Source organism: Pinus tabuliformis, chromosome 6 (genome assembly GCF_031772625.1).
Source record: "Pinus tabuliformis cultivar Carrire ecotype Pingquan chromosome 6, CPIR1, whole genome shotgun sequence".
NCBI lineage: Eukaryota > Viridiplantae > Streptophyta > Pinopsida > Pinales > Pinaceae > Pinus > Pinus tabuliformis.
Genome location: NC_142292.1, coordinates 2072405665 through 2072549843, shown reverse-complemented (window position 1 = coordinate 2072549843; position 144179 = coordinate 2072405665). Strand labels below are relative to the sequence as shown.

Genomic DNA, 144179 nt, shown 5'->3' with positions numbered 1-144179 from the left:
TGAGAAGGATCACTTGTTTCAGCCCCTCCTTTATAGATGGCTTGTAGACCTGGTAAGGAAGGACATTGTTCAGTGGGATGATCATGGGTGAAAATTCCACATACTTCTATCACATTTATATGACACTCTCTTTCAGCACGTTTCCTTCTGCACTTAGGAAAAAAAATGGCTAAAGTAGCCTTCTCTTATTCCTATTTTTTCTTGATTTTAAGAGTATCTAATTGTTCACTAATAATGTTCATAATGTTTGTCTTAAAGTTTTCCAAAATATTCCCTAGCTCAGTTTGAGTAACTCCTCCCTGTACAGGTTTAGCAATTATGGATACAGAGTCTCTCAGACTGTCACGAATTCTCTTGCCTACTTTAGCTTGCCTTCTAGAATAGGCTCTACAAAGCTTAGATATCTCAACAAAAGGTTTCTTATAGATGTTTGTAGAGTTTAAGTGGTTTAAGTTTTCAATACAATCTTCCCTTAACCATTTTATGAAGATAGTCCTAAAGGTTCGATAATCTAAGTTACCTATTAGGGTCCTATAATTTATAGGATCTCAAGGTGATTGAGTATTTTATCTCAAAAATTTCAAATTGTAAATAATATTTCATACTGCAAATTATTTCCAAAGAGTAGATAGAAAAATGAAAATAAAATAAGGGTTTGCACATGCAAATGCACCCTAATTAGGTTAAGGTGTATTAGTTTAGGAGAAAAGCAAAAATGTAATATGTCTTAGATCATGTATATGGTGGCCTTATCCTAAGTTTTGATTTTATTCATAAATTCCTCCACCCAAAAGTTCGATGGGGATCATCAGCACTAATCTGCGGGCACATTACCACCACGGATCTCAAACTCCGCTCACATCCGACAGCGCTCGAAGCTTTTCACACCCCCCCCCACCCCCGCGCTATGATTCCATTTAACGCGAATGCGGGGGGGGGGGTTCTGAAAAAAGAGGTTTCCTGTTGCTACATGTCTGATCCTCAACATTTTGGACCCCCCTTCACTAATACCACAATCCGCCTCTACCCCCCTCCGAAAGCGGTATCCACTCCTTGCCGCAAATCGCCTTCGCGGTTACGTCACCACCCACTTCCACTCAACTGCCATTCCCGACCTCAATGTCATTTCTCCACATCACCCTTGCAGCCCCCACTTCTTTTTCACCAACCATGTGCCTCCACATCATCCCCCACCTCCATGTCACCTCCCATCTCCACGTCATATATCTGTTTCATGGTTAGCTAAATTATGTTTTTTCCCCCTATACAACACAGAATTTCAAACATGGTTTAAAAACAACTGAGAATGAATTTTTAAAATCAGAAAGAGGTTTTTGTTCCTAACATCCTTATGCAGAAAAACCTCTCTCAGAGTTGTAACAACTTTTATGGTTTGGGAGATTCAGATGAATCTTTGTAGGTATATTTTGCTGAATTTTCCTATTTTCAGTGAATGTTTTCAAATGCGGTTTCCGAGTAGGTGGAAATGAATTTTCAAAAACTGAAAGAGGTTTTTTTTCCAGCATCATCATTTACATAAACCTCTCTCCTTTTTCTAAAACATATTATGTTTTGGGATATACAAATGTATTACAGGACCCTATTTTTTGGAATTTCAGGAGGAAAAAGATCAAAGATAGTTCGTGACTTGGAGGCCACCTCATCAAATAAGATTTGCTATCAAATTCAAAATGCTCTTCTTTGTCACCAACAATCCACAAAGATATTGCCAAGTAGATTCATTAGTTTTGAATGTCCTATATTTTAGTTCTATTTGTGTAAGACAATTTGAGATATCTGTAAACAAATATTGATATTTTTTCAAGATATTTTAGTTTAGAATTGTATAAATACTTCATAGTTTGAAGCAATAGTGGGTTGGTTGTTGAATATAATTTTCCTCTACAAATTGTAATTTTTCAAAGTTGCTGGAAGCATCAATATTACAGGGACATTTTCATAGGATTCATGTGGTGTATGAAATGGTGATGTTCTTCTTCAGTTTATGTGTTTAATCATTGTCTTCTTTTGATGTCATTTCTGAAAAGTTTAATTACATAACATAAATTGTGATGAATAGGAAATGTTGTACAGAACACCCTATACTAGTTGTTAGTAATTTATATGTTTTCTGCTGAAGTCAAATTAAGGAATTCTTCATTGCTCCTTAGTTTCTACTGAATCTTACATTTCTTATGTTTCATAATCCATTTAAAATTCTGAAAGATCCAACTAGTGCAACCTAGCTTGCCCTGTGAAACTCCTTCAAAGTTTGATGCAGATCCAGTTAATCTTTAGACTCCATATCCCAATGGAATTATAACAATTTAATCAACCAAGCAATCCAATAAAAAACAATCAGTATAATAATAGCTAGCCTAAAATTCACATAAAACAAAGCTAAATTTTACAGAGAGATCCCTCTCTGAAGCTGGCAGGGCTAGATCACAACGTCCAAAGTGGTTTTGATGTTGTCCTGTGTGTTTACTCCCTCAACCTCAAAACTACAAAACGACAACATAGTGGAAACCATACTGGGGACAAACCTTTCAGATTCCCTAGAAAAGTGTATCAATTTCTAGATCTGATTATCGATAGTGGACAATGATCAGACACAATAAGGTTGTATCATTCACCTGGTGACTCCACGTTCAAATTATCTAGAGCTTCAAAGTTTTTAGTGTGACTCCACTGTCAAAGAATCCATATTTGTTGAAAACTCATGTCGACTCCACTGTCAAAGAATCCATATTTGTAGAAAACTCATGGCGACTCCATTGCAAGTTGATCAGATTTCTTGCTAAACAAGATGACATGTTATGTGGAAAATCCTCTGCCTTGTGAAGTTTTAAAAGAAGTCAAGGATGAATTAGCCGATTTTCAAATTGATGAAGATTTTTTAACGGTCGTGTTTCGATGTTTGAAATTAAGCAAATTTTATCCCCGAATGTAAAGTTTGTTTTCTTGAGTTAGTTGTTGAAATATTCAAGAAGGATATTGAACTTTTGGATTATCAGATTCAGTCCTATAATTTCCGAGATCCTAAACAATTCTTGGAAAATATTCCTTCTCCAAAACAAGAGGAGATTGTATTGCCTTTTGATTTGCAGATTGCTGAGAATTATGTTTTCGAGTACAAGACTAAAACTGAACAATGGGAATCATGGTTTAACCTTGAGAATACAACTGATGAAATCTTCCATGCTCAATCGGTCAATGAAGGCCTGCAAGGTAAACTAATTAATCATGCCTTTACTGATCCTATAGAAAACTACATGGAGGTTCTTTTCAGCTCAAGTGTTCAATCATGTTTTCATGACCAGATCCAACAACAGTTGCCATTGCACTCTACAACTTTGATTTTATGGACAAAAAGTCAAGTTGTCCTTTTGATTGTGCTAACAAACAGTCAAGCGGCCCACTTGTTTCAATAGCTACTTGACTGGCTTCATTGGCATTTTTTTATTATTTGATTCAACATAATTTTTCACAATGTAGAGTAGGTAGCAGTGTGCAAATAAGCTCAACACTCTGAGCATCTTTTTCAAGCATTATTGTCAGCTTTAGTTTCAGATAACAGTACAAGTTTTAGTTCAATGTATATTTCAGATTTTAGTGTGCATAATGTTTTTGATTCCATCTTGACGATTTTTAGTCACAGAGTTTTTTAGGATAGAACAAGTTGCAGGTTTTGGGAACAACCCAATGGTTTTCATGGCACCTCTAAGGAGAGTGTCATCCCCAGCTGGAGCCACTGTTAAGGTCCTATAATTTATAGGATCTCAAGTTGACTGAGTATTTTATCTCAGAAATTTCAAATTGTAAATAATATTTCATACTGCAAATGATTTCCAAAGAGTAGATAGAAAAATGAAAATAAAATAAGGGTTTGCACATTCAAATGCACCCTAATTAGGTTAAGGTGTATTAGTTTAGGAGAAAAGGAGAAATGTAATATGTCTCAGATCATGTATATGGCGGCCTTATCCTAAGTTTTGATTTTATTCATAAAGTGCTCCGCCCAAAAGTTTGATGGGGACCACCAGTGCTAATCCGCAGGCACATTACTGCCACGGATCTCAAACTCTGCTCACATCCGACGGCCCTCGAAGCTTTTCAAACCCCCCCGCTATGATTCCATTTAACGCGGACCGGGGGGGGGTCTAAAAAGGTGGTTTCCCGCTACTACGTGTCTGCTCCTCAACATTTCGAACCCCCCTTCACTAATACCACAATCCACCTCTACGCCCATCTGAAAGTGGTATCCGCTCCTTGCCACAAACTGCCTTCCCGGTTACGTCACCCCCCACTTCCACTCAACTGCCATTCCCTACCTCCACGTCATTTCTCCACAACACCCTTGCGGACCCCACTTCCTTTCCACCAACCGTGTGCCATTACATCATCCCCTACCTCCATGTCACCTCCCGCCTCCACGTCATATATCTGTTTCAACGTCAGTTAAATTATGTTTTTTTTCCCTATACAACACAGTAATTTCAAACATGTTTTACAAACAACTGAAAATGAATTTTCAAAATTGGAAAGAGGTTTTTGTTTCTAATATCCTTATGCACAAAAACCTCTCTTAGTTTTGTAACAACATGGTTTGGGAGATTCGAATGAACCTTTGAAGGTATATTTTCTCGAATTTTCTTGTTTTAAGTCAGTGTTTTCAAATGCGGTTTCCGAGTAGGTCGAAATGAATTTTAAAAAACGGAAAGAAAATTTTGTTGCCAACATCATCATTTACAAAAACCTCTCTCTGTATTCTAACAACTATTATGTTTTGGGTTATAAAAAGGTATTACAAGACCCTATTTTTCAGAATTTCGAGAGGAAAAAGCTCAAAGACAGTTAGTGACTTGGAGGCCACATCATCAAATAAGAGTTGATATCAAATTCGAATTGCTCTTCTTTGTCACGAGCAATCCACAAAGATAGTGCCAAGTAGATTCATTAGTTTTGAATGTCCTATATTTTAGTTCTATTTGTGTAAGACAGTTTGAGATATTTGTAAACAAATCTTGATATTCTTTCAAGATATTTTAGTTTAGAATTTGTATAAATACTTCATAGTTTGAAGTAATAGTGGGTTGGTTGTTTAATATAATTTTCCTTTGCAAATTGAAAATTTTCAAAGTTGCTAGAAGCATCAATAATACAGGGACATTTTCACAAGATTCATGTGGTGTACGAAATGGTGATGTTATTCTCAGTTTATGTGTTTAAGCATTGTCTTCTTTCGCTGTCATTTCTGAAAAGCTTAATTACATAAAAGAAACTGTGATGAATAGGATATATTATACAGAACACCCTATTCTGGCTGTTAGTAATTTATATGATTTCTGTTGAAGTCAAATCAAGGAATTCTTCATTGCTTCTTAATTTCTACTGAATCTTACATTTCTTCCGTTTCATAATCCATTTAAAATTCTGAAAGATCCAACTAGTGCAACCTAGCTTGCCCTGTGAAACTCCTTCAAAATTTGATGCAGATCTAGTTAATCTTTAGACTCCATACCCCAATATAATTATAACAATTTAATCAGCCAAGCAATCCAATCAAAAACAATCGGTACAGTAATAGCTAGCCTAAAATTCACATAAAAGATAGCTAAATTTTATAGAGAGATCCCTCTCTGAAGCTGGCAGGGCTAGATCCCAGCTTCCAAAGTGGTTTTGATGTTGTCCTATGTGTTTACTCCCTCAACCTCAAAAATAAAGAACGACAACATAGTGGCGACCATATTGGGGACGAACCTTTCAGGTTCCCCAGAAAAGTGTATCAAGTTTAAGATCTAATTACTGACAGTGGATAGGGATCAGACTCAAGAAGGTTGTATCATTCACCTGGCGACTCCACATTCAAATTATCCAGAGCTTTAAAGTTTTTAGTGTGACTCCACTATCAAAGAATCCATATTTGTAGAAAAGTCATGGCGACTCCACTGCAAGTTGATCAGATTTCTTGCCAAACAAGATGACAGGTTATGTGGCAAATCCTCTATGTGAAGTTTTAAAAGAAGTCAAGGATGAATTAGTCGATTTTCAAATTGATGAAGATTTTTTAACGGTCGTGTTTTGTTGTTTGAAATTAAGCAAATTTTTCTTGAATGTAAAGTTTGTATTTGAAATATTCAAGAAGGATATTGAACTTTTGGATTATCAGATTCAATCCTATAATTTCGAGATCCTAAACAATTCTTGGAAAATCTTCCTTCTTCAAAACAAGAGGAGATTGCATTTCCTTTTGATTTGTAGATTGTTGGGAATTATGTTTTTGAGTACAAGACTAAAACTGAACAGTGGGAATCAGGGTTTAACCTTAAGAATACAACTGATGAAATCTGCCATCCTCAATCGGTCAATGAAGGTTTGCAAGGTAAAATAATTAATCATGCCTTTACTGATCCTATAGAAAACTACATGGAGGTTCTTTTCAACTCAAGTGTTCAATCATGTTTTCATGACCAGATCCAACAAAAGTTGCCATTGCACTCTATAGCTTTGATTTTATGGACAAAAAATCAAGTTGTCCTTTTGATTGTGCTAACAAACAGTCAAGTGACCAACTTGTTTCAGCAACTACTTGACTAGCTTCATTGGCATTTTCGTATTATTTGATTCAGCATAATTTTCAACAGTGTAGAGTAGGTAGCAATGTGCAAATAAGCTAAGCACTTTGAGCACCTTTTTCAAGTATTATTGTCAATTTCAATTTCAGATAGCAGTACAACTTTCAGTTCAGTGCGTATTTTAGATTTCAGTGTGCAGAAAGGTTTTGATTCCAGTTTGAAGATTTTTAGTCACAGACGTTTTTAGGATAGAACAGGTTGCAAGTTTTGGGAACAACACAATGGATCAGGCTACTAGTCTACGGTGTTCTTGGCACCTCTAAGGAGAGTGCCATCCCTAGCTGGAGCCACTGTTAGGGTCCTATAATTTATAGGATCTCAAGGTGACTGAGTATTTTATCTCAGAAATTTCAAATTGTAAATAATATTTCATAATGCAAATGATTTCCAAAGAGTAGATAGGAAAATGAAAATAAATAAGGGTTTGTACGTTCAAATGCACCCTAATTAGGTTAAGGTGTATTAGTTTAGGAGAAAAGGAGAAATGTAATATGTCTCAGATCATGTATATGGCGGCCTTATCCTAAGTTTTGATTTTATTCATAAAGTGCTACGCCCAAAAGTTCGATGGGGACCACCACCACAAATCCTCGGGCACATTATTGCCACAGATCTCAAACTTCGCTCACATCCGACTGCCCTCGAAGCTTTTCGGACCCCCCCCTCCACGCTATTATTTCATTTAACACGCGGGGGGGGTTCTAAAAAAGGAGGTTTCCCGTTGCTACATGTCCGCTCCTCAACATTTCGGACCCCCCCTCACTAATACCACAATCCGCTTCTACCACACTCCAAAAGTGGTATCCGCTCCTTGCCGCAAACCGCCTTCCCGGCTACGTCACCCCCCACTTCCACTCAACTGCCATTCCTTACCTCCACGTCATTTATCCACATCACCCTTGTGGACCCCACTTCATTTCCACCAACCATGTGCCTCCACATCATCCCCCACCTCCATGTCACCTCCCGCCTCCATGTCATATATCTGTTTCATGGTCAGTTAAATTATGTTTTTTTTTCCCTATATAACACAGTAATTTCAAACATGGTTTACAAACAACTAAGAATGAATTTTCAAAATTGGAAATATTTTTTTGTTTCTAACATCCTTATGCACAAAAATCTCTCTCAGTTTTGTAACAACTGTTATGGTTTGGGAGATTCGGATGAATCTTTGCAGGTATATTTTGTTGAATTTTCCTGTTTTCAGTGAGTGTTTTCAAATGCAGTTTCCAAGTAGGTGGAAATGAATTTTTCAAAAACTAAAAGAGGCTTTTTTTTCCAACATCATCATTTACAAAAACCTCTCTTATGTTTCTAAAAGATATTATGGTTTGGGATATACAAAGGTATTACAGGACCCTATTTTTCAGAATTTCGGGAGGAAAAAGCTCAAAGACAGTTAGTGACTTGGAGGCCACCTCATCAAATAAGAGTTGCTATCAAATTCAAATTTCTCTTCTTTGTCACCAACAATCCATAAAGATATTTCAAAGTAGATTCATTAGTTTTGAATGTCCTATATTTTAGTTCTATTTGTGTAAGATAGTTTGAGATATTTGTAAACAAATCTTGATATTTTTTCAAGATATTTTAGTTTAGAATTTGTATAAATACTTCATAGTTTGAAGTAATAGTGGGTTGGTTGTTGAATATAATTTTCCTCTACAAATTGTAAATTTTCAAAGCTGCTAGAAGCATCAATAATATAGGGATATTTTCACAGGATTCATGTGGTGTACGAAATGGTGATGTTCTTCTTCAGTTTATGTGTTTAATCATTGTCTTCTTTCGTTGTCATTTCTGAAAAGCCTAATTACATAACAGAAACTGTGATGAATAGGATATGTTATAAAAAACACCCTATTCTAGTTGTTAGTAATTTATATGTTTTCTGCTGAAGTCAAATTAAGGAATTATTCATTGCTCCTTAGTTTCTACGAAATCTAACATTTCTTTTGTTTCATAATCCATTTAAAATTCTGAAGGATCCAACTAGTGCAACCTAGCTTGCCCTGTGAAACTCCTTCAAAATTTGATGCAGATCCAGAGAATCTTTAGACTCCATAGCCCAATGGAATTATAACAATTTAATCAACCAAGCAATCCAATAAAAAATAGTCATTACAGTAATAGCTGGCCTAAAATTCACATAAAACATAGCTAAATTTTACAAAGAGATCCCTCTATGAAGCTGGTAGGGCTAGATCCTAGCTTCCAAAGTGGTTTTGATGACATCCTATGTGTTTACTTCCTCAACCTCAAAAATACAGAACGACAACATTACCTATTCATGATTTATGATAATTATAAAGGAATTTTCCAAGATACTCTTCCAGAGTCTCTTCTTCCATTTGTTGCATCCTAAAACTGGCATTGATGTCTCTACTTTTGCAATAATCTTGGTATTTCTTAAGAAAAACATATTTCATCTCTTCCCATGAATAGATAGTGTTCTCTCTCGGGCTCATAAACCACCCAAGGGTCGAATCTTTCAAGGTGGCCGGGAATAGTTTGAGTTTGTGTGCATCATCATGATAATTATAGCTTCTACAGACAATATCAAACTCAAACAAAAAAGAGTAAGGAACTTTTGAATACATACCATGGAAAAGTGGAAGGGATGCCAAAGGTTATATTCTTTATAGTTATGTTCCTTTTTGTTAGTGTCAGTCAGTTATGTCTGTCACCAGTGATCAAATATGCTTTTACCAAGTTTTGTCAAGGGTCTCAAAGTCAAATTTTATCATGTCACTAGGTTTTCAGAATAAAATTTGGTCACTGGTTAGTGTGTCTAGGGTTATTTTCACTCTCTCAAGAATTTCACATGTCAGTCACTTTCATCACTCAGCTAAGTGTATCATCATTAAGAGACTATCATCATCATGTCAGTCATCGCCATCATGATTTCATTCAGTTCAGTGTCTCCATTAGGTCATTAGGGTTTCAAGGTCACTAAAACTTTCAATTCATGCATAAAATCCGACAAAGGAGGAGTGGTAATAAGCAAGTTTCTTCAATAAATTTTGATTTCAAATGTAATTTTATGTTTTTATATGTAATAAGTACTTCAAAATCCCAAAAGGGAATTGCAGAAAGAAAGAGACCAAAACCTACTAAACGAGGATTTGAGTATTGAAGACAGAATTGCTATGGAAATCAATGAAGACATGGAATATTGGCTAGGCAAAGTCAATGGCCATCTAGAGAAGCTTCTTGACAAGGCTAACATGGACAATCAGATGTTGAGGCACATGGCCCACCACTATCAAACAAGGAATCATATTGCACAAATCAAAATCAAGAAAATGAAAATAAAACTTAACGAAGTCCAAGACAAGCAAAGGGAATCAAGAAAAAGGGGTAAAAGAATGAAATTGGTGGCTAAAACATCCAAGGATGTTTAGCCTATCATCCATGGTATCCAAGGAGAAAATTTTGAAAATTTTGGAGCAATTTGAATTTTTTATGAAATTTTGCAAGAAATGGCACACAGAAGCGTCGCGCAAAGGCGCGACGCTTTTTCCCTGGACATCCAAATGAAGTCTTTCCTACATGGATGAGTACATAATGATGAGTACCTGCCAAATCTCAACTTATTTTTTCATAAAAGCTTCCTATATGGGTAAATAGGCATCTTATCCTCCATTTAATGCTTTGGATAAATATCTTGTGATAGTTAGATAAAAGAGGAAATGGTCGAGTAACCTCCCTAGTATGTAGGAGTGATCAGATAGGTGCATGTATTTGACTTTCTTTGCTGGAAATTCAACCTCCTAGGGAGGATTTCGACTTCAGATCCTATATGAGGCCTTTTGTAATCATTTTCAAAGGTTGGACATCTGAGGAGAGAACTATTGTAGCTTGTAATTGACATTTTTGGAAATCAAAGGACACAATTTGCAGCTATTATTTAGGAATTTCTGTGCAATAAGTTTTCATGTTGTTTTTCCTCTATTATTACTTTATATGAATGATTATTATCTTCTCTTTCCATTCATCAACTCTTCAATAGTTTTCCTTACAGTTTATAAACATAATTCTTTTCACTAATCTCTGTTTTGATGGAAATTTATTATCTGTTATTTTCACTCTTGCTTAAGGAATTCATGTTTCATTCTCATTAAGACCTTTATGCTTCTTCTCAACACCATAATACACCGACAAAACCTAAAATCCATCACAAAACTGCTGCTACCTTGCTCCTTCATATCTTTGTTGTTGTAATCCTTTGACCCTCTGACCTAGCTACTTGGTTTTTCTCCCTTATCTAGCATCAAAAACCCTAAATTTTCCAAAACCTACCTGAGCCTAGCTATCTAGCCTAAAATCCTTTACATCTCAGTCATCTATTGGCTGTGATTCCATAGAGAGCACCATCTCTGTTTTGTTAGGGCTAGCTACCAAACTAAAATCTTGGTCTATGGTTACCTCCGTCGATTCCTCTCAGCCTTGGACATTATGGAGGATAACACTTGTGACATCTAAAATTGGAAATCCAAATGAAGTCTTTGTTTCTTCCTCACGTTCATTTTCATTAGGCCCACACCTAGGTCCATATCTTTTGCCACCATTACCAATTCTGTCATTATTTCTACTCTCTTCACCTTCTCTTTCAACCATTCTTCCAAGATGTCTAAAGGTAGTAGAATCTAGTTTAGTGTCCCAACTGGAAGAAGATTTAGATGACTTAGGTCTTATGTGCATAGTTCCTAAGTCTCTCCAAGGTTCCCCCACTGCAAATTCCACTTGTGAGATTGCTACTTCCTGAAGCATTGGTATTGGTTCTGTTCCCACAACTGCTCCCAATACTGGTTGTTCTCATTGTGGTGTGCCTTCAAATTTACTGCCTCTTATGTGTATGGTGTTTCCTTATTTGAGGCCACTACTGCAGCAGAAATTTCTCCTTTCTCCACGTTTCCTACATAACAATTAGAAAGTTTAATTAGGGGGCCTTTGTAGGACCAAACAAATCTAATGGAAATTTATCACTCTAAATAAATATCCCTTTACTATCTCTAGGTCTACCTATAGTTCTTTGCATAAGAAAAAGAGCTTAAGGAAATTGATTAGGGACAACTAGACTTTGTAGCAACCCCACCATAGTGGATGTGTGGCTCTTCACTCACATCTTATTGTACTCTCTCTGCCCTCTAGTTGCCTTGCAAATTTACTATCACAAACATAAATATACCAAACTGCTAAAATAAAAATGTTACCTAGACCGCTTGCAACTCCTCGACAACGACGCCAAAAATGTTAGGGATTTTATATGTTTATATTAATTCCCTTCACTTTAAAATGTCACCGAGGTTCGTAATCTTAGAGTTCCGAAATATCACGTTTTAGGTACAAATCCATTATCTATTTCACATTGTTTTTAATCCTAAGATCAACCTAGTACTGAATGAAGTACCAAACACTCAACTCAAGTCTCTGTCTTTAACTCTGAATTCCAAAATCATTCACCACTCTAACCAAACTTATTGATGTGAAGAAAACTATTAACTTCCACTCAAGAGCACTTAAATATCATAAATAAAAGAACTGTGTTGCTCCAACAATGTGCAGTACTGGAACAATTGCTTGTTCAAATTTAATATAATTACTTAAATCAATTCAAGTTGTATGTTCTTTTCAAAGAAAATCCATTGATAACATAACCCAATTAAATAAAACTCAAAGAGACTTAACTCAAAAGGCTCATTCACTCGGAATTCCAACCCCGAGGTTCTTAATCAAATCAGATCTCACTCAATCCTAACCTGTAACAAATTTTGGCTCTAACAATAATGCAGAAAACAAGAAACACCATTTAGTTCGAAAGCAAGAGATCATTCAATAAAAATAAAAATATAATACTAATTAATTTGTTGTTCTTACTTGAAAAATAACTACAACAACTCGATATCAAAATGAAGGAATTCACAATGTAATTTGTTTCCAAATCAATGAGCATCCACTTGACAATTATTGATAAGAGTATCTTGTTCGAATTGCAAAATTTAATTCAGAGATAACTCGAATACTTCAGTTCAAACCTTAAAATATACAAGCCAAAATGCTCTAAATCCAACAGTTGTTCATTAAGAGTGCTTTAACCTTCACACTGTAAATTCAATGTGTCAACTACAAACTATAAATCTAAAGAATAGGAATTATTTTGAAACATAAATCTGAAAATCAAATAGTCAAAACTGGAAAATTCAATTAACTACAATCACACTCAAATATCATCAACTAGACTATAGGTATGCTATATGTTGGACACCTAATCCTAAAGGGTTAGTGTGGAATTCGAATGGACAAAAGAAGTCCAAGAGACCTTGGGATCTGAATCCCAAGAGTCACCTATTGTACTATAAATGTGTATCTCATCTTAATAAAAAAAGGGCACTCACATGATTTATCTTTCCTATTGTTTTCCTATCCATGTGTGTTTAACATGGTATCAGAGCGGGCGATCTCCTGGGCTGCTCATATTTGAGTCACTGTTTTCTTGTGGCCTTTTTTGTTGTGTTTTAGTCACCAAACCTATGCTTTGACCATTAATGTTATGTGGATTGTGAATTCTGGGTGCAATCATATTGTTGGTTGAGCTTGAATTATGAGAGTACTTTATGGGAATACAAAACGTTTGAATGCATCTCTGCGCTAAAATCTTGATGGTCGTGGTATGCCTAGAAAACATGTTACAAATCTTGAATTGAATGTTGTGCTGGTGAATCCAATGAGTTTAAATTTACGCTAGTCAAAATTCTACCAGTGAATTTCATATGTTTTGTGGTTGTTGTTGAATCGCTATTTTAAATCCCTTGGAATCGGCCAAATCGATGGTGCATGTTGGACTGTCCAGTCCCTTTGGGTAATCAAGTCTGAAGGATATACCATGGTAATATTGTTAATTATAAGGAGACACCACATTCCTCTCTCAGCCCACCGTCCTCTGAAACTTCTGCAAATTTGGTATCCACTTGACTTGCTCCCTGTCATAAGCATTTCAAAACACTTCTGTGCTACAGTGTTGTAATGCCCTACTCTACTCGGATACCACCTATATTGCTCTGCACGCCCTATCTTCTGATATATCGTGTTGCAAGGAATTAACATTGTGGGGCATGAACTCATTCTGACAACCAACAAGTAAGCGAGGACTGCGGCATGAGAGGAAAAATATGAAGAGAAACGCTGTGAATAATGTGTAAATATCATGCGATGAAGAAGCATTGATTCTCTGTGTAGTTTTAAGGAGGGATCAGAGGCTTGAAAGGTATTATAACGCCATATTTCAACTCCAAGGAATATTTCAAAGATGTAGGGTTGAACATGTGTCTTGCAGGCAGAATAATGACGCAGATGGCCTCGAAAACAACGATTGGCATTCCTTCAACTAGGCCTAGAATTTCGAAAATCTTGAGAGACTAAGAGGACAAACGACAGTTTTCAATAAGGTACTGACATTGAATGAAACCTGGGGGCGAGACATAACAGTTGCATATGGTACTGACATTCAAGTGACAGTCATACGTTTCATACGTTTATGCACCACCTCTGTCCATAACGCATAACGCATCTGCATTCTCTGACATTCAAGTGAGTCATACGTTTCATAAGTTTATGCACCACCTCTGTCCATAACGCATAACGCATCTGCATTCTCTGACATTCAAGTGACAGTCATACGTTTCATACGTTTGAACGCAATTGGTGGGTGTGACTTTGTTGTTCCAATATGAAATAATGCAGCCACCTCTTGAAATTACTGGCTCCATGGAGGTTTGCCTGTTGCCTTGCATTATAGTTTGCCCTTCTGGTATTTCAAAGCAGCCTTGAAGCGCTTCTTTCTTCGAGCACTTCAATTTTGTCGCGGAGAGACCCCACGGCGCAGAGGCTGGACCGTGAGACCTTTAAATTGTGGATTTCTTCTTCTAAATTCGACGGCGAGCAGGCGGAGTTCTCAGAGGTGAAACCAGTAGGCACCGTCGAGATTGCTTTGACGACTCCGAATATGGAAGAACGATTTCTAATGCAATAACTTGTGGGGATTCTTCGTTCTAGGGCCGAGCTCCCGCAGTAGAATGTCAGTACAGGTGGCTTAAAGCCGGTTTCAGCTCCATGAGAGGACTTCTGACGGCCGAACATCATTTTGAGGGCCGCTTCACCTGCCTTGTACGAGTTCTTCAACACGAGTGGCTTAAAGCCGGTTTCAGTCATATCAATTCACTTTCAAGATCGACCATTGCCACTTCCGCCAGAGGAAATGATGTACACTTCTGCAATTGGGACTATTGGGCACAAAACCTGCTGGAAATAATTACACAGGTCCAAGGCCAGAACCGTTCACTAATACAAGGTGACTATATGATGCAACAAGCTTAGACAATTTTTGGTAACCAATATGTTAAACATCAAGAAATTTTCCTATACGCTCTTCAAATATTCGATGCAGAGTAGATATCAAGAAACCCTGTGAGAATTAAACAGTGAATACCATTTGATGTATATATTTCCTAAAGTCATCCGCTGAGGCTTTTAGCCTTAATCTTGGATGCATTGCTGTCGACTGTAGTACATTTCAAAACTTTGAATCTTAGGTGGTGCATGGGGGTCACTGATCTTGGAGTTAAGCTTGTTGTTGTGAAATGTAAAGAGTTACGTAATCTTGATCTCTCTTACTCACAGAGACTTGATGTTTCAAAGTGTCAGAATGTTAGCTGCACAAGAATAATTTCCATTGCAAGAGGCATCCTGTACTGCTGTTGTAGATGAAAGTTCATCTGGTTTGTTGATCATAAAGATCTTCCTTTTTAATTGTAAGCTTTTTTTGACATCAAGCTCACCAGTTTTATTTCCAACAATTCTCTTTGCTACCAGTGGTTTTTTTAACTGCACTTGCAATAGGTGGAGGTGGAAGACCTACTTAAGCATTAGAAGGAACTGCTTGAGAGACATTGTTGCCACTTGATAAGCCCTTACAATATCTTGTAGTAAGAGTACAATATTATTTTTCTGTTGCTGTTGCCTCAGTTGTGTTTTTTAAGTGACATTGAAGAAGAATGGCCAGACTTGAAGATGCATTAAAGTTATTGAATATCCTAATTCATTCCATTGTTGGTGAGATCGTCAAAGTTAACAAAGAAACTCTCTTTGACATCCAAACCTCTCTGCAAACTGCACATGAGAATATTGAGTTTTTGCAGCTTGAAACAAAGCTACAGCAGGAAGAATTACACCAGTGGAGTCATCATTCTGAACCTGTTTTTGTTCAGAACAATGAAGCAGACTCCCATAAACAGCAAGTCAATAATGTTACAGTTCATTCAGATAAAGCAGCAAAGTTACATGCAGATGCAGAGGTTCAGTCTGCACTTCCCAAGCCCATCATCAGACCTTGGGAACAGCTTGTCCACAACAAGCACAAAACCGGTCTTGGATATGACAAGGACTTGTCCTTTCATATTCCAGACTATGCCAAGCCCATTCAGTTTCAGAGTGCTGGATTCATGTATGACAGTTCACCTGCTCCTCATGACAGTTCAACTTCAGCTGTTCCAGACTCTGCCCCTCTTCCACAGCAACAACAACAACAAAAACAACAGATCGTGAAATGCCAACACTGTGACCGAGTTGGCCATTTGAAAGATCACTGTTTTGATCTTCATCCATGTGAGCACTGTCATAAAACCAGCCATTCTTCACACAGATGCTTCAAAAACAAACATCCCGCAAGAACAAAGATTCATCTTGGATGGATCGCTTCTTGGCAATGGGCATCAACAGCCAAGAAGATATTCCAAACACATGTCAGAACTTGTTCCAGAGTATTGAACAGTCTTGCAGTTGAGTCTTCTCCATCTTCTCACCTTGTACCTGACAGGGGGGGAAATGATGGTCATCTACAAGCTTCAAAGTCACATCAAGCGAGCCTGAGCCACAACCTGCCACAACACTTCCTCTAGCAGAAGACTCCAGCTTCTTGCCAGTTTTGGAAGAATTCCAGAGTTGTTGGTCATCCTTAAACCATCACAGATTGAGAACACTTCCTCTAGCAGAAGACACCAGCTTCTTGCCAGATTTGGAAGAGTTCCAGGAATTGCATTAAGCATTCCAGAGTTGTTGGTCACCCTTAAACCATCACAGATTGAGAACACTTCCTCTAGCAGAAAACTTCAGTTTCTTGCCAGTTTTGGAAGAGTTCCGGGAACTGCACTAAGCGTTCCAGTGTTGGTGGTCATCCTTAAACCACCGCCCTTTTTTTACCAACATTTCATAGAGCACATTCAGCCTAGTGCTGCCATGCATTTTTTGCACATTTTGTATTACAGCTCTCTTCTTGGACTCATACATAACCCTTCGGATTAAGGGGGGGAATGTTGGACACCTAATCCTAAAGGGTTAGTGTGGAATTCGAATGGACAAAAGAAGTCCAAGAGACCTTGGGATCTAAATCCCAAGAGTCACCTATTGTACTATAAATGTGTATCTCATCTTAATATAAAAAGGGCATTCACATGATTTATCTTTCCTATTGTTTTCCTATCCATGTGTGTTTAACACTATATCACCACACATCTATTCCTACTCTAACTCAAATTAATTACAACTTGAATGAGGTTGGTGGTGGGCCCTGACCACTACCTTAGACAAGTTAAGCTACAACAATAGACTTACATATTAATAAAACGTAAACTCTTGAAATAGAAGCCGTGATTAATATATTAATCAGTCTTTCAATAGTACATATATAAAATAGTTCCAAGTTGAAATAAACAGAGTTTTGAAAATGTTCAAGATCACTATTCTCTCCTTCTTACTTGCCAACCTTCGTAACACTGCTAGTTTCTCTTTTAGAGACATCACAGCCTAAACATAGGTTTAACTAAATGAACAAGAAAAATAGTACAAATATGAGCTGAAATTAATTAAGGTAAGTCAGATCCTCGAAGATCACTATACAATCTATCATATCCATAAGGATCTGGTCGTGGCACTATCTTTAGGAGGGACTCATTGTCACTAATGCCAAAGAACACAAGAATTTGCTTTGGAATCACCATCAAGTTGATTGGTACCGAATTCTGGAACATGGTATTGAATGAAGTGCAAAACCAAGTACCAAATTGTTGCCCTGTGCACCACAAACTTAAATGTTGAACCACCAGTGATATGTTAATGTCATCAAGTTTCTATCCTCATGTTTAAGAATCCTAGTCAAATTTAGTCAAAAGAATATGAATTTACTTAACATCTATCTAGACTAACCAAATACATATGAAAATAGGCATAATTGTGACTTTTACCACAATTCATTAACTGGAACCATTTGACAAGGATAGGATGGCTTTGAAGTGTCAAAAAGGGTCAAAATGAAACAAGATATTACGAAATGTAGTAGGATAAAGTGTCCAAAAAGTGACAAAAGTAGGCACCAACAGGGATCTAAAGCTCCCTCTCAAGGGAGCACCACATCCTTTTCTCCTCTTCAAAATTTACATCCCTTCGCACAACTGTCATTCTAAGGGAAGGTAAGTACACTCAGTGATTGTGTGGAGTTTCAGTGTAACCCACAAAAACTCCCAACTCTGTTGTCTACTCAAGCTTCTTCCTCGAATATTTGGAGGCATGGTAGTAAACAGAGGCTCCAAAAATCCTAAAGTGAGACACATCCAACTTTCTTCCTGAGAAAGCCTCCTCCGGTGTAATCATGCCAAGAATCCGTTGAGGACTCCGGTTCTGCAAGTAGAGTTTTGTGTTACATGCCTCTGCCCACAAATTCAGTGGTAGGCCATGATCATGGGCATAGCTCTCGCGGCTCCAACAATTCTCTGGTTCTTTCTCTCAGCTACCCCATTCTACTGTGGGTTGTGGGGTGTTGGCAACTCTCTTCGAATGCCTTCTTTCGCATAGAACTCTTTGAAGTCATTCAAAATGTACTCACCTCCATTGTTGCTCCTGAGATCCTTCACCTTCTTGCCGATCTCTTTCTCAAATATTCCCTTGAATTCTACAAACTTTGTGAATGTCTCATCCTTCTTCTGCATGAATAAGATCCAACACTTTCTTGAGAAATCATTAATAAAAATAACAAAATATTTGTGTTTGGCAATGGAGGCTGTCAAGAAAGGTCCAAAAATATCATAGTGGACTCTTTCCAAGACTGCATGTGCTTTGTTGTCTCGTTCATGGAATGTGGATTTTACATTCTTCCCTAAGGTACAACCTTTGCAGACATCCCGCTGCTCAAGTGCTCCTTTTGGGAGGCCAATGGTTATTTGCTACATATTTTCTAGGGAGACATGATGCAAATAGCCCAATATCCTATGCCAAAGTTCACAGACATCGTGGCTCTGCACTTTCTCTACCTTACTACTTAATGCAACAAAATATTCCACATCCAACTTGTACAAGTTCTTCACCTGAACCTCGATCTGCTTCATCTGTCTAGTGGATATGTGGCTAAGGAATGCTTTCCCTTTGCTGAAGATCACATCATAACCACGGTCTTCCAAAACTGCTACGAAGATTAGATTATTCTTTAGGCCTGGAACAAACATGACATCTTTGAGGCAAAGAGGAGATCCTGGCTCCCTCTGAAAGGTTACTGTACCAATCCTGGTAGCACTATAACTTTTGTTGTCCCAAGCTCAATATGCATTTGAGGAACCCTGTCATGTGGAATGAGGCACCAGATTACAAGTACCACACGCTCCCCATCATAGTGTTGGCCATGCATGCGATAAGGGTGAAGTCTAGCTCAAATTGTAAATTCAATGCCTCACATGCTTCTCCTCCTGAGTTCTTCTTGCCAGACTTTTTGTGTGGAACTTTGTAGCATAGTTCCTGAATTCATGACAATTGAAGCAGTTTATTTTGGACAAGTCTTTCTTCTTGTCCCCTTGGCTAGATTCTGGTTTGTTTTGAGATTTTTTCCCTTTTCCCTTCTTTCCCTTTCTAACCAATGCAAAATTTTCTTCATGAATGTTTGGTTTTCCAACAAAATAAAGTCGATACAATTAAGACTCTAGGTCTTTTACAACCATTATCTATTCCAAGTTAGTGTTGGGAGGAGTTCTCAATGGATTTTATCATAGGTCTACCCAAGTCTGAAGGAAAGAGTGTCATCATGGTGGTAGTTGATAGAAATGCCAAGTATTCACACTTTTCTGCGTTATCTCATCCTTTCAAAGCTAGTACAGTGACTACTGCATTTGTGGAAATAGTTCAAAATCTACATGGAAACCCAAAGATTATTGTAAGTGACAAAGATCTCGTTTTCACTGGAAATTTTTAGACATAATTATTTTCTTGCCTTGGTACTTAATTGGATCCTAGCTCATCTTATCATCCTCAATCTAATGGGAAAATTGAGATAGTGAAAGAATGTTTGAAAGGATACTTTATTACTTTGTATCTGATAAACAAACACAATGGGTCAAGTGGTTACCTCTAGCAGAATGGTGGTATAAAACTTGCTTCCATACCACACCCCATTTATGGCGCTTTATGGATATCATCCATTGTCTAGAACATCATATCTAAGAGACAATTCTAAGGTTAAAGTAGTGGAAGATCACATCAAGCATCAACAACAAGTTCTCCAACCCTTAAAGGATAACATTACTCTAATGCAAAATCTAATGAAACAAGAAGCAAACCAACATCGTAGTGAAAGAAGTTTTGACATGGGAGATTGGGTATTTTTACAGCTACAACCATACAAACAAATGTCCCTCAAGCATGCAAGCTAAGAAGGATAATAAATTATCACCTAAGTACCATGGACCTTATAAGGTTTTGCAAAAATTTGGTACTATGACATACAAATTAGAGTTGCTTACATCCTTGCAAGTACACCTAGCTTTCTATGTTTCATGCTTAAAGAAGGTTATAGGTGACAAGCTCCCAGTTCAAACTATATTTTCATAACTTGATGAGGAAGTAAACATCATATTGGAGCCTAAAGAAATCACGATTACAATAATCTAACAACTATGGAATCAATAAATTTTAGAGTATCTCGTTAAGTGGTATAACTTACCTACTTAAGATTCCACATGGGAGGATGATTATTTTATACAAAAGCATCCAAAACTACTCAATCGTTGAGGACACCAATTTTTTGAAGGAGAGGGGCATATTAGGTCCCTATAATACTAATGTCGCCCCTATATTGTTATTGTTGTGCCCCGTAGAAGCCCACTATTGTTATTGTTGTGCCCCATAGAAGCCCACTATTTTTATTTTTGTGCCCTTACATTATTATTGTTATGTATGCCCTAATTATATTTTGACCTTATAGACTCCTATATATACCAAGAAGGTCTTGTCATTTGAATCATCCAATAATTGTTCATTTATGTGATGTAAAAGGAGGTTGCCCCCTCGAAGTGGCTTATTATCAAGGCGTTGATCTATTTCTTCTTATGTTTTTTTATTTTAATATGAGTACATAACATTTGAGTGCTAGCAAGTTTCCATTTTAATGTGTGCATCATATTATGAAATATCTTGACCCAATTGTTTAACATGGAATTTTGATGCTCATTAGTGAAAATAATTTGTTGTTTTCATCATTATGTTTCCATTTGTGTATTTTTCCTCATTTTCATTAGTTCTAATTCACTTTTCTTTGAAGTGGAAGTTTCAACCCTATATAGTTTACAATGTTGTCCACTCTAGGTAAATTCCATGCTCTATTCTTCAAGGTTGGTGGTATAAGCACTTAGTTGCATCAACCTTTCAACTTCTAGCACCATATCCATCTCATGGAGTGCTAAAGTGTAGAATCCTATTTAGTTCCAATTCATGTATTTGAATTAAGATCTTATGACATATTCCTGCTCCCTTAACCTTTTGTCTACTGGCAATCATAATTGTGAGTTCCTTTGTGGGGTACAAAGAAAGTTTTAGTTGGCTAGCGAAATTAATGTCTATGCGGATATGTATGGTTTGAAGCTACAAGTATCATTATTTTCTTTAAGCTTCAATGTCTTATGTTGTAATTTCCCAATCATGGTTGTAGGTGGAATTGCACCTTCTTTTTTTTAACCCTCTTTTTCTTGGAATGTAGTCTCATCGCCCTTGTTTAGATTAGATGGAATATATTTTATGGTTGGTTCTTATATTTTTTCCTTTTTAGTAGTAGTTTCTTTTTAGAGCTACTATATTGATTCTTATTTTGTTTGGATGCTTCAGATTGAAGCTAAGGATATTTTGGCATTGCTTTGGAATTGTTAGATTTTAGAATTATGCCGAACAATTATTTTGTTTCCTAGATTTGAGATTTTTACTTCATTTCCATCCACCATCCCCAAATCATGTAGAGACTTGTCCTCATATTGATGTTTCAAAACCCATCATTTATTACATCTGCAAAAATTGTTTAATTTTGTTATTAACATTAACCCTCGTCTTTCATAAATTTTTAACTTGTTGAGTTTGTACCCTAATTATTTTTGTGGCCTATCAATCTTGTTCATGAGATGTGTGATGTTATTGATTTCATCTTCACCCTAAGACCTCTAATAGTAATTCATCTTTATTACCCATTTTGATGGTGGCCTTCTTCTTTGCATAACCCATTTTAGATGCATAACCCATTTTAGATTTAATTGATTTTATAAATATATACAAATATATGAAATTCTAAGGTGAAAAATAGTAATTTCAAGGATATTTTTTTTTGGGGGGGGTGGGGGGGGGGCAGGGCAACATTAGGGAAAAAGCAAGTAGGTTTGGAAAAAGTGGTTGAACTAAAGAAAAACTGACAACTCACTAAAACTTGTATAGATGGATGCTTAATTAATCATCTTGAATTAAATAAAATATGAGTGAGTGTTGGTTGAGTGTGTATGGACTGGCAGTGGAAACATATGAGTGTTGGGTATGATGAAACCACAATGTTATATGATGATAGATAGATGTCGACGTTTTGGTATGGTTATGGTGGCTAGTACCTATAGATTTAATTAACAATGTATCGATTTATTCCACATAGAATTATTGAAACTTGATCATGTAAGGAACATTGAATTATAGAACTTTGGTTGTATTGAATTACAATAACAATGAAAATGTATGATGGAAAATGTTGACTATGTAAACAAACAATTGAGTACATAATGTATATGGATATCAATGAAAGCAACTTGGCTTGTTGTTATTTTTCTGTGAGATTAACCAATGATTGGTCAAGGATTTGACTTTGATACCAAATGGAATAAACAATCCTTATTTAGTATGAGATACACATAATATCTATGAAATTTTATACTGGAATACTGATTAATGATTAATTGATAAGAATTCATGACGTCGGTGAGCCTGGTGACGATATAATTATATGCATTGATTAGTCACGCGGTGAAGGCATGTGCGACAATTGATCTTCCATTAACCTCATGATTATATTTATTATTATTATTATTAGTAGTAGTAATAGTATGTTTGTTAGCCCCTAGTTAGCTCAGTTGGTCGAGTCCTCGTCATTAAAGCACCTTTGCTATCGAGAGGTCGTGGGTTCAATTCTCTTGACACTCTTAGGGTCAGGCTCAGCAGTTGAGCCGATAAGAAGTAATCCCTTTGGGTGGATTTGTCTGATAAAAATATTTCATGGACATAGCGGTCATTGATCTCCGGGGTTTGTGAACCACAAAAAAGAAAAGAAAAGAAGAAACAAACAAACAAACAAACAAACAATATGCTTGTTAGGTGTCCCGGGTGCAGCTCAATTGGTGATCGAAGTAATGCGAGTCATGAGCAAACTGACCTAATTTATGGAGAGGAGGACATGTCGTAGACCCTTAGAGGTTTACTGGTAGCTACGTGTCAGGCGAGCAACTGTGTTCCTCTGGGATTAAAAAAACAACATGCTTGTTAGATAATCTACATGAAATGGGGATTGTTTCCAATCAATCCTACCTATATGCTTCTCTACAACGTTCCATATCCTTTTGCAAGCTCACAACCTTCTCCTCTTTAGCTCTCCATAGTCTAGTAAGTTACAATGGATGATTTCACCCATCAATGAGAACTTTGGTGCATGACACTAAAACACATTTTCAATCAAATGGATGAAGAGATAACTAGAATTGAAAGGTCACATTGAATTAATGCATTGAGAAAAGAGATAACTTGAATATCCATAAGGTTTAAATTGTTATGCAGATATGGAGTCTCTTACACTCCTCAAGTCTAGCCCTCATTCCCTCATAACCACTGAAGATGTATTGCCCCACTAACCACCCATTTGTTGTATCCTTAAGACTATTCTATGAAAGAGAACATTGCTGAGACACCCTATAAAGGATAATATCCTTCCCGCTTTAAGCCTCAAACTGGCTCTTTGGCTAGAGGGTAATACTTCAAATTATTAAACTAATAACTACTCCAAATGAGTTTAGAACAACTCCCTCAAACACCCTCAAATGTCGTATCTTTATGTTTGTATTTAATAAATGTTGGAGTGATAGTGCATGCCACATATACTAGTCAACTTGAACTGGATCATTAGACCCAAATCCTTTCAATGAGGACCTTTATCCAAACATATAGACACATAAAATGTAAGTGAATGGTAGGAAATCGAATCCTAGATACCAAAGGGGAATATCATAGGTATTCATTGGTACCAAGGATAAAATTGTCAAGAGGAGTATTGAGGGTGGCAATCTTTAACCTTGTTGGTAAAGAGGAAAGTGTATTGGAAACATTTAAACAAATTTCAATGCATGCAAGAAACAACTGAAATCCTTATTTAAAACCAATAACTACAACAACTAAAAACCCCTGCAAGTCATATTTTTTATGAAATTTAATATTTATCACCAACGAGCAACAATAAATATCAGACTCAAACTTTTGTTCTATCTTCATGCTACACTTCATACTTTCTTGGGGGATAACTATTGACCCTTGTTAGTAAATTGTTTCCAAAATAACCTTTAAATCAACAAATTGAAATAATTAAGTGATGTAACAATTCTTGTATGAGCTTATAAAATATAAATCTCCGTCTTTTATTAACGGACTAGTTGTCATTGCTCTATAACTATGTTGAAATGCATAAATATTCCAACCATTCCAATTTATTAGGTCCTTGTAACCTCTTGAACCTCCTTTTAAGCTCCTACACAGGTTCCACTACATTCTCCATCCTCCACAAAGGCTTTGGTAGCCTACTCCCAGTTGTAACTTTGTTCTAACTCAAAGAGATGCTTATTGGAGCTTTTTTTAGTCCCTTTAAGCTAAGCATTTTTAAGCTCACCCTCGAGGCTTTTAACCTTATGAGAAATTCTTCTGTAGTTAGCTCCTGATTCAAGGTTGCAATAAGGTTTTCTCTATCAATTGTGGTTGTGATCAAACATCCTTACAAAGTAATCACCACTCTCTTCATTTTACCATGTCATGCAAAAGTGAAAATATTTATAGACATATAAGGAGGGAATGAAATTGATGGGAAACACACTTGGGGCATTGGACACCCTTCTCATTGTTGAATGGATTTTACATGGATCAAGAATTTTCCAGGATCGTCTAAGATTATCCGCTTCTAGATATATCTCAGATTTACCTGAATTTTCTAAAAATATCTGGAGTGACTGTGTCTAAAAATATCTTCTTAAAAATGACTTGTATTAATAACTAACTACTTGACTAGATCAATTAACAAGAGAGATTATTCTTAACAAAAGGCGAAACTACCTTAATGTCCTTTGGAAAATGTGAATCAATGCTACAAAATCACTTATTCCATGTTTCACGCCTCCATGAAATGAGGCAAGGCCATTAATAAATGAAGTAACTATGCTGATAACACACCTATGGAAAATCGATTAGAGTTTTTGAAAAACTTGTACAACTTGTATGCCATGTGATAGTTTCTTAGCGTTTCCTTTATTCAAGACACCATAGGCTTGATTTGCAAAAGGTTGATAAAGGAAACTTGTAGCCAAAGTATTAACCAAAACACAGAGTATGCAAGATCTTATTGAACATTCCCTCTCGAAGACCTCGCCCAAAAAATATTTTAGATTAAAACCACCATGTGATAACATGAAAAAGTCTGCAATTTGTTTCTCTAAAAAACTATAATCCAAGAATTAACAAAATGAAGCAATGCCAACACCTCAGGAAGGATGAACACTAGGGTGACCTCCAGAGAGTAATGATCCTCTGTTTTCTGCGTCTGATCATTTTAAATCATGATGCCTTTGGTCCACATTCGAATATAGAGTACCTTAAATAAATTGGTTTATCCTGCTACCACAATGATGTTAAATATCATTCTTAATCCTTGCTACAAACTGGTATTGTATGTGGTTACAAAGAGGTCTTATAATGTAGATGAATTAAAACAAATGAGTGAAATTTGTGAAAATCTGAAATTTTTTAAAAGACTCATTTTTAGTTACAAAACCATTGCATTCAGTTATTAGTGGTTGGGGTTTCAACTTTCTAATTAGGTACATGGTGAAAATATAAATGTTAAGATACTTATGTAATTTTATCCAACCCTTGGACCCCCTTTTCCATTTTAGTGGACTCATGACCCTTCTTGTGATTTCTCAAAACCAACCTTGGACTGCTATATTAATTTTTGAAATGTTATTTACAAATCTTGAGAATAACATGACAAGTTTAGTTCATGGTATATTGAAAACATATTTATGAAAATACATGCCAATACAGTCACTAGTTGGGCCTTGATCTTGAGCTCCTAACTAGAAGTTCGTACAAGATACATTGGTCTTGGGCTCCCAACTAAAAATTCATACAAAATATTTAGATAATTTTTGCATAGGGTCATTTATATAACTTGACTCCCATCATGATATCCTCCTAGTTGCAATTTGGTCCAATACAATCTAGAGGTCAAAATTGGTGACAATGCAAATTGTCACCTTTATTTTAAAAGAATGAGACATTTTAAATAGCCAAAGCTAGACTCTTTCACACTGTTACAACAAGTCATTGGGCATGTTTATATAACCATGTTGAATGTACATGGCATACAATGATAAGTAAAGATAAGAACCTAATGCTTTGAGCACTTGAACTCACTTATCAACATATGAGAATGAATAAGTCATAGTGATGAAATGTTATCTTTTCTACTTATGGAGTTATGATAAGTCACTTCAATTTGGGATAGCCACAGTAATTGTTGCTTTCCTTTTATTTATAGTATTAATAGGTAATTGGTTAGTTGGAATGATGTGGCACAAAATACCTTAGTGTCTCACTTATCCACATTGTATGATATGCACTCTTTATGTGAACATACAAGTAAATGAATGAATAATGGATTTGGTTCTTGTTGTGGGATTGATAATACTTCAATAATGAAAGAGCCAACGCTGTCATAATGTTAGTGAGTATGAGTAAGCATTGGAAGAGAATCTATAGCGCATGTCAATAAACATTTACATGATGCATTTAATATCTTGACTTTTAAATGAATGTGTACATGCTTCATGCTCAAGACATTTTTGTTCATAGGGTTGAGTAAATTATTTCTCTCCATTTCAATCGTTGTTACATTTTACAGCTATACATGAATTTTATAAAGTCCTTTCACATCAAGTTGATGAGCTTTTTGACTTTTGGATCAATGTGTATGTGCTTCATGCTTACAACATTTTGTTAATAATGTTGAGCAAGTTGTTTCTCTCCACTTCAATGATTGTGCCTAAAATTTGTGAAATCCTTTCACATCAAGTTGACATATAATTAAAATTTTTGGGAAAAGTCCCTTCACATTGAATATGACTTATACACTTTGTATATGATATTGATAACAATTATCTTATAATTATTGGAAAAGATAAACACTTACATACTAAATTAACATTAATATGACAAATTTAATTACACTTATTATTACATAAAATATTAATTGTAATAACTTGAAAATACAATTAATTAATAATAGTGTAATTATACTTATATAATTGCTCTACTTTATTTAAAATTAAATAATCGATTTAAAAAATAATTAAATCAGTAGTTAACGTAGCGAATACGTTACCTTGGGAAGCATATCTTAAATGCCAATACCTGACTTTCTTATCCTTTGAAAGGGAAAACAAATCTTCCAGTTTAAACTGGAATTTTAGAAATTTAAACCTTAGTAATCTTCTATCTTAAACTTAATTTCTAAGAATCCAAGTTGTTTTTAATGCCATGCGTGTATGACAAATTTTATCCAAAGAAAGAGGTTATATGTCATTCCAATTAAAAAGATTAGGCTTCCTTCCCTAATTCTTTCCTTCGTGTCAGACACACTTGAGCCTCTCTAACACTTGATGTAGATTTGTATTTAATTACTCAGCTTTATCTAAAGGCTTTAATTTATAAGCTTTTCAGAGAACAAAGTGGGATCCACATACATCTTTGGTTATTTATGAGGGTAACATGGGCATGGTGGAATAAAACAATAATAAAAATTATATTACTTAAAATATTTAGTTAAGTTGGGAGTATTTCAAAAATGAAAAATGTTACTAATAATTTAATTATAAGTAAATATTAGTAAAATGTTATAAGTTTAATTTTTAAGGGAAGGGGTTGAGAATGAGAGTTATTTTTGGGGGAAATTAAACTATCCAAAAAGGCATTCAAGTTCAATCAAGCTTCACTAAATCTTGGTGGTCGACATATTGTTCTTTCATCCAACATTGGGGCTGGTCTTGGCCTAGGCTCAACCTAGTTCAAAATAAATAAATAAATGTCAGTAAAACACATTTATAAATATTAACATCAGCCTCGTGGATGTTAAAACATTTTCTTTCTTTCTTATATTAATACTATATTATATTAAATGTGAATAAAGCACCTTTATAAATATTGACATCAACATCATATTATTGTAATAAGTGAAATAATTATTAATAAGGTGTGGTAAGTAAAATATATTCTAAATTTTAGTATATTATAATAGGGTTATAACGTCAATGTAAAACAACCATATTAAATCTTCATTAAGGTGTGGTAAGTAGAACATTTCTTTGAATCTTGAAATAAATTAAGGTTACAACCTTGGTATAAGTTAATCTTATCACATTAGAATTAAGGTGTGGTAGGTAGAATACAACATTAAAAATCACAATGAATTTGAGTCACATTATTGGTTAACTATAACTTAAATTTGGCAATTGAGAGGATGCCACAACTTACTACCTATGAATAAAATAATGACTACAACACAACAACAAAGTCCTTTAACAAAGAAAGTTGGAAAACCACACAACAAATAACATGTTTCATCACTACCATTTATAAAAAGTTTGAACCATAACCATGTTCCATGTGCCTTGCATAGTTACTAGAAAACTTCAACTTGTGTCATTTGAATGGGTGAAAGATACATTCTACAAAGTTAATATGAACCTCAAGCATATAGAGGGTTGATCCTATTTTTGAACAACTAATGAGCATGAAAACAAACCAACTTCATTTACGAACTCATTGTGGAAGTCATTGTTAAACATTGTTCCAATAAAATAAACCCAAGCTATGCATTAGAGGTGCCTGGACTCTTTTTTTAAATTAACTAGAGGAATCAACAATTGCGTCATTCTTGTACTTGTGTGACACATGGTCGATCGCGACCACTACTGTTATAACCCTTAGGTGGTCCACGTCGTCCCCCAACACGTGGGCACATGTAAGCATTCAGGGGATTTAAACATGAGATATTATAGTCATATTTACTTTACATTTTCACAGGCTTGTCAAGTGAGGTCCCCCAAGGGAAGTTGAAGTGCCTGAAATCTTCTCTTAATGCTTCAACAACTATTTCTGCACTCTCCCTAGCCATCAACATGCATTCTTGTATATGCAAGTGAAATCCTATCAAAGTTTGGGGCAATTATTGCTTGCATGAGTTTCTCAGGTTCCCTCTTACCTCATTCCTATGACCTTATTTATTCAACCAAAGACTCCAACTATGATCTTAGAGTAATGGATGCATGGACACCTCTATTTAGTTTTTTGAGAAATAATATTATACTTCAAGGTGAGGGGTTATATTGGATAACATGAATATTCTTTTACTTAGTTGTCAAGGTTAGGGGGTCTTTATTCTATTTGATCTCAGGCTTTTGTGATCTATATTTATTTTTGTAGTTAGCTATCACATAAATCACATCAACAATGTTTGATGGTCAATGTTTCAAACCTACTAATGAGGTTCATCTTCAGGACCAAGGTGAAAAAACCAATCTATCAATAAGATTAAATTACAGTAAGATGCATCAAGTATAAGATTTAGCCGTTAGAATAGTAATAATATTTTAACAATAACGACTAGCTTTTAGTCAAGAAATTATAACTAATTTAATCAATGTAAGAGAAATTATTAAGTTAATAGATTTTCAAATTAATTATTAATTATTATTAAATAAATTTTAATTAAAAATAATATTAACTACTATATAATAAATTATAACATTTTCTTCAATAGGTAAGAAATTATTAATATATATATATAATTAATTAATTAATTAATTAACTAAATTCTTAATTTATAAATTATTAAATTATAGGTTAAAAGAAGGGAACACAATTGTTTATATTAATTTAACATATATAAAATAATATTTATACTAAATAAATAAATAAATAAAAAGTAATTAATAAAAATCACAAAGAAAACGTAGGAACCAAACTATTGCTCAATTTCCAACCAACATCTCTATTGAGATTTTTGTCCTGCTTCTCAATTTCAATGGTCTCTCTCAACTTCAAAGGGTGGAAATTATCAATCCTTGCAATGACTATGGAATCTTCAATGCAGACATGGTGCTTTGTTTTCTCCGCATGTTCAACAATAATTGAGGAGCGAGAATGATTATGCTTGATGTCTGCTGCATGCTCTTGAATCCTCAGATTAATGGAGCGTCTAGTTTCTCCAATGTAGGGAATCCCACATAAGTAGGGGATTGAATAAGCCCCTTTCATGTCCTTAGGATTCACATGGTCCTTAAAGTCCTCTTAAGCTTGTCCCATACCTCATCCTTTTTGATATGATAGACCATAACGAGAATGAAATCGTAATAAATGGTTTAATATTTCTTTAAACTCATTTTTTTAAATTGGAATGAGAACTTTGTGAGAATCAATAACTTCGAAAGATCAACTGCCACTGTTACACTAGATACAACTATTTCATAAATGCCAGAAGGGGGCCAATTATGACATGTCTTCAAAGACTAAAATCCACGTAGCTAGGAAAACAAATTGTTCACCAAATCTCTCAAGCTAAGATCCTTTGACAAAAAAGAGGACATGGGGGAGGGGGGGAGAGAGATTTGATCCACTTATGTGCGCACGGTTCACAAAACTATTTACTATGGTCTCTCTAGGTGCAACCACACGTTAAACCACTATCTCAAGGTGCCCACATGGCTCCAAGGAAGCCTTCATGTGGATTGAACCTTGCCCAATGGTGAAAAACTCCTTGCTTTCCACCACTAGATCTAACCCCTTGGACCAATACTTCATTAAACTTAGTGATAAATTAAAGCAACATGATTAATTATTCTTCGCTCTTTTGTTTCATGAATAAGTGGTTCAATCTCTATAATTGTTTTGGTGTAATCTCATTACTATGTCATAATTCACTCATCGACAAATGTTAAAAAAACTAGATAACTATGGTGAAATCTAATTGTTCTATGTCTTTGTAATCATATGATATAAATTTTTTGTGAAATCACTATTTTTTGTTACTTGAAATGCTTTTTTTAATGTAGAAACAAATTTGAAACCTTGAAAAGATTTTCTAAACACTCAATTTTTATAAATTTAACAACTCAAATCTACCATTTTAATAACAAAAATTTTATACCTATTTTTTATCCATATTATTATATAAAATTAAACAACGAAGTAAATGAATTAGACATCTTAATCTCACATTCTCATATAGTGACACTAACTTTCTCATTTAATCACTGTTCAATTTCTAATTATATTAATGTTCACCTCATGTAATACGAATTACTTGGTTTACTAATTCTTTATGTGATGCTCGTGTCATGATGAGAATTATAAAATAATGTTCGCTTAAAGTAAAACGAATTCCACGCAGTGCACCAAATGCTCCTTTTGATTCTCCTGTCATGATGTTTATCATTAAATAGTTACAGCATGGTCAAAGCAAACCTTTAGGTGGAAAAATTGGAGATCAAAGGGAACAACGCATCCTTTTTGGATTGAGGACCATGTACTTTGGATCAATTAGTGCGACTCATGAATGGTAGATGACGGTGGAAGAATCTACATGGCCTCTCTCTGCACAGGTCAAACAATTTCCAAGTCCTATAATTTAGCAAAGGAGCATTAATGGCCTTAGTTTTTCCTTTTTTGAATTGAAGCCAAAGAAGGTTGAGAAAATGGCTCAGAAAATGCTTTCACTTTTACAAGAAGGAAGTGACTTTTACTTTAGATTGTGCTCCCCCAACTACTACAACTATGGCACCACCAACTTCTTCTGTCAGTTGCCATTGCATTCAGGCATCAGGTTTTTGCTTCAGTGCGCATGTTGCTCGGTTGGTGCTTTTCAGGAACCAACAGTATAGTACAATGATGAATTTTTTGGTACATACGCCAAGTATGATAGTTCTCACGACGGCACAACACAGTCTGCAATGCGACTCAAGCACACAGAATTTACAGATACTCTATCTGCACAAACAAGTTCTGGTATGCTGTAATATTATGTCTTCCTGTCCAGCAAATTTCCATCAAATAAAATATCATTCAGTATCTGAAAATTGTATTGCAAGATAGTAACACAACAATACAGAATGCATTCCAGCGCCCCAGCCCCCTTTCCATCTCCATATACTGCCTCATCTCCAAGGCTTAGGAATCATGTACATGGATCACAGTCCCATTCACCACCCACCCACATAGAGATAAATCAAACAGATCCACGACCACCATCAACTTCTGCTTCTCTGAAATCACATTCTCGTCCATCGACATCTCCTTTGCCTTCAGAGTCATCATCTTCTTTGCCTTCAAAGTCATCATCTTCAGGTACGCCCAATATTGCAATACCACCTTCTGTTACACCCATTTCTTCTGCCTCCCCTCTTGCAGTTGCACCAATATCTTCCACTTCACCCCCTTCTCGCAACCCGTCCTCCCCTTCACCTATTTCCCAACCCTCCTCTTCACGGCCTCCCATAATTGGCCCTTCACATTCTTCATTACCACCACCACCAGTCCCTTCTCTATCAGTTCCACCTAGCATCGTCCCGCCTACCCCTGTAAAAGCACCATCTCCCCTTCCCCATGTGCAGATTACATCCCCTCTCCCAGCTGTTCCGAGACCTCATGCTTCGTCGAAACCTCCTACTCCATCTACCATTTTTAGGCATCCACGCCCATCTGCTTCATCTATCCCTGATTCCCCAGTTCAAACACCTCATCATATTCCCTTTGCCAGACCTTTTATACCACCCCCAAAGCCTTTGTTTCCATCCTCAAAACCCTCTTCAGGATTGTCTTCTCCACCAGCGGAGCCTTCAGTGAAATCTACACCAAAATCAGATAAGCCCCCTGGTGGCATTCGTTCTGGCCCTGCAATCTTTGCACTAGCGGTTGCTGGTATAATAATTTTTTCTGTGATTGGTTTCATAATCTGGTCCATAAAGAGGAAGAGGAGAATTCACCATGGAGATAATTACTTTTGGCTTTTTTCCGGAAGCTCCTCTTATAAAGCAGGTATCTTTTCAATGCTTTTAACAGCTAGTTCTAAAAAACTTTAATTCTAATTATTGATTCTCGTATTTCTGGTGCTCATTTTGGTACGTTCAGTAGAGTAATTTTGTCTTAAATAATTCTGTGCATGGTCATGATATGCATAATCAAGAGATGTAGGCAATCTAAAATATTCCTTACAAGTTTGAATAACATGGACACATGTGATATATTTTATGCACAAGGTTTTGGATTCAGAAGGCTATTCCAATCTTATTGAGTTGATTTCTTCTATATGTATATAATATATATGCATCTATGGACCCAGTCTAAATAGCTAACTGAGCTGGCCAATGAATGACTTTTGTCCTTTACAGGTCAATCTTCAAGCAGACCGTCCCAACCACCCCAAACTCCAGTTAGAGATTATCAAAATGGCTATGAGGGTTACATCAATTCTATTGCGGAAGGCACACTTGGTGTCCCACAGATCATGAATGCCTCATCGAGGTATGGGTGGGGCAATTTGAAATTCGTTTTCAGCTATGAACAATTGGCAATAGCAACAAATGGGTTCTCTACTGAAAATCAATTAGCAGAAGGTGGTTTTGGTTGGGTATACAGAGGGCAGCTACCAGATGGACAAGTGGTTGCAGTAAAACAACTCAAAGTGGGAGGTGGACAAGGGGAACTTGAGTTTCAAGCTGAAGTGGAGATCATTGGTAGGGTCCATCATCGGAATCTGGTTTCTCTTGTTGGATATTGCATTACTGATAGTCGGCGACTTCTTATTTATGAATATGTTCCGAATGGGAGCCTTGAACAACATCTCCATGGTAGGGATGACTTCATTGGTACTGACCCAACGTCCTCCTATTGATGCCTGGCATTTGATATACATATTATTTTATTCTCTTTCTTGTGTTTTAACCTCTTTAGGAAAAGGAAGACCTGTAATGGATTGGGCAACGAGAAGCAAGATTGCTATAGGATCTGCTCGGGGATTGGCTTATCTGCATGAAGATTGTAAGTAATTGCTGTATTCTACGTTATATTATTTTTCACTGCTAAGATGTTTCTTTACATTACTTAGTTTTTCTTCATTTTACTTTCCCAGGCCATCCTCGAATAATTCACCAGGACATCAAGTCATCCAACATTCTGCTGGATAACAATTTTGAAGCACGGGTAGTAAATCTTTGATGATGTTGACCACGTCCCAAGATAGTAAAATCATAAACTAAGTTTTTTGAATTATAGACCAGTATCTTATGTGTCACACCCTTGATTTGACAGGTTTCAGATTTTGGGCTTGCAAAATTAGCACATGATACATATACCCATGGGACAACACGTGTCGTGGGAAAATTTGGGTAGGTTATTTACGTAGTGTTTTCTTGGTATGCTCTCTTTGAAATATTTAACCTAAACTTGCTCCAGTTTCTAGTCAGGGGAGCAGTTTGAAATTTCTCAACATGGGTTTCAATGTTCAGGTATTTGGCCCCAGAAGATGTATCAAGTGGGAAACTCACTGAAAGGTCTGATGTATACTCCTTTGGGGTACTATTGTTGGAACTTGTGACGGGGAGAAGACCTTTTGATACATCTCAGCCTGTTGGCAATGAGAGCTTGGTTGACTGGGTATCACTCAATTCTTCATCTCTAGTTCTAAAATTTCATTTTAAATAGATGACACCATTTGAACTAATGCTACCTAATATTATGCTTATTGTAACATTAATTGATGCCATGAATGATATTGTAGAGAAAAACTTTGTTAAGTATATTATTTGCTGAAATAAAACTTTTGTAAGAAATTTCAGAATAAAATGCTGATTATATACAAATCCGTCATGCAAACTATATCAAAATTGAATAATCTTAATGTTTTCGATGGACAATGTTTGTCCTTTGACAAAGATGAAATCCTCTCTCCCAGGTGCTGAACATTTTAATGGATATGTATCGTCTTAATAAATTTCAACCTGGAATAATGCTTGGGTACTATTTGAGCAGAGCCCTCTTCAAACAGTGAGTATGAAACACAAAAGTGAAGTCTAAATTGGGTCTTTGAAGATGTACGTTAGCTTAGTAAAGGATTGGAACGAGCAAATCATGACATATGCACTGCCACACTTATGAACAAGGAGAAAGATTAGGGTTTGGTAGTTGGCATAGAGAACAGGACCAATAAGTTGAAGAAAATAACTTCTTTTGCTATGGATAAGTCTTTATCGGGATTTGCACACACAATTGCAGATTCACACAACAACAAATTGGAAAAGAGAATGGTTTGAACTGAACCATATATTTTCTAAAGAGTCTTTACCATAGTCTCATTGAGAGTGGATGTTTGTTTCACATTCCTAACATTTAATTAGTGATGACTTTAATATTATGACAACTTAACTTTATGCTAGTGTATATTATTTCATGACTTTATTAAAACCTAAAGTACTCCTAACTCTAAACCTCCCAAGTACATGATATGGTCATCATAGCATATATTTTAATAACCTCCCTTAATGGTAATGATAAACACAGCTGTTGTCCCAAAACGTAACCAACTTATCTGGACCAACAAGTTGTAGAAGATGCCCATGGCTTGCCTGTGAGTAATGCTACTGATTAACAATAAACTATGATTCTCAACTCCACATCCCACTGACTTCTCAACGTATCATGTAACAAACTGACAAACTTGTATCAAACATTGTTGATATCAAGTCATCAACCATTTAATCATCCACTAACTCATTAGTTCCATTGAAGTCATTGACAACAAAAAATTAAGCCCATCTACCACTGATGCAGAACTTGGTTTGTCCTTCTATAAATGCACTACATCTTGGTAGCATAATAGATTTATTCTGAAACACTAGGCCTTTTGGGCCTGCCTGAAAATTTTAAAGCCCTAGATGATTGTTGTCCTATATTTATCTGTTTAAATAAATGCGATCCAAACTTATTTAATCACAGAAATAAATATTTCTGAACATGCAACAATCACATGTATAGCTAAAAACGAACAACAGAGGCATAAACACGATACACTTATAATTACACCCAGAAATCAGCTTTTCGTCAAGTATTCCAAGCTTACAGGGAAACCTTCACAAGCTGTCAAACTAACATCTGTACAATATACACAAATCAAATCTGCACTTACTGAGATGAATCTGCCTACTGGACAACTAAGAATCTGCTTTCTTTTGCCTGTTTTTTACCTTGGCTTCTCTCTTGTGCTTTGAATCTGCACAACTGATCTCTCTTGATCTCTTGAGTCTTCTTGGTGTTCAAATTGTGTGTACCAACTTTTCTCATCTTGTCCTATTTTATTCTTTGAGAGAGATAACTAATCTCCTCAATGCTAACAACTAATCTCCCAAATCATAGCAACTAATTTCCCAAATCTTAGCGACTCATTTCCTTAATTTCAACAACTGTGAAAATTTGCTTGAAATGCAACAACTGGAAATTATTCTTCTAACTGATAAATTTGTTATTCAATTTATTTTGTTTACAGCAAAATAACGAATAATTCATACTGCAATTTCTTCACAAATAAAACATTGCGGAAAATAAAATATTGGAAACTGAGAAACATATACTACACACAATAAAATTGACAGTTATTTTTGGACAAATGTCATTGGAAAAACCCAATGTGGGAAAACCAGTGCAACAGATGAGAGTTTTATTATTATAACAACAACAAATCTGAGTACAAAATCTGGATGCCGAAACTGACAATCCACAACAAGATAATTTGGCCAAAATTATTAGAGAGAATTTTCTCTCTCCTCAAGCAATCTCGGCACAACTTAGCTTCAAAAACTAACTGTTCTAGAACCTCTGCGCAGGCCTCTGCATTGCCTTTGCGCAACCAATTTCTTGCACTCCTAAAACTTGCCTCTGATCAAGTCGTTTTGCCTGCTCCTGACTCTAGAAGCGATTCTCCGACCCTCTGAAAACTTTCCCGGTTTCTGGAAGCTGAATCGATCTCCTCTCCAGCAAAATCGAGTTGCCTCTATGAAGCTGCTTGCGCAGTCCTTGGGCAGCCTCCTAAGGAATAACTCGACCTCCTGCTGTTGACTCTCTGGAGCTAGAAATCTCCTCCGGATATGCTGTCTCTGCTCCCTCTTACTCCCATGCCCCTTATGGCTCAAACTCTTCTTCCTTGTTGCTGCTGGATAACTTGATCTACTAAGGAACTCGCTCTTCATGTGTGTTCTTCTCTAACCCCGTTGACCTCCTCTTATAATCTCCAATTGGATCACCAACGACCATGATTAAGTCGATCCATGTGAGTTGTTTCTAGAGAATTCTCACCTTTCTCAATTAATTCCCATTAATTAATCGATTTCCCTAAGTTAGACTTGGGCATTTTTTTTAATTATCAATCAATTAATTTAATTGAACTGTCTGTAGGTGGACTTTCCAAAACTGATTTATGGGTTCTGGAGATCTCATGTGTTTTAGCCTCTCCACAAAGTTTGAGACTAGAACACCATCCGATGCTACAAAAATTAACACTCCCTCTTAGCGAGGAAGGTGTTCTCTCCCATAGCATCCTCCATACACGTTGTTGATCACTGACAACTATGACTATTGCCACTACCCACCATCTATTGCACAACTCTGATGTGTCTGCTACTCTGTAGCTAAATCACCCTGCATCTACTGTACCACTGTACTGCCCCCAACTCTGCATCTGCGCTATAACTGATCTCACACTGTTGCTACTGCAACTACTGCAACTGAAATCCTAAATACTGAATCAACTGTATCTATGGCTTGCAATTGTCTCCTGAGTTGCTAACTACTACCAGTCTCTACATTGTCCACTGAGTCTGTCTGCACTGCAACTGCACTGTGCTCCTCAGCATCTCTGACTGCAACTAGTACAACAATTGTTCCTCAAGGACTGACTGCACCATCTGACACTTGTTTAATTGCTACTGAACACTGTGGGCCCTTGTAGCAAGGCTATATATCCTAGAGGAAGTACTTGTCCGATCCTACCCTCAAGATATCCTGCCCAACTCTGTGCAACTCTGGAATTCAGAGCTCAATGTCTCCCCACCTCTCTCCTAGAGGTATAGTTGCATACAAAGCGAAGTCTTCCTCCAACCTGGAGGACAACTGATCTATCTTTGTTGAAGCTGCTGCCTGCCCTTGCATCTCCTTCTTGTCCTTCTTCCTTTGAGGACACTGAGTATTGTAGTGACCAAACTCACCACACTTGAATCACTTAACCTTCAACAGATCCTTCTTCTTCTTCTCACCTCCCTGCGAGCCTTGTCCCTGACTGAGACCTTCTTTACCTTATTCTTTGATGCAAGGATTACATTCTCCTCCTCCTTCACAGTGTTTGATCCTTTGTTGCTGCCACTGAGACTATGCTTAACTAGAGCAAGTCACATCTCCTTTGTTAAACACAAACGGAATGTGGACAACAGATAGGATAAAATGTGAGTTGCATTTACTATACAAATGATATACATTTATAATACATTCTAATGACCCTTGGTTTCCATATTCCAAGTGGTCTCTTGGACTCCATTGACTATTCACATTCCACACCAACCCTTAGTGGATTAGGTGTCCAACATTCCCTCCTTAATCCAAAGGGGTATATATGAGTCCAAGAAGAGAGCTATAATACAAAAATACAATATCGCATGACAACAATAAGTTGAATGTGCTCTCACAAATGAAGATATAAGGTGAGAGAACTCGAGGTCTTAACCAGTGGTGGTTTAAGGATGACCACCAACATAGGAATGCATAGTGCAGTACCTAGAACTCTTCCAAGTTTGGCTAGAAGTTGAAGTCTTCTGCTAGAGGAAGTGCTCCCAATTTTTGTAAAAAAAGGAGACCTTTGGGTCTCAACCTAGAACGCTTCGTGCGATTCTTGGAACTCTTCCACATCTGGTAAGATGTTGAAGTCTTCTGCTAGAGGAAGTGCTCCTTAATGCTTTGAAGAAGAAGACCTTCAACTTGGAAAAAGGGAGGTCTTCAACCTGCGAAAAAAAGGGAGAACCTCAACCTGAAAAGGGAGGTCTCAACCTGTGGTGGTTTAAGGAAGACCACTATTGATTTGAGGTAGCAACGAATGTGCTCTAAGCCTCAAATTTTGCAGGGAGGCTTGGGCACATGCATTCCAAAAAACCCAGAAACCGTTTTGGGAAATTCCACCCAGAGACGATTGTAATAAAATAATTAATATTTTCAATGGAGTTCCTAAGTCTAAATTTAGGAAAATTAAAATATTAATGGGTATTAATCTAATTGTGGATGAACCTTCTAGATAAAGACAAAGATCAAGTCAAAATGATCTGAGCCTTTGATTATGAGTTAATCTAGGCCGTTGGTTGTCCAACAAGAAGATATTAGAAGTGGCTTGAGGGTCATTTGGAAATACACCAAGAGAGATCAAGAAATCGATTTTTTGAAGTGAGAAGTTTTCAGGAGGAAAATTCGATTGAGGAGATTTCTTGCAGCAGAGGGGTGGGAATAGATTCCAGAGAGAGAGTGATTTTCTCAGCCGGAGAATCATCAACAGAGACAGGCAGAGAGTAATCCGGTAGTGGCAGCGTTGAGCCAGAGGGGCTGACACAGAGCCACGCAAAGGCAGCGCAAAAGCCAGTGAGGAGTCCAAAATATGCAGAGGAATTCGAATTTCAGAAGCCGAGAGTTGGGGTGTGAGACTGGGAGGCAGAAATCGAATCTCCTAAGCAACAAATTGACCAACCAGAGAAGTGACGCAGTCCCCAGAGAGCTTGACGCTGGGCTGATGCAAACACTGCGCAGAGGCAGCCAGAAAAGTCGGGGAGGCAATCAGTCTGGGGCTGGATCAGCCAGGTTTTCTAGTGATAGTGTGAGGTAACCTCACAATTCTTTCCGCCAATATTTCTCTTTGTAACTGAATAACCCTGTGAGGTATTCAAAGATCTATTCAAAATTTGCCACTGCTTAATAATAATAAAACCCTCATAGCTGTTGCACTGGTTTTTCCGCATTGGGTTTTTCGGGGACACTTGTCTAAAAATAACAGTGTCCTGTGTTTATATTTCCTTGCTCAGTTTCTATGTTTCAGAATCATCTTTAATTTGGTGTAGGCTGCTTCAGTGATTTACTTCAATATTTCATAAAGAAATTTGAAATAAGTTTGTAATGTAATTTACAATCTAGGGGAAGTAGATTCAGTTGGTTGCAGTAGGATTCCTGAGATTGTTAGATCTATGAATTTTCACAACTACCAACCAAAGGCATGCTCAAGGGCTTCTGTGTCTCTGGCTACAACTTTGAATCTGGGTAGAGCCGTCTCTAGCTATAGGCTCAGGTAACAGGTTCAGGTTGTGGGTCAGGCTTGCTTGGTTTATCTTTGAAACTTCTGTATTCAAGTAGCCTCCTGTAAGATACAAGGTGAGAAGATGAAGAGATCTCAACTGCAAGACTTTTCAATATTCAAGAACGAATCTTGTTGTATGAGAAAAATATCTTCTTGGCTGTTGAAGCCCATTGCCAAGAAGCGATCCATCCAAGGTGATTTTTTTTTCTTGCAGGAGGCTTGTTTCTGAAGCATTTGTTTGAATGATGATTGTGCTGACCACAATGCTCACACAGATGAAGATCAAAATAATGATCTTTCACATGGCCAACTCTATCACAATGTTGGCATTTCACAATCTGTTGTTGTGGAGGAGGAGTAGGAACAAGTGAAGATGAACCGTCTTGAATAAATCCAACACTCTGAAATTTGATTGGCTTGGAATAGTCCGGAGTATGAAAGAACACATCCTTGTCATATCCAAGACCAGTTATGTGTTTGTTATTGACAAGCTCTTCCCAAGGTCTGATGATGGACTTAAGAATTGCAGGCTGAATTTCTGCTTCTGCATGCAAATCTGCTCCCGCAGTGGGTACTGGATCTGAACCAACCTCTACTTCACTGATTTGATTACTTTCTGGCAGCTGATGGGAGTCTATCTTGAACTCAAACAAAGGATTGTTCTGAACAAAAACCAGTTCAGAATGATACTTACATTATTGTAACTCATCTCGTTGTAGCTGTGATTCGAGCTACAAAAACTCAATTTTCTCTTGTGCATTTTACAAACAAGTTCTAATATCAGACAAAGTATCCTTGCTGATTTTAACCATCTCATCAACAGTGGAATGAATGAGGGTATTCAACATCTTGAATGCATCATCAAGTCTGGTCATCTTCTTAACAACTTAAGACAAGTGTTAGCTTTGACCATAAATGAACTTGTAAAGACAAATAGTTGCAAATGCTAGATCACTGCAATTGAGTAGCGTGATATGAACAAAATAGTGAAAAATTCTCTCAATGGTGAATCAAGTGAATTTCATAAGCTGCTCCCAACACCTATACCATAAATGGAATGGGCAACCAGGGACTTATATCCTTGCTCTATACAGTGAAAGAGGAATTTGGAAAAATCCATGGTTAATGCAAATATTTATAAAAAGATTTAGGATGCATTTGATGCCTCTTCAACATGCCAATTCATCATTATGGAAATATTTGAAAAATGATGGTAGGCCCACCAATATAATCGATGGTTCTATATAACAAGTACTTCAAAAACATTTCCACGTTGCATATATATTTAAGCTCAACGTTGTATCAATTTGAGCCCAATCATTGTCTCTCAAAACAAAGCTATGTATAAATCTCTTCAATGCGCATCCAACGCATCAACCAATGAACCAAATTCATGCACCATTGACATTTGGTGATCACTTCACCACATTTACGACCTTCGAAGCATTCACCATAAAAATCAAATGCTACGAGGAGACATGGGCTTGACAATGCAAATGAGAACCATGACAGTTGATGGGACAACCAACGATCTTTAATACACGGTTATTGAAGGTAGGTTCAAACATGCAACAATTCTCCAACAATCAATATATACAGAGTTTAGACACATTGCAATGATATAACTCACTTCATAGAATACACACAGGGAATACACCAACGAACATATACTTCACCGCAACCGACAACAACTCTATGTTATACGCAACGGATCTTCAATGGGCAAGCCTCACTGCTTCATACAGGCCAAACTGTTTGTATCCCTTTGACCTCCAGATCTTCGCGCAGGCAACATAAGAGACAACACACAATACAATGTCTCATACAATATCTCCTTAAAGGCATAGGAAGGAGCTTTCAAAACAACAATACAATGCGCAGAGAATGAACGTGGCTTTCAACATGCTTCAAACAATAATTCAATGTAGGTTCATAATTCTCACTGTCCATCACCCTTTTGCAGTTGAGACAAGCGTGGATTTTGTGCGAGTGAAGTTATCTAGATAAATTAACATACAAAGCTTTGTTATTCGAAAGATCGAGAGGTCTGTCTGTCTTTATGGAGTAGTAGGAAGTTTCGCAATTCCAAAATTCTTGAGGCCAATGCATAGTCACATATTATTGACTTCTATCACTATTGCAATACAATCTTACCATTTATTTTTGTGCGCCTTAAGGATGAGCATTGAGACTTAGTGCGGTGGTTGTGAAGGGAAGAAATGCATGGATGAGGGAACTGCTACTTCCCCAACAAAGAAGCATTAGGATTCCAAGGCGAGAGATAATGAGTCTCTATGTTGACAAGTCCACAAAAAAAGACGTAGATTCCAAAGACGATGTTGTTTGGTTTAGAAATGATTTGAGAATTTAGACAACGATGTATTGTACCGAGCTTGAAATTACCGAACACAGGCTATGTAATGGATAGGACACAGAGAATAGACTAGCAATGCAACAATGAAGTGTTATGAGAGACCCTGGTAATGCACACTGATTGTTTGACAGAGTTTGGTAACATGGAGCGTAGAATGACAGGTCAGTAGCCATAGAATGGCAAAAGCGACGGATACAAAGAATTGAATAATCACTTTGCTACTTAAGGAAGAGCGTCGAGGCCAGCGGAAAAGCACAAAACTAGTGGTCACACAATTTGAAGGCCACAAAAATAGTGGCTCTGATTTTGAGCAGGGAAGGAGATCGCCCACTTTGATACCATGTTAAACACACATGGAATGTGGACAATAGATAGGATAAAATGTGAGTTGCATTTACTATACAGATGATATACATTTATAATACATTCTAATGACCCTTGGTGTCGATATTCCAAGTGGACTCTTGGACTCCATTGACTGTTCACATTCCACACCAACCCTTAGCAGATTAGGTGTCCAACATCCTTCCTGCGTGAAATCCGACCATAAACGATCCCATCTAGGTAGAGTATCTTGTCTAGTAATACCTTGGACGAAGGTAGTCCACTTCTCAGAGAAACCATTGATGGCTATGTTACCCACCATTTTTGTGGGTAATATCCATAGGAGAATTTTTTTCTCCAAGATGATCCTCAACCGGCAACCAATAGTCCCTTGCAGACATCAACTAGCTCATTGTGCCATTTCTCCGCCACTTTAGCCAACCATGTGGTCCCTCGCCCATTTGCCAGGATCGTACATTTGAAGGTGAGCCTCCCGAATCTAAAGGTATGACTTGTCATTTTGAAATTGAGTATTGTAGTTTGCTTATCATGGACACTTATGGACATGGATTAATGGGGGGATTCAGCAGAAAGAATGGGCTAGGTCTGTGCTTCTGTCCCCTAGACCCCTTTTAGGAATTAACCTTGGATTCTAGTCTCGTGGGATCTCTTTTATTGACCATTTGGTTTCAAGGATGGTATTTCACGAGAAACCCCAATTTTGGTTGCGTAGTCTTGTTCCCTTATCCGCTCATATTACACTTTTTACATTCATTATTATCCCATCCATTATTTTTCCCGCCTGGGTCCACATTCCTCTATCGGGTCCACATAGGGTTAGCTCACCCCTTCCCCTTGCCCACACCTTGGGCCATGGCTTGGAATGAAGCCCGAAGGTTGATGCAGCTAAAAAGAAAGTTAAAAGCATATATGATCACATTCAACGAGAAAAGCGCCAAAATACAAAAGATGGCCGGGGCAAAAAAACATTTAGCAGGTGGGCAAAAGCCAATACATGAGCTCAACGCCATCATCATGGCCATCACCCTGGTTCCAACAGGTTCTATGAGCCTTCTTCATCATATAGGAACCCATGATTGTCCCAACCCTTGGTGGGCGATGAACCGCCCCACCTTAAAGGGGGGAATTCATTGCTATATCTTATACATCATGCTCTAACCCCTTGAGCCCCGAGCAGTTAATCAAAGAAAATCATAAAAAGGCAAAAGACATATAAATAAGGGTGGAAAAATCAAGGTCGGGGCACCTCATGTAGCACGATTACTTCCTCCTACACCTTGTAAACCCAAGTGTGGGCTTCCCTCTTATTAGCTACCCTTGTGCCCCAGCATGTGACCCATGTGACCCATGGCTGCCCCTTCTCATGCCCTACCTCATTCACCTATCCGCCACATGCCACCACCTTTTGACGAATGTACCTTGATTATATTATACCCTTAAGAAGCATAAACCACCTAATAGGGTACTTGGTTAACCCCATTGGGAGTTTTTAGGAGACATTGGAACATCCCGAAGCCCATTATGGAAGGGCAGGCTATTATGAAGTCCCCACCTGTGGTCCATGATTAGGTAAGCTCATTTGCTCGATTTCTCTAATGACTTGTTGTATTAGAAGCCTAGGGGATGCATTGGTTCTTATGTAGGATTGCAGATGATTTCCATTTGGGGTTTGGTCTCCCTATAGGGGTCTTAATCCTCCAGAGGGCTCCATTGGCACATATAGGGTGAGCGTTGAGAGCCATGGGCTTCTACAACAACATATTGCACTTCATGGATCCCCACAACTATTTAGAGATTGCTCGTGGTTCACTTATTGGATGAGGAGGATGCACCTGATCCATCATGCCCAACTGGCCTCAGATCTACACCATACACTTGGCAGATGATCCAGGAGTTCTACGATGATGTGGCATCTCCTACATTATCATCCTAGCCCTTGAGGGCAACCTACAGGCATCTTCAATTTGTTTGGAGACTCATGATGACACTTTTGTGCACTCACAGTCATTTGGAGCACCATAGGTTATTACAAGGGGCCAACCCCTTTTCCATTGCTTTTGAGGGTCCTATTCTTCATTGTGGCACCCATGGATCTCATTAGGCTTCTAAGAGGGCCCTACGACATGCATAGATTATTATTTGACCTCTTGAGAGGCTTACTTTTCATTTGTGAGCTAGTTTGGTGGGTTTGTCAGCAAAAGGTTGTATTATTAGCACATTATTTTATTTTTGGGGCTTATGTAGGCCAAGGAGGCTAATTCGAACTCCTTAGATGTGTATAAATACAAGTGAGGTGAGATCATTTCTCATTATCACTTTGGATTGGATCTCTCTCTTCTTTAGAGAATTTCACACTTTTTGCGGAGGATGAATTTTGATGTATGGTTATTGGTTTATCTTCTCTTGGAGCTTCGTTATTGTCATTTGTGAATGGTTGGATATACTCTACTGCACTGTAAGTACGAAATTGTTGATGCTATTTTTGTTACTTTGTCATATATGCTGGATGGGATTTTCGTTGTTTTAAGGCTAATTGCTGCATGCAAATTGTTGCTTAATATTGTGGGATTGTCTCTATCATAACATTCTCTCCATGCATTGGCCCTTGTAGTATGAGCGAAATCTCCTAGAGGTAAAATTTGACCTTGACAAGCCATTCCTCTTGTGCATTTGAAGTATAAAAGCGACAAGATTGCTTTCACTTGACTTAGAGGGTTTGTGAAGTAATTTTAAGGCCTCCTTGACTGGAAACCAAGAAATCCTACACATAATCAACATAGACTCCATTCTCCCAAGTACTAAGGCACTGATTTACCAAGGGTGGTCACCAAAACTCATATTCTTTCACACTCTCCCAAGTCTAGCCACAATGGGGTGCCTAGGGCATCCATTTCCCGACAATTTAGCCATTGAAAAAGTTCGATCTCCTAGGGTCTCCTACGTTGGCCTCTCTTTTAGCCCTCGTCTAGATTTGAAGATATTACTACGGTGGAGTTGGGAGAAAAGCCAAGCCCTAGCTCCGGGACCAAAACTTGCCCTGCCATCCCCAACGCTAGCACTTCCCAGGGTCAAAACTACATCATTGAGTCAAATACTTTCTTTGGTCCTTCCCACCTTGTCTAGGGTAAGAAAATAATTGATTATTTCATACTTTCCTAATGCCCTAGATCAGGTCCACTTGGCCCCGTGTGGTACCGCTGCTTCAAAGGACTATTCTTCAAGAACCATTCGGGATACCAACTTTAACAAGGATTTAGGGTGTGGGAAACTCCTTTTAAAGTCTATTCTCATACACCTAACCCCTAAAATCCTCTTCCTTTCCCTAGAAGCACATAGTACCTTGCTTAGAAAGCAAGCAAGTCCCATTCTTCAAAAGCTTCTCGGAAAGGGTCTGAGTCACTCATGTCCATTGACTTATCATTCTTTGGTGACTCCATACATATCGGGTCTCCTCCCATCAGTGAAAGTCCGTAAATAGAAGGGAGCCTTAGTTGAGGTGACAGTGGGCTAAGACTCCATTTGTTGCCCTTGGCCTAGCATTTACCCTTTAGGGTTTCCCCTTAGGCCTCTTGCTAGTTTGAGTGGTAACAGTCTACACATTTCGGATATCTTGAATCCTGCGTCTTGTGGAGTCTCACCTACGACAAACAACTCATTTCGGATATCTTGAATCCTTGTAAAGTATGGAGTAACTCCTTCTCTCTTTTGTATCCTAGTGGTTCTCAGCGTCTCCTTCAGGGACAAATTTCGGTTCTTAGAAGGATTATGATATAGTGTTGTGAGGCCATCCCACATTTCTTTGGCCATATTTTTGGCCACTAAGTGTGAGACTATATGATCCCGAACTCCATCAAGGATCAACCGCTTCATCTTGGCAATTTCCTTTCTGTAATTCTCGCTGTTGTGGATCTGTAGGTATGACTATAACTGTCTTTGTGTAATCCTTCAGACCATGCTCATCTAGCAGAAAGCGCATCCTGACCTTCCAAATAATGTAGTTGGAAGCACCATCCAATCTATCTTGATCACGGAGTCCTGCTGAGGCCATCTCTACAAACTCACAACTGGGTTATAAACATGAATCTCCTCCTTTCTTGCTCGGCTTCTAGCACTCCCTCCTGGAATGCGCAAATCTGCTTGCTGCTTCTACTACCGGCAACTGGAAAATTCAGATTTCCTCCAATAGCTTGGATCTGGAAACCGTCTGAGAAAATCCCTCAGTGTGTGTAATTTCTCTTCCACTCGACACTAATCTGCTATTGCAATCACTGCTACAAGTTATCTATGCCCAGATCAAGAATTTGCTCTGCGAAAATACTAATCTGCTCACCTCTGCCTGTTGGAATAACTTCCTGGATAAATCGACCCTTCTTGCACTCCGTAACTGGAAATTCGACCCCCGGTTTAGCAATTTGCACTACCTGCCTAGGCCCTATGCGGACCTAGAAATCAATATGTTAGACTCTCTCTCAACCTGAACAATTTCCTCCTTTCGCAACTGAGCTACCTATCTGATCAACTTGCTCTGATACCACGTGAAAATTTGCTTGAAATGCAACAACTTGAAATTATTCTTCTAACTAATAAAACTAGCAATTGTCCCAAAAGGTACAAAGAGAGGCCGATAGGATTATTAAATCGGAATTGTTGAATTTTTCTAGAAGAGATGTTGGTTCAAGCCTAACGAATGAGCAATTTGAGTTGGCTAAAGGCTCTCTAATTGTTTTTTATTATGGTAAAATTATATTGATAATTCATTGGTTTTACTTTACTTTCAAAAGCTTGAAGGAATTTGAAAAGCAAGTATAGAATTGCTTTGTGGGATTTGATCCCAAAATCATTGCTTTGTAAATACATACTCAATGAAATGTTAATTGGTTGAAACCCTGCAAATGTTTGATATAAGAAAATAAGCCGAAAAGGTTGAAAGGCTTAATTGGTTTGTGGAAAACCTTGTTTTGTTGGCCTGGATCATTGTGCAATTACTTTTCTTTAGATGTTTTGTTTATATCTATATTACAAAGAACACATTGAATGTCTTATTTCATTTTAGAGTAAGTTAATTACCCAAAATCAAAAAACCTCTATAGATGGCCAAGCATATACGAAGCTTGCTAGTGACCAAGGCAATAACCACCATGACTATCCCCTACCAATATATTTCATTGAAAACCATAATTGTATATTGCCTTTAGAAAGTCAAAACATAATATTACAAAACATATTGATATATTGCTATTAAAAAGTTGATTCCATTAGAAACCATGATATTATCGGATGCCTCGGATCCATCAAGACTGAGGCTGAATTTGTTGATCGTAAGGGCTGTATTCCACAGCCTCCAACCCACAACGTTGACAGCTGAGTCAACAGTCCCAACGAATTGGGCCAAGATTTCAATTCTGCGCAATCACAAACCCACAACTTCTTCAAGCTGCTCAAGTGACCTAGAGAACAGGGCAGCATTTCCAACAAAGCATTTCCCAAAGAAAATTCTTCCAAACTGCTTAGGTTTCCAATATCCTAACAATTCTTTTTATGTAATTCTGAATTTTCTAATTTTTTTAATATAATTATCTGATCATTAACTTGCAATTTCTAAATCTGTTCACATAATTTTCAATTACTAAAATGATTAATTTGTCAATCAAGTGAATTACAAAAATCTACTTTTTAATCTAAAAGGATTTCTTATTGATATTGAAAAGTTTTAAAACAAAACTAATGCATTGCTTATTATGCCCTTTGGTTATTAACTTATTCTTTGTAAAACCAAAATGATCATTGATAACCCTACCCCTACTAATAAATTTGAGAAGATTGGTTATGCTTTGTATGACCAAAATGATAACCCTACTAATAAATTTGAGAAGATAGGTTATGCTTTGTAAGACCAAAATGATAACTCCACTAATAAATTTGAGAAGGATGAGCAGCAGAACATTGAAACGAGTCATCCGTAAGTTGTAACAAAAGGATTTAGGATTTCCAACCTGCCTAAAACGTTGGGAAGCCTAAACAAAGTTCAACCCGGTTAAGAGGCTGGAAGCCTAGACAAGTTTAGTCAAACCCGTAAGGGTAAAATGACCCTATACACTGAACAAGGGTGTTAACACCCATGCTGGGGAAGAGGCAAAATGAAGCAGTCTCCAGGTCCTCCCTCATGACACATGATGTAATCTACTTATTTTGCAAACTAATATAAGATGTATTCTCTTTCTAGAAATGGAAAATAAACAGATCAAAAGAACAAATCCGGTTGAGAAGATTGGTTATGCTTTGTATGACCAAAATGATAACCCTACTAATAAATTTGAGAAGATAGGTTATGCTTTGTAAGACCAAAATGATAACTCCACTAATAAATTTGAGAAGGACGCTGAGAAGATAGGTTATGCTTTGTAAGACCAAAATGATAACTCCACTAATAAATTTGAGAAGGACGAGCAGCAGAACATTGAAACGAGTCATCCGTAAGTTGTAACAAAAGGATTTAGGATTTCCAACCTGCCTAAAACGTTGGGAAGCCTAAACAAAGTTCAAAGCCTAAACAAAGTTCAACCCGGTTAAGAGGCTGGAAGCCTAGACAAGTTTAGTCAAACCCATAAGGGTAAAATGACCCTATACACTGAACAAGGGTGTTAACACCCATGCTGGGGAAGAGGCAAAATGAAGCAGTCTCCAGGTCCTCCCTCATGACACATGATGTAATCTACTTATTTTGCAAAGTAATATAAGATGTATTCTCTTGCTAGAAATGGAAAATAAACCGATCAAAAGAACAAATCCGGTCTAACTTCATTTGTAAAAGCTACAGTCCTTAAAGGTGTCTCTGCAAGAAAGATATCATGGGATACAATTCACATTTAGGGCAGGGAGAGTCAATTTGTGATTCTATTCAACTTCAACCAAATGGAAGGCAAAAGAAAACCGATCTGGAAACCAATTTATCATCCTTTTGAGAGCTTTCCCCAAATGAATGGTCATGAAAGATTTGCCCAAATGAATGGTTGGGAATGTCTTCAATTAGGTCGATTACTTCTTAACAAATCGTGCGTATAGTTAATACAATAGCCCTTACGTGACTGTTGTAATTGAAAAATCAGCATAAGAAAAGAGCTGGCCAAGCAAATCAAACTTAAACTAAATTTGATAAACAAATATTAAGTACTTTACTCATTTCCTTCAAGGAAGCAATGTTGGGATGCTATAAACATTCCTTCCCTGGCCAGATTCATCATTTCATATGTCATATATAACAGATACAAAAGTAGATAGGTAACACTAACAGTCCTAATAACGCCAGCAATAGTTGTGATTCTCATACACTATATTATAATTTATACCTAGAAATAAGGCTGCACCATTGCTTAATTTAAGCACTCAATGGTTGAAGGGAAATTACATTAGAAATGCTTAAAGGTAAGCAACCCATCACTTGGATGGCACGGAATGATTGAGGGTTTATGACTAATTGTTAACTCTTCAAAGCACTACTTTGCTCACATATCAACAGTCAAGAGTGTGCCAGGAAGAGATACCTGCAATTTTTGTAAAAGCATTTTAGTCAAATGGAGGAATTGATATGTCAGAACAAACTTGTTAAAAATAGAAGGCACAATAGATGGAAAACAATATGTATGTGGTATATATACCTTTTAAGTTTTCCCCAAGTTTGAAAGGAGATAAGTCCTTTGTAGGGGCAACTACTGCACCTGAATGCATCCCCGAGTCCACACTAACAAAATCAAGACATCCATTATATCAGAAAAATGAGCAAATATTATATTACATTTTGATTCCTACAGTATGTGACCTTGTTCACAGTTTGGAATATAAAATAGGGTAACTGTAATATAGTATACGCTGCAGATCCCAGCAGCCAAGATTCTCCTTCAAAGATGGAGATGGAACTCAAGTTTTCATTAAAAAACACAGCTGTGTATATTAAGAGAGAGACCTAAAGGAAGTTTGTTCAATCAAAAGTTTAACAGATATCAACGCAGCATTCTGTTCTTTTATACAGAACAATTATACTCGTAAACAGTAACTAAAAGAACAAATTAGAAATACCATAATGGTGAAAAGGTTATATAAATTGGCAACCTTTCTCCACAAAATAGGGATGGCAATTTGCAAATACTTCTTCCCGAGAAAGAAATGAAATAAGAGAAAAAGATTAAAAAGAATCAGCATACATTTCCACACGCAGATTGTGGGTTATTCAACTGTTCTGCAGTCAGGCCCAACTTCGTTTGTTTCTCTTCCAACTCAGCTCGGCCACAGGTACAATTTTTGCAGGCTTTTCTTTTCGTACTAACTTCATAGTCATTGGCTGCACAACAAAACAAATTACAAAATATGGATTGAAAGAATAGATGGGAAAAGTGACCAAGCTGATCAAGTTTGTAACGTTATTAAAGAGGATTCTATCATATATATTCCTTTCCAATGGATAAACTGCAAACCAACATTAACAGCCACCAGCCCCTGTTACTAACCAGAGGGCAATGAAGATCTTTTCGAATCCTCTTCAGAAAGAAGGCTTTCTTCATCTATCAGATCCTCCAAATCATCATTCATGTTTAGCTTTACGCCCAACGGGTCAGATTTAGGCAAACGCTCTTGTTTCTGCACAGCTTTATTTTTTAGGGAAAACGATGATCCAGTTTCCCAAGTGGGCTTTTGTGCTCTCAACTGCAATGAGGAATGCATGAAAGGGAACAACTGTCAAAGATATGGCTATAACTATCACAAATTCCAAATGCACACAAAATCATGCAAGGATATTCTGGATCTAACTGTTCCAATGTTTGTCTTAATAACAGGAAAAACTAAAACTCATAAATGAGATAGACTACCCAGCAGACCGATTTTACTCTACAGAAGAAGTATTTATCAGAAATTGTTAAACTAAAGGAAAAAGTAAACCACCCCTTGGGGATTATCAACTAAAAAACCTTCTAAGCAGTTATATTTCATTCAAAAATCTATTTAGCATGTTTTACAAAGAGGCACACATATTGTACTGTAATCACAATACTGGAAATATTAAATAACAATTATCTATCTTAAGATAAACAGAATATAAGCAATATAGTTTTCGCCTTGAGTCGGAACTACAATAAACAGTGAACTTACTACCATATAAACAAGAGGAATGGCATGCCCAACATGCAAGATTTAATTGCAGGACTGTTTCAAACCAAGTGTTTAGCCATAAAATACCAAAATGCATATATGTATCCTACAAGTAACCTGTGCAACCAACAGTACAGGAAAAGGATAACGTCAAACCTATTTACTAATTACATTCTCGGCAATAGAAAACTCAGTGGAGAATATAACCACTGTAAATTATGAAGAGAAATTTTAACACTGTAATTCCATGAATTACATAAATGGATCTTAACAAAAACGAAAACAAAACAACTGACTTTGGTTCCGGCTAGAGCTAAAATGCTCAACATCCATAATAATTTAAAAACCCTCAAGTCGACAGAGAAAAGACGCTCTTCTCGAACAACCATAACATAATTTAATAATAAGTAAGCTTAGAGGAAACATAGCCACAAGAATGACCTGGTTCACTTCCGGGGTAAGGAGAAATTGTTGCCGCCACGGTTGCACTGTGGAAGCCATCGACAGTATAGACCTGTAGCTTTCCCCTGCAAAGAAGGGGAAAAGTAAGTTGTATACGATGATGAGCATGCAAAACAAAAGACCTATGATAACAGAAACATCATATATTCAACAAGGGCCTTACCTGCGAGGGTTACCGTGTAGTGGGCGATAATGTTGAAAAACTTTCCAGGAAGACCTTACGGTTCTGTTGACTGAACCTAAGATCCAAGTGAAATTGGGAAAGATTTATCCAAGACAGATAAACAAAATTCCTGGTGAAAACCTCAGAGAGAGGATTTGTAACACTGAAGGAGGGTTTGCAACGGCTTCTAAGTCCGAGGAGGAAAAAGATACCTGTGGTGTGCTAGTGTAGGTTTCACCTCGAGCACCAGAAGAGCGAGGTTGCAGAACGCCAACGGCCAAGGAAGAAATGAGAGGCATGTTTCGGAGTTGGGGAGAGGTGCAGGGATCTCTTGAAAGGTGCAGGGATCGACCCTGGCAAGCGTAACAGGAAGAGCGAAATGTCAAAACTGAGAGTTCATATGCGCCATTACTACTGGAGCTTATGAATGCTGAAGCTTCCGAACAAAACTCACGAATTTCTCAAACTCCAACTAAAAATTAAGTAACCGCAGAACCGCCTTCATGAATATCCATGAATACACGACGAGCGACGAGCAAGGAGGGCATATTCCCCGCATAGCCAACATATGACCGCTAGCTTTCAGAATTCTGCGGATAAAGGTTTGGGTGGTTAGAGGGTTTATGCCCGCTCTATGCCAGACGCCAGGTGTCAGCCTGGGAAACAAAGGGACGACGAAAGTCCCTTTCAAAGGAAGGCCTATCGGCCTAATTATTATTCAGTTTATTTTGTTTACGACAAAATAACGAATAATTCACATTTCAATTTCTTCACAAATAAAACACTGCGGAAAATAAAATGTTAGAAACTGAAAAATAGAGCACACACAATAAAATTAACACAGTTATTTTTGGACAATTGTCCCTAGAAAAACCCAATGTGGGAAAACCAATGCAACAGATAAGGGTTTTATTACTATAGCAGCAACAAATTTGAGCACAAAATTTGGATGCCCAAACTGGCAATCCATAGCAAGATAATCTGGCCAAAATTATTAGAGAGAAATTTATCTCTCACATCAAGCAATCCCGAGACAACTTAGCTTCATAAACTGGCTCTTTTGGAACCCCTGAGCAGGCCTCTGTGTAGCTTGTAACTCTTACTACTGAAAACTGCCTCTGATCGAGTCATTCTGTTTGCTACTGACTCTGGAAGCAATTCTCTGGCCCTCTGGAAATTTTTCTTAGCTTCTGGAAGCTGAATCGACCTCCTCTCCAGCAAAACCGAACTGCCTCTATGAAGTTGCTTGTGTAGTCCCTGTGCAACCTCCTGAGGAATAAATCGACCTCTTGCTGCTGACTCTCTGGAACTGGAAATCTCCTCCAAATATGTTGTCTCTGCCCCCTCTTACTCCCACGTCCCTTCTGGCTCGGACTCTTCTTCCTTGCTGTTGCTGGATAACTCGATCTGCCAAGGAACTCGCTTTTTATGTGTTTTTCTCCAACCCCATCGACCTCCTCTTATAATCTCTAGTTGGATCACCAATGGCCACGATTAAGTCCTTATCGATGGCTGAGATCATCTCTAAGTCAATCCATGTGAGTTTATAGAGAATTCTCACATTTCTCAATTAATTCCCATTAATTAATCGATTTCCCTAAGTTAGACTTAGGCATTTTTTTAATTATTGATCAATTAATTTATTGAGCTGTCTCTAGGTGGAATTTCTAGAAACGATTTTTGAGTTTTGGAGATCTCGTGTGTTTTAGCTTCACCACAAAGTTTGAGACTAGAACACCATCCGATGCTACAAAAATTAACAACTACCTTATTTCAATAATGAGGTGTGTGACTAAGATTAGAACAAATTTAACACACTAATATTCTAGATTTCTAGAATATTTCATTTATATTTCTAAGAATAAAATAGGAAATTTGAATTCTATTTATATTTATTTAAGTGAAATACAAGATGGTATTATTTCCCACTTTTACTAAGTGGTTACAAAAAGTTGTCTACAAATACTTTTCACATGTTCACACCTAATTGTGCAAGAAGCTCTTACTTGAGATATATTTGTCAACACTCCCTCTTAGTGAGGAATTAATTTTGCACCAATCCAAGTTTGTGTTTGAATGCTTCAAACTTCCCTTTTTCGAAGGGCTTGGTCAAAATATCAACTATCTATGGATCGATGGGAATATACTGGAGCTTCGTTGCTGCTTTTTGAATTGTGCCTCGTATGAAGTGATATTTGATCTATATGTGCTTGGAGTTGTCATGAAACATTGGATTCTCAGATAGCTTGATACAATTATGATTATCATAATAGATCATCATGGAATCCAACTCCTGATCAAATAAACTTTCAATCAACTTGTGAAGCCAAATGGCCTCACAACTTGCTGTACTAGCTTCCATACTCTCCGCCTTTGCTGAGCTAAGTGCCATGGAAGATTGTGTTTTGTTGAACCATGATATCACTGTTGATTCCAAGTTAAAGGAGCGCCCTGAGGTGTTCTTCCTATCTATTGCATTGCTTGTCGAATTCGAGTTTGTATACCCCTACAACTTCACTTCACCATCTCGAAGATATCTGAGACCATACTCCACTGAGCCCCTCAAATATCTGAGCACATGTTTTATTGCTATGCAAAGCTCTTGGCTTGGCTCCACCATGAACTAACTCAAGTTGTTCACTGCCAAACATATACATGGTTTGGTGTTGACCAAATACATTGAGGAACTTATCAGTTACTTGTACATTGTGGAATCCACCAATTTTGAGTCTGAAACTGTCACCTTCTTTAGATTGGTGATTCTGGGTGTGGCCATAAGTTTGCACCTCTCCATTCAAAATCTCTTCAAGATCTCAACTGCATACTTACCCCGTCCTGTATAAATTTATCATTTCCCGCCCCGGTTTTCAGTTTCACCTTATTTCTCCAAAATAGTTAAATGCCCTTTCCAATATCCATACATTCAACAACTGGAAAATAAATTTTGCTGAAAACACAAATTTTGGAAATATTACAGAATGCTGAAAATGCATAAATAAATATCAGCACATACAAACAACAATTCAACACATTTAAACACGTGATTTTTGGTCAAGGTGACCCTGGAAAAACCCCCTACAACTCTTGGGGAAAACCAGTTCGAAAGCTCCTTCTTATTTCTGGAAAATGCTTTTTACAGTGAGAGAAATATTCAATAAAAAATCCGCAAGCAAACTTTTACAACTTATCTCGTTTTCCGTGCCTCACAGCCAACTAGGAAAAACTTGCAAATAGCAAAACAGAACAACAATAAATGCTGTACGACCTCCTCGATTTTTGTGCCCAAATTTCAGCCTTAAATGCTGCTGTACGGACTGCCTAGAAAAGCATGCATGCTGCCATAAATGCTGCTGTACAGTTTTCCTCGATTTCTGTGCAGAAAACAACAGTACGGCTGTATGGATTTCTGCCTAGAAAAGTGTGCCAAGGTACAACCACTTGTTGTACGGCCTCCCTTGAAAAATGTGCCAGCAAACTTCAAATTTTCTGCTCCTCAATTTCTGTGCTAACTTGCTGTACGGCCTCCTTGGAACCTGAATCAGAACTGCTGTACGGCCTTTCTAGAAAATCGTGACCAAAACCTGCCTTTCACTGTGCTAACTCAGCTGTACGGACTTGCTGAAATGCTGCCTTGGAATGTGTGCCAAGCTGCTGACTCCTTCTCCTCACTATCCAGAAATCTCCCTTGCTCTCTTGCTCTCCTTCTCTCAATCTGCTCATGAAAGAAGTAATGACCTTTTCCTCCTTTCCCTCCTTTAATCTAACTCTAAGTGACTTTTGGGGAATCTCTAAATCCAATGGCTGAAATAGATTGAGATCTAGGGCTGAGATTAAATGCTCATTTAAATCTCACTTTCTATTTTTTAATTCACCCCATTTAATAAAGACCCACTTAGTCATTTATTTCCAAAGTCACTTTTCCTTTCTAATTTTACATTGACTTTATTAAAGTCGCTTTAAAATTAGACTTTAGTAACTTTATCACTTAAAGTCACTTTTAAATTAGATTTGACTTTATAAAAATTATAAAGTCACTTTAGGAGAAAAATTAAATTCTTTTGGACACTTTTCCCTAGGCCAAAGATCAAAGCCTTAGGGAACCACCTGTCCTCTGGTACCAAATTTCAACACTCCCTTTTACCGAGGAAGGTGTTCCTCACCACACCCATCTTGTCTCTGAAGTAGACATGCTTGCCCCGTGGTAAGGCTTTGGTAAGAATATCTGCAACTTGCTCATCAGTGGGAATATACTCAAGCTTCACAGCTCCCTTCTGAACATAGTCTCTGATGAAATGATATTTGATCCCAATATGCTTTGACCAGTCATGAAATACTGGATTCTCCGTGAGTTTAATGCAACTCTGATTATCACAGTAAATCACTGAAGGTCTCAACGGCTGACCAAATAAGCCAAACAACATCTTGCGAAGCTAGATGGCCTCACAACTAGCTAGACTGGCTGCCATATACTCTGCTTTCGCTAAACTCAATGCTGCTTCCGGCTGAACTATGACACTATTGCCGAACCTAACCCAAAATAGCACCCTGAAGTGCTCTTCCTATCAGAAGCACAACCTGCCCAATCAGAATCAGTATAACCTGCCAATCTCATTCCATCCCCCTGCTTGTAGTCCAGACCATAATCCATTGCCCCCCTGCAAGTACCGCAAAATGTGTTTTGCAGCCACCCAGTGAAGCTTCCTAGGCTCACACATAAACTGATTCATCGTGTTGACTGCAAAACAAATATTTGGTCTAGTGTTGACCAAATACATCAAGGAACGAATCAACTGCCTGTACAATGTGGGATCCACCAACTCGGAATCCGAAGCATGAAGCTTCTTCCAGTTGGTGATCATCGGTGTCGACATGGGTTTACTATCCTCCATATGGAATCTGCCAAGGATGTCCACAATATACTTCCCCTACCCCAGGAAGAAATGCCCCTCTTCCTGCCACATCTCCAAACCCAAAAAGTAATGCATCCAAGTCGATGTCCTTCATCTCAAACTCCGCCGCAATATCTCTCTTGCAGTGCTCCATGAGTCTCTCTGCACCTGTAATGACCAAGTCATCCACATACAGCACCAGAATGAGAGGCTCCTCACCTATCACAATATAGTAAAGGTTCGGATCTGCCTCACTCTTTGTGAAACCCATCCCCTGCAAGTATGTATCTATCCTGGGGTACCAAGCTCTGGGAGCTTGCTTCAGGCCATAAAGGGCCTTCTTCAGTCTGCACACATGGGACTCCTTCCCATGCACCTCAAAGCCCTGTGGTTGCTCAATGTACACCTCCTCCTGTATGAAGCCATTGAGAAATGCAGTCTTCGCATCCATCTGATGGATCTTCCAACCCATCTCCGCTGCTATCGATATAATGGAGCGGATCGAAGTATATTGAGCCACGGGAGCGAAGGTCTCCTCATAATCAACTCCCTCTACCTGGGAGAACCCTCTAGCCACAAACCTCGCTTTGAATTTCTTAATGCTGCTATCTACAGCATGCTTTACCTTGTAAAGCCCTCTGGAAGTAACCACAGATTTGCCCTCAGGCCATGGCACCACCTCCCAAACATCATTCTTCATGATAGAAGAATGCTCCTCTTGTATGGCTTCTCTTCAGACTTGCTGGCCAGCTGCCTCCTCATAGCTAGAAGGCTCAGAGTCAAGGATGTAGGTAGCCATTGCCATATAGCTACAAAACCTCTCAGTTGGTCTACTCTCTCTGACCGGCCTCTTAGGCTCAGCAACAGATGTGGCATCTCTCAAGGTGTCCTGAAGCCACTTGGGCTTCCTCTTCCCTGAGCGTACTTCTCCCATTGGAGAATGAAACTCCTCCTCCTCATCATCATCAGGAGCCTGAACTCCTGACTGTCTGTCTGCTGTCCTCCTGCCTGCACCTGAACCTGTAGAAGCTGAGGTACCGTGTGAACTGTCCATCAGTGGACTCTCTAGTGAATTGCTCTGTGGACTGCTTTGCATGCTGCCCGGAGCACCACCCCTTTGGCTCGGCGAGCCACTGCTCACTGACGGACCTGACATCCTCATAGATGTACCTCCAGATCCTCCTGATCCCTGCCCATTGGATCCCTGCGACTGACTCAACTGCTGCTGAGGGTCTGGCTGATCCAGATACTCTAACTCTCGTGACCTCCTAAAGGCCTTGTCTTCCTCGAACTTCACATCCCACCTGACAACAACTTTCCTCTGTGCAAGAATGTAAATCCGAAAGGCCTTTGAGGTCTCATTGTAGCCCACAAAGATACCCTTCTCTGCGGTGGGCTCTACTTTGGTCCTCTTCTCCTTGGGTATGTAGGAGTATGTAATGCACCCAAAGATACGAAGATGACCAATATCAGGCTTCTTCCCAGAAAAAGCCTCCTCCAGAGTCATGTGCTTCAAGGCACGATGCAGACTCCTGTTTTGCAAATAAACAGCTGTGTTGCAGGCCTCTACCCACAAGAACAATGGCAACCCCTGATCATGTAACATGGCTTTGGCAGCCCCTCCAATGGATCTGTTCTTCCTCTCCGCAACCCCGTTCTGCTGGGGGTTGTAAGGAACAGTGAACTCCCTCCTAATGCCTGCCTCCGCACAATAGTCAACAAACTCTCCAAGGGTGTACTCTCCCCCATTGTCCGACCTCAGGGACTTGATCTTCCGACCTGTCTGTGTCTCCACAAGAGCTCTAAACTCCTGAAACTGCTTGAAGACCTCACTCTTGGTCTTCAAGAAATAAATCCAGGTCCTCCTGGAGTGATCTTCAATGAATAAAACATAGTACTCATATCCCCTCAAGGAAACATGAGACATCCGACCGCTCACATCGGAATGAATCAAATCAAGTATCCCAGTCGCTCTGCTGTCACTGCTGAGAAAAGGGGATTTGGCAAACTTGCCCATCGCACATCCTCTGCAAGTATCAGAGTGATCAGTACTGAAATCTGGCACACCTGTAGTGATCTCCCGCAAGGTCCTCAAGGCTCCATGATACATATGCCCCATCCTGCGGTGCCAAATCTCACACAGCTCAGAACTGCTAGCTCTGTTGTCAGTACTACTGCTCAATGCCAAAAGGGGCTGGAATGCAAACTTGTACACCTTTGCATGGCGTACACCTATCACTCTAGCTGAATCAGCTGGAGTGCCCCTGGGATACATCAACACCTGTCCTCCCCTGAACAATACCTCATATCCTCTGTCCTCCAAAGCTAATACGGATATGAGGTTCTTCCTCATCCCTGGCATATAAAGAACATCTGACACCTTCAAGGGAGGTTTGGACTCCCTCTAAAATGTCAGTGTCCCCACACCGACTGCTCTAACAACTCTGTCATCACCGAGTACTACCTCTATATCAGCGCCACTCTCTGAAAGCTCTGAGAAGTACTCATGGACTCCTGTCATGTGACATGAAGCCCCACTGTCCACATACCAGATACCCGAAGATGCTCCGTTAATCGAGGGAAAAGCATGCTCCCTCTGAATTTGTGTGGCAGGTGATCCTGCACTAGAGGATTCACACGCAGTGAACCCAAACTCCTGATCAAAACGATCTGTAAAGTTCTCAAACTCTGCTGAAGCTGCCAAGCTCTGGTTCTTCCCCTTCTTCTTCTTCTTCTCCGGACACACAACTGCATAGTGTCCCATCTTTTGACAATTCCAACACTTCACCTTGGAATAGTCCTTCTGTGTGTTACCCTGTTTACCTTTACCTTTGCCTTTGCCCCCATCATTGCTTGTGGAAGCCTGCTTCTTCCCTTTGCCTTTCTTGCCTCCTGCCAACAGTGCTACATCCTCATCCTGCTCAACTGGCTTGGCTGCCCCAAGCTGACCTTTCCTGATCTCTGTCTGAATGCAATCATCCCAAAACCTCTCCCATGTGGCAAGGGTCTCATGTGCACAAACCCCATCAGCAAAGTTCATCCATGAACGGGGGAGACCACTCATTACAATCCGCACCAACTCAGTGGGTGGAATGACCTCTCCAACCGTTGCCAACTCATCTCTTACATTAGTAATCTTTGTGAGATATCCAGCTGCACTATCATTACCCATCTTAATGGTCTTCAACTTCTCCTTCAGGACCATTTTCTGGTTCTCATTGGTACTCTGGTAGAGATTGGACAATGCTGTCCACATCTCATGGGCATTTCTCTTTCCTCTCACATGAGGAATGCAATGGTCTTTGACTCTGTCTAGAATCAGTCTCTTACCCTTGTTGTTCTTTTTATTATAAGCAGCCAACTGAGTAGCATCAGTAGGCACAACAACAGGGTTCTGTGTGGTATGCACCATAATGTCCCAGACTTCTGCCTCCTCAAAAATACTCTGCATTCTCTCCTTCCAAACGTTGTAATTGGTATGCCCATCCAACCTATCCTTCACCCTCAATCCCAATGACATCCTGCTGTTCTAAAACTGAAAAATAGCACTGCTGTAGTAAGGATAAAGCTGCTATTTGTGAAAAATCAGCTTGCTGGAATTTTCTAAGTGAAAAATCAGCAGGCTGTAATTTTCCTCCTTGCTGTCCCAAACTGTACTTCAGCACTCAAGCTCTGATACCATGTAGAAATTTCTCATTTCCCACCCCGGTTTTTAGTTTCACCTTATTTCTCCAAAATAGTTAAATGCCTTTTCCCATATCCATACATTCAACAACTGGAAAATAAATTTTGCTGAAAACACAAATTTTGGAAATATTACAGAATGCTGAAAATGCAGAAATAAATATCAGCACATATAATCAACCATTCAACACATTTAAACACAGTGATTTTTGGTCAAGGTGACCCTGGAAAAACCCCCTACAACTCTTGGGGAAAACCAGTTCGAAAGCTCCTTCTTATTTCTGGAAAATGCTTTTTACAGTGAGAGAAATATTCAACAAAAAATCAGCAAGCAAACTTTTACAACTTATCTCGTTTTCCGTGCCTCACAGCCAACTGGAAAAAACTTGCAAACAACAAAACAGAACAACAATAAATGCTGTACGACCTCCTCAATTTTTGTGCCCAAATTTCAGCCTTAAATGCTGTTGTATGGACTGCCTAGAAAAGCGTGCATGCTGCCATAAATGCTGTTGTACAGTTTTCCTTGATTTTTGTGCAGAAAATAGCAGTACGACTGTACGGATTTCTGCCTAGAAAAGCGTGCCAAGGTACAACCACTTGCTGTATGGCCTCCCTTGAAAAATGTGCCAGTGAACTTCAGATTTTCTGCTCCTCGATTTCTGTGCTAACTTGCTGTATGGCCTCATTGGAATCTGAACCAGAACTGTTGTACGACCTTTCTAGAAAATCGTGCCCAAAACCTGCCTTTCACTGTGTGCTAACTCAGCTGTACAGACTTGCTGAAATGCTGCCTTGGAATGTGTGCCAAGCTGCTGCCTCCTTCTCCTCACTGTCCAGAAATCTCCCTTGCTCTCTTGCTCTCCTTCTCTCAATCTGCTCATGAAAGAATTAATGACCTTTTCCTCCTTTCCCTCCTTTAATCTAACTCTAAGTGACTTTTGGGGAATCCCTAAATCCAATCGCTGAAATAGATTGAGATCTAGGGCTGAGATTAAATGTTCATTTAAATCTCACTTTCTATTTTTTAATTCACCCCACTTTAATAAAGACCCACTTAGTCATTTATTTCCAAAGTCACTTTTCCTTTCTAATTTTACATTGACTTCATTAAAGTCGCTTTAAAATTAGACTTTAGTAACTTTATCACTTAAAGTCACTTTTAAATTAGATTTGACTTTATAAAAATTATAAAGTCATTTTAGGAGAAAAATTAAATTCTTTTGGACACTTTTCCCTAGGCCAAAGATCAAAGCCTTAGGGAACCACCTGTCCTCCGGTACCAAATTTCAACACGTCCAAGAATATTTCCCCTAGTTTTTACCAAACCTCCAAACCCAAGAAGTAATACATCATGCCAATGTCCTTCATATTGAACTCAACTGCCATATCTGCTTTGCACCCTACAATGAGCTTCTTTACACCTATGAGAAACAAGTCATATGCATATTACATCAAAATAAGCATATCAATCCCAAGAAATATATAATATAAGTTGGGATCTTCTTCACTTTTGCTGAAACCCATATTTAGCAAATATCCATTGATCTTGGAATACTATGCTCTTGGTGCTTGCTTGAGTCCATACAAGGATTTCTTAGGCTTGCAAACATGGGAATCCTTCCCATTTAGCTCAAAGCCCCATGGATGCTCTATGTACACTTCTACAATGATCCCACCTGCAAACATGGGACTCCTTCCCATTTAGCTCAAAGCCCCAAGGATGCTCTATGTACACTTCTTTTACAATGATCTCATTAAGGAAAGCTGTCTTCACATCCATCTGATGTATCCTCCATTCCATCACTGAAGCTATAGACATAACTGTGTGAACGGAAGTGTACCTGATGACTCCGTCTTTCTTGGAGAACCCTCTTGCCACAAACCTTGCCTTGAACTTCTTGATACCGCCATTTGCAACATGCTTGATTTTGTAAAGCCACTTAGGGTTTACTACTGACTTCCCCTCTAGTCTTCAACTATGTCCCAAAAATCATTCTTCATATGGAGGTGTACTCCTCCACCATGGCATCGTGCTATACATGCTGGTCTGCTAACTCTTGAAAACTGGAAAGCTCAAAATTAATGATGCTGCTCATCAATACGATGTAAGTAAGAAACTTCTTTGGAGGTCTGCTCTCCCTAAATGTGATCTTAGGGTGCTAACATACTCCTAACTATCCCTCAATGCTTGTGTGAACCATTGAGGTCTCTTGACAGAATTAGAAGAGGCTAATTTCTCCTCCTCAACTGAAGGTTGTCATCCTGAATTGTGTTGGATTTTCCTTAGATCCTAGATCTGGTCAGAGGCCAATCACGTGCACGAACACACTAGGAACCCTCAACCTTTTAGCACTTTGTATAGTGGAAATCTTTATCAATTAGATCAATTTAGTACATAGAGATTTGAACCCAAAGCTCGATTATTTTATTAATTCATCAATAAAAGAATTATGGGGCTCCCGTACCAGGGATCATGTTCCTTGATCACTAGTACAACTAGTATACATAGTATACAAATTAGGGCTTGTGATTTGCTACCTCAAATATGCAATCTGCCTAGTAAAATAGACAAGATCAAAACACATAACTTACTTGCTAATATAGCCCTTCTAAATCAGCGAGTAACACTTTTGTCTTGACACTTGGCATGTCCTTTGCCTCCTTAGATCACAAAGAAATATCTCTATTTCCACAACTTCTAACAGTTTTTTGCACCTTCAAAAGGTACTGTACATCAACCCATCAAATCCTTTGCTACTCAGTGGCTTTGTCCATCAATCCACTGCATGTTAGCCTTCATTACATGTTGTTCATGTTGAGAAATCTAGGGCAATATGATTAGGTTTTTTTTTAGCTTGATTTATCTTACTTTGATAAGTTCTCGTGAAGTTATATTACTTCCCTTTTGTTATTATTATGTTCCTTCATCATTAAGATAAATGCCAAACAAATGCAAATCACAAACGCAAGAAAAGAACACAAGATGTAGGCATGCAACCAGGGAAAAACCCCAAAGGAGGGGAAAACCCAATCAAACTCTTCCTTAGTAGAATCAAAATCAAATTGAAACCATCCTAGACCCTTGACCTAGACCTCTCTCCATCCATTATGTCAACCTTTCAGTTAGAGTAGTCTTCTTCCAAAAAAACTCTTCAAGAACAAGGGTTTTGACCCTGTCTGTCATCCTTTATCTTTGGCTCTTGTAGTCATAAAACTTCGGTCTTGTAGTATCTTGAATAGACTTAGGTTTTCTTCCTTTATTCCTCTTTATATGTATCTCTTCCTTATTGCCTATGCGAACTTCCTTTTTCAGTAGAATTGTAGATTGAATGGTTCCTTCTTCAAGGTCGAATGCTTCTTTATATATATAAACTTCACAAGGTGGATGTGTCCCTTCATGAGGCTGGGTAGACGTCTGCTTGAGGCTGGCTGTAAGTGTTTGAGGCTGAATTGATGGTGCAGGGGTTAACATGACTTAAATAAATTTCTTTCTTTAATACAATGAGCCCAAGAAGGGTCTTATACATCGTGACGTTGACTTTTGAGTCTTGACACAAGACACATCCCTAGAGTACACAATGGGTGCTTTTGACATATTTGTGAAAATTCGACTACCTGAATCACCACTGCAGCAACTGATTAAGTTCCTTCTATTTGTTAATTACTGAACAAATTATTTATTGTTTCCTATAGTAAACACCGAAACTAATACATTGTAGTCTTCACCAATTAAATTATAAGCGAAAACAAGAAACTGAGCAAGAAAGAAATACACAACACATTACACCGTTGTTTTTGGACAAATGTCCCCTGAAAAACCCCATTTGGGAAAACCAGTGCAACAACTGAGGGTTTGTACTATTAAGCAGTAGTTTTTCTGAATACAATATTTAGATGCCTTGCTTACTATCCAGTACAAAGAATATCACTGATAGAAGATTAATGAGAATACCTCACACTATCACTGGTGATCCTGACTGATCCAGCCACAGAATGGCTAGTCCCTTGCTGACTTTGCTCTGCCTCTGCATAGTCAATACGTAGGCCCAACGTCACAACTCCTAGGGACTGCGTTACTCCCTCTACTAATCGATTTGCCTCTCTGAGACTTCAATTCTGTCCTCTCGGTCTCACACCTCGGCTTCCGACTTTAGAAATCGATCTCTCCAGCAAAAATACGGATCTCCTCAAGGCTCCGCGCTGCCTTTGTGTCAGCTTACGCTGGCCAGCGTAGCCTTTGCGCTGCCTCTCCTGGATCTCTCTTTGCCTCCTTTGCTGAGTATTCCTGGACTGGGAGAAATCTCCAACCGAAATTATCCCTGCCCCTCTCTGCAAGAAATCACTTCGAATTTCTCTGGCAACTGTTGCGCTGCTCACTTCAGAAATTCGATCTCTGATCTCCCACTCGATGTGTTTTCTACATGCCTATTAAGCCTCCTCTTATAATCCTTTTGTTGAGAACCAACAACCCAGAGTAGATCCTAATCAATGGCTTAATCCTCATCTTCTTCTAGAAGTTTCACCCACAGTTAGATTAATACCCTTTAATTATTTTAATTTTCCTAAGTTTAGACTTAGGCACCCATTAAAAATAATTAATTATTTTAATAAAATTGATTCTGGGTGGAATTTCCCAAAACTATTTTTGGGTATTGTGGAATACATGTGTCCAAGCCTCCCTGCAAAGTTTGAGGTTTAGAGCACATCTGATGCTACCAGAAATCAACACCCTCTCTTAGCGAGGAATGTGCTCTAGTAATGCAACTAGCTGAAGCATCACCCTTCTTTGTAACATCTCCCTCTGCCTTGCTGATGTCTGACATCACTGCCCACCAAATACTATGCAAATGTTGCATCTGTACTGTTGTTGACACTGCCACTACCAACACTGCATTTGTACTGCAACTCCCTCTCAAATTCTGCATCCATGCTGCTTTTGGCCCTGCGATTGCCAACACTGCATCTGCACTGCACCCTTCTCCAACTGGTGTTGCTACTGCATCAGCAACGGAAAAGCATCCAAAATTACTGAACTGGTGTTTAGCATGATGCATCTATTACTGGAGTTCTGATTGCTGCTAGTCTTTGCGCTGTTGCTGACTTTGCTCTGTGTCAACTGCACTGCTGCCAACTCTAGCTCTGCGTTGCTCAGTCTCTGGTGCTCCTAGCCACTGCAACTGTCACTCCGACACTCCTCTGCATCAACTGATCCGGTCCATCCTACTACTTCTGATCTGGGCTCCCGTAGCAAGGTATTGATCCAAGAGGTGGACTCCTCAAGGATCCTGCTCATCTATAGTTCTTTCAAACTATAGTTCTATATCACCCCACCTTTGGATGATCATGGAAAACTCCTCCTACTCGGTCTCTGCGGATGCAACCTTCGAATCATGCTTCTCGTCCTTGTCTTTCTTCTTGAGAGGACACTGTGTAGCGTAGTGACCAAGTTTGCCACACTAGAAGCACTTGATCTTCGAAATATCTTTCTTCTTCTTTCGCTGCTCCTGCTGCCCCTTAGATGTGAGCGCTGCATTCTCATGCTCCTCCTTGGGCTTCTTCCCACTGCTGCTGCTGCTGCTGCCATCAAGTTTACACTTGACCAAGTCCCTCCTCATCTCTTCTTGCTAAAGAGCGGCCCACATTCCTTCCCAGTCTGGCAATTTCTCCCTGCCCAGGATGCTTTGGACAAATACTTGCCACTCTTCTGAAACTGAGTTCAGGGCCAGCCTCACCATCTCGGTAGGCTGAGGTGTTGACCCCACAACTGCCAACTCGTCTCGGGTTTCCTGAAGCTTTGCAAGGAACGGATCAATGCGTTCCCCCTTCTACATCTGCGTGGATCTCATCTTCTGCTCCAAGTACATCTTCCGCTGCTTGGAAGATCCCTGATATAGTGTGGACAAGGCATCCCACATCTCCTTGGCAGTCCCTTTGCTAGAGATGTGACATACTACATGATCCTTCACTCCGTTGAGGATCATCCGCTTGGCCTTCGTCGTTTCTCCCTTGTACTTTTTGAGTAGATTTGGATCCGTGGGCTCAACTACCACACTGTCGACGTAGATCTTGAGAAAATGTTTGTCCAGAAGGCATGACATCCTCACTTTCCAGATCACATAGTTGGATGCACCATCCAACCGATCCTGATCTGTTAACCCACTGGTTGCCATCTTTGCCAATGAAAGTGTCGAACTGCTTCATCTCTCCTCTGCGTAGCACTGGGCTGGCCTACGCACTCCTTGCTAGAGTTAGTAGATCTGCTCCTCTCCGCTGCCGCTCAGCAGTAGAGAAATCGAATTCGCTGGTTAGGAATTCTTTGAGGAAGAAATTCCCTCAACAATGTCTCCCTTCTTCCTTTTGACGATTTTTGCCCTAGCAATTGCTGCAGAAAACTGCGTCACACCAGAAAACTGCCTCTTTGCTGAAGCTGCCGTGCTGCTCCCTCTGACACTGGCAAACTTTGATCTAGAAGTCTTACGTCTTTGTCGACTCACTCAAAGAGAGACCTTCCTCGAAAATCTTTGCTCTCCTAGCTTGGACTGCGCAATCCCTCTAGGGATACGATTTGATGTCTACGCAGCACTTCAACCCTCCTTCTCTTCAGCGCTGGGCTCTTCTGACTTTGCTCTCTTGTTTCACCTGCAACTCTGATACCATGTGAAAATTCGACTACCCGAATGACCACTGCAGCAACTGATTAAGTTCCTTCTATTTGTTAATCACTGAACAAATTATTTACTGTTTCCTATAGTAAACACTGAAATTAATACACTGTAGTCTTCACCAATTAAATTATAAGCGAAAACAAGAAATTGAGCAAGAAAGAAATACATTTTTTTGGACAAATGTCCCCGAAAAAAACTAATGCGGGAAAACCGGTGCAGCGGCTGAGGGTTTGTATTATTAAGCAGTAGTTTTTCTGAATACAATCTTTGGATGAATTGCTGGTCTAGTACAGAGAATATCACTAACAGAAGATTAGTGAGAATACCTCACACTATCACTGGCGTTCGTGACTGATCCAGCCACAGAATGGCAAGTCCCTTGCTACCTCTCCGTTGTCACTGCGTAGGCCCAGCGTAACAACTCCTAGGGACTGCGTCACTCCCTTTGCTGATCGATTTGCCTCTCTGAGACTTCGATTCTGTCCTCCCGGTCTCACACCCCGGCTTCTGGCTTCAGAAATTGATCTCTCCAGCAAAAATACGGATCTCGTCAAGGCTCTGCGCTATGTTTGTGTCAGCCTACGCTAGCCAGCATAGCCTTTGCGCTGCCTCTCCTGGATCTCTCTTTGCCTCCTCTGCTGAGTATTCCCGGATCAGGAGAAATCTCCAACCGAAACTATCCCTGCCCCTTTCTGCAAGAAATCACTTCGAATCTCTCTGGCATCTGCTGCTCTGCTCACTTCAAAAATTCGATCTCTGATCTCCCACTCGATGTGTTTTCCAAATGCCCATCAAGCCTCCTTTTATAATCCTTCTGTTGAGAACCAACAACCCAGATTAGATCCTAATCAATGGCTTAGATCATTTTGGCTTGATCCTCGTCTTCTTCTAGAAGTTTCACCCACAGTTAGATTAATACCCTTTAATTATTTTAATTTTCGTAAGTTTAGACTTAGGCACCCATTAAAAACAATTAATTATTTTAATAAAACTGATTCCGGGTGGAATTTTCCAAAATGATTTCTGGGTATTGTGGAACACATGTGTCCAAGCTCCCTTGCAGAATTTGAGGCTTAGAGCACATCCGATGCTACCAGAAATCAACACTATTGACCAATGACCCAAGCATGAAACCCATGCTTTAATAAGTCAATCTTTTTACAATTAATTTTTTTTTCTTTTCTTTTGACAAATACATTACATCATAACCCAAATACAATTATGAAGACCAACATTAAGACTCCCTCTTAACCAGGGAGTTATTCATAATTACATATATACAAAGGTACATGAAATATCTCAAAATGATATGTTCTACAAAGGGTCACAACATACACAATGCTACAGATTAGATACCTGACCAAGGTATCTAATCGGGTGGTACTAAGGTGTGTTTCAAGATTTAGCCACTCTAGGTACTATCAGGCTTCAACTCTAATACCAACCTAGGGATTTGTTGAAATGTAACTGGTGTCAGTCTTCATAATTGTATCATGACTTGATGTAATCTTTGTACTTGTCAAAAGAAAGAAAATGAAAATGTATTTTTGTAAAAGAAAATTTATTTATTTATAAATGGGTTTCTTGCCCATGGTTATTTGTCCTAGGTCAAAGCACCCATTGAGTGCTCTAGGAGTTATGAAGAAAAAGGTCAAAGAGTCAAGGTCATGATGTAAAGTCCCTTGGAGGGCTCATGTATCAAGAGAAGAAAATTGTTATTTTGTAAATCAAGTCGGCCAACAAGTTAAGACGTTGGCCTTATGACGGCTTGAAGGTTAAAGGCTATATAAAGGCACCAATTCGACCTTCATTAGGTAGACAAGAAACTCGCATAAGAAAGAGTTTGGGTCTGTGGCTAGAAGGAGGTGCGAAGGTGGAAAAAGGTTTGCAAAGGAGGTAGGTTCTGCTCTACATATGTAGTACCTAGGGTTACCTCAGGTTTGAGGTTAAGGAAGTACTACAACTCGTGCTTTTGAAGAGCCCTAATTTCGCTGTCGTTGGAGAACTTGTTGATCTGAAATGGAGACCTAAAGGCTTCTTGTCAACTTACAAGAACCTCTCCCACTCCAAAGCTTATATATTCCCAAGACCTATGCTTATGATTGATAATTAGCAAAATTAATAGAATTGAAATAGGTGTGTGCTTGTGTTTGCCTTTAACTGCTTAAATGCCTTAAGTTTATTTGCTTGAACTGAGATGCAACATATAACAGTGAAATAGTGCAGCAAATAAACATCATACGCATAACAACAATATAATTAGGAGTTCACCCAAACCTCTTGGGTTACGTCTCCGTGAGCTCTAGTCAACTCAACTAGGCTCTTTGGGATTATGGCTTAAATTCTTTTACAAGTTCCACACTCAACTCCATAGGTTTACAACTGAACCAATGGGCTTAGAATGCCATCTTTATCCCTGGCTGTTTGGCTCTCGGCTCTTGGCTCTCGGCTCTGGCTCTCGGCTTTGGCTCTTTGTCAAGCCTCCAACCTCTGGTGGCTCTTTCGCTGTCCTCCAAACCTATGGTGGCACTTTGCGAATCTACGGCTCTTTGGCCCTCTGTGCTCTGCAACTCTGCTGTGCTCAGCGCTCTGGGAAATCACCCCTCTGCAATCGCTCCAACCTCTGGTGGCTTCTTGGCTTTCACAAGCTTTTGGTTTCGCTTGACCTCCAAGCGACCCTCTGCTTCTGAGTCACCCCGACTCCGCACACTGCCTCCTCTGGGCTTACACTCAGCATTCAAGCATCTCTGAGCCTCTTGGGCTTCTCTGCGCTTCTCCTGAGCATAACTCTGCCTCTCTGTGTAATCAATGGTTCGCTCGACCTCCAAGCAAATCTCAGCAACCTACATTCGCCTTGTCAATTGAGCTCCATGTGCTTTCTGTAATACATCAGTTACAGTCGCCTCCATCATTGAAGACCGACTGTTTCATTACAAGAATCCGTTTACAAATGGAAAGGAACCGGCGGGCATGGCCACCCGATCGTTTTGCCTTCCTCTGGCCGAAATAGCCAAATAACGGAAATACATAGGAAAACGCACGCAAAACACATCATGGGCTGTTCAGCCGGATTTCAAATATTATGAAATTGTGTCCATAACCTTATCGGGTCTGCGCCTTCATCGCAAATCGCAATCACGCGTCGCATGGGTCTGGTGCTTCCCAGTCCTTTACATTCTCTGATCTCCGATCGCCGATATCGCACATTGCATATCGCATCGTCGTGGGTCTATGTCTCTGCTCCTCCGATTGCCTGATCGCCCGATCGACACTTATCGCATATTGCTCATCGACATATCGCATTTGTAACAGCCCCGGGGTCCAACCACTGTTCCATGGTGTTTCGTGATGTGATATCCCAGCAATCGCATATCGCAATCGCTCGGGGTTGCGGTTCTGCACACTCCGCCCTTTATATGGTTGCGATGCAATATATATATATATATATATGACAAGCCCCTTTAACGCACCGCCAATTGGTCCGCTGCCTTTATTAAGGTTTGTGTATAAAGCATCCATCTCCATGATCCTCCGATTTCGACCCTTATGCTTACCCGAATTGGATTCTACATGCATTCGTGCCATTTTAGCACCTTTTAACTTTTTACCTCTATAAGAAGATTTTTCTTGGACTTGGAGGTTTATGCTAGATCCATTTTGGATCACGCCTTCCCACTAAAAAGCTTTTGGACTCCAAAAGACTGATAAACTGATCTGAATAGTAAATGAGAGCACCTCGCCCTCTTCTTTTAGTCTCCATACACTTGCCTTGCATAGTGCCTCTGAGCCAAAGCCTTTGAACACTCCCTTCCTGGATGTGCTTGTCCTCCTGGGAAGAAATGTCTTCCTCCTTGACTTCCTGCAGAACTCCTGCTGAGAAGGTCACAAAAGGTAGTTTGAACTTCTCTGCCTCGATCATTGATACAAGGTGGCTCAAACCAATGTGAAGTTACATCTGCTTCACAAAATTCTCATTTGTACCTGTTTGACATAGGATCAAGGTGGCTCAAACCAATGTGAAGTTACATCTGCTTCACAAAATTCTCATTTGTACCTGTTTGACATACTGTTAACAACAACAAGATTACAGACAACAACTGGATGGCCTAAACTCGTGCTTCATCAAAAGAAACAGATTTCACATCTTGTGAACATCTCCATGTCTTTACATCTGCATACAAATGATTGACTAGATAACAAGCCAACAAAACATGCCTTTAAAACAATTGACCCTTCAAGTCAAGCATGTAGGAAAAGAACTTTAGGATTCTTTTTCAAAGATGAAACACTTCATCATCATCTCCATCTTGGAGACCAAATCAACTTTTCCCAAGTCAATATTACATGCATGTTTAAAAACAAAGTAATCAACCCTTCAAGTTAATTACACATACATGTTCAAATACAAGGAAATTTTCAACATTCCTGTGTTCATGCATATCATGCTTATGCATGCATTTCATCCTTCAACTTTCGCTTAAGTACACTGTACTTTCGAAGTTGAAATGAACATAACGTTGCAGCAATAAAGTGAGTCTCCTACTCAACTTTTCCATTCACCTTCTTGGTAAAAACCTGCAACTTGCATTTTATTAACAAAGAATTGCAAATAGATGCATTATATCAATAAACATGCAATCTTAATTGGATAAGAATTCTAACCATTTCTTACAAATCCGTTTCAAAGGTGCTACCTTTGTCTGCACATCAATAGCAACATGTGAATTATCTTGAAACACATCATTTATGGAAACTTCCTTTCCATTCTTGCCATTTTCTCTTTCCACCTTCTTCATGTTTCGTGGAAGCATTGTTGGATTCAGAGTCCAACATTTTGCAGCAATATGCCATTGCTTATGGCAGTAAGTGCAACACATGTGCTTCCTCTTGATAGCATGATTTGCCTTGTCCAATGGACCTTTGGCTTCTTGCTTTTTTTCCTTCAAAAGTTTCCTGTATGTGGCCATTCTTTTCCAACATCTAGAAACATTATAGTTATCCAAACCACAAAAGGAACATGCAATTCTTTTCCCATGCTTATATGGAAATTTACCATGCTTTACATAATCAAAAGGAATATGGTTAAAACCAGATTTATACCTTTCTCTTTCACCTTTATTGCCTTCATGAGGAGGTGAATTGAATGAAGAAGTAGTTCCCTTTGGAACACCATCAACCTCTTCAATGGTTTCAGAGTTTCCACAACTCTCTGGTTCAAGTGTATGCTTATGAACACCTTCTTCCTGAAAATGATGTTTCAAGCTATTGCATCCCCCATGAATACAATCTTTACACTTTTGAGGTAGAAGACCTGAAATGAAATTCCTTCTAGGAATTGTTTCATTTGCCTTCATGGCAGCGTTGGAACTTTATCCATAAGATTGTCCATAGCCAAGACCCAAATACTTAGGCCTTTCCTCAACCATTATTGGCTCAACAATACCCTGTGCATGTTTGCCCAAGCCTTTTCCTTCATAGCCCATCTTGGACATTAACTTGGACCCTATGCCTCTGGTATGTTTTTCAAAAGAACCAACATAAACATTCTTAGAAGAATTTGAAGACAAACAGGAATTGTTTACCTCTTCTTCAAGCTGATACTTGACCAAGGCTTCTTTGGCAACAAGGAGCTGTGTCTCCAACTCATGCATCCTTTTCAGGTTCATATTTGCAATATGAAGTTGCCTCTCCATTTCCTGCAATTTGTCAGAAAGCAACTACTTCTCTTCCTTCATGGAATTCAACTGCTCTCTAAGTATGATGCTCTTCCTTCCATTCTTATACATTTCTCTCACCATATCCGTCATGGTGGACAAGTCTTGCTTCTTGTCTTCATCAAAGACTCTTGTGAAGAAAGAAGAATTTGAGGACTCACTTGTAGAAGTTGTCATTATGAAAATGAACAAAAGAACTTCAAACAAGATTAACAAAGAGCTTATTCAAGCAACCTTTTGCAACAAACCTCTTGTGCTTCAAGGATTGCTTTGAGGTCCTTTGGGATAAGAAGAATGCCTTCAGCCCTTCTTCCTTCTTGTCCTCTCTAGGACTTAACTTATCAATAGCTTTCCCTTCATCTATGTAAACTCAAATAATAGTCAGTTTACAAACAATCAAACACCTTTCAAGTCAACCAAGCATATGGATTGTTCTGTCAATCAAGCATTCTGATTTGATACCACTTGCTCTGGTATAACTTGCTCTAATATAACCAGCTTCGATACCACCTGATCTGAAATGGGGATCTAAAGGTTTCTTGTCAACTTACAAGAACCTCCCCCACTCCAAAGCTCATATATTCCCAAGACCTACTTATGATTGATAATTAGCGGAATTAATAGAACTGAAATATGTGTATGCTTGTGTTTGCCTTTAACTTCTTAAATGCCTTAAGTTTATTTGCTTAAACTGAGATGCAACATATAACAGTGAAACAATGCAACAAATAAACATCATACACATAACAACAATATAATTAGGAGTTCACCCAAACCTCTTGGGCTACGTCTCCGTGAGCTCTAGTCAACTCAACTAGGCTCTTTGTGATTATGGCTTAAATTTTTTTACAAGTTCCACACTCAACTCCATAGGTTTACAACTGAACCAATGGGCTTAGAATGCCATCTTTATCCCTGGCTGTTTGGTTGTTTGGCTCTCGGCTCTCGGCTCTTGGCTCTCGGCTCTGGCTCTGGCTCTGGCTCCGGCTCTCGGCTCTCGGCTCCTGGCTCTCGGCTCTGGCTCTCGGCTCCTGGCTCTCGGCTCTTGGCTCTCAGCTCTGGCTCTCGGCTCTTGGCTCTTGGCTCTCGGCTCCTAGCTCTCAACTCTGGCTCTTTGTCAAGCCTCCAACCTCTAGTGGCTCTTTTGTTGTCCTCCCAACCTTTGGTGGCACTCTGCGAATCTACGGCTCTCTGGCCTTCTGCGCTCTGCAACTCTGCTGCGCTCAGCTCTCTGGGAAATCACCCCTTTGCCATTGCCCCAACCTCTGGTGGCTTCTCGGCTTTCACGAGCTTCTGGTTTCGCTCGACCTCCAAGCGACCCTCTGCTTCTGAGTCACCCCGACTCTGCAGACTGCCTCCTCTGGGCTTACACTCAGCATTCAAGCATCTCTGAGCCTCTTGGGCTTCTCTGCGCTTCTCCTGAGCATAACTCTGCCTCTCTGTGTTATCAGTGGTTCGCTTGACCTCCAAGCGAATCTCAGCAACCTTCAGTTGCCCTGTCAATTGAGCTCCCTGTGCTTTTTGTAATACATCAGTTACAGTCACCTCCATCATTGAAGACCAACTGTTTCATTACAAGAATCCGTTTACAAATGGAAAGGAACCGGCGGGCATGGCCACCCGATTGTTTTGCCTTCCTCTGGCCGAAATAGCCAAATAACGGAAATACATAAGAAAACGCATGCAAAACACATCATGGGCCGTTCACCCAGATTTCAAATATTATGAAATCGCGTCCATAACCTTATCGGCTCCGCACCTTCATTGCAAATCACAATTGCACGTCGCATGGGTCTGGTGCTTCCCAGTCCTTTGCATTCTCCGATCTCCGATCGCTCTAATCGCCCGATCTCCGATATCGCACATGGCATATTGCATCAACGTGGGTCTATATCTCTGCTCCTTCGATCACGCGATCGGCACTTATCGCATATCGTTCATCGGCATATTGCATTTGTAACGGCCCCGGGTCTAACCACTGTTCCATGGTGTTTCGCGATGAGATATCGCAGCTATCGCATATCGCAATCGCTCGGGGCTGCGGTCCTGCATACTCCGCCCTTTATATGATTGCGATGCGATATATATATATATATATGACAAGCCCTTTAACACACCGCCGATTGGTCTGCTGCCTTTATTAAGGTTTGTGTATAAAGCGTCCATCTCCATGATCCTCCGCTTTCGACCCTTATGCTTACCGGAATTGGATTTTACATGCATTTGTGCCATTTTAGCACCTTTTAACTTTTTACCTCTATAAGAAGATTTTTCTTGGACTTGGAGGTTTATGCTAGATCCATTTTGGATCGCTTGTGGAGGAAGTCTGGCTGATTGATTGATGGAAGCAAAGTTCTAAAGTTTGGTCTTGGAAGTCTCCTTTGATTTGATTCTATAAGATGTTCTCGTGGGTTTTCCCCTTGTGGAGGGGTTTTGCCTTGGCTTGGAGCCTATTTCTGGTGTCTCTCTCTTATGGTTGTGATCTACATTGTTTTGACATTTATTTGATGATGAACATAAACATAATAACAAAGAAATAAAAACTAAATATCACAGATAAATGTCATGTATGGAAAATGAAATAATAAGCTTCCCTAATTTTGAATTTTCCAACATGGTATCAGAGCTTGGTTCGTTGACTTAAGGTCAGATAGAGGGTCACATCAAGGTTTCAAGTTGTCAAATAGGAAGATCTCTTAAGATCGAGCCTCTGGAAAGAGAAGTTTTGTAATTCTGAGCACATTTAGAAGTCCTAGTCGCTAAGTTAAGGTCGCAGATCTAAAACGAGAAAAGAGCAGAGGTTTTTGAGAGCATTTAAAAGGACCGAATAGACGAGGAAGCAACCTTTTCAAGAGCGAACTCATTGAAGAAAATATCGAAGCTCTGAGCACGTTTGTTAGTCCTATCCACATAAATAGGACCGTAGGCTTCACAAGGTAAGGCAAGGCTTTGTTCTCTAAGTCCGAAGGGCTAATTGTCAAGCTAAAAGAAGACTGAGTCCATCATCATAAGGATCAAAGTTCTGGGAACTTTATTTAAGGTCTGAAATTATTATTAAGAATCTCTGTGCCCCCTTAGATCCGGAATTCTACTGAAGCATATAGTTATGATTTTTTGAGCCAGCGAAGAGTCTAGATCTCGAATGTCATCAAAACTGCTTCAACAAGAAGAATCGAGTTTCCTTTTGAAAGATTATGGGCATATGTGTATCCAGGAAGGAGCCTAACGTAAAGCTACAGCGTCATTGTAAAAGGAGCCGAGACCCCCACCAATCTCTGGGCATAAGTACAGTGTGACAAACTTAGATATAGCTATAGTCACAGTCTGAAAGGGTCGAGATCCTGTCCAGGCCTATTCATTGAACGAATCTGAAGATCGAATAATTTGAAGCTTGTCACCCATAGAAGAAGAATCAAAATAGTATTTTCCTTAGTCATGCTTGAAAAATACCACAAGTAGTCCTGTACATGTTTTTCAGTGGTATTCGAGACAAAGAATTGTAGCCAAAACATAGTTTTGTAATCTAGTAAGCAAGCTTGATCATCAGGTAAGGAGTCGACCTGTGGAGATCTTCCCAGTAATCATAAGGACGCCGACATTTGTGCTTTAAGGAGACTCTAGCCTCAGACATCTAAGTTAAAATTATTTTAAGTACTGTTGATAATATCAGCGATATTCGAAAATATCGCGATATTTTCGGCAAAACGATATATCGCCGAGAAAATATTTTTCAAACAGAAAATATTGGCAAATATCGGCAAAATATCGGCTATGTTTAAAAATTCGAAAAAAATTATTTTTTCTATGCTTGTCGATATTTGCTGATATTTTCACCGATATTGCCGATAAGATGTTTTCTGGACCCTCGTTGATATTTTGCCGATACCAATATTTTCAACACTGATTTTAAGCTTTCTTGTAATAAGAAGCAGCCCTAAGTAAGAAAGGAGGCAGTCCTATGCATTGTCACATAAAAGAAGATGAGTATTTCTTTGCATCGTTCTGAGCACATTCAGTGACAGAAACATCATCATTTTTTGTCAAGGATATACTTTGTTTTGGAAGGCTCGCATCTTGAGCAACACTTCTTGATCGATATATATCAGTTGTCTCTTCTCCCTGTGAAGACCAAATTCTGAGCAACATCCAGTATATTTTAGTGTTTTGAAGTACCCTAATCAGAGGGTCAATGTCTCCAACACATTACTTCAGGCTTTCTCTTGTAGTAAGAGCTTGACAAGTTTCAATATTGAAGGCAGAGAAGAAGGTATTGCATCGTAAGCAACATCAAAGGAAAACATTGTAATTTTCCATCAGTAAGAAGAAAGACATCCAGTCTATATTGGATGAGGCAGTCTACTACAGCAAAAGCCAAAAGGTACATAATGAAAGAAGCAGAATTAGAAGGATGAATAAGCAAGGCAGTACAGTCCTTATACTTGGTAATGGTAAGCATGATGGAAGAAGAGAATGATAACTTGATAATCAAGTTGAATCCTTTGGGCACTTTGATATATGAAGGAAGACTTATGTGGGATGGACGTTGAAAATGTTCATCATAAGGTAATTTTTGTATTTCTGTTTTTGGTTATCTGACCTGAAAAGATGTTGTAGGTACACAAAATGACAGTTGAGGCAGGTTCAAACGAGTAAATGGATTGTTGAATACAAGTCAACATCTGGTACATGGCAAGTGTAAAGTCAAGAGGCGATCATCTTGGGACTGATAGGTAGCAGCACGAGAAGATAACCTGAAGGTCAAAAGTTTGAAGATCACTTTCAAACTATGATGAGTCTGGAAAGGCTCAACAGAATGCATTCATGAATAAAGACAAGATGAGAGTGATGGATGACTTGGAACCTGTCTTGAGAAGATGGCATCAAAAGCATACGATTAAAGCAAGAGCTCGAAAGATAGCTGAAACAAAAGTCTACCTGATTATTGCAGTGATCACGATAGAAAGGAAGTAGCTCATAGTAACCTCATTAAAATCATGGAAAGGTCAACTGAAATAGTTGGAAGGGAGACATTTAGCAAATTCATCATACATCATCATCATGAGAAAGAAGCTTCTGCCGGATGAGGATAATCTAGATCCTCTATTGGAATCTTCATTAAAAGGTTCACCTCTACTTGGAAGAAGCAAGTGTCTCGCTGAGAATTCCGTTTTGTATGGGATTCATTATTTAGAAGGATGGTGGTATGATGATAAAGAAGAGCAACAGGTCAAGATGATTGAAGAACTCTCAATCAAGGAAAAAAAAATGCCGCTGAAGAAAGCCTAGATGACCAAAAGAAGGAAAGAGGTATGTATGCATGTATTCAATTGAGTCATGTTATCATATAGTTGCATGGGGAAATGCTCTATCTCATGAGCATGATCAAAGAAAAGGGATCTCCTCCTTTGAAAGGATGCATAAAGGCAAGATTCACATATTAACTAGATGAAATCAACATAATATGCCCTCATATGTAACATGAGGTGGTTGACAAAGAAGGAACTATGAATAGAATGTTCTTGGGAAACAATATGTGAAGAAAGTAATTAGAGAATGTGAAAGATGCAACTATGATCACATAGAAAAAGAATCCAACATCTGATGACTAGACGATTTGGTCATAACATCTCCGTAGAGAAGGCATGAAGACCCTGATAAGGTCTATCAAGAAATGAGACCCTTGACATTTTTGGAGATGTGCTTATGAATGTGCAGGATGTTGATATTGCAAGCTAGATGTCATGATGAAAGGCCATCACAAAAGGTAACTTTAATTTGATGTTCATTTTTTTTTGAACAACATCTAGATGGGTTAAATGCAGCGCTACCAAAAAGGAGTTGTAGATGTCATCTACAATTAGATGTAAGATCCTGAAGGAAACATGACATGGAAGAGGTAGCAGTACGAGGAAAAGCCAGATGTGGACTAGAGGATCACTTTTCGACAAATAGAAGGATGACATGACCGATGTGGCTCGTGAAGGAAAGTGATGGATGGCCAAAGCCCTACAAAAATATGAAGGCTCCAAAATGTTGAAGATGAAATTCATGACATCAAAAGGGGGAACACTACAAGCAACTAAAAGTCCCATGATCTCCACCAAAGAGCAGAAGTTGCTGAAAGCAAGTCCCTGGGTAAAAGGGAGCTTAGACAAGTCCCTGGATAAGAGGGAACTTGGGTACATTCCTTTTATAGGAATGGGTATAAACTCCTTAGTGGAGAGGGAGAGATAAACAAATCATTCTTGTCTTCACTTTGAGAAGAAAGAATGGAGGATTGGGTAAGATTTGGCATCTGATACTTTTTGAGGATGAGGTAGGAAATCAAAGATAAGAGTAGTCGTGAAGGACCGATATTCTTTGAGGACTGGGAATCCAAGATAAGAATAGTCCTAGAAGGATAGACTCTATGAACACCCGAGTGGAGTATGTACCTTGAGAGACAATGATGACAGTGTCTATAAGTCATTGGTCTCACCAGCGTTGTGCTCTGATCTTGTGGAGAGATAAAGCTGTTAGTCAAGGATAATGTGACAATACTGGATAATATGATGCTAAACAAATGGGTTACCAATCTGACTCTTCTTATGAGAAATTTTCGATGGAAGTACTGCCCTTGTATCTTGTGGTTAATTATGAATACCTCCCTAGTTGAGAGGGAGTGTTGAAATGTAACTAGTGTCGGTCTTCATAATTGTATCATGACTTGATGTAATCTTTGTACTTGTCAAAAAAGAGAAAATGAAAATATATTTTTGTAAAAGAAAATTTATTTATTTATAAATGGGTTTCTTGCCCATGGTTATTTGTCCTAGGTCAAAGCACCCATTGAGTGCTCTAGGGGTTATGAAGAAAAAGTCAAAGAGTCAAGGTCATGATGTAAAGTCCCTTGGAGGGTTCATGTATCAAGAGAAGAAAATTGTTATTTTGTATATTAGAAATATCTAGATGCTCCAATAAATCAAGTTGGCCAGCAAGTTAAGAAGTCAACCTTATGAGGGCTTGAAGGCCTCATGTAAAGGCTATATAAAGATACCAATTCGACCTTCATTAGGTGGACAAGAAACTCGCATAAGAAAGAGTTTGGGTCCGCGGCTAGAAGGAGGTGCGAAGGTGGAAAAAGGTCTGCGAAGCAGGTAGGTTTTGCTCTACATATGTAGTACCTAGGGTTACCTCAGGTTTGAGGTTAAGGAAGTACTACAACTCGTTCTTTTGAAGAGCCCTAATTTCACTGTCCTTGGAGAACTTGTGGAGGAAGTCTGGCTGATTGATTGATGGAAGCAAAGGTCTAGGGTTTGGTCTTGGAAGTCTCCTTTGATTTGATTCTATAAGAAGAAGTTCTCATGGGTTTTCCCCTTGTGGAGGGGTTTTTCCCTGGCTTGGAGCCTATTTCTGGTGTCTCTCTCTTATGGTTGTGATATGCATTGTTTTGGCATTTATTTGATGATGAACATAAACATAATAAACAAAGAAAGAAGAACTAAATATCATAGATAAATGTCATGCATGGAAAATGAAATAATAAGCTTCCCTAATTTTGAATTTTCCAAAATGATCTAGATGCGTATCCAAGGTCAGAGCTCCAACACCAACGTCACCCTCCCTACTTCGGGATCTAGACATCATCATAGGCCGGCCAGATGTCCTCTCAAGCGTCTTGTTGCCCCAAGAAGCTTCATCTCTCCCTATAAATTAAATAAGATATGTTCATTAATTCCAACATGCTTCAAAAATGTTCAACCCTTTTATCGAGAGATTAACTTGTACAATCACAATCCCAATTAGCAATAAACTTTCAGATATATATACAAGTTAACAAACCTCTGGGATCTTCAAATATGTTGACGCTGCTTAGGTCATCATCATACTATCCAAACACATCTTTGTCGGAAGCTTTCTTCTTGAACTTCTTACAGCAACACCAAACTCAACGCCAGTACTACTCAACACAACCAGGTCTTTGTTTGTAACTTCATGAATCAAGAACGTCCATCTGCAGTACTTTCATTCTTTGGTCTTCTTCTTTCTTTCAAGGTATTCACTATAACTGTAATAATATGCTCTCCCTCTTAATCTGGGGGGATATACTATTTCTTTCATCCAAGTTGCCTCTCAACTTAGGGAGATCAACAACTTCATTCTTATATCATCGAAGAAGCTTCAACCTTTCAAAGCTTCATTTCTTTAGGAACATCATTCTTTCTTATGGCAATCAAGTCATCTATTCATCTTTTATATCATTCTTACAACTTCCTTTATCCATCATGCTCATCATCATCTTTAATTATGAAATATCTTTAACATCTTAAAGATTATGTACCTGCAAATCTTCAACAACAAGTACAACCAAATACAAATATACAAAAGCATGAAGTCAACTATAGTAAAATCATGTCATTACAATGGAAGCATCAAGCTTTATCAGATACCTAAACCTAGTTAGGTTCATAGTTAAAAAGGGTTACATCTTTTATATTCTGAACTTCAACAACTTGCTAGGGTTTTATTGTAAACCCTATATTTCATCATCGAGACTTAAAGTCTTAGATATCAACAACTAAATCAAGTTAGCAATCCAATCATAACACTTTACATCTTCAATATTATGCCCAAGAATTTCATGTCAAATTCTAATAGGGTTTTGTCACAAACCCTAGATTTTTATCATAGATATCAACAATAAAGTTAGCATTCTAATATTACATATCTAGGGTTTCATTATTATTTCCTTATATCAATTTCTTACTAGGGTTTTACAATGAACCTTTAAAAGGTTAGGGTTTCACCAAAATGAGCAAACAACAAGAGATACTGTGATAAGGGTAGATTCAATCTAAAGATTAATCACCCAAACAAGAATCCATATGATTCAAAAGACCTAGACATAAAAGGGTTAGTAATATGGAGCAAATTAAAAAATGATCGCACCTTTTTATATGAAGAGGACTAGTTACAAATTAAGTGGTCTTAGACATACCTTGAGCTACTTCTTTTAGAAACCTTGTAGGGTTTCCTCTTAAAGGACTCCCTCTGAATTTGCTACTTATTCTTAAGAATATACCTACAAGCTTAGTTCTTCAAGAAAAATAGTTAAGCAACAAAGATAAAACCATAAATAGAAAATTCAGTAATACTTATCTTTTGTGAGAAGATGGAAGCACCCTTTGGAGGGATTCCCTTTTACCATCAACATTCTTACTTTTATTTTTACCCTTGTTCCAAAACTGATATATGCTTGATCAATGATAGAGTTTTCCTTAATAGGTCTAGATACTTGTAAATGAATATCTGGATCACAAATTGCAAGATTAAAGGACTGAAATTATGTCCTACTGAATTTAGACTTCAAAACTATGATCCCTTTTGGTTGATTATTATAACATTGTGAAGGCTTAGCTTATACATATACATGTGTACATTATTGCAATCTCTTTCATAAGTAACTTTTTCGGTGGCTGTAGCTTCATAATAGATTCTTCAAATAGACCTTTCAAAACTTATAAACAACTCGGCAAGTACTACCTTTAGTTACCCTCAAGTATGCACAGACTTTTGCAATTTTTGGAACCCTAAGGTGACACAGTGTTCAAACTTTAATGGTGATTTCAGATCATAGAATTTATGCCCAGGACTGCGTACTTTATTTTAAGGGACTCAGCCTTGAATTGGAAATCAATCTAGCTTTTCGAGCCTCTAAATAAGAGTTATATTCATGAAATCTCTTTGTCCTCCTTAATTCAAGTCTATGACCTAGTCACTGGAATTAGGGCTTATCAATGTGCCCAAAATTTGTTCTACTTTCCTCTAGGAGCTTGGTCCTAGAGAACTAGCTTCTTTTCCTTGTCTTAAAGTCCTTGTGACCTTCTAACTGCCCTCATACTGTTGAGAAATCAATGCTAGTAGGATTAGGGTTAGTTTTCTCTTTCTTGATAATTACTTGTGAATTATGTTGGCTTCTTTTACTCATTTGTTATATTATCTTTCATCAAGCAATTAGCAAATTATGTGTGCATGAATATCACAAAAACACAAGACACAAGATGTAGGCACTCTGCCAGGGCAAAACCCCTATCTAGGGGAAAACCCAGTAAAAATCTCTTCCTTCAATAGTTTTCCTTGAGACTCTTCAACCTAGACAAATACCTCCTCCACACCAAGCCAATCTCTCCTTCTTCGATCCAACCTTCGACCTAATAGCAGCATGCCAACAACACTTCTACCCTAGCAACTTTGACTTGGCAACTTCCGCCATCAGTAGCAATTTCGACTTGGCAACTTCCGGCATTAGCAACAACTTCAACTTGGCAGCTTCCGACATTTGCAGCAGCTTCAACTTTGACAAGGAGACTTCGATCCCCTAAACTAGCCCACACGAGAGAGAGAGACTTCGATCCCCTAAACTAGCCAAAACTTCGATTTTGTCCTTCCCTTCCTTCTTGACCAAACTCGCACTCCTTTTAGCCTCCTTCTTCACCTTCGCACTTTTCCCAGCTTCCAGCTTCAGATATCGAACTATGTGAGAGAGAGTGAGATGCTCCAAATGAAGTCGAACTGCCTTGTATATATAGCCTTCCAATGAGGTCGAATTGCCTTCTTGAGGCCGACTTGGTGTGGAGGTTACATAATTCATTTTTGACTCAAAAATAATTCTTTTTACATCGTTCGAAAGCCCAAGAAGGGTCTCATAAAATATACAATGACTCTAATGACTCTTTATTAATCCTAGGAGTCCACAATGGGGACTTTGACTAATAAAATGATGACCCAAGCATGAAACCCATGCTTTAATAAGTCATTGTAACAATAATAAAAATTCTTTTGACAAATACATTTTATGAAGATTGAACCTAGTTACATTTTTCAACACATACTGATGTCCTTAGTTGTGATACCATGTTGAGAAATCTAGTGCAATATGATTAGGTTTTCTTTTTAGCTTGATTTCTCTTACTTTGACGAGTTCTTGTGAAGTTATATTACTTCTCTTTTGTTATTATTATGTTCATCATCAAGATAAATGCCAAACAAATGAAGTTCACAAACATAAGAAAAGAACACAAGATGTAGGCACTCAACCAGGGTGAAACCTCTGAGGGGAAAACCTAGTCAAACTCTTTCTTAGTAGAACCAAAATCAAATTGAGACCATCCTAAACCTTGATCTGGACCTCTCTCCATCCATCAAGTCAACCTTTCAGTTAGAGTAGTCTTCTTCCAAAACAACTCTTCAAGAACAAGGGTTTCGATCCTTTTTGTCATCCTTTATCTTCGGCTCCTGTAGTCATAAAACTTCGGTCTTGCAGTGTCTTGAACAAACTTCAATTTTCTTCCTTTATTCCTCTTTATAGGTAGCTCTCCCTTATTGTCTATACGAACTTCCTTTTTCAACAAAATTGCAGATCAAATGGTTCCTTCGTTAAGGTTGAAAGCTTCTTTATATATATAGACTTCACAAGGTGGACGTTTCCCTTCACGAGGCCGGGTAGACAACTGCTTGAGGCCGACTTTAAGTGCTTGAGGCCGACTTTAAGTGTTTGAGGTCGACTTATTGCGACGATTTTGGACACTATCCCACTAAGTGTCTTAATCAGAAGGAGTTCAGGAAGGATCATTTAGCTACATCATGGAGGGAGATACATTCGAGAAAGATTTCTCTTTGACTTCTTGCATGGCAAGCTCAACAGATAACAATGTATGGTATATTGATTTAGGAGCATCCTTCCACATGACCAGGAAGAAGAATTTTAGCCACCTGAAGGAGAAGGTCATGTAGTTTCAGATTGAGCTAGGAGATGATGGCATATATGCAGCTAGAGGAGTTGACACTGTCGATTTTAAGAGGGAGTTAGGTAATCCTCTTCATCTCAGAGATGTCCTCTTATGTTCCAGTATTAAAGAAAAATCTTGTTTCGGTAGCTACCCTTGAGGACAATGGTTATGATGTCATCTTCAGCAGAGGCAAGGTTTACCTCCAACACTTAGCTTTTGGATGTAAGAAGTAGATAGGTGTGAGGATGAAGTATCTCTACAAGTTGCAAGTAGAGGCACGTACAATGTTGAGCAGTGATGTAGGAAGTTCTAAGAATAGAGAAGTGATGGTTGAGCAAGAGTAGGATAAAGCTCTCAAGATGGAGCCTCAACCAATATCTCAGTTTGAGTCTAAGCTAGTTGGCAATTGGACTGACCAACAGGATGATGAGGAGCAGAGCCCGGGGCGGGTGGAGGTTGCCACTCAGTCAGTGACTCCAAGTATAGGGAGACTTTGAGCCAAGTGCTCAAAAGATTTGTTTAAGGGGGATCAGGAGAGAGGTGGATCTTCTAGTATCACCTTTAGCTAGAGTAAGTAACCACAAAGGTACATAGGGTACATGGCACTTATGGTTGAAGTGATGGACTCACAGAGCATGGTTATAAAGAATAGGTCTTCAAATCAGATTTCGTAGAAGAAAGTAGGTAAGTCCTCTAGTTCAGAGGGAGTAGCTGCAACAACAAAGAACATGGTAGTGTTGGAGACAAATCCAAGTGGATGAGTTTCTTCTAGAAGCACCTTCCTCACCAAGAGAGAGTGTTGAAAATAGCAGTGAGAGAAGGTCCTTCTTGACTTGTGCTTTAGTCAAGAAAGACCACGAGGTGTCTTCCTTTTGTCAAGAACGAGTTCATGTAGATTGTTGGATAATCCGCTAAGGGTTATGGTGTGGAAGTTGAATAGTCAAAGGGAGTCCAAGAGACCTTGGAATATAAATCCAAGAGTCATAATAATGTATTATAAATGTATATCTTTGAGATTAATAAATGTATTCACGGAATCACACGTATCATTCAATTCTGGTTGCATTGTCCAACAGTGGTATTAGAGCAGATTTTGCTTAGATACTTGTCAGATTTGCTTCTCTAAATTGGTTAGATATGCCACTCTGAGCAATCCTGAAACTTTTGGCCACTCCTGTGCCTTGCTCTGACATTTCCTCAGCCCTATTCTTGCCATTTCTTTGCCTGGCACCATTTCCTCTGCTCTTCAATAATCCGTGGCCAAGAAGAAGAAGAATGACATACTATCTGCCCACTCCATTTGTGACCGTTTCATCCACTTGTGCCTCAATCTTGTTGCTGTTACAATAATACAAAACATTTGAATCAGTCTTTGTGCATTGTTCTGCATGCATTGGCTCATACGGTAAGCTACATTCTTTGTCCCTTGGGATTCTCGTTGGTTCTTATGCATTGGAATGTATGTACAATGGTCGAATCTCTGCAAGTCGTGATTGTGCTTTCAATAGTGTTTGCACTCCTACAACAGGAGATATATACCATATATACAATGCGTTGATGAATTTCCTGTAAATTGATGATGAATCTCTGTGTTCAAGACTCCTCTTCGTGGCATATATATTATACTTGGTGTCAATGGTAGTGAACTGTGGCATATTGCTGTGCGTAGCCCTTGCAAATCCTTTGCATTGTTTAATTTATGTTCTTTGCAAGTTGTGCGTATGGATGGTTGTAAATGCTATTCTTTGAAGGGCTGTGTTACTCCTTTGCGCGTTGAATTGAAGGCAATATGGTATGCTGTATTCTTTTATATAAAGCATATGTTTTGAAGACTATGGTACCCTCTATTGCCCATCGCAATGGCCATAAAGTTTGAGGATGATCGCAATATGAAATCTATACCTGTTTGGGCCACCTAAGAAGCAACACGATTCAAATGTGACGACAACAGAAATAGAAATTGGAAGGGAAATGTGTGGGTATGTACTTCTCTGCTTGTTGGCACCCTCAATGTTGGCATTTTAGCTTTCTTTTATACAAAATATATACGGAGTCATTGGAGTCATTTCCCATTGGTTCCACCATTGATACTATGTAAACAAACCTGAGATTCCTTAAATGTACCCACGAGACGCCTACTACGATGTTTGCAAGAATCAAATCCAGGATTATTTGCGGATGTAACTAGTTTTTTTCCAGTTTGGGCTTGATATATTTTGTGGAAATGGTCTTCTTAGCCCAGGCCAACTCAGTGGGCTTCAACCTCTTCATGGCAAGTGGCTTCCTTGAATAAGGAGGAGGCGGTTTATTGGCGGCCTTGATGGCATTCGAATTTCACTTAAAACCCATTTTTTATTAGTCCAAAATTTATTTTTTTGGATTAATTTCTTCAAAATTTTGACTTTGACTTAACCACCAAGGTCCAAGGGCTCAATTTTCCTTAAAATATCCATTTTTTCCTTGGTGGGGGACCTCCCAAAATTGATTTCTTGTTGACCCACGATTTTTTTGATTATTTTCCATTTGGAGAAAAAATAATTTCTCTATAATTATTTTTGACTCTAAATTAATTAATTTTTTGGCTTAGGATTTAATTTTAATTTAGCTAGAAAATTAATTAATTGACACAAGAGGGGATTAATATTTTTTCCACCTTCAAATACTTTAGCCACGGTGTCTAAATATGAGGGACCATGCATTAAAATATTTTTTACATCAAACATTAATAATTCAACCCTCAAAGGGGGAATACACTTTTACATTATAGACCCTCAAAATAATTAACCAATTCTGCGACACAATATGATCTAGTATAGATCAAGTGATCTGTAATAAAATAATTTAGCCAAATAGCTTAAATTATTTCCAAACCACTTTTACAAAGACTCGATATAACAATAGGACTCACCTAAGACCTTGTCAATGAATTCCACCCTAAATTTGGGGTTTAAGATGGAAGAAAAACTCTGCCGATTATCCGTGTTTAGAAACACACGTAATTCAGTGGGGTTGAAAAACTAACCACTTTTACAAAGACTCAATATAACAATAGGACTCACTTAAGACCTTGTTAATGAATTCCACCCTAAATTTGGGGTTTAAGATGGAAGAAAAACTCTGCCGATTATCCGTGTTTAGAAACACACATAATTCAGTGGGGTTAAAAAACTTCCTAGAATGAAATCTGTCGCCAAAATCAGAGGCTTACCTAGGTGTTGTTACATAATTAAATGATCATACTAGCATCATTTACAATATAACATGCAAAATTTGGGTTTACGATGATACAATGTGTTGGCTGATGACTTTGAACTTTCGAAAAAAATTCTTCGCATATTTGCATCTTGCTTCCTTGGACTGTTGTCAAAATGTGGTCAACAGAGAGCACATTAGACTACAACAAAACATGTGCTAAGATATTTGCAGGAGATAGTGGACTAGGATTGGACTATGTGCGAGGGTATGAAGTCCACCTGGTTGGCTACACAGATTCTGATTGGGAAGATAGTGCAGTGGATTGGAAGAGAACTTTTGGGTGCAATTTTAGTATGGGCTCGACAGTTGTGTCTTGGCTCAGTAAAAAACAGAGGTCAGTGGGACTGAGCTTTGTAGAGGCAGAAGACATGGCAGCTAGTCAGGTGAGTTGTGAGGCCATTTGGCTTCGCAAGCTGTTGGTGGGTTTGTTTCATCCTGGTTGGAGGCCACCTCGATTTACTATGATAATCAGAGTTGCATCAAACTCTCAGATAATCTAGTATTTCATGATTAGTCCAAACATATTGACATCAGATACCATTTCATCTGAGATCATGTCTAGAGAGGAGCAGTGAAGCTGAGATACATTTCCACTGATGAGCAAGTTGCAGACATTCTCACGAAGTACCTTATGAAGGGAAAATTTGTATTTTTTTCAAGGACAAGATGGGAGTGGTGAAGAACACTTTCCTTGCTAAAACAGAGTGTTAAAGCTAGCTAGGATAAGTGTCTTCCACATTGGCTTGGGGCTAGCATGTGGGAGAATATCCTAAAGTGACTTGGGAAATAAATTAACTTTATGAGATAAAGTGCACATCAAGTGAAGTCAATGAAAGATTAAAACATAGCCTTTGCATCATAAGAGGCTAAGATCAAATTTCAACCTTTGATCTTGGAGGCTAGCTAGAAGTTCAAGAGACACAACCATTTGGATTTTTAAGTGGCACGAATCCCAATGAGAGCTCATTCTTCATTTGATGTGAGAGACACAAGAGGCAAAGAGGAGAGGTCGAGCTGAGAAGGTGAAGACAAGACAAGAGGCACACTTTCCAAGGCAGTTGAGCATTGTTTTCCAAGCAAGAAATGTGGCATGCAAATTGAGGAAGAGGTACCAGCTTGAGAGAAATGTACAACAACACTGTATAGTGCATTTATTGCAGGCCATCCTGTCAATTTAGTCAGCTATTTATGCAGAGGCATATTTCTAAGTGGGTTTGGCACATTTTTTGAGGCAGATTTGAGCTGCTTTTTGGGCATGAAATTCAAAGAGGATCTGCTGCACTTATTGTTGTAGCAGACCGTATTGCTGTTTGGAATTTTGGGCAGAGTTTGGCATGGAATTCGAGGAGCTTTTGTAGCACGATTTTCGAGAAAAGGGGTTGCAAATTGGTTGAGATAAGTTGCTGTTAATTCTGTTGAATTTCTTTGCTGTAAAGAATTTTCTGAGAGCCCTAAGAATAATAAAATTCTCCCTCTTGCACTTGTTTTCCCTCCGGAGTTTTTCAAGGGACAGTTTGTCCAAAATTCTGAGTTTTGTTGATGAGTTTGCTAGTTATAATTTGCTGATTTCAAGTTCATATTTGTCTTGTGTGTTGCTGTTCATAAAAATCAGGCCTCTGTTTTGCTAAGTAGTATGCAAGATTTTTGAGTAATTTTATTGGAACAAATATGTGTGTGTAGACAAAGTGTTTGACGATATTCCTACAAGAAATTTCTGAATTGTAGGTTAATTTCTGAGTGTATTTTATAACATTATGCAACCTCATGGGTATGTTTTAGGATGTTAAGTTATGTTGGCCCAATTATTTTATCATATCACAGTAGATACCTCTAGAAGGTGAGTTGTTTATAAATAGAGGGCTCATTTTCCTGATTGTACAGCAAGGAGATGAGAGATTATGAGATACTCTTGGATATTGCATAGTACAGGTCTTATTTTTGGTTTAATGTTATATCTTGAACAATAAGATCCATAATCTGCTCTTTTGTGTAGATTTTGCGTCTGTTTGTTTGGATTGATTATGGTAGTAAAATTTTGTGTATGTTAGTGGAGTGAAGACATGGTTATGAAGATCCTTCATGAATAGTTTCTACATTTTATTAGAGCTAATTACATTCACTCCCGAGCCCTGTTATTTGTTGTGAAAGCTTCTTTCAAGAAACTTGTTCCAGTGGGATAGTTTTCCAGTTTTCTTTGAAAGGATTTGATCTTGAAGAAAGTGACTTCTGTACTGTGAGATTTTGGTGTATTCGTCAAATCCAAGTGCCTTTCGGCCCTCTCTCGTTGCTGAAATGTTTGCCAAATTTAATGAATTTCAACATAAATTGGGTGCTGATTTGGGCAGTTTTGATCCAAAAACCTCTGATTTTGGAGGTGAAGGGACTCCATCATGTGTTAGAGCATCATTTCATACCAGGGTACCCTCAACACCTTCAACAGTTTGTTCATTGCCCCACATTATTTACGAGATGATGCACTTGGACCAGTGTGCTACTGCCGGCTTAGCATGCTGCAAGATCATGGTAGCTGATCCAAGGCTTAGAGGAGGTTTGCCTCACCTTTGAGACTTGGGAGGGCATTTTAGCACCGTCATCAAAGCCGTCTTTTGGAGCATTCTACAAACTTATCTTTCATTAGGAGACCCATGAGACCAACATTTGTGCCCCAAACCCACAATGGGGCACCACATGATGACTTGCATGGAAAATTAGGGGCAATCCCCTAATTCATATTTATTAGAGCCCTCTCTCTCATCATGGCACTTAGAGGACTCAACTGTGAAAATTCCTTGAAATGCAACAATTGGAATTAATTCTTCGAACCGATTAACCATTTATTAATTTTCTGATTAATATCGAATTAATCACACTGCAATTTCTTCACAAATAAAACTCTGTAGAAAATAAACTAGAAACTGAGAAAATACTAGCACACACACATAAAAATGACAATTATTTTTGGACAATTGTCCGCAGAAAAACCCAATGCGGTAAAACTAGTGTATTCATTGAGGGTTTTATTATTAAGTAGCAGTGAGAAATTTTGAGTAAAATCTCTGGATGCCCAATTGGCAATCCAATCAGCAAAATAATCTGGCCAAAATATTTGTGAGGCAAATACCTCAACACCACCGCTGATCCAACTTCGACAACTAGCAAATCTAGTTGTTTGTACAGCCTTTGTGTGAACCTTTGCATAGTGCTTGCACAGACTCTAACTCGCTATGCCTTGGAGCTGCTGAAAAAATGACATCCTAGCTGATTCTGCTTCTGGAAGTGACTCGCTTGGTCTATTGGAGATTTTTTGGACCAACTGCAATTGAATCACCCTTCCTCTTAGCAAAATTGATCTCCCTTTGAAGCTATAAGTGCTGGCTTTGCTCAACCTCTCTGGGAAATGCAACCCTTCTGCTGCTGACTCTCTGGCACTGGAAAACTTCCTCTAGACTCACTATCTCTGCTTCTCTTTGCCTCTGCGTCCCCTCTCTAGCTTGAACTCTTTCGGCAAAATGCTGCTCTCTGGAAAATCAATCTGCTCAAGGAAACTTGTTCTCCAAATGTGTTTCTCCACCTAACCATCAACCTCTTCTTATAATCTCTAGTTGGGACTCCAACGACCATGATTAAAACTTAACCAATGGTTGAGATAACTCCAAGTCTATCTGTGTGAGTTTCTAGAGAATTCTCACATTTCTCAATTAATTACTATTAATAAACCATTTTTCCTAAGTTAAACGTAGGAAATTTTTAATTATGGTCAATTAATTTAATTGAGCCATCTCTAGTTGGAATTTCCAAAAACGATTTTTGGGTTTTGGAGAACTCCTGTGTTTTAGCCTCTCCTCAAAGTTTAGAGACTAAAACAATATCCAATGCTACAAAAACTAACACTCCCTCTTAGCGAGGAAGGTGTTCTCTCCAACTAGTGTTGCACAATTGTCACAAAACCCTATCTCTGTAACATCCTCCAACCACGCTGTTGATGTCTGACAATTGTAGCATACTACCACTATGCTAATTATGATTCATCTGCGACTGACTGTAGCTGAACCAAAATGCTGCATTTGTGTTGCTGCTGGCACTGCATTGTACATACTAAACTACCACCAACTCTACATCTGCACTGCAACTCCCTATCAACTATTGCTGCTGCTACTGTAACTACTGCAACTAAGAAGCATACAAAAAACTGAACCAATTGTGTCTCTGTGCTGCAACTGTCTCCTGAGCATCTGACTGCTACTAGCCTCTGCGCTGTCCACTGAGAAATATGCGCTGCTGCTGACTCTGCATTGAGCCTCCTACTCTGTTGTCAACATTTCCTTGTGCTCCTCAACGTCAGACTGCCATTAGTTTGCAACTGTTACTTTGGAATTTGACATCAATTGACACTTATCCACTTGCTACTGAATACTGTGGACCCCTATAGCAAGGGTAATGATCCATGAGGAAACATCATCTGATGCTTACCTCAATGGACTCTTCCCAAATATCTGCAACTCTGAACTCTTATCTACTCATACTGCTGCTGCTATTGCTCTACTGCTACTCTGCATTGCTCTTGCAACTACTTCAATAATGAGTTTGATCTCCCCAAATCCTAAAGTACTAGCTTCCATAGGGCTGCTCCCTCTGAAACTAGACTTTCTTTGACTCTCGATCTCCCTATGGGAAATCGCTCTGTTGACACCTAATCTTTCGGATTAGGTAAATCCATGTAAATATTGTAAAATAGTAAAATAAATGGAATCGGAAGACGAAGAGACATTGGGAAATGAAACTCAATAGTCTCCCTCTCCATGTATATATCCATGTTCTATCTTAATGCAAAATCAATGAGCTTTGTGGAGTTACTCCTGGCTTGACATGGTATCAGAGCCAATTCCCAAAATTAGTTTTATGCATTGTAAATCTTGTTAGTTTTCTGCCATATTCTGTCCATCTGTTCTCTGCCGTATTCTCTGCAAGATTTTGTGCATTCAAATCACTTGGAGCTGCATTGAATGTCCATTGTTTTGAAGCGTTGAAAGGATTGTGCGTAACTCCTGGTCACTGGTTGAATTATTTGTGCATTGAACACTGGTGTATAGTAACAATGAGCAGTGTATGGTTGGTGTGTTCTTTGACTAGTGCGCGTAGGGTGCTGCATTATATGTGAAGGCATTCGACTGGTATGTGTTGTGATGGGCGTATGTATGCCTTGAAGTGAAAACTGTAAATGATGTGCATTGTTTGAGGACCGAGCCAGTATCGTGGAAATCCTCAGAAGCTGTTGCCAATTGGAAGACGAAAGGAAAGTATTTTTTCATGCTCCGTAATCTTTGAATTTAATAAGATTTACTGTGGATGCTGCAAGCCGTGTTGAATTGTCAACTTGTGCTATTCGTTGTTTAATTAATATACCTCTTGGTGCGGTCATATATGTATGATACATTGAGTTTTTTTCTGTATGAGAGCCGTATGGTGTTTTTTTGGTGAACAGTGATTAAAACATTCGTAGCATAAAAATTCATACATATGAAAGGTTATGGAAAATTCGTTGAACTCCTTTCGAATGGGCATAATTCGTTGAACTCTTTTTTTTATGAAATTGCCATATAAATATGATGGCATACAATTCAAAAGGGACATATATATATATATATATATATATATATATATGATATGGAGTCATATGAGTATGTAGGAGTGATATATTATGAGTTTATGAAATTGCCATATAAATATGATGGCATATACTTCAAAAGGGGCATATACGACAGGTGATATTCTATATGTTTGGAACGTTGAAGGAAATGTAACTAGGTTCGGTCTTCATAAATTTACTTTTGATATTTGTACTTATTCAAGAAAAGAAATAATATTTTTATAATATATGTCAATGGGTTTCTTGTTCATTAAAATAGGTCTAGCACTAGTTAATGTGCTATAGGTAAGTCAAATAGTCAAAAGAAAAAGGTTGAAGATCTTAAAGGTCATGCTACGTCACTTACACCATGTATGCTTATGTATTAAAGTCAAGAGAATACCTCCAAGCAAAGTCAAGTCTCCTCCTATGCAAAAGGCATCATCAAAGAAGCTTCTTCAAGCATGCAAAACCACCATAGAAACCATTCGAAGTCTACACAACAAGTCGGCCTACAAACAGCTAACATGTCGGCCTTCTAGTCGGCCTAAAAGGAGGGACAATCCTCTATATATAGAGGTTGTCCACTCCAATATAACGCACCAAGATAGCTCTGGAATCCACGAGGAAAAGGAGGTAAGAAAAGAATGAAGAAGGATGAAGAAAAGGGGTTCCAAGGGCAGCGAAGGAGAAGGGTACATAACCGGAGTCAAGAGGAATATTTTCTAGGGTAGAAAACAATCACACGTGTGAAGGAGGAGAGGGTCTCTCTGTTGTTATAGCAGCCCTCTACCACAACCACATAAACCTCATCATTTGGGCTAAGAGCATAGACCTAAAGTACCTCCCACTCAAGCGAAGAAGAGTGAAGGTAATAACGTTGTTCTAAAGCTATTACAGTCACATGTGCGAAGGAAAAGGAGGCTGTCTCTGCTGTTATAACAACCCTCCTATTACAGTCATTCAAGTTGATTGGTTGGTGAAGAGAAGGAAGGGATCATCTCAAGAAAAGGACTTATCAAAAGGTGTCTCTTCTAGAGCAAGTGTAACAAGGTTTATCAACAATTGAAGAAGAACGAAGTGTCGGAAGAAGGACGAAGTGCCGGGGAATGAAATGTCGGAAGGAGGTAGACAAAGTGTCAGGGAAACATAGTGCAGAGAAAAGGAAGGACTTGACTTGTGCTTGGAGGTTCTTCTAGTCAAGGGTCTAGGGTTTGGCATTGATCAAGACAGAAGCTTCAATAAGAGAAAACTTACCGAAGGGTTTTCCTCTCAAGAGAAGAGAGGTTTTGGCCCTAGCAGAGAGCCAACATCTTGTGTTCTTGTTATTATGTTTTGGTAGCAGTGTGATGAAGTACACACACATGCATTAATAATAAGAAGAAGAAGATTAAGCTAATAAGAAAAAGTAAAAAGACTCCACAAATTGTTATCAAGTAACGAAGAATCACACTACACTTATTTGCCCTAGATTCTTCAACATGGAATATATGTCTACATTAAAAGCTTTGCCTTTTATACGTTAAATCAATTTCTTACCTAATTAAGAAGGCAAAAAATAAGGCTGTAATTATTGTGGAAACCAAAAGCAGACAATTTTTTTTTTGATGATGCATTCACTCATCTCCATTGTGGGAGTAGTTCTCTTTGGCAAAGAGAACTATCATGAGTGGTCTTGGAAGATAAAACACACTCTCATTTTCAATGAGCTTTGGAAAGGAATTTGTGAAGGAGAAGGAGACAATGCACCTGAAAAGCCCACTTCAGATAAGGAGCTTGCCATTTGGGAAAACAAGAACAACAAGGCCTATGCCTTGATTGTAGCATTAGTAAATGAAGAGGTGAGTCGACATATTTCTCCATTTTCAAATTCCTTTGAAGCCTTAAAGAAGTTGAAGGAATTATATGACTCACACTCTGAACTTGAAGTTGTTCAATTGATGATAAAGTTGTTCAATCTTGAGTTGAAAAATGATGACCCTCTTGCCTTAGCATCAGAAGTAAGATCCATTATGCATGACATAAAAGTTGTTGGTGTTGAAATATATATTCCTCTCATAGCTTATGTCAAGGCACTATATCCCACCTATTCACATTATCTTGAGTCATTGCAAGCAAGTGGCAACCTTAAGGAGATTACCTTTGAATCCCTTGAGAAGAAGTTTGCTGAGAGAGAGAAGGATTTTGGGAAGAAGACAACTCCTCAGTCTACTGAAGAAGTTGTGTGCCTTGCACAGAAGGAGAAGAATCATGCACAAGATTCTTCTAGAAGAAGAGGTGGTTGAAGAGGAACAGGAAGGAAGAATTTTAGAGGTGGGGGGGGGGCAGGAGAAAGGTCTGATCTTCATTGCATATGATGCAATAGAGATGGACATGATGCATCCACATGTAAGCTTCCTTGGGACAGAATAGAGCAAGAAAGAAATGAAGGAAAAAGTAAAAACACTGAGAAAGGGAAAGGAAAAGCACCGGAGTCTGCTCATTATGTTGTGGCACATTGCAACATTGGAGGAACTAAAGACTTATTTAATACTTCACTTGCTTCATGGAAAGATGCTTGGTTGCTTGATTCGGGAGCAACTTGCCACATGACTTTCAGAAGAGATTCCTTTGAAGAATTCACTGATAATGTTGATGGAGCAGTATACTTTGCAGACAAGTCAAAACTCAAGCCATCAGGGCTTGGCACCATCAGGCTCAAACTGCCCAGTCTTCCAAACTTTCTTCTACATGTTCCATACCTCCCAAAGTTGAGGAGAAACTTGTTGTCTTTGGTTCACATCTGCCAACAAGGACACTCCACTCACACATTTGATGGCAAGGTTGAGGTCAGAAAAGCATCAGATCACTCACTGATCTGAAATGGGGTACTAAAGGCTTCTTGTCTACTTACAAGAACCTCTCCCACTCCAAAGCTTAAACAATTTCCAAGATCTATGCTTATGATTGATAATTTGTGGAATTAAAAGTGCTTGAAAGAGGTGTATGCTTATGTTTGTTTTTAGACTGTTTATGTGCTTTGTGTTCTTTGCTTATGCTGATATTTAAATACATGCAACAGTAAATAATGTAGCAAATAAGCAAACACAAAAGACAACAATGTAATATGGAGTTCACCCTGATATCTTGGGCTACGTCTCCTTGAGCTCTAATCAACTCAACTAGGCTCTTTGGGATTATGGTAATGCTTCTTTTACAAGTTCCACACTTAACTCCATTGGTTTACAACTGCACCTATGGGTTTAGAATACCATCTTATCCCGCTGGCTGTCCATACTCTGTAGACAGATCTAGGCTTCTTTGGACTAGATTCCTTCAATTAGCACTCCAGGTTATCTTGAGCTCCTGGCTTGCACCAACTCCCTCAGAATTCTTTTACTGTCTTTGGAATTCCTTCTTCTGTCGTCAGCACACATCAGACACCAGCAACAACTTGATCATTTGATCTCTTTGCTGTTCTGAACTTCATTGCAACTTCATGGCTTGTAGAAGTCCATTGAGCCTTCTGGCTCTGTGACTCTGCCTTCCAACCTCTGGTGGCTATGTCGAGCTTCTCCGAGCCTCTTCTTCACTTGGCAGTGTCACCCCTCTCGCATACATTGAGCTTTCCCTTTGGATTCCTCAGCGTTCCAACAACTTTGGGCTTCTCCGAGCTGTCTTTGCACACACACTCAACAACCAAGCCTTCTTTGTGCTCTATGAGCTTTTCCGAGCTCTCTCTGTCTCGGCACCTGTGCATTCATTGTGCCTTGGCAATGGATTCCCCAACATCGCACGAGTGTCCTCTGTGCATTACTCTGCCTGGGCTTTCTCGCGGCCTCCCCAACGAATCCCTGTCAACTACATTCTCTGTGTATTTGTAACCATTTGGTTACAGTCCTCCATCATGGAAAACCACGCGTTTTCACAAAAGAATCACTGTCCCATTGAAATGAACTGGCGGGCATAAGAAACCCAACCGTTTAGCCTTCCCCCTGCAGAAGTCCCGCGTTCAAACACGTAATGCAATACACAGGAAAACACTGAAAATCCAAAAATCCGGACTTCAAATAATATGCAATCATGTTTATAATCCTATCGGGTCCAGGCTCTGATCGCATATCGCAATCGCAACAAGCAGGAGCTCTGGTTCATGGACTTAACATAATAGCGATGCGATATCCCGCCGTTGATCCTCCACCATCTGATCAAGCTCGCGATCCAATGGTTTGGATGCGATTGCATCATCGCTCATCGCAAGTCGCAATGGCATGGTCCCTTTGCATTGCTGCAATCCCGATCGCGCTATCGGCGCATCGCATATCGCAAGTCACAACGGCCCGGGGTCTATACAACTTCCCTTTGACTGTGCTGATCGCCGATCCGCCGATTGCAATCACAAATCGCTTACCCAGGGTTCCAATATCGCATGAAGGCCTTCCTCTGATGCGATATATCGGAGATCACTATCGGGGAGTCCTTCCGCCTTTGGTTAAGTCCTCCCTTTGAACCTTTCCGATGCGATTTTCTTTAAGGAGCCCTTAAGTCCACTTTTATAAGAATTTGCCTCCTTTTCTAAGGATAATGGGCAAACTTCTTTTTACAATAACTTCTTCATCCGAAGTCCGTTTTAGCCCATTCAAATTGCGTTAGATTCAGAATGAAGAGATCTATGCAATGAGACTATTCCCAAGAGCATCCTTTGACTTTCATTTTCCTCTGTGAGGAATATTTTTAGACTTAGAAGTCTATTACTAGATCCATTTTGGATCACTCACTTGTCATGACTGGGATAGAAGAAGAAAGACTTCTGATGCTGCAAGGAACCTCCGCTCGTGCACAAAACGTTTCATACAGTTCTCACTATGATGAAGGTACATTTCCATCAAGTCTTTTGTGGCATGCTAGATTTGGACACTTGAACTATGACAACCTTCGTTTGTTGAAGAAAAATGGTGTTATTGGTTTGCTTACAATTCCTAGGAAACTTAAGCAATGTGATGCTCATATCTTAGGAAAGCATAGAAAACAATCTTTTCATGATTCTCATTCCAGAGCACATAGAAAACTTGAACTCATTCATTCTGATTTATGTGGCCCAATGCCCGTTCCTTCTACAAATGGTAATAAATATATGATGACATTTATTGATGACTACACCAGAATGTGTTGGGTTTATTTATTGAAGAACAAATCTGAAGCTTTTGAAACATTCAAGAACTTTCATGCATGGATTGAAAAGGAATTTGAAAACTATCTTTGCCAACATGGGATCAAACATCAAACAACTATGCCTTATAATCCCCAACAGAACGAAGTAGCTGAAAGAATGAACAGGACAATCTTAAATATGGTACGTTCCATGATGTTTTTCAAGAATGTTAAACTGATGTTTTGGGTTGATGCAATTCTATGTGTTGTGTATATAAAGAATAGGTGTCCATCTAATGCTATAAAAAACAAGACTCCCTATGAAATGTGGTATGGCCACATTCCTTCGGTGAGGCATCTCAGGGTTTTTGGTTCCACCTGTTATGCCTTGATACCCAAGGAACAAAGAAACAAACTCAGTGCAAGGAGTTGCAAATGTATCTTCTTGGGGTATTCAAACACCTCCAAAGCATATTGTCTCTATGATGAAGTGAATAATAAGTTTATAATATCTAGAGATGTGATCTTTCTTGAATCTTCCAAGACTGACAATGTTGTTGAGCGGCAACTTGATCGCTTGGATAGATTCAAACATGCAAAGTCTTTTCGAGAGTTTGATAATGAGATTCCACATCTTGAAGTGGGGATCCCTATACTGGATCAATCTGTGGAATCTTCTTTTGAAGCACTCTCTCCCTCGCATGAAGCTCCAACCACTGATGACACTCTGAGTGATGTGATTGACAGAATTGGGAGACTAAATCTTGATTCAACCCTAACTTAGTCAATTGAGCAGTCTGGGCCATCCTAGAAAGGTCCTCCAAAATGGCTGACAAAGACACTTGAAAGTGTTCGTCTTAATGAGGTTGGAAAAACTAGAACAAGAAGCTCTGTTAGACAAAATGGAAGTGATGTAGACAATCCTGATTCACATATTGATATGGATGTTTCTTATGATTGCAAACTGAATTTATTTATAGATTTCGAATCAACTTCCTTCAAAGAAGCCGCTTCTCACGATGAATGGAAAGAAGCGATGTAGAAAGAATATGATGCTTTGATAAAGGATGGCACCTGGAAGCTGGTTGATCCTCCATTAGGAACCAAACCAATAAGCTGCAATTAGGTCTTCAAGAACAAGTTTAAAGCAGATGGCTTACTTGACAAGCACAAAGCTAGGCTCGTGGCAAAATATTTTGCACAGAAGGAAGGGGTCAATTATGAGGAGACCTTTTCCCCCACAACAAAATGGGTTACCATCCAGACACTCTTTGCCTTGGCAGCTCAGAACGGTTGGAAAGTCCATCAAATGGATGTAAAAATTGCTTTCTTGAATGGAGATCTGAAAGAGAATGTTTTTATGTCCCAACCAGAAGGATTTGTTGTGAAGGGTTAGGAACACAAAGTATGCAAGCTTGTAAAATCCTTGTATGGCCTCAAGCAAGCACCGCGAGCTTGGTACGAGAAATTGACTGAGCATCTTTTGAAACTCAATTTCAAACATTATGATCTTGATGATGCAACTTTGTTTGTCAAGAAAATTGGCAAAACAATTGTATATCTTGTGGTGTATGTAGATGATCTTCTGATGACAAGGAACAATGAGAGCTACATTGCATCCATAAAGAAAGAACTGAGGAAAGGTTTTTGAATGACAGATTTGGGCTATGTTCACTACTCTCTTGAAATTGAAGTAACCCAACATCCAAAGCTTATATTCCTCTCTCAAAAAAAGCACATTAGAGATCTGTTGAACAAGTTTGGCATGGCTGAGTGCAATCCTTTGACTACTCCAATGGAACGGAACTTAAAGTTCACATCCACTGAAGGAAAAGAATTTGAGGATGCAACAAAGTATAAACCAGTGTTTTAAAAACCGGCTGGTCTGAACCGGTATCCAGTCAAACCGGCCGGTTAACAAGGCCACTGGGTCAAACAGGCTTTAAAACCCGGTTTACCTCCTCACTTCACCGTTTTTTTGCCCTAACCGGCTGGTTTAGGACGGAATTGGCCGGTTTGTGGTCTGACTCGGTAACCGGTCAAACTGGCTTAAAAAGCTGGTTTACCTCCCCACTACGCTGTTTTTTTGCCCTAACCGGCCAGTTTAGGACGGAACCGGCCGATTAGTTGCCACGACCGCGGAGGACCCACGCAACAATTTCTCCAAGGTGCTTAGGGTGTTTTGGAGGGAAAGTAAGGGTCCTTTCCCTCCAAAAACACCCTCTCCAAGCCTTTAAAAGGCCCTTCTCCCTCTCATTTGTCTCACACATCTCATTTCGAGTATTTGTGAGTTTGCTTGGGAGCTTGGAGAGTGTTGAGTTTTTGTTGGTATAGTCATCTTGGAGGCTTGGAGTTGGAGTTGGAGCTATTTTGGAGATAGTTTGGAGATGTAAGTGGAGCTGGCATCTTCAAGAGGAGGCTAAGGAAGCTAGTTTGCATTTCTAGGTAAGGATTTTCACTTGAAAATTCCTCATTTGACTGCTGTCCATGTGTTAATTTTTTTTTTTTTTGGTGCCTTATGTGTTATAAACTTCTAACTTCTATCATCTATGCTATCAAATCTCTAGTTCTATGCTATCAAATTTTGTAGGCCACATGTGCATTTGTTTTCCTAAATTTAGCTTTGGTTTTCCATGTTTCTTAGCTGCATTTTTTTTTAAATGGCAGATTTCTTTGCAAATTGTAATTATTTCAAGCAAACATGGCTCCAAAAGGAAAGGATAGTGCATGGGCTCATTGTGATGTGATTGATGGAAAAATGATATGCAAATTATGCCATAAATCTATTGGAGGTGGGGGTTATTAGAAGCCATGAAAGAGAGTGGGTATGATGATTATGAAATTCAGGACTCCTCTTCTATCTCGTCTACCAATGATCCCTTTTACTATGCTCATCCTTCTTTTGGCCAACTATCAAAAGGAACAAAGAGAACATACATCCAAAGTTATTTCTCATCTTCTGCCAACATTGCCTCTTCTAATCCCACTTCCTCCTAGCCAAGTCGTCAACCCACTTTGGATCAACATTGGAAAAAACAATGCAAAGAAACTTCTCATCATACATTGCTAGATGGTGGTATGATTCAAATATCCCATTTAATGCTTGCTCACTCACCTTATTACCAAGCTATGTGGGACTCTGTTATAGCTGTGGGAAAGGGCTTCAAAGGCCCTAGTATGCATGACTTGAGGGGAGCTCTTTTGCAAAAAGAGATTTCTTCCATTGATGAGTATTTGGCTGAGTATAAAGATTCATGGCTCAAAACAGGTTGTTCCATCATGTCAGATGGATGGACCGATGGAAAGAACCGCACTATCATTAATTTCCTTATTTCTTGCCCTCAAGGAACCATGTTTTTGAGATCAGTTGATGCATCTGATAAGGTGAAGGATGCAACCCTTCTATTTGAGCTTTTGGATGACATTATCCAGGAAGTTTGGGAGCAGAATGTCGTGCAGGTCATCACCGATAATACCTCAAACTATGTTCTTGCTGGAAAGATGCTTGAGTCCAAATATAGGACCATATTTTGGACTCCATGTGCTGCACATTGCATAGACCTCATGCTTGAGGACATAGACAAAGTGGAGTGGGTAAAAAATACTGTAGCGCATGCCAAGTGCATTACAAAATACATTTACAACCACTCATGGGTATTGAACCTAATGAGGAAAAACACTGGGGGTAAAGAGCTTGTTAGGCCTGCAATTACGAGATTTGCAACTCACTTCCTCACGTTGTAATGTCTCAATGGTCAACATAAAAACCTACAAAAAATGTTTTCTTATGATGAATGGACTGAATCTCGGTGGGCTCGTAGACAAGATGGAAAAGACACCAAAAAGAAAGTGTTTGACAATTATTTTTGGAAAAGCTCTGTAGAGCTTGTGAAAATTATGGAGCCCCTTGTTAAGGTGCTAAGGATGGTGGATGGGGAAAAATTGGCCATGGGCTACATTTATGAAGCTATGGATGAGGCAAAGGAGCAGATACAAGCAGCTTGCAAGGACAGGTTAGCTAAATATGGCCGTATATGGGAGATCATTGATAACAGATGGAACAATCAAGTCCATCGTCCTATACATGCAACTGGGTATTTTTTGAACCCAAAGTATCATTATAAAGCTCGGCTAGGAGATTTGCAGGATGGGGAGGTCAGAGCTGAATTGATTGATTGCTTGGAGCGCATGGTCCCTAGCCATGCAGACCAGTTGGAAATACATAGACGACTTACTATTTTCAGTATGGCAAGTGGTACCTTTGGCAAAGATGGCAAGAGATGTGGATCAACTAGGTAAGCAATTCCAATTTCCAATTTGTTTTTCTTTTCAAGTTAAAATTGTTTACAAATTTACAATTCAAATTATAAACTAAGTTACTAATTAATGTCTTTTTCTTTGCAGCACATTGGTGGGAGTCATTTGGTGCCCAGTGTCCTCAATTGCAAAAGTTTGCAATTAGAGTCCTTAGCCAAACTTGCAGTGCTTCATGTTGTGAGTGCAATTCCTCTGTTTTTGAGCGCATACACACGAAGAAGAGAAACCGTTTGGAACAAAAACGGTTAAATGATCTTGTCTTCGTGCAATACAACCTTCGACTAAGGAGGAACCGAATGATGAACAAAACACCTAATCTAGATCCCATTGTGTTGGACGATATTGATCCAACATCAAAATGGGTGGAGGAGACTGAAGATCCTGTGTTTGATGCTAATTTTGATATCGACATGGCATTAGCGGGGGATGAAGCAGATTTGGTGGTGACATCAGAACCAGGATTAGTAGCGGCATCAAGGAAAGGCAAAGAACCAATGGAAGGCACTAGTTGTGCAGGTCGACATACTCGTGCTTCCGTTAGGTCCACTACTTTTGTTATTGGTGGCATTGCTATTGAGGCTGCAGATCAGGCTGAGGCATCCTTAGACTCTGAACCAGATGATGTCTATGTAGGTCTTGATGATGATCCTGTGTCTAGTAGTGGTGATGAACTTGATGATTGATCATGTGTACACTGTAGACTTGTAGTAGGCCAATGGCCTCATAGCTTGCAGCATTGTTTTTGGACTTTATAGGCCATTTAGAGCCTCATTGCTTATGTATTTTACTATGTTGTCGATGATATGTATTGCACTCGGTGCCATTTTGATATATTCACCTTTACATGGTATATAAAAAAAAAACTTTGCATATTTTGTCTTTATTGGCTTGGAATCATGGTTTTAAATCTTAAAAATAGTTTTGTTTCATTAAAAATTAATTATTTAATGTATTTTTCTAAAACCAGTTCGTTTAGACCTGACCAGTCCTAGTTCGACTGGTTCCAGTCGAAACTGGGTTCATTGGGTGGACCAGTCCGGTCACCGGTTCTAGTTTTTAAAACATTGGTACAAACAACTCGTAGGAAGTCTCAACTAACTGACTACTACCAAACCAGACATTTCATTTGCTGTTGGAATCCTCTCCAGGTTTATGCAAAAGCCTTGTGAGGGTCATTGGTCTGTTGCTAAAAGAGTACTAAAGTACTTGAAGCGAACTCAAGATTTTGGACTCAAGTATACACGTGGGTGACTTCAACTTGATTGGATACTCTGATTCAAATTTTGATGGAGATAAAGAAATTGGGGTATCTACTTCAGGTTATGTTAGGAGTCTTGGATCAGGGGTTTTCTCTTGAAGGTCACACAAATTATCAGTTACAGCAGATTCCACAATTGAGGCGGAATATGTGGCAGTAGCTAAAGCAACGAAGGAAATTGTGTGGCTCAAGAAAATCCTGGAAGATTTGCAAGAGAAGCATGTGCATTCAACTCCTCTTTTGATTGAAAACACATATGCAATAAAGTTGGCCAAGAACCCGAAGTTCAATGGTTGAACGTAGCACATCAATACAAAATACCATCTGATTCGACATCATGTTGAGGCCAAAACAATCCACCTACGACATTGTTCCACAAATGATCAGATTGCGGACATCTTCACCAAAGCGCTTTGAAGGGAAAATTTTGAAAGATTCAAAATGATGCTTGGACTGACCAACATCCCTTCAGATTAAGGGGGGGAATGTTGATACCTAGTCTTTGGGATTAGGTAAATCCATGTAAATATTAATAATAGTAAAATAAACGAAATTGGAAGACGAAGTGACATTGGGAAATGAAACCCATTAGTCTCCCTCTCCATGTATATATCCATGTTCTATCGTAATGCAAAATCAATGAGATTCGTGGAGTTACTTCTGGCCTGACACTCTCTACTCCCTCCTGGCAGCTCACACTATCCTCCTGTACCGGAAACTAGATTGCGTAGCTCTGCACTGGGAATCTGCCGGCTGGAATTGCAACTGCAATTTTCTTTGCCAGTGTCAATGCATCTAGCTGTGCATCTGTCTCATGTGTACTAACTGCAACTAGATTTGCAGTTGTCATCTGAATGACTGGTTGTGTCTGAACGTACTATTATGATATTATGGGCCCTTGTAGCAAAGGGATGACCTTGCTGCAACAATCTGGAACTAATCTAACTGATCTCCTTGTTGCGTCTACGTTGGACCGTGCCCATCTTGACACGTTGAAGTATCAAGCTTCATCTCCACCTGGATCTGGTGCTCCACTATCTCCTTTTGAGCCTTGTCCCTGGCTAGGACTTTTCTTCGCTTTGCAACTCGTACTAGACAACTCGTATTTCTTTCGGTACCTATCCCTGGCAACTAAAAGTCAATTTTCTGCCCAAATCTGCAACCTGGCTAACTCATACTGCCTCTTCTGGAAAATCTCATATGGCCATCTCTAGAAAGCTACAAAATTTGCAAAACTCAAATATTGAAGAAATAAATAGGAATCTCCTCGCTTTCCTGCTTGGTTGCTACTCTATTGTTCACACTTCTTCCTGGAGTGAGAAAATCTACCTACTGCTACTGCCAATTGCGACTGGAAATACTGGATTTTTGAAACTAGAAACCCTCTAAGAGAAATTCCCTCGTGTGTGCACTTTCTCTTCCACTCGACACTGGATCTGCTCTAGCACACTGCCGCAAACCCTTTGTGCCCGGACCAGGAATCTGGTATGTGAAAAAATTATGAGCTGCTCACCTTTTCCTACACTACACTAGTGAGTTTTCTGTTTGTACTCGCGCACCTCGCGGTTGTATAGAGAAATCTTGCGTCGCTCTCGTGGCTATACTGGGTGATCTTGCGTGAAACTCTTGGCTGTACTAGTCGAACCTGCGCAGCCCTTCGGAAAAATTCGTTCTGCAACTGCCTCTGAGTTGCAGATTTTTCCCTTCGCCTCTGAGCTTCTTGTCTATCAACTATGCTCTAATACGATATGAAAATTCCTTGAAATGTAGCAACTGGAATTAATTCTTTTAACTGATTGACCATTTATTAATTTTCTTATTAATATCGAATTAATCACATTGCAATTTCTTCACAAATAAAACTTTGTAAAAAATAAACTGGAAACTGAGAAAAGACTAGCACACACACAAAAATGACACAATTATTCTTGGACAATTGTCCCCAGAAAAACCCAATGCGGGAAAGCCGGTGCAATATCTGAGGGTTTTATTATGAAGTAGTAGTGAGAAATCCCGAGTGCAATCTCTGGATGCCCAATTGCCAATCCAATCAGCGAAATAATCTGGCCAAAATATCTGTGAGGCAAATACCTCAATACCACGCTTGATCTAGCTCCGACAATTGGCAAATCTAGTTGTTTGTACAACCTCTGCGTGAGCCTCTGTGCAGTGCTTGCACAGGCTCTAACTTGCTATGCCCCAGAATTGCTGGAAAGATGACATACTGGCTGATTCTACCTCTGGAAGTGACTCGCTTGGCCTCTTGGAGATTTTCCGGACCAATTGCAACTGAATCACTCTTCCTCTAAGCAAAATGAGTCTCCCTCTGAAGCTATATGCACTGGATCTGCACAACCTCTGGGAAATGCAACCCTTCTACTGCTGCCTCTTCGGAATTGGAAAACTTCTTCCAGACTCACTGTCTCTTCCCTTATCTGTCTTTGCGTCCCCTCTCTAGCTTGAACTCTTTCGACAAAATGTTGCTCTTTGGAAAATCGATCTGCCCAAGGAAACTCGTTCTCCTAATGTGTTTCTCCATCTACCCATCAACCTCTTCTTATAATCTCCAGTTGGGACTCCAACGGCCACGATTAAAACTTAATCGATGGTTGAGATCATCTCCAAGTCGATCTGTGTGAGTTTCTAGAGAATTCTCACCTTTCTCAATCAATTACTATTATTTAACCATTTCCTAAGTTAGACTTGGGAGATTTTTAATTATGGTCAATTAATTTAATTGAGCCATCTCTAGGTGGAATTTCGAAAAACGATTTTTGGGTTTTGGAGAACTCCTGTGTTTTAGCCTCTCCACAAAGTTTTGAGACTTGAACACCATCCAATGCTACAAAAACTAACATCAACATGGCCTTCCAATGACCCTACATCATAATGATGTCATCATTTCAGCTTGCATATGGATTGTTAATTCATAACTTGTGATAGCTACTTGGTCGGCTTGTGACCAACACTTATTTTAGCACATTAGTTTATAATTTTAGGGGTTCATTAGGCTAATTTGATTTAGAGAGACTGATATAAATAGAAGTGAGTCTCATTTGTGAGAAATCATCATCATCACTTGGATTCTTTTCTTGTAAAAGAACTCACACTTTTTCTTTGGAGACTATTGGAGATTCTTTGATGCATTTTGACATTTGGAGCTGAAATTTTCGATCTTCTTTGGAGCTACTTCATGATTTGTGGTTGGATATATCATATTGTCATCTTGTAAGTGCTTCTTGTTGAATATTTTTCTTGGAATAATGTCTAATGTATGGAATTGTTGCAACTAGTTAATGCTCTTGTGCCCTAATTTGTTGAATATCATTTTGGAAAGCTATTTGGTTGGCAATTGCATATGTTACTCATTGCATGACAAATGATGAATGTTCCTACTACCTAATGGATGAAATTTTGTCTTTCTTATATGAAACTCCATAAAGCTTGAGCGGGTAAATGTTAAAGGTTTTGGCCTATTTTGAATCATCTTAGACTCATAGCCCAAAGGACTAGGCACTGGTCCAAGAAGTTTGGTGATCAACTTCTCTTTTCTCCATCTTTTCTCCTCTTTAAATTTTTGACCCCTATTTTCTAGGATGGCTAGCTAGGGCATCAAACAAAATCCATTGGAGGGTGAATTTTGGGATCTGTTGGGACAAGATTCTTCTTTGAGGTTTGGTCCAAAGGATATGCAATTTTGGTTGATTTCTCATGGTGATCCATCCATAAATTCTTGTGCCCTAGGTGTGCCCTAGAAGGGAAACCTAGTTTGTATTTCCATAGGTGGTTTTCTTGAGGGTTGTATGAGCCTTGTACTTGGTGGAATAAATCATAAGAAACCCTTTCTTCTCCCTTGCCTAGACCTAGTGAGTACCTTGGAGGCATTTCTTCCCACGATTATTCATAAAACCCTAGGTCTAGCGCAACTCTTTCTTAGGTCTCTCAAAGAAAGCAAAGAGTATTTAGAAGTATTAAAATAATCACATAGATCTTTTTTGAGAGGTCCTACCTCATCTCCTAGAGTCTTGACCTTAGGAACACTGATTACCATCCTCATATCTAAAACCCTAGGTCTTGATCTCTTCATCTCAAAGCTTTTCTTGGACAACTTTTAGCTTTCTTGAAGCATCGAACCATTATTGTGTCTCTCCTTGAATGGGTTTTGTGGAATCACTTCACACCTAAATGATTGATCTATTTATCCTAAGTGATTCCCTTCCTATCAGGACTCCTCCCATTGGTGAAAGTCTGTAAAAACTAGGGGACCTTGACTAAGGTGATAGTGGATCATTGTCCCGTTGTTGTCACTTAGTCTAGTAGTTGTCTCTTAGGTTTCCATTCCTTAGGGCCTTGCTAGATTGTGTGGTAACAAGGCCCACTATGATTCATTGTGGAAATCAAAGTTGCATCAAGCTATATGAGAATCCAGTATTTCATGATGGGTCCATGCATACAGAGATCAGATACCACTTCATCAGAGACAGGGTCCAGAGAAGTGTTTTGAGATTGCAGTACATCTCCATCGAGTAGTAGGTAGTAGATATTCTCACCAAGCCTCTAGTGAAGGGAATGTTTGTGTTTTACAGAGACAAGCTAGGGGTGGTGGAAAATACCTTCCTTGTTAGGAGGGAGTGTTGATTTTGTAGCCTCAGAAGGTCTTCTACATTAGCTTGGTGGCTTAGCATGTAGAAGATATTTGATTGTCTCTTTAGGTGCTTTCTTGCTAGAGTAGGTGATTATATGATTTCTTTCTTAAGGAAGAAGAGCACAATAATTAATTTAATTAATTATTGTGGACTATTAGGCCAAAGTTCTAAGGATAAATAATAAAATTATATATAATCTCAGCCATTGATCTCAAATGAGGCTTAGGATTTAATCCTAGCCATTGAACACTTAGGAGATTAGGGTTGGGGATTTTGGCTTAATGAAATTATAAAATAAGCCAAAGGGAGAGGTGAAGACACACAATGTTGAGGGAGTGATTTTCTCAAGAGCGAGAGGCTTGATTAGATTGAAGAGAAGTGAGGAAAATCATTGTGCTAGGGAATTTCGGGATAAATTCCAGGGAAGTTGAAGCTAGGAAAGATAGAGGTTGAGTCAAATGAAAAAGAGGGCTGAATTACTGGAGGAGGACCGAAATATCTAGAGGCCGAATTTCTCAGGTTCGTAGTGTTGAATGGTGTTGTCATTGATGCCAACATCAAGCTTTGAATGTTTTTAATATTTGTCTAAGGAAGCATTGATTGGAAGCTCCACAACTCAAGAAGCCCTAGAAGGACGAGAAGCTCTTGCGGCATGGTCATGATGCCCCATTTTTGATGAAGAATTAGGATGAGCAGCTCAGTGTTTTTGCAAGCAAGACCATCTTCATTTGATGGCCCTTGTCATGCCGATTTAAATGGTACGTGGCACACCTCACAACTCCCCACGGCTGGGGAAATATACCTGATCAAAATTTGTGCCCTGAAAGTGTGGTCAAAGTCCCCAAAGTGAGATGATGAAAGAAACTTAATGATTGGCTAAATAATTGATTAAATCATGAGGGTCTTATCAGTGCTCAAAATAACAATGTTCCTAACCCAAATCAGCTGGCAAAGAAGGATTGTTATTATTGAAGAAATTAATTAAATTTTTGGAGATTAATTTGGCTTGTAAAGGAGGTTAAGTTGGCCTCATAGGGAAAGTGATTTTTGGCTCCAAAAATATTTTCAAATGGAAATTGGAATTTTGTTTTTGGATGGTTGGATCCATAATTCTTGATCAAGTTGATCCCCTCCTAGAAGCCTCCACTACCTCTATAAAAAGGGGTCTCGTCTGCCCTCAAAAAATATCAAATTAATGCTAATTTTTCATGAATCTTCTGCGGCCCCTATGTAGTCATGCCTAGCTGAGAAGGAGGTCGAGTTTGGAAAGTTTTTTTTTTTTTGGGTATTGGCTTTTTTGTTGGCAGATCTCAAGCAATTATTGTCTGAGGCCGGGAGCAGAACACATATCTGGAGCAGGGGTCAAGTCACAAGGCTTTTGGGTATTGGCTTTTTTGTTGGCAGATCTCAAGCAATTATTGTCTGAGGCCGGGAGCAGAACACATATCTGGAGCAGGGGTCAAGTCACAAGGCTTTTGGGCTGAGATCATGTTACTGATGTGTTTCTGAAGCCATCCAAGGTGAAGTTGTGACTCTAGTCTACAAAGATCCGACTTATATTGAATGCATAAAGCTGATTTGGAACTACATTAAAGGAGTGGCTTGAAGACTGTTCTGTTTGATTTATTTCCAAATTTATGATATCTTGTTCCGTGTATGCCTTTGATGGTTAGACCAACAGTTAGACATAGTATGAGAATGTATCTGAGCTCTAAGTAATGCAATAGCCTGGACGATTGGAGCCTTCAATATGTCAAATCGACCTGAATTGGTGATCGACTAGAGACAAAGTGCGTTTTAGAGCTGACACAGTGTGCATTGATACCAAATATATTTGAGCTGAGTTACGTGTTGTGTTAATGCATTAATAATCTGATCATGCGGCTTCCTGTATCTAAAGTGAAGCAATGCAATGGTGCTGGCAAGATGAATAAGGATGCTCCTGTGTTTTGCTTAAATAAGAAATGATCATAAAAACTCTGAGAAGTTCGTCTGAAGTATCTAGCTCTTTTAGCATTATATGTAGCAGAAGCTGGATGATGTGCCACTCGAACAACAACACTGTTGACACTGTAATTTGAATTGGCGGAGCACTATTATATTTGGCACTAAATCACAACATATGAGATGTAGGGTCAACATGGATGAATCAGCCTGACATGCATATTGACACGTTGGACCTTTGTTTGTGAAGGAAAATATATAACTGACTATCTCATGATTAGCTGGTATATGTCTACATAGGTAGCAATATGATATTGAGTATTTAGTGATTGAACTATATCGCAGAGACCACTCACTGTTGACATAGTATACATAGACCATGCAACATAGCCACGTGAGACATCGATGTATGGATGCATGGGAAAACTGCCAATTCCACTTTTGGTCATGTTGGAAGTGCTGTCCGTGCATTTAATGTGAGCCCAGTGGTAAAAGTGTTGCAAGAGTTTTTGTAGGACATGTTATTCAGTACAAATACCAAAAGCCTTTAGTTGAGTTTGTATTGCAGGGAATGGGACCTTTTGGAGCTATAGCTTAGTAGCCTTTGCTACTATTATTTCATGAGTATATTGTTGAGGACGATAATATATTAGATTAAAGCTGTTGTTGTTAATGTTTATATGGCTAAGTGTGGTTATCAGTATGACCTCATGTATGGCTGAGTGTGTTTGAATACATATTTGAGATACTAAATATGCAGCTCTTGATGTATGTCTAAATGAATATACTATTAATTGTAACAATGACTTTGCAAGACTAGCTGCCAGTTCACTTGCATGTTGTTAATTTGGGATACTACAAGGGTTTGGCAGAGATTGGGTTTGCATTGTAAAGATATTTTTGACAACAACATCCTTTTGTTGGGCAGAGAAGAAGTTGGATTGTTGCTGAGTCAGAGTTAGACGTGCTATTGATATATTGGGCAGATCTAAGGGTTTCTGCCTGAACTAAAGATGCCAGGCTTTAACAGAGTCTTGTGTATAGGGGTTGTACTTGTCAGAGTTATTGATGTTGCTAGGATTTGATCTTTTGAGCAGTGAAAGTTTATATAGCTAGTGATGACCTTGACAGCAGCAACATTTATTGTGAAAGTGACATGACAAAAGCAGAGACAATACAATAGTTGTATTGATAGAAATGGCTGAGCAGTGGATCCAAAACAATCTATCTCATTCTTCTATCTTTTATCCTCGGGGAGATAGGGTGGTGCTAGGGCATGTTGGAGCCTGTACAAGGTGTTGGAGCATCCTTTTAGTTGGAGCTGATAAAAGCAAGGCATTGGAGCGTCTTTCTAGTTGGAGCTGTTAAATCAGGGTGTCAAAGCATCCTTTCAGTTGGAGCTGACAATTCAGAAGGTTGGAGCCTCCATCCAGTAGTTGCTGGAGAATCTTGGAAGTTGGAGCTTCCTATTGATGTAATTCTTAAAGAACTGTATTAAAAGCATTCAGTGGTTTTTCTCCTGGGAGGGTTTCCACCTAAAAATCTTGGGTACTGTATTTGATGTTTGTGCATTGTTGAATGGTGTTGCTGATTTATGTTTTAATCTAATGCTAATGATAATTAACACTTTGTAAAGTTAAAATTAACTAATTGAAATGAAATACTGATTCACCCCCCTCCTAGTGTTTCCAACACGCATGGGCCGCATGAGGGAAAAGAGGGGCCAAAATTGCTGGTGACAGAGGCTAAACTTCTCTAGAGGTCGAGTTGTTTCAATAGTGCCAATTTCCGATGGTTGGTTTCCTTGAGGCTGATTTTTCCCAGTGGAGCCAAGTTCCAGGTTCCCAACAGTTGTATTTTTCTGTGTATTCTCTGTGGGTCTAGGCCCAAATTTTCTTGAGAAATTTAATATGAAGGAAGATTGTGTTGGGCACAAATTTGCTGTTGTAGTGTGATTGATTTCCCATTTTATTTCCGCTGCATTTTATTTTCTAAGTTAATATACTAGTGTGTTTATTTTATCAACAATTTCAGAAATATTTGAGATAAATATTTTCTGGGTTTTTAATAAATTGTTGAAGTAAAATAAATCAGATCTGGTATAAAAGAATTAAAAAAAACTGATTAGTTTACCAATGATAAGATAAGAGGACCTGCAATATCAAAATAGGGTAATTTTGAAAGGACTCACATAGCTTATTGTTTGATGCTATGCTATGAATCCATTTGAAGCACTTTAACGCTTTTTAGTATGGGAATTTATTTGCTTTCCATATAAGTGACATTATTTTAGAATAATGTTAAAACTGTGAATTTTACAGGCTCGACCTCTGCTGAATCATGCACTAGAATATAGAAACTTGGATGGTCTAGCTGACCCAAAGCTTCAGAACAATTATGATCAGGATGAGATGTTCCGTATGCTGCAGGCTGCAGCAGCATGTGTCCGTCATTCTGCTCAAAGGCGGCCTTGTATGAGACAGGTGAGTAGTAGGTCAGATTGGGTATGAATGTTATGATTGTAGATCTATTTATTTGCATTAATATGATGGCTGGCCTCACAAATATTTATTTTGTTCAGGTGGCACGTGCACTGGAAGCTGACGGTGGTCACTATGACCTGAGCAATGGGGTTAAACCTGGCCATAGTGCTGAATACTCTGCAGACCACTCTGCATTCATCAGGAGAATTCGTATGATGGCTTTTGGAAATCAAGAATATGGTACTGATGACTACACTGTTGGCAGCACAAGTGAATATGGGCTCAGCCACTCTGTTTTTAGCAGTAGTTTGACAAACAACAATATAACAGAAAGAAAACCATGAAGATATCAGAAGGCAGGAGCGAAGTTGCCATCCTTTGGGTCACATGATGAGCAGGAAATCAGAAGCAGGTAACATGAAACATGTGAGTTTAACAGAAGCCATTTTTCAGGGACAACAGTTGGTAAAAGCTCAGGTGTTGTTCTATCCATGCTTTGCAGTGAAGTACATATATCAAGGTAAGTATGAATCTTACAAAATATGTTCATTTGGCGACTCTATTGCATGTTTCTTTAATCTGATCACACAGACCTTCATGTGGAGGATATATGTATGATAATGTTTGGCAGAGTTGTTGTATGAACTTTTATTTTGAGCTGAGTAGCTATTAGACATCCACATTCTCACTGTGGCTTGGGAGGTCTGCACCAACTCTTAGGTATTAATTTTGGAGGATAAAGGAAATATGAAGTTGTCAAGGTGTGGCAATAGCAATGGCAAATTTTGAGGATAAAAGAACTGTGATAACAGTTACATATAAAGTTGTGAAGGTGTGGGAATGGCAATGGCAAGTTCTTCAATTGGGTTGGCTGTTTTTTTATCTATCTGGTCTATCTTTCTAATTGGAACGGCAATAAGATCCCTCTTAGGTTCATAAATTTATAATATACCAGCAACCTTCAACTGTAGCAGACAGCACCTCTATTGTTATTCTTATTTGTACTCTTATCCCCTTGGTATTTGATCAACATGATTATATCCAACTTAATGCTCAATTAATTTTTCCAAATGCTTGAGCACGACACGAAGGAAAATGAAAAGAACTAAAGAACCAGATGACGTATAACCTGAGCTTCTTAATTTGAAAACTGATATCGATATTTGATCATTTAAAGACTATTTTTGAAAAATAAAAGCCCTAAACATGACATTATCTCCTCAGAGCAAAAGGCAAAAAATGTATAACAATAAAATGGATATGCAAACTTACCACTATACAAGTAGTTCATGTACAAGCTTTAGTACTCCTAAGAAACAAGTAATATAGTTTTTTGCTCTTTTTTTTTTCCATATTCAATGTGATCATATTGAAGGTCATCAAATGCATCATGAAGCAGGGTCAAAGATGAAACGGGTCTAGAGCTTAATGGTGGAAATAAAAGAGAAGGCATAAACTAGATAAATAATATAAAAAATGTTACTACCTTTTTAATCAATAAAAAAATGTAAAACATATAACAATCCCTTAATAAGTATCTACGATCAGCAAATAAGACGAGAATATTGTGAATTAACTTGCAAATGTCGGCATGGACTTTCAAGACGGACAAAGACAAGTTTTCTTGAACAAACCGACTCTGTAGACCTGCTGAAAAGTACATACATGAATGCCAGATTCTTGCTACAAGCATCTGAAATATTACCATTGAAAGTTTGCAACAATTACGTTTGACTGGCTGGCGATCTGAAACAAGAAATTAATTATGATTAGTTAATATCAGAAGTATCTATAAGCAAACATGATAGAGTTGAAGGCCCAAGTTTGATGCCTATATGGTCTTGCTAACAGTGGTATCTATACAAATCGATTACAGCCTATTAAACATGTCGAGGAATCTAGTAGAATGTTTTACAAGGATCATGATGAAGTATGAATCAAAATATTTATGCAATATAGATAAGAAAAAAATATCTGTGAAGCTACACAAAATCATATTAAGTAATCAGTAATGGAAATATTCAGAATTAAGAATAGTGCCTCCGAAAACAATGGTTTATGTTTTAGCTAATGCTGAGATGAGGACACTCAAAGTATGTGGTAAAAAGGCAGTCATAATAGCAAGTAATTTCTCAAAATTTAATGACATACTAATGCTATTGATACTCCAGTGGTACATTAACAGCGAGTCCCTTTTGACAATGCTTTGTACTTGCAGTGGGGCTAGATTTTTTATTCCTTGGAACAGCAAGAGATCATTGAATTTGCGTGTATTCAAACATGATTTAGAAGAGCAAGTTCATAATGACAAAGTAACTTTCAAGATAAATCTTATGTGGAACAAACATGATATATCATTGCATATGAAGGATTCTGTAGTGGTATGCTAGTAGTTTAAGAAACTTCCACACAAGGCAAGGAACCAACATGATTGTTTTAGCAAATGAAGATATTAACAACGGCTTAAGAATTAATTGCACAAAAAATATGAAAATTTCTTTATTTTACAATTAATATGAAAACTTGATGAATGATTATGTTCATGGAGTTATTGCATTAGTGTAGTAGGTGAGTATGTAGAAATTTTGAAAATATGTTCATCTGAAAATTTTCCTCATTTCTAAGAGGCGACAGATCTATTTCATACAGTTGTCAGCTTTAGTGCCCTACAAGAAACTTAAATCTAGCCAAATGCAAGAAGTAAACACTACGAAGACTTCAAGTATATATCATTTCAACAACCCTTAGGACAGGGTTTATCTCAATACATAAATTTAAAAATCATTTCATTAACAATGGAAATATCACAACGTTTCAGATTTTAAGTCTCATCAAAAGACATGCCAGATCACTGAACATTTCACATTGTCCCAATCACTCAATGTATTAAAACAACCCTGAAACATGTTAAAACACATGAAAACCATATCTGTAAATGAATCTACAATTCAAATTTAGGATACCAATAGTGTACTTCATATTATCACGATAATGATGTTAAAGTACAATACCTTAATGCATCCCAAGTTGGTGCAACAAGTCCTTTTATGTAATTTAGGCAAAGAGTTTTCAATGCATCCCAAACCCTACTTAGGGTATCCACACTCTTTTCAAACTCTTAACAACAATAAAAAGACCAAGCAAGGCATCCCACCAAGCTCTACAAGCCAATAAACAATCCAACATCATACCAGCTCTTAAACCTTAGATCCCCTAGTTATATCACACAAGTTTTCAAAGAAATTCACATTCTTGCATCCCACGCGCTACAACATTGAACACTTGCATTTCACAACTTGGGAATCCCTAGCGCTAGCATCCGGCAAACACTAATCCTCCTTACAAGAGAAATACATGATCTTCCAAGATTCTCCAAATAGTTATCATCACCCCAATGATTGATCTCCGAGATACAATGTAATTGTTAATAAAAATCCAATCTCCTCTATTTATATGTTGGAAATTTTTTGAAAATAGTTTTTAATGCAACTAAATAAATTCCACCCCAACCTTGAAGTTTCCCAAATCCATTTTTTGTGAACTTTTACACCTAGGGATGTATCTCAAATTTTAATTATACTAGTATATATTACTTTTGTTCAACCAAATACACAAGGCAGCTCAAGAAAATGAACTAAAAAGATGCAATTGAAGAGAAATGTTTTCCAACCCTTAGGGCACAGTTCCCAACATTAGAAGAATTTGAAATTTACTTATTATTGTAGAGATATTACAACCATAAATCTATGTAATTGGCTTCAATATGATTGTCAAATCACTTACCAAAATCTGTTCATTGTTATGTAAAATCAACATGCATAACCATCAATGCAAACTATTCAATCATCATGAAAACATAGGTTGAAAATCAGATTTGCATGTACAAAAATTTTGGACAACAAAGAGTTCTTCAGATATCAATAAGATGAAGTTATAGGTACATACTAATAGCCTATCAAATGATGGTACATATAATTCTTTCAAGTTTATCACAAGCTAGGACTTCTCCAATGCTCTCCAAACCCTAGCAAGAGTAGCCACAACAAGCTATTATCATACCAACTATCAAATCCTAGCCATGAACTCCTAGCTAAGAACCACTTTGAACCAAAGTTGGATGTTTCACCAAATATTCACAACTAATAAGCATACACATCGACAAGTCCTCTTTGGCATCTAAACTTGCATCACGCAAATGCATAGGAGAAAACGAGATAGTCTTTCACTATCTTCTCCACATCAAGCACTCCAAATAGTACTAGGCTTTCCAATGCCATAAAACCCTAATCTTCCTTTTTCACAAGAACCATTAAAAAAATGCTCCATTTTCTCCTCCAAGGTTTCACCCAAACCCTAACTTCCCTTGTATTCTTAGGGTGAAACATAAACCCTAACTCCTTGCTTGGATTATCACAATAACCCTCGTGCACTAGACAAGAATGCAAAGTATAATTATAAAAATAAGAAACAAAAGTGATGAATTCACTCTTTTGAGATTATTCTTTCAGATTAATCACATCATTAGTTTTTGTTCGACGTTTTGAACCAACTAATGTGCTTCATCATCATCTTCGTCCTAATGATGAATTGCATTAGTTAGTTTGAAACGTTGATGATGAACCACAATAGTTGGTTCTAAAAATTGACCAAAAGCTGATGATTTGATTAATCTAAAAGAACAATCTCAAAACATTATGAATCACAAAAGTTTGAACTCAAAAATTCGCTCTTGTTCTCACATCTCTTCTACAAATATGTGATCCATATGATTGGATGAAAGTCTCTCTCCTCCCTTATGAAAGTTGAGGGAGGCCAATAATAACAAAGTGGATAATGTTCACAACAAGCAACCTAACTAATTGCTATTTAGGTCCACATGTGAATCTTTCCAACTATAAGTGAAGCTCCAAGGTATGCATGTCCATTAAGCAAGGGTTCCAAGGCAAGCACTCTACAATAAATTTTCAATGCTCCTCCAAAGAAAACCAATGCCCCAATGCTCCCTCCTAAGCTATACGTGACATCTCCAAGTCCACCACAAATCCTACATGAACACTCAAGTTCCCGTACAAGCTCTTGTAAGCAATCAAGTGTTTCTAATGCTACCTAGGGCTCAACACCCCCCTCTCTATGTCCAATGCTTTTCCAAATGGGTTATCCTCCCAAGAAAGCAACCAAGGTCTCCATGTGCACACCTCATGAAGAATGTCACTAAGCCATAGAGTTCTCCAACTTCTTAAGGAAGTGCACAACATAAGGATCAAGTCATGGTATAAAAATCCATAATAAAGCCATCTTCAATGTTTATGTCAATCATGGTAAAACCAAGGGTAGTCAACACACCATACACTCCACATCACATGAAGCGGACCAAGCATGGTGTAAACACATTTAGATTAACACCAAATGCTAATGATCCCTCAGTGACAAGGAAAGTGTTTTCATTAACATCAACTTCTCCCTTTGCAACTCAAACAAACTTTTCATCTACGAATTTAAACTTATTGTAGTCTCGTAATCAATCTATTGCCTTTAGAAAGGAATTATCCTCCAAACATCATCTCCTCCATCAAGGCATCACATCTCACCTCCTCAAAACAACCCAAAAACTCACAAATGGAAGTAGCCAATTCAATATGGTTATAATATTCCTAGGAGGTATACTTGCCCCCATTCAACAACTGGGTGCCCCTACATGCTCTTATGCATCATGTAATGCTTGATCAAGTTATCTTGGCTTCTTATGGGTTAGATTAGATGGTAAGGATGTACCCTTTCTCAAACATTCCTTGTCCACACTAGGATCTATTTCTTCTTTAACCTCTAAATCAAACTCTTTAACAACAACCTTCTCACTTCCTTCAATCACTAAAGGAGAAACCAAGGATCTAGAGGACCACACATCCTCATCAAAATTCAAATATTGGCTCACCACACCATTTCTTTCCATTGGAATGTGGATCCTGTTAGCTTTTGAAGCCTTATTGTTTCCACAAAAATGAAATACTATCATGACTTCATGAACCTCATCTCTACTAGGGGCCTGACCACTTATGAATCTAAAGGAATATAACCTTGGACCATCCACAACCTACCAAACTCTAACATCCTCATATCAACGTTGCGTGCCACAATCTTTAGAGACCACATTATGAGTTATTCGAGACATCATGCAAATATGATACCATATTTATATAAGATCATGAAAAATTGGATCATGTCTATCAAATCGCAAAGATAAACATCTACACAAATCTCATCCATCCTGAAATATTGATTTCATAGTGCAAATAACAACCTACATAAGGCCTCCAACAAATTATAAACATTGATATCTCACCCATGCATTTCAAAACATTTGCTAACTAAAGAAAAACCTTTAATTGGTTCTACTCCCTCTTTTCAAGAGAAACCTTTGGTATAGAGCAAGAATCTCACAAGTCCAACTTACTCTTTCTGAGAGAAAGAAATAACATTGTATTGGTAGTCTTTAATACTTAGATCATCTTGAAGCTTAGAATAAGGCATTGACTCAATAGTAGGGTTCGAACCTATTGACCCAACTTTTGGCTCAATGGATCTTAATCACAAATTGTTGTGATTTCTACAAAGTTATAATACCCCCTGGCTTCTTTGAAGACTTGAATTTCATCATTACCTAAACTATAGAAACTTCACATACGATATGGGGTTGCCAACTTGACCAAAAACAGAGTTATAAGGGTAATTGATGTTGAGAATCTAGGGCAACTAGATTAGGTGATTTCTCTTACCTTGATAAGTACTTGTGGTGTGTTTTTACTTAACTTGATTTGCTTCTTCTTTCATTTGATTATAATCAGTGTTCTCTACCATCAAACAATAACCAAACAATAAAGAACAATGAGACGAGAGGACACAATATATAGGCTATCAACTAGGACTAGAACCTCTCCTTTTGAGAGGAAAACCCACAAGAACTATTCTCTTCTTATAGAACTTCAAATTATGAATTCCAAGACCTATGACCCTTGACAAAGACCCTTACAAGACCAAGTCAACTTTCATTCTTGATGAGATTTCCTTACACTGCTTCCAACAACACACTTTGACCTTCCAGCGACTTCTCCAGCAACTTCTACCCCCAACAATTTTTGCAACTTCAACCTAGCAGCTTCACAACTTCAACCTTGATCCAACGCCACAGTTTTGACCTTGATACAACGTCACAGTTTCAAACTTGATGCAAATTCACAACTTCGACATAGATGTAGCTTCACAACTTCTTGATGCAACTTCAAAATTGTGACCTAGTTGCAGCTTCACAACTTCTTGATGTAGTTTCAGAATTTTGTCCTAGTTGCAACTTCACAACTTTTTGATGTAGCTTCAAAATTTTGACCTAGTTGAAGCTTTAGAACTTCGTTGTACAAGAGAGAGAGAGAGAGACCCAAAAACTTCGATCTTGTTTTTCTTCTTCTTTCCTTTGATTTTCGTCCTTCTATAGCTTCTTTCTTGAGGAGACTGAACTACTTCTCTTACTCTTTCACATGTCTTGGATTTGTGTCCAAATGAGGTCAAATTCCTTCTTATTTATAAGCTTTCTAGGAGGTATGAATTGCATCCATGAGGCCGACCTGATCTTCCATGTAGGTCGACTTGTTGCAACTCGTTGACAAGGTCTTGGAGGGTCTTTTATTACTCAAATAAATTTCTTTACAATACGTAACATACCCAAAAGGGTATTCCATAGATGACAATGACTCAATTAACTTGTAGACTCAATAAAAATCCATAGCAACACTCAACTGTTGCCTGACCTATAAATAAATTTCCCTTGAGCATGAAACCCATGCCTCAAGAATGATAATAATAAATTTATTTTTCTCTTTACATCAAATACATAAAATCATGATTACATATGTCATTATAATACCAACCTAGTTACATATTTCAACACTCCCTCTTAACTAGGGAGGTATTCATAATCCATACAAGGTACTTGGACATTCTTAAAATGAAGAATTCTCATAAGAAGAGTCATGTTGGTAAGCCATCTCATAAGCTACTTAAGTATCTCATGCGAGAGAATCTCTTCATACCAACCAACAATGTCACATAGCAAGGCCTTGACTAACAACTCTATCTCTCCACAAGATCAGAGCACAATGATGGCGAGACCAATGACTGATAGAAACCATCATCATTATCTCTCAAGGCACATACCCCACCTTGGTGTTCACAGGGTATGTCATTTTATGACAATCTTGTCTTGGAATAACACATCCTCAAGGAATTTCCTCCTCAATTACTTTCCTATTGGATGACCTACCACATCCTCAAAGAGTATCAAAATCAATCTCAAATGATTACCCAATCCTCCATTCTTTCTTCATATGAAGAGAAGAATGATGTGTCTATCTCTCCCTCTCAACTAGGGAAGATATACTCATTCCTATACATGAATATACCCAAGTTCCCTCTTAACCAGGGAATTTCCCAAGCTCCCTTTCAACTAGGGACTTGATTCCAAGCCCCCTCTTAATTAGGGACTTGTTTCCAACAACAAATCTCTTCTCGTTGGTGGAGATCATGGTATTATCAACTTATTGTAGGGATCCTCCTTTCGATGTCATGAACTTCAATTTCTTTATCATGGAGCCTTCATCCTTTAGATTTTTATTCATAGGGCATTGACCACCCATCACTTTCCTTCAACGAACCATAGGGTTGAAAAATAGTCATGTCACCCTTATTTTTCATCGGAATGTGATATTCTAGTCCACATCTAGATTTCCTTCATACAACTACCTCTTCCAAGTCATGTTTCTTTCAGGATCTTCCATCCATTTCCATGAGAACTAGTTGTAGGTGACATCTACAACTCTCTTTCGATAGCCCTGTATCAACCCAATCATATGTTCTTCAAAAATAAAATGAACATCAAATCAAAATTACCTTTTATGATGGCCTTTCATCATGACATCTGCTTCTTGCAACATCAACATCCTGCACATTCCTAAACATATCTCCAAGATAGTCAATGTCAATGATGTATTTCCTTTACAGACTTCATCAGAGCCTTCATACCTTCTCTATGGAGATGTACCAACAAATTCTTCTAGTCATCGGATGTTGATAACTTATCTTATCTTATGTGACTATAGTTGCATATTTCACGAACTCTTCTTCCTTTCTTCACATATTTCTCCCCAAGAACTTATATACACAGTTCCTTCATCTTGTCAACTACATCATGTTCCATATGAGGTAATATTATGTTGATTTCATCTCATCAATATGTGAACTATTTCAAGACATATGCCTTCATGAATCTTTCCAAAGCAAGAGATCCTTCTTCTTCGACCATGCTCATGAGATAGAGCATTCACCCATGCTATCTGCAACTATATGATGACATGACTTAATCTATCAAATATACATACCTCTTTTCTACTTTTGGTCATCTAGTCTTCCTTCGACAACTTCCTTTCCTTGCTTGAAAGTACTTCAACCATCTTGACATGTTGCATTCCTTTGTCACCATACCATCATCTTTCTAAACCATATATCCCACATAAGGTGGAATGTAGACGATCAACGAGACACTTGCTTTTTCCAAGTGGAGATGAGTCTTCTAATGAATATTCAAATGAAGGATCTTGATTATCATCATCCTGCAAATGCTCCATCCTAATGATGATGATGTATGATGAATTATTACTATCTTCTATGACTTTATTCCAACCATATATACTACTTATGCTTTAAATGAGGTTACCATGATCTATTTCCTTTATATCATGATGAGAGTTGTAACCATGTAGACTTCTACTTCAGCAATCCTTTCAAGCTTCTTTAATGATGTCATGAACTCTTGCTTTGATCATATGCTTAATATGATGCCATCTTCTAATATGATGCATCCTATCATACTTACAATGCTTCCCATCCTGACAACAATTTTAACCATAGTGGAGGTCTTTTCACCTCCTACTTCTCCTTGCTATGTACTTGAGAGACCTTAATAGTGAAGATCTATCCCTTCCTTAATGGATTTATTCTCATCAGGTTCTCTACTTCTTCAGTGATACGGGCTTATTACTTTCTTTTATTTTCTTGTTGTCCTTCTTGAGTTTAGGACAATCTCTCTTGAAATGCCCATATTCCTGACATCCATAACATTGGATCTTTGACATATCGATCTTCTTCTTTTTCTGGGGACCAAAATTTCCGTTTCTCCTAGTCATGGCAACAAATGATTAAACTTGTTCATTTGATCAAACATCACTATTTGTCTTCGATCTAGTTTCTTCAATCTTACATAATGACCAAAGTTCACTATATGGGGTGGCTTCCTTATTTCCATAGATACTTGACATAAAGTTGCTCCATTCATCAAGTAGTTCATTAAACACCACTGTTCAGTGGCAATGACATTTCGAGGGCTATAAGGTCATTAATCTATGGGATTGGATATCTGTTCCGAACAATGATCATTTTTAGCCCCGATAGTCAATACAGAGTCTTCAAGTTCCGTCCTTCTTTTGTACCAACACGACCGGGCTCCCACAAGTTGATGAAATTGGCCTGATGTGCCCTTTCTACAACAACTCCTGAATCGGCCTCTTGATTTCATCATTCTCCAAAATAGAGCGTTGATAGATGGGTCCATTAGGTAGCCGTGCCCGGGGTTAGGTCAATGGAGTACTTGACCTAAAAATGTAGAAGTACCCCTGTGGGTGAGGTGAAGATGTCCTTGTACTCCTCCATAACATTGTCAATCTTCTTCTGCCGTGTGGAGGATCCCTATCTGGAGGCCGTGGCCACAATCTTTTCTTTCCTTAAGGAGGAATCATAAGGAAAACAAATTTTTGGGTCTGGGAAATGATCTATTGCATTGCTTCACAGTGATTAAAGAAATGGAGATAGGCAGTGATACCTCCGGTATCCTGTACAACTTATCACAAAAAGTAATAATAACAATGCGAGGCTTAGACTCATACAAAACATGCCACTTCCACAAGTATGGTTGGCCTAACAATACATCACAAACTTCAAGAGGAGCAACATCACACGATACCTCATCCGTGATGGCCTTGATGCTATAGGGAAGGCGACATTGTTGGCTGACGCGAAGATCTCGCCCTTGGTGAAGCCACCCAATGGTATACGGTTGTTGATGTGGTGCGGTCAGTAGGCCCAATTGCTTCACAACCTCTGCTGAAATGAGGTTCTTTTGGCTCCTGATGTCGACAATGAACTGTAGCGGAGAACCTTTCTCCAACATCTGTGAGTGGAAGAGTCTTTCCCCCTCCTTTGGATCTTTGGGTTCATCCTTATGGATCTTAGTGGTGGCAATTGTATCTGATTCAGAAGCCTTCAGATCAGCCACCAGTGACTTCTTGGCTTGGCACTCACTTGTGTTGTGAGTGCGGCTCTTATGGAGCTAACACCATTTCCCTATGTCCTTCTTTGTCTTCATGGTGTTGTTCTTCGCTTGTGGCTTTGGCGGGTTGTCCTGGGTTACCCTTATTTGGATTTGTCTTTTGTTTTGCAACTTGGGTGTGCCTTTTCGTTGCTTCAAATTCGCAGACCCAAAGTCTTGATTCTTTTGTTTAAATTTCTACTCGATCTTGACAACATATCGATAGGCGGCACCAAGCGAGGAGATTTCCAGGAAATCCATCTCGTCCTGGATGTACTTGTGTAGAAAACCGTGGTACTTGAGTACCAAATGCTGCTAAGAATCCTTGATACTCAAATTTGTGCGAAGGGTATGGAAAACATTTGAGAATTTTGACACATCTTGGTCCCTTCCCTGTCGCAACGCAGTCCACTTTATGTATTTATCTTCATAGCTCCCGACAGGGTAATATTGTTCCTTGATGGCGTCTCGGAAAGAATTCCAAATGGGTGTGGATGAAAACAATGAGGATTCCCTCTCGTCCCTTTGTTCACAGTAAGTTTCCCACCAATCCTTGACATGTGGGGTGGCTTTGAAAAGTGAAAAAGTAATCTTTTCCTGATTGGAAAAGTCATGAACTGGAAATATCCTTCCAACAAATTTAACGATCTATATGCAATGTCTGCATCTATCTAGCCCTCAAATATGGGAATATCAAAGTTAACTTGTACCTTAAAAGGAGTGACACCTCTAGAGTGGATGCTGGATGAAAATGCGTCGCTTGTGGGTAGTCGCTTAAGGATCTAGGCAAAGTTGTCCATCATCGTGTTCTTTTGTCACTCGAGGCCTTCCTTGAGAAATATTTTGAAAGGATCCCATGTCCCCTTGTCTTTCTTTTCTTCCACCATGGGAGGCCGTCGGGGTTTGCGAGGCTGGTCTTGCAAAGGTTCAACTAATTCGAGCCCTAACTCCTTATACCCTGACCTCGTTGAGGACATGCAAAGAAAAATAGAGAAAGAACATACCACTTTGATACCACTGATTTAGACTTATGCAGGACCACAAAAAATTACAAAAATAAACATATACATAGAGATGCAATAGAAATCAAACTTCATTTGATTAATATCAAAGAACTGAAATATGCTAACATATCGAAATGGAAATAAAATAGCTCGGGCGATGGTAGATTATCTCTAAGAAGAGATGTGGTAGCTACATGCCTCTAAATTGTGTTACAATGAGGCTCGAAGGCCTATTTATTATTGAAAAACAATGGAAAACCCTAAACATCCCAAAACATAACCCTAGGAGATGAAGTGCCAAAACTATGGGCCCCGTTCAGGGAAATTGGTACATCAACTTCTCGGGGTCGTAACTTTGGCATACGATCTTCGTTTTACACACACAATACCTCATTAGAAAGATATATCTGAGGAATACAACTTTCAAATGAAAACATGAGTATTTCTATTTTTCTGTTTTCCAAAAAAATGTCATTTATGGCCTCAAAACGACTTTGGAAGTTCAAGGCTCGAAAAACTACCAAAAATAGTACACTGCGCTACAATTAAGGAAACTAAAAAACCGAAAGAAACAGTGGTGGGGGTCCAAGTGGAATAGGTGGGTGGCCACCAATATCCACCTAGATCAGATACCATGTTGAGAAATCTAGGGTAGAAAGATTATGTGTTTTCTCTTACTTTGATAAATGCTAGTGGTGTGTATTTACTTAAATTGATTTTCTTCTTATTTCACTTGATTATAATTAGTGTTCTCTACCATCAAATAGCTACCAAACAATAAAGAACAATGAGACAAGAGGACACAAGATATAAGCTATCGAGCAGGGCCAAAACCTCTCCTTTTTAGAGGAAAACTTACAAGAACTCTTCTCTTCTTATAGAACTTCAAATGACAACTTCCAAGACCTATGACCCTTGACAAAGACCCCTCCAAGACCAAGTCAACTTTCCTTCTTGATGAGCTTTCCTTAGACTGCTTCCAACAACACACTTCGACCTTCCAACAACTTTGACCCCCAACAATTTCTGCAACTTCGACCTAGCAACTTCACAACTTCGAACTGTTAGGATATTCCGACACATAGGAAATAGTTAAGTATAACTTGGTCTAGTGTAGAGTTATGTAAAATGTGTTTATTTGCTATGTAATTTTGTAACTTACAATATGACGATCACGATATGTTCTAGACATGAAGTGATCCTATGGTTCATTCTCTCCATGGTATTACCAACACTTGATCCATGGCTTAACCCCTGATTGGTCCATGATCTCTGTTTAAAGAGCATGGAGGGTCATTTGTAGGGTGAGCATTCATGAGAGAAGCTTATGTAATTTTTCTTTCTTTTATTAATAAATTGTCTGAAGTGGCCGTGTTGGCTTAGGCCGTGGACTGTTTCCCTCTTTGAGGGTTTTAACCATGTCAAGAATACTGGTGTATTGATCTATGATCTGTTTGTAAGCGGTGTCCTTTGGTGTTCTGTCTGAGGAACTTACCTTGTAAATTCCTACATGGTATCAGTTCTATTTGAGGGCCGCATCCGTCGGTGATCCAAATCTGAAGCCGGTACAACTGCATCTGACTGTCGTTTCCTAGATCTATTGTTTCTGACTGCTTTCGGGCCAAGAGGGCTGCTCTATTGTGTTAGGAGCATATGTTCCAGTGAGGAACCCCTTTCGTTTCATGCGAAAAGGTTTTTGGTAGCCCTAGTTACGTCATTTTTAAGATCTTGAGGTATACAGTCTTTATTTGCAGTTCTAGTTATTCATCTCTCTGTTTATTTCGGTTTATTTAGCTCTCTGTTTTTTATTACCGGATCTATACCTTTCATTTCTGTGTATGCTCTTTGCCCCGCGACTCTGTGCGATCTGGGAAAATCAAAAACAAAAAAGAAGGATTTTTCTCATGCGTATGCTCTTTTCCGCCACGCCTTAGTGTGATCTCGGAAAATCAGAAACAATGAGGAAAATATTTGGTTTCCGGCGAAAGCTAACTTCAAGCCATAAGGTTTGGTTTTTTTCTTTTTCATGTCCGTGTTGGGTTGTGTGGTTTTTTGTTCTGTAGGCAAAAAGAGTTTTTTCAACTAAGCATGCACCCCAAAGCTTTAGTGACTAGAAAAAAAAACCCTTCCTCTTTTCCAAAAATTACTAACCTTTTAAACTAGTTCACTTGGTCCAAAGTTACTTTATGAGAATAGAGGTATTGGGTTCAAGTCTTTCTTTTTGTTGAGTTACTTTTTCATAAACCAAACAAGGGTTCTAAGCAATTTCAGTCTCAAAATGAAAAATAAATTCAACAAAATGATAAGGTAAATAAAAACAAAGGGAAGAAGACTAATAGACATTGCAACTTTTGTAATCGAGATGGCCACTTAGAATCCAAATGCTTTAAGAAGATGGAAGCCTTGGAAGAAGCAATGAAGAAGCATAACATCCATTTGGAGCATTCTTCAACTTCAACTTCATCTTCATGAATAACACTTTCTGCATGTGGCTTTCAAGCATCTCAGTTTGGTTATGCACTAAATGTATCTTCTTCTTCTCATTCTCATGAGCCACTCATTGATTCTAGAGCTTCTTATCACATGGCCAAAAACAAAGCCATGTTTTCTTCTTTAAATGCTTGTAACACCAAAAATATATATGTTGGTGATGATAGATCTCTTAGTGTTGTAGGGACTAGAACTATTCATCTAGACAATGGTCAATTTAATGATGTATTATGTGTTCCAACCTTATCCTGCAACCTTCTATCTGTATATCATATAACTCATTCAGGTGAAGGTAAAATCGTTGAATTTTCACCTCATGATGTTGTAATTAATGACCTAAGAGATCCTAGACAGATTTTAGTTGTTGGCATTGTTGATTTCTACCAGGTTGTATAAGTTTAACAACTTTGGGTCATCAACTCTTCCTTCGGTAGTTGTTGCTCATAATGATGAAATGAGAAAACTTTGGCATGAGAGATTTGGTCACTTAAACTATCACTCCCTTCAAAATCTATGTAAAGAAAATATGGTGACAGGTCTTCCTATGGTATCTTACAGAGATGGTGTTTGTTCTGGATGTGTACTCGGAAAACATCATCGGGATAGTTTTGAAAACCGTGTCTCTTGGCACACCTCAGCCCCTTTACAGCTTGTGCATAGTGATTTATGTGGTCCACTTCCAGTTGTTTCATTCTCTGGCTACAAGTATTTCTTAACTTTAATTGATGATTCTCCAGATGCACTTGAGTATGCTTCTTAAAACTCAAGAGTGAAGTATTTAACATGTTCTTGGCCTTTAAGGCCTTTGTTGAGAAACAATTTGGACATCAAATTCTTAAGCTAAGATATGATAATGGTGGAGAATATGTTAACAACAAATTCATCAACTTTTGCAATGAGCAAGGAATTCAAATGCAACATACTGTTCCATATACTCCACAACAAAATGGTGTAGCTAAAAAGAAGAATCACACCTTAAAGGAAATGGCTAATTGTATGCTTCAATCTAAAGGACTTAATCTTAATTTTTGCGCGGAAGCAATTAGCTGTGAAAATTACATAATAAATCGCACTCCTACTAAGGTTTTAAAGAATATCACTCCAGAAGAAGCATGGAGCTCAATTAAACCAGATATAAGTCACTTTTGTGTTTTTGGAAGTGAAGCATGGGCCCATATTCCAGATGAGAAACATAAAACTTTAGAACCTAAGAGTGAAAAATGTATTTTTGTTGGATATTCTAAATATGTCAAAGGATATAGACTTCTTTCACCTAAGTCCAAAAATATTATCATTAGAAGAGATGTAAAGTTTGCTGAAAATATATTGGCCTACGAGCCTAGTTCGGCGGATGTGCCACCTCTCTCTATCCCTTCTACTTCTGAAAATATCTCTTCTTCAGATGATGACAACGAGGATGAGAATCCTCCCCCACCTTCTCAGGATCATCCTTCAGCTCCTCAGCTTCCAAAATGGGTCCGTGCTACTCGGGATGCAGTAGGTTCTCTTGCAGGTGATCTTACAGATCAGCGACATACACGTTCTTAGTTCAATAGAGCTTCTTCTTTACTAGCTCAAGCTTCAGCAAATTATGATCCTGGCACCTTTGTAGAAGCTTCAGGCCATCCAGATTGGGACGCAGCTATGAATGAAGAATATCGTTCATTATTGGAAAATGATACATGGTATCTTGTTCCTCTTCCAAAGGGATGAAAAATTGTTAGATGCAAATGGGTTGACAGAACCAAGTTTGGACTAGATGGAAAAATCGATAAACATAAAGCTCATCTTGTTGCTAATGGTTTTTCACAAGTTGAAGGCATTGACTATACTAAAACCTTCTCCCCTGTTTCCAAAATAAACTCTATCTACCTTTTTCTTTCCTTTGCTGCCTCTTTCAAATGGGAAGTCCATCAAATGGATGTTAAATCTGCCTTCTTGCATGGGGACTTGCATGAAGAAATCTATATGGAACAACCTCTTGGCTTTATACAAACAGACTCCAACCTTGTATGTTGGCTTAAGAAATAGCTTTATGGTCTCAAGCAAGCCCCTCAGGCTTGGTATGCCAAAATGGATAGCTTTCTTTTAGATACTGGATTTTCTAGGTGTCATTCTGACAATACTGTCTACACCAAGAAAGTAGGTAAGTCTCTTATCAGTCTTGTTCTTTATGTTGATGATCTTATCCTTACTGGTAGTGATCCCAACCTTATAAACCATGTGAAGTCCAGCCTTAAAAAGAAGTTTGAAATGACAAACTTAGGACACTTGCATTATTTTCTTAGTCTTCAAGTCTTGCAATCCAAGTATGCATGTATGCATGTGATCTTCTACGCCACTTTCACATGGAAGAGTATAAGCCAGCCCCTTCTCCCTTTCAGTCTGGAGCCAAACTTTCAGTCACTTGTACTTCCCCTGAAGTTGATGCTACCTTATACCGTCATCTTGTAGGAAAAATTTTGTATCTGACCCATACCCATCCTAAAATTTCCTTTGTCGTTGGCCTTATTGCTCGGTTTATGCAAAACCCACATGAAAGTCATTGGAAAGCAACGAAAAGAATACTTTGTTATGTTTGAGGTACAATTTAGTTTGGGATTCATTATAGTGCACAAGAATCTTCTCTATTGGTTGGTTTCACTAATTCCGATTGGGTTGGTGACCCCGATGATCAGAAGTGTACTGCAGGTTATGTCTTCACTCTTGTTTCTGGACCTATTACATGGGCTTGCAAGAAACAAAGTGTCATTTCTCTTTCTTCAGTAGAAGTAGAGTATCGTGGCGTCATAGAAGCTAGTAAGGAAGCCCTATGGCTTCGTCATATCTTGTCAAAGTTTAGCATTCAACAACAACATCCAACTACACTTTGGTGTGATAATCAAAGTTCCATTCAACTATGCAAAGATCCAGTGCAACATCAGTGCAACAAACATATTGAAATACACATGCACTTCATCAGAAAGCTCATTCATGACCATGTTCTTGAAGTGCAATATTGTTCAATCGATGATCAATTTGCAGACATCTTTACAAAGGTTCTCAGAGAGGCAAAGTTTACTAAAATTCGATTTATGGTTACAGTTCAGGAAGTTGTCACTAAGGGGGGACAAGCTCTAATTTTCTTTCTTTTATTAATAAATTGCCTAAAGTGGCTACGTTGGTTCAAGCTGTGGACTGTTTCCCTCTTTGAGGGTTTTAACCACGTCAAGAATACTGGTGTATTGATCTGTGATCTGTTTGTGAGCAGTGTCCTTTGGTGTTCTATCTGAGGAACTTACCCTGTAAATTCCTACACGAACTTGATGCAACTTCACAACTTCAACCTTGATGCAACTTCACATCTTTGAGCTAGATGCAACTTCACAGCTTCTTGATGCAGCTTCAAAATTTGTACCTGGTTGCAACTTCACAGCTTCTTGATGTAGTTTTAGAATTTCGACCTAGTTGCAGCTTCACAACTTCTTGATGTAGCTTCAAAATTTTGACCTAGTTGTAGTTTCAGAATTTTGACCTTGTTGTAGGTTAAAAACTTCGTTGTACAAGAGAGAGAGAGAGACCCAAAAACTTTGATCTTGCTTTTCTTCTTCTTTCCTTTGTTTTTTGTCCTTCTCTAGCTTCTTTAATGAGGAGATTGAACAACTTCTTTGGCTCTTTTGCATGTCTTGGATGTGTGTCCAAATGAGGTCGAATTCCTTCTTATTTATAGGCTTTTGTAGGGTTATGAATTGCATCCATGAGGCCGACTTGATCATCCATGTAGGCTGACTTGTTTTAGCTCATTGACAAGGTCTTGGAGGGTCTTTTATGACTCAAATAAATTTATTTACTATATGTAACATACCCAAAAGGGTCTTCCATACATGACACTCACTCAATTGACTTGTAGAGTCAATGACAATCCCTAGAAGCACTCAATGGGTGCTTGAACTATAAATAAATTTCTCTTGAGCATGAAAACCATGCCTCAAGAATAACAATAATAAATTTATTTTTCTCTTTACATCAAATACATACAATCATGATAAAATATGTCATTATGATGATCAAACCTAGTTACATATTTCAACAATTGATTGGGTTATGAAGTTTGATTTTAAGTAGTAAGTTCATTGATTTTTTTTGTTTTATAATGACGAGTATGTGCTATGATAATCATATATATTAACAATTTGTAAAACATAATTTTCTTCTTTAAATTAAATAAGAAACATTAATTTAGTTATACACTTAATTTAGTTATATATTCAATTTATTAGAGAGAGTTTGAAAAAACTTGATAATACTATTTTTTATTTTTAAAAGTATTAACACCATGATCCAAGTTATATTTTTCATTTTTATGTTTGCAACTAATAAGTTCTTCAATACAAACTCTTGTTTATTGTATCGAAGGTATTAACACCATGATTCAAGTTATATTGCATATTCATACGACACATTTTATTGTATTGAAAGTAAGAAATCCTTATGCATTATAACGAAAGTGTTAACTCCATGATCCAAATCTTATTGTGCATTCAAATAGATTGCAACATATATTAAATTTTTTAGTAGATGCATGCAGATTGCAACATACATTGAATTTTTTAATAGATGCATGCGATGGATTGCACCACTTGTGCATTTATAATATTAACAAAGGTGGTGGTTTATAATATCAACAAAGCTGGAGGGATTATATCGTTTTGAGTCATAATTTTGGTCGTGTTTATTTATCTAGTTACATGATATTTAATTATGTGGTGGGTGGTATATAAACGGTTGGATTTGAATGTCAAATCTAACAATTTATATATGGTTGAGAAAAGTTTTTTGGCGTAAATCACATGATATAATATTTGTCGACGCTTTTCGAACCAAATAAGTGTGGTTCATCGTCAGGATAAGTTAAAGAGTCAGATCATAGCTACATATTAAATAGGGAGAGCAGATCATCCAACGGCTAGGTTTGACTAAAAACGGCTATATTAGGACAGACTTGATAAACGGCTAAAATTGACCAAGAACGATTAGTTTTGACTATTCAATATGTTTAATTAAATAATATTATTATGTTATAATCTCGGAAATAAACCGACTATCACTGGTATTATAGCTATTTATTATAATATGATATTTAGTAATTATTTAACTTATTAAAATTAAATAATTTTATTTAATTATTAATTTAATAAGAAATTCATGTATATAAATATATGAATATGATTAATAACAACTATATTAGTCTTTTTTAATTAAAACATACTCTTTATCTTTTAAATATATTTTATTATTTACATAACCATAATAATGTAATTATGGTTAATCAATAAATTATTTAAGTAATATTCTAAATTACAAAATATTAAAAATTAATATATTAATAAGTTAAGTTAAGTATTAAATTAAAATTTATATATATATATATATATTAATAGGAACCTGTATTACATGTTCTAGGGAAATTAGTAATAGTAAGGATTAACTGTATTGTTATTATTAATATACTAATAGTATATGGATTACAGAAGGCTCAACTCAACAATTTGTATATGTTTAATTGAGGGATGGACACCATCTATAGTTTTTGGATCATGCTCTTTATGTTGATAGCATAATTTGGGATTGTTTTTATTTTATGGGATTACTATCTTAATTTTTGTGTGGTTTGTAATATTATTTTGCTTAATTTTTTTTGGCGATTGTGTCAAGGGGCATTTTATAATTTAATATGAGAAAGTTGTTGTAGTGTTTATAAGTAAGTGCAAATATTTAAATATTTGTTCAATTTGCGAGAGATATTTTAGTGTCCTTAAATAAAACATTAAATAAAAATATAATAATCCAATTTTACGGAAGAGTTGTAGTGTCTATAAATAAGTGTAAATATTTAAATATCCATTCAATTAGGGAAATATGTTTTAGTATCCTTAAATAAAACATTAAATAAAATAATAATAATAATAAAAACACTAAATTTATTCAATTCAATTTATTATATTGTAATTTTGTTTCAATTAATAAAACACACCTATCACATTAAAAAGAAAATCAAAAAATAAAAATTCATATTTCAAAAATAATATATATATATATATATATAACAATTGTTATATTTTACAAATAACATTTAAAATTATATATCTCTATATATATTATCAAGGTTATGCATAACACATTAAAAGATAAATTATAAAAATTATAAAACATATCACAATATGTATTATGAGAGTTTAATAAAATTAAAAATAAGAATATATCTATGTCAAGAGATGTGAAATTTATGTAGATATAAATAATATTATTAAGATTCCAAATAGATTCATTTTAATAGGAAAGTGTAAACTTTCTCTCAAATTGTGTACTCAGAAAGAGGCTAGTATTTTGAAAGATTTGATTTTACTGGACACTCGATTTATCATGAATTTATATTGATTTTAAAATACTTCTCATAATAATTTTGAAACATATAAAATAAACCTATAAAAATCATATTGATGAGGTTTAAGCCAATTAGTTTGTGTAGGGTTTAGTCTCTAAGAGGGCAAATGTTCAAATTTTATAGAAAAAGGTTTAGAATGTGAATCAAGAGATGCATCCACAATGTTCCCTATCATTTTATTTGCACAATTCATTTTTAACGATAACATCACATCATTTTATTTTACATTCTCAAGATTTAATAATCATTTGCATTTTGTCATTTGGTCCCACGATAATTTGTGAAACAAGCTTAATTCTCTAGGTTTTGGCTTTACTGAATCGGGTTGAACCTCACCCAGTTTTTTCTGTGTTAAAATCCATGTGTGGATGTTCATTCTAGCCCCTACTTTGATCGATAGTTTGCAATATCTTTTAGCAAAAGAACTAAGTAATACTAATTGATGTTTATTTTTCCTTGAACATATTATGGCTGCTGCGGTAATTCTATGGCCCAACCTTGTAATTATTCATAGGTATCCTTTGTGCAACCTGTGGCTTTGCATGCAACTTTCGTGCTCTTATATTATTTTTCCCACACAAGTTGAAATCAGACAAGTTCGTTTGTGCTTAACCTAGTATATGCCTCCACTTGCAAAAGCGCGACTTGGGTATCATTATTTTCCCTTGCTTTTCAATCTATATCGTATTTGTTTGTTTCGACCAACACCTACCCCAGAACCATGTTTCACACTTCATGGTTATTTTGGGGTTGTTATTTGGATATTCTAGTGTTCTTCTAGCTTGTTTTTTCTAATACTTGAACCATAACCTGAGTATCCATTGTGTTCTTGGGGGTTGTGGTTTATGTTGCTGAAGCAAGGTCAATTTATTGTCCATGAAAAAGGGGCATTTGCTGGCTTATACCTCACCTTGGCTTGCATTAAAGCCCTGTCTTGTACTTGACCTTGTGGTAGATATTAGTAGGTGTTTTTGATTCCCATGCATCATGGATATAAGTTCTTGGTTTTTTCTTCACTGGCATGCACAAATCCATTTGGATTTGGTTTTCATTACTAGACATGTGGTTGAATGATTTATCTCTACTTTTTAATGTTAAAATTATATATATATATATATATATATATATATATATATATATATATATATATATATATATATATATGCCTTCATGATTTATCCATTCACCATTACTTATTTGAACCTATAAATGAAATTTCAGAGAGTCCTAGCATTGGAGCATGAGTATGTCTTTTATTTTGCACATGAAATTTATATTTTAAATAATTCTGTTAATAAGCCAAGCGTCATGTTGGTAATGTTACCAACATTGGGATTAAATTTTGAGAAATTGTTTCGATGCTTTTGGGATGTATAAGCCTTATACCAGTGATTCTTATGTTGTAGTGATGTGTTTCTTTCCTATTGTCAAATTTGAATTTTATAGTTGCAACTACTAGTCACATCTTCCTACTTAGTCAATCGTAGTTAATTTGAATACATACCTAGCTTAATGCTAGCCATGCTCATTTCAACTGTTGAGTGATGCTATTTATTTATGGGTGGACCATGATATGTTTATTTTAATTGTTGGTAGGTGAGTTTGAAGAGGGGTGGTTCACATGGCCTAATGAGAGGATAGGGTAACTGTTGATTTTTCTTACAATAGAAATTGATTTTCTAATTTTGAACTTCAATGGTTTGTATCTCAAGCTGTCTTATGTCACTTATATCATTAAGTAATTATACATAGAAAATGTCAACTATAGTGCAATAATAACCATAGGATCATAAAGTGATAGCTAGCCAAAAAGACACAAGATTACTCCGAGAAAACCTAATCTTGGGAAAAACCCAACCAATTTTTCTTCTAAGGAGAATTCAATCTTCAACAAAGTTTACAATATAAATTGTCTAGAAATTAGTGCCAATTTCCAAGCTTGTAATAACATTCAAACCTGGTCAAAGGAGAGAGAATACCTGACTTTTGTTTAGCTTAGTCAAATTTAGCCAATAGGTCGAATTTTGGCCTCTGCTACTATCTCAGAAAATTTGGTCAAAGTGCTTTAGTCAACATGTGGTCAATGCTCGTCAAATAGTTTGGTCAAAGCCCAAAATTTTGGTCAACAGTTTAATCAAAGATGCAGTCAAATGGCGAGATAAATCTTGGTCAATGCAGGTTAGAAGCAATCCAAGAATCCTTCGGTCAACGTTGGTCAATAAGTCAAACTTCTTCTTGGAATTCGCTGGTCAAACCTCAGTCTTCTTCTGTGCCTTCGCACGTGTGAACAAATGGCTAATTTCTCTTGAGATCTAAATTTATTTGATGATTTGAGGAGGTCAAATGGTTTACTTATAATGGGCAAACTGGATGGGTTTTGACCAAGGGTCACACCCAGTCACAAGGTGGGGCCGAATTGACTTTTGAATTACCTAAAGGCCAAAAATAATAATTTTTATTTTTCATATTTAATATTTTCTTGGGCCAATTTTGGAGGCTAATCTGGAATATGAGAATACCTCTCGTTGCTACAAAAATCAACACTCCCTCTTAATGAGGGAAGTATTCTCCTATAACAAATTTCCCTTAGCTGGGAATTCTCTATCCTTAATATCATGAGCTTGTCAGAATGATGCATGTCTTTTTAATCAACATAAATATCCATGGCGGACCAAGATATTTTATGGTTCCTCAAGAAAATATATCACATTCATTTCGTCATGACCTTAGCCTAGGCATTAAATTACTTCTCAAGAGAATTTGCCTTTGGACTATTCACCTTGTTGGTCAGAGTCCTTTGTGACCTACCCAAGTCCTTCTGGTATTTTAAAGGTGAATTTCATCTATTTCCTTTGGTCTACATAGCCAATTCCTTTTTTATTCTAAGTAGAAGATTTGCCTAACATTATAGTTCCCTGGTATATTCTCTTTTGGTCGACTTAGCCAAGTCCTTTTGGATTCAAAGGTGAATGTATACATCTCTATTTGGTCAAAATCCTTTATGACCCAACCAAATCCTTTATGGCTTAATCATCATTCTTTCAATGAGGGATACATCTAGCATCATACTAAACCAAATTTTGTCAACAATCTATTCATTTGTGAATATATACTGGAGCTCTATTTCTCCTCTTTTTATCATGTCTCGGATAAAATGATATGGTCATTGCTTTATGACTAGTAATGTCCTTGCAAAGACTCACTTTATCCCCTAAGACACATCGTAGGTACCAATGTACCACATATTAACTTGAAATGTCCATTTTCATATATTTGGTCCATGAATACAGACATGGACTTGTGGTTCATCAAAAAGTTGGAAATGTGCTCTCAAAAATTATTCATCTTGAGGTTAACTCCTTTTGAAGTTGAAGTAAGTCTTCTGTGTGATGATCATGGTTGCTCCCTTTGTCATGATAATAGTCCTTCTATTATCTATTTTTCATAAGAAATTTATTTTGTTACCGTTGCTCCCTTTGTCAAGTAGACAAAACTTTTGTACCATTGCTACTGCACACACAACAATTTTCTTGCAAGACTTATTCTAGTATTTATTTTCTAGAATTTTTCAATAGGTTGTTCTTTTCCTTTAACATTTTATAGAGATAAATTCCTTTTGATTACCCCATGATCTTGGGTATTTAAGTGGATGAATATATTTATAGACCTCTACCTTTGTAGGAAATTCCTTCTTCCTACTACATTGCCTTATACTACAACAATCCTTTTAAAAAAATATTCCTTTATTATAACAAAAACAGGAAGAAAGTACCAAGGCTACAATCAATTTAAAGATAAAATCTTGACTCTAAAAAAATGAGAAAGAGAAGAATATAAATACTTATCTTTCAATTGTTAGTTGTTGTTGTTGTTGTTTTTTTTTTTTTTTTTTTTGTAAATGGAGAAATCCTTTAACTTCTTTAGAGGTGGCTTAACATCTTTCTCTTCTTCATTGACATTGGCAGTAGAAGCATGCTCTTTTTCCTTCTTTCTTTTAGGGCATTGTGATGCATAGCAACCAATATTATGATAGATGAATCATTTAACTTTTGATATTTCTTTCTTCTTTTGATATGATCTATTTGGATTTATTTCGTCAAAATTTCCAAAGTTCTTCTTATAAAAATTATAGAATTCCTTCCTTCTTTCCCTTTCTTTGTACGTGCGAAAAGGACTTGAGTTTCTTCATTATGAGGTTCAGTTTTAGCCAAAAAACTGGTTTCTTTTTAAATATAACCATCCCATAGATCATCAAATGATGATAGTTTTCCACGTGCACAAATGCCTTGAATAAATGGCTCCCATGATGAAGGAAAGCCATTTAGAGCAACTATAGCTAATTCTAAATCTTTAATTATCTCTTCAATGGCTACAAGTTCAACTTTGAAATATGTTATTTTCATAATATAAAAGGTAACATAATCTAATTCAATCATTTTAATATTGCGAAGACAATTCTTCAAGGCTAATTTTCTGTTAGTATTGCTATTTGCATATAATTTTACTAGAGAATTGTACATTACTTGGGCAGTATTTATTCCTTTGACATGAGGAATCAAATGATCTTTTATGGAGTCTACAAGAATTCTCTTTTCCTTGGCCTCACTCTTTTTTTTTACTTTACTTTCTCCTCAACTCACTAGACTAGTTCTAGAATATATTTTTCCACATGTTCTAGAAGGTCATTTTCCTCTAATATGAGAAGTACTCTAGTTTTCCAAGACCGATAAATTATTGCACGTTCCAAACTATCTTCAATTCTAAGGTTTGGAGCCATTTGTCAAACAATAAAGGAATCAAGTATTTGTGAACCCTTGTCTTTGTGTCTGACTTCAAATTATTCCAAAGCTTGGCTTCTTCAAGTTACTGCAGTGCTGCTCTTCCACGTAGGCTCTAATACCATGTTGATTTTTCTTATAATAGAAATTGATTTTCTAATATTGATAATTACTTCAATTATTTGTATACTCAAGTTGTCTCATGTCACTTCTACCATTAAGCAATTATACATAGAAAACCTCAATTATAATGCAATAATAACCATAGGATCATAAAGAGATAACCTGTCAAAAAGACACAAGATTACCTTCGGAAAACCCAATCTTGGGAAAAATCCAAACAAATTTTCTTCTAAGGAGAATTCAATCTTCAACAAAGTTTATAATATAAATTGTCTAGAAATCTGTGCCAATTTCCAAGCTTTTAATACTAGTCAAACCTGGTCAAAGGAGAGAGAATAATGGATTTGGTTTAGCTTAGTCAAATATAGTCAACAATCTGAATTTCAACCTCTACTGCTATCTCATAAAATTTGATCAAAGTGATTTAGTCAACCTACAGTCTATGCTGGCCAAATAGTTCAGTTAAAGCCCAGAATTCTGCCAAGAATTTTGGTCAACAATTTAGTCAAAGATGCAGAATGTGGCCAATCCCAACCCTTATATTAGAAGATGTTGAAGGTTGATCAAGACGAATATTTTCTTGAAGGATTGAAACATATTCCAAAGTGGGAATTTGTGGATCATATGTAGAAGGTGTTGGTCTTAACAGTTAATTAAACAGGAAAGAAATGAAACTAAATAGCTGATTGGAAACCAAAATAATGACACAAGTAAACACATCGTTTTACGTGGTAAAACCTTGACAATGTGTCAAGGAAACATCCACGAGGCAAGGGATTGGATCTTTATTAAATAAACAATGGTTCTCCATGGTTACAATAGTTCGGGGATTCATCAGTTTTATAAGAGCCTCCTCTGTTACATCACTGTTGTTTTAGTATAAAACTAACTTGGCAATAACTAATACAATTTTTACACATATTTACATAATTCGTTGTCAAATTTCAACAAACTCCACCTTGACAACAATTTTCCTAATCCCTTGCCCACGCCCGTTCATCATCTCTTCTACAAGCCAAGAGAAGCTAAACAGCATCACAACTTCTCTACTGTAATTGGCTTCGTGAATATGTCTACACAATTCTCATCATGAATATCTCTAGAATATCTATTATCGCATCCCCTGATGATGGACTCACTTGGTAGTCCGAAATGTTGGGTTCATAAAACTCTATAACAGGCCATTCCTCCTCTATTTAAAACTATCCTCACATGTATGGATTCATTATTTAACAAACTCCACCTTGACAACAATTTTCCTAATCCCTTGCCCATGCCCGTTCATCATCTCTTCTGCCAGCCAAGAGAAGCTAAACACCATCGCAACTTCTCTACTGTAATTGGCTTTGTGAATATTTCTACACAATTCTCCCGTGTATGGACCTTCTTGAGAGTTACTTTTCCTCAATCGATCACATGTCTCAGAAAATGATACCTTACATCAATGGGCTTGGTCTTGCTATGATAAGTTTGATTTGTAGCCAAGTGAATAGCACTATGAATGTCACAGATTACACTCACTCTCTCTTGAGTCCTTCCAATCTCATCAAGTAGACCCTTTAACCAGATTGCTTCTTTACTCACATCTGAAGCAGCTATATATTCTGCTTCGGTAGCAGGCAACACAATTGTTTCTTGAAGATTTGACATCCAACTAATTTATCCATCTGTAAGAGTAAATACATAACCTGTAGTAGATATCCTTTTGTCCAAATCACCTACATAATCAACATCCACATATACATAGACTGATCCTTCACTACCATTAAAGATGATGCAATGATCACTTGTGCCTCTTAAATAATGAAGCACCCATTTCACTGCTCGCAAATGTTCTTCACTTGGATTTTCCATGAACCTGCTGACAACTCCAACTACATGTGAAATGTCAGATCTTGTAGATACCATCACATACATTAAGTTGACTACAACATTTGCATATGGTACACGAGACATATACTGCTTTTTTTCTTTAGTTCTAGGACTCAAAACGGAAGAAAGATTAAAATGGGAAGCTAATGGAACATTAAAAGGTTTCACACTGTTCATACCTAACTTTTCAAGTACTCTTTCCACATACTTCTATTGTGATAACCAAAGCTTGCCATTTTTCTTGTCTCTCTGTATCTCCATGCCCAAGATATGTTTTACTGCTCCAAGATCCTTCATATCAAACGTCCTAGAGAGCTGAGCCTTTAGCCTGTTGATCTCTTCCATGCTTTTGCTTGCAATAAGCATATGGTGAACATACAAAACTAAGATAATGAATATGCCACTAAAACTCTTGAAGTATACACAATGATCATACTCCCTTATAATAAAGTTCTGGCTCACCATGGAGTCAAACTTCTTGTACCATTGCCTAGGATACTGCCTCAGGCCATACAATGATTTCCATATATATCTCTTCATCGAAATCACCATGTAGAAAATATGTTTTAACATCTAACTGTTCTAACTCAAGGTTAAGTAATGCAGTTAGTGCCAACACAGTACGAATAGAAACAAGTTTTACAACTCGTGAAAAAATATCATGAAAGTCAATACCTTCAACCTGAGAATACCCTTTTTCTACCAGCCTCGCCTTATACCTTTCGATACTTCCATTAAATTTCCGTTTCAATTTGAAGACCCATTTGCATCCAACAACACTTCTCCCTTCACGAAGTTCTACAAGATCCCAGGTATTGTTCTTGGCTAAGGAATCCATTTCTTCTTCCATAGTCATTTTCCATTTTTCGCTATCCGTATCATCTACTGCTTCCTAATAACAACAAGGTTCCCCATCTTCAGTAATAAAAGTAAAAGATGAAGCATAATATTCATACCTTTTGGGAGTTTTTATTTCCCTTGTAGACCTTCTTAGAGTGACTGGTTGCTGAACTGGTTCAGAAACTTCAACAGTTTCCTTTGTATCTTCATCACCTTTTCCTCCATAAGTCTCTCCTTCCTTTCGAATCTCAAAAAAAGGTCTAGCCTCCAACTGAATTTTTTGATTTGGTGATACATGTTCCTGTTAAATTATTTCAACATTTGATTTTAAAAGAGAAAGATTCATCAAATGTTACATCTCTACTAATGACTATCTTCCACGACGTAGGATCCCACAACCTATATCCTTTCACCGCATAGTCATACCCAACAAAGACATAACATTTCGATTTTGGATCTAATTTTGAACACTGATTTTTAGGAATAAGAGCAAATATCCTTAAACGTGAATAATCACAAGACTGACCTGACCAAACTTCTTCAGGAATTATACAATTAATTGCTATTGAAGGTGATCTGTTAACTAAATAACAAGCAGTGGATACTGCTTCTGCCCACAACTCCTTTTGTAGGTTAGCATTGTTGACCATGCTTTTGGCTCTTTCCA

General features: G+C 38.1%; 2 protein-coding genes across 3 annotated transcripts; one reads left to right on the top strand and one right to left on the bottom strand.

Moving 5' to 3' along the window:
* Positions 1 to 31758: 31758 nt before the first annotated feature.
* LOC149267539 (proline-rich receptor-like protein kinase PERK10) lies at positions 31759 to 115544 on the top strand. The gene is made up of 8 exons (XM_089433336.1): positions 31759 to 33374; positions 33728 to 34186; positions 34290 to 34376; positions 34468 to 34538; positions 34647 to 34723; positions 34844 to 34991; positions 114413 to 114574; positions 114673 to 115544. The coding sequence occupies exons 1-8, from the start codon at positions 32450 to 32452 to the stop codon at positions 114916 to 114918; spliced, it is 2175 nt and encodes a 724-aa protein (XP_089289462.1). The 5' UTR covers positions 31759 to 32449; the 3' UTR covers positions 114919 to 115544.
* Positions 50632 to 53636, bottom strand: LOC149267540 (anamorsin homolog 1-like). Of its 2 annotated transcripts, XM_089433335.1 has the most exons (7): positions 53405 to 53636; positions 53193 to 53268; positions 53009 to 53094; positions 51928 to 52123; positions 51625 to 51761; positions 51082 to 51164; positions 50632 to 50967 (listed from the first exon to the last, which is right to left on the bottom strand). In XM_089433335.1, exons 3-7 carry the CDS (start codon positions 53066 to 53068, stop codon positions 50943 to 50945), a joined length of 501 nt encoding a protein of 166 aa, XP_089289461.1. In that variant the 5' UTR covers positions 53069 to 53094; positions 53193 to 53268; positions 53405 to 53636; the 3' UTR covers positions 50632 to 50942. The 2 variants fall into 2 exon arrangements, with proteins under 2 accessions (XP_089289461.1, XP_089289460.1); XM_089433334.1 differs by having other exon boundaries at positions 53193 to 53636.
* Positions 115545 to 144179: the final 28635 nt, after the last annotated feature.

Excerpts from the sequence above, each read along its gene's own strand:
- LOC149267539 (XM_089433336.1), top strand. The coding sequence starts at position 32,450 with ATGCATTCCAGCGCCCCAGCCCCCTTTCCATCTCCATATACTGCCTCA. Across the intron at positions 34,724-34,843 it reads CGTGTCGTGGGAAAATTTGG|GTATTTGGCCCCAGAAGATG; the intron begins GTAGGTTATTTA and ends TTCAATGTTCAG. Across the intron at positions 34,992-114,412 it reads ATGAGAGCTTGGTTGACTGG|GCTCGACCTCTGCTGAATCA; the intron begins GTATCACTCAAT and ends TGAATTTTACAG.
- LOC149267540 (XM_089433334.1), bottom strand. The coding sequence starts at position 53,068 with ATGGCTTCCACAGTGCAACCGTGGCGGCAACAATTTCTCCTTACCCCG. Across the intron at positions 51,762-51,927 it reads AAGATCTTCATTGCCCTCTG|CCAATGACTATGAAGTTAGT; the intron begins GTTAGTAACAGG and ends TTTGTTGTGCAG. Across the intron at positions 51,165-51,624 it reads CACAATCTGCGTGTGGAAAT|TGTGGACTCGGGGATGCATT; the intron begins GTATGCTGATTC and ends TGATTTTGTTAG.